Raw genomic sequence first — 121,896 nt, forward strand, 5'->3', positions numbered from 1 at the left:
TGACTTTAGGTAAGGGACAGTACCTGAGCCTGTAACCTGAGCCAGGAAGAGGGGTGGGGCGAGTCGACACCTTTGCCTAGGAAACTGAACAAAGGGAGAGGGGGAGAGAAGGAGGGAGAGCCTGCTGGAGGGGTTTTGGTTTCAGTTTTGGGCTGCCTGGGAAGAGGCAGGGAACCCCAAGTCTCGGGTCTAAGATCCTTGCCCCCACAGAGGGACCTGGCTGAGGGGTCCTGGTTGTACATACAAGCCCTGCTTGGGACTGTGTTCCTGTCATCTACTAAACCTTCTGTTTTACTGGCTGGCTGAGAGTCATGATGAATCACAGGAAGTGAGGGTGCCAGACCCTGACTCCCCCACACTCCGTGATAACTGGTGGCAGGGGTGGGATCTACTGCACCTCGTGGACAGCGCTTCCTGCAGTAAGTGACTGGGGAGCAGTAAAACGAAGGGGGATTGATGGGGACCAGGTGTGCTGAAGAGTCAGCGAGGGACGGTTTCAGGGGGCAATTAACTCCTGGGAGTGTGTGACCACCAAGAAGGACTTTTGCAGTAACAGGGTCCCTCGGGGGATTGCAGCAAGTGGTCCCGGGGAGGAGGAGTATGTTACTCAACCCTGACAGAGAGGTGGTGACCTCGAGAAGAGATGGCACACTAGGAGTCTCCCTGGAAACTGTGGGGAGCGGCAAGCACCCAGGCCTGTGAGTGGCCAGCAGGAAGATGTATGCTAAGCAGCTTAAGAGTGACCTGGTGGAGCTGTGCAAGCAGAGGGGGCTGTGCAGTGGGAGGCTCACCAAAGAACAGCTGATTTCCCAGCTGGAGGAGGGAGATCGCTCGAATGAACTGATCCCTGTCTCTGAGGGAAGCAGCCTGGCAGATGCAGCGCAGGCACTCGTGTCTGTCCAAGCTGGGAGTGGTCAGCCGGCTGCTGAGGGCTTCCCGGGACCCCTCTTCCTGTGCCTAGGGGAAGGGCAGGGAGAAGCCCAGTGAATACCAAGGGCACCGTGACACCCCCAGCCAGCAGGGGATCCTCCTGGCGAAGCTCGCCGGCCAGCAGGGGATCCTCCCATTGAAGCTTGGCATCCGTGGAGCGGAAGCGGCTGGAATGGGAGAAAGAGCTAAAACTGAGAGAGCTGGAAGATCATGAAAAACAGAGACAGCATGAACTGGAGCTGGCGAGGCTGAGGGGCAGCGAGCCCCCGGTTGCAGTGAGTGAGGGGGAACCAACAACTGTGCGGAGCTTTGATAAGTGCATCCTGGCCCAGCGTAAGGAGGGGGAGGACATGGATGACTTCCTGGATGCCTTTGAGATGGCCTGCAAGCTGCACCAGGTTGATCCTGCGGACAGGCTCCAGGTTCTCACCCCCTTACTGGACCCCAAAGCCATGGCATTGTACTGCCAACTGGAAGGGGCAGAGAAAGAGGATTACGAACTATTCAAACAGGCCCTGCTACGTGAGTTTGGGCTGACTCATGAGATATACCGGGAAAGGTTCTGGAGCCAGCTAAAACCCCTGAGGTCTCATATCTGCCATGAGCCGTCCGCATGGAGGGATACGCCAGCAAGTGGGCAGATGGGGCCCAGACAAAGGAGGACCTGGTTAAACTGATCATACTAGAGCAACTGTATGAGCGGTGACCATCCGACCTGAGGCTGTGCTTGATGGACAAAAAGCCAGAGAACCCGCGACATGCAAGACGGCTGGCCGATGAGTTTGTGAAGAGCTGGTCAGAGGGGGGCAGGGAGGAGTCCCAAAGGAACAGGGCCGCCATGATGCAGAGACAGAGTCATCCTGGGACCTCCCAAAGGGGGAATATGAAGAACCCCCTCTCAAGGGGAACACCCAGTGTCAGGACCAACCGACCAGCTTGAGGGGACCAGCGGGATATGGGCTGCTATTACTGTGGCCAGAGAGGCCACATATGGTCCCAGTGACCCAAACTCAACGACAGACTTAGCAGACCGAACCCACAGAGGGTTAACTGGGTAGAGACCCAGCAGGACAAGGGGCAGGCTTCCCAGGCAAGGCAAGACTGGCAGCTTATCAACTGCTCAGGAGGAAGGAGGGCCCCAGGCCAGCTTCTCTGGGGAGCTGGATGCCCCGGACTTAAAGTTCTCTGTTTACAGTCCCTGCGGAGTGAGTGCCTTTTTCCACTGGAGGTGGATAGGAGGAAGGTCAATGGATACTGGGATACAGGCGCTGAGGTGACGCTGGCCCAGCCCGAGGTGGTAGCTCCCGATCGGGTGATGCCCAACACCTACCTGACCCTGACGGGGGTGGGAGGGACCCCATTCAAGGTGTCTGTGGCAAGGATACACCTGAAATGGGGGGCTAAGGAGGGCCCCAAGGAAGTGGGGGTGCACCAGCTTTTGCCCACTGAGGTGTTAATGTGGGGGAGTCCTGGAGGACTGGCCAAGCAACCCCCAGGGTGCCCTGGTCGTGACCCGTAGCCAGAGCTGGCGAGGAGCACTATGCCCTGACCTCAGGGAAGGTACCTTGCCCGAGGCGCAGGACCCTACCCCAGAGGGGAGGGAGTGCCCAGGAGCGTGGCTCAGGGAGACTGCGGCTTCAGACCCAGTCAATGAGAGGGAGCTGGTCCCCATCCCGTCCCCAGCTGCTGAGTTTCAGGCTGAGGTGCAGAAAGATCCCTCCTTGCGGAAGCTAAGGGACCTGGCTGATCTCAGTGCAGTACATACCATGGGGAGAGGTTGCCAGGAGAGGTTCCTGTGGGAGAAGGGGTTCCTATACCGAGAATGGGCTCCCCCCGGGGAAAATGGAGTCATAGGGGAGCAGGAGGCAGCTGGTGGTCTCCCAGAAGTTTCGCCGCAAGTTACTGTACCTGGCCCATGACATCCCTCTCGCAGGGCACCGGGGAATCTGGCATACCAGGCAGAGGCTGCTACAGAACTTTTACTGGACTGGGGTCTTTACTACGGTCCAACAGTATTGCCGATCCTGTGATCCCTGTCAGAGGGTGGAGAAGGCCCGGGACAGGAGAAAGCGGCTTTGAGACCTTTGCCCATCATAGAGAAACCTTTCCAGAAGGTGGCTATGGACATAGTGGGACCTCCCAGTAAGAGGACCCGGTCGGGGAAGAAATATATTTTGGTCATGGTAGATTTCACCACCCACTACCCCGAGGCAGTGCCCTTAGCTTCCATTGAAGCAGACACTGTGGCGAATGTGCTGCTGACCATGTTCAGCTCAGTGGGGTTCCCCAAGGAAGTCTTGACCAACCAAAGGTCCAACTTCATGTCGGCCCTGCTCCGGTGCTTGTGGGACAAATGCGGGGTCCGACACACCTAGGCCTCAGCATACCACCCCAAATCCAACAGGCTCATGGAGAGGTTCAACGGAACGCTAAAGATGATGCTGAAAACCTTTATGAACCGACACCGGCAGGATTGGGACAAGTACTTACCTCATCTGCTGTTTGTGTACAGGGAAGTACCCCAGGAGTTTACTGGGTTTTCACCTTTCAAACTGTTATATGGCAGAAGGTTAAGGGGGCTCCTAGACCTGATGAGAGACGAATGGGAGGGGAAGGCCACTCCCGATGGAGAATCTGTGGTGGAGTATGTCCTGACCTTCTGAGAAAGACTGGCTGAGCTCATGGACCTGGCCAGGGAGAATCTGGTCAGAGCCCAGAGGAAGCAGAAAGTCTGGTATGAACGCACGGCATGGGCCCGCGCCTTCGCCACCGAGGATCAGGTGATGGTTCTCATCCCTGTGAGGAAAAACAAACTACTGGCTGCCTGGGAAGGTCCCTTCAAGATTGTCAAGAAGCTAATGAGGTAAACTATGTGGTGGAGCTGTCTAACTGGGCACATCACCACCAGGTGTACCATGTCTATATGATGAATCCCTATTATGACAGGGGGAATGTGGTGTTGGCCGTGTGTGGACATTTGGAGGAGCAGAGAGCCGACCCTTTAGTAGATCTATTCCCTGAGACAGGAGCTGGCTCCCCCCTGGAAACAATTCCCCTCTCTGATCAGCTAACCCCTGCCCAGCAAGCTGAGATCAGCAGGGTGCTGCATCTGTACTGACAGCTGTTTTCCAACCAGCCTGGACGCACTAATTGACTGTCCACCGGGTGGAGACCGGATCACATCCTCCTATAAGATGCTCCCCCTTCTTAGTCACAGGGAAAACTGCTCAGGACCTGGAAAGAGAGGTCAGGGGGATGCTGGCTTTGGGGGTGATCCAGCCATCTTCTAGCCTTTGGGCCTCGTTGGTGGTGCTGGTCCCCAAAAAGGACAGGTCGATCCGGGTCTGTGTGGACTATTGGAAGCTTAATGCCATCATCATTTCTGATGCCTATCCCATGCCCAGGCCTGATGAGCTCCTAGACAAGCTGGGAGGCGCTCGGTACCTTACCACCATGGATCTTACAAAGGGTTACTGGCAAGTGCTGCTGGATGCAGAAGCCAGGCAGAAATCGGCCTTTATCACCCTTGTGGGGGTTTACGAGTTTCTGACCCTGCCTTTCGGCCTCAAGGGAGCACCAACCACGTTCCAGCGCCTGATGGATCAGCTACTGAGGGGGACGGAGAGTTTTGCCATGGCGTATATTGACGAAATCTGTGTCTTTAGCCAGACCAGGGAGGATCACATGTCCCAGGTTAAACAAGTGCTGGACCAACTCCAGGAGGCTGGACTGACCATAAAAGCTGAGAAGTGCAAGGTGGGGATGGCTGAAGTATCTTACCTGGGCCATCGGGTGGGGAGTGGCTGCCTAACGCCAGAACCAGCTAAAGTGGAGGTGATCAGAGACTGGCCCCCTCCACAAACCAAAAAGCAGGTCCAAGCCTTTATCAGGATGGCAGGGTACTATTGAAGGTTTGTGCCCCACTTTAGCACCATAGCAGCCCTCATAACTGGACTATGCAGGAAGGGGAAGCTGGACAAGATGGTCTGGACCGAGCAGTGCCAGGAGGCTCTCCGGGCACTGAAGGAGGCTCTGGTCAGTGGCCCAGTTCTGGCAAACTCAGACTTTGACAAGACCTTTATGGTGTTCACCGACGCTTCAGACACAGGACTGGGGGCGGTGTTAATGCAGGATGATGAAAAGGGAGAGAGACACCCCATTGTGTCCTAGAGCAAGAAGTTGCTACCCTGGGAGCAGAACTATGCAGCCATTGAGAAGGAATGTCTGGAGATGGTGTGGGCCCTTAAGAAACTAGAGCTATATCTCTTTGGGCGACTCTTCACCGTGTACACCAACCACTCTCCCTTGACCTGGCTACACCAGATGAAAGGAGTCAATGCCAAGCTCCTGAAGTGGAACCTGCTCCTGCAGGATTATGATATGGATGTGGTCCATGTGAAGGGAAGTGCCAACATGAAAGCAGATGCATTGTCCCGGAAAGGGGCCCCTGAATTTCCCCAGGTCACTGGCCAGCGTGACCCCGCTCAGTTCAGTCTCAAAGTGGGGAGAGATGTGATGCAGTAGGGAGTGGGGTGGATTGACCTGGGAATGTTGTTTAGTTTTACTGGAACTGTCTGTATGGGGGATGGAAGAGCAGGGGATGACTTTAGGTGAGGGACGGTACCTGAGCCTGTAACCTGAGCCAGGAAGAGGGGTGGGGCGAGTCGACACCTTTGACTGGGAAACTGGACAAAGGGAGGGGGGGAGAGAAGGAGGGAGAGCCTGCTGGAGGGGTTTTGGTTTCAGTTTTGGGCTGCCTGGGAAGAGGCAGGGAACCCCAAGTCTCGGGTCTAAGATCCTTGCCCCTCCAGAAGGCCCTGGCTGAGGGGTCCTGGTTGTACCTACAAGCCCTGCTTGGGACTGTGTTCCTGTCATTTACTAAACCTTCTGTTTTACTGGCTGGCTGAGAGTCATGATGAATCACAGGAAGTGGGGGTGCAGGACCCTGACTCCCCCACACTCCATGACACAGGGGCCAGGCAGCTGGAAGCATGTCAGTCTCAACTAGCTTGGGGCCAGGGCCGGCTCCAGCTTTTTTGTCACCCCAAGAGGCAAAAAGAAAAAAAAAAAGATAAAGCCGCGATCGGCGGCACTTCAGTGGCTGCTCTACTGTGCCGCTTCATTCTTCTTCTGAAAGGCCCAGCACATGGCATGCTTCTTGGGAGAGCTAGACCAAGGTGGGGAGAGACTAGATGGCCGGTGGTCAGAGCCCTTGGGTTGATCCCTGCATGACCATGGACAAGGCCCTAGACTCCAGCTGTGCTGCTGTGGGGACCGGAAGATGGGCTCAGCCTAGTGTGCAAAACTAGCAGTGTGGCTGTTGCAGCAGCAGCAGGGGATTGGGCCAGCCACCTGAGCACAAAGTGACTCTGCTTCCTGGGTTGGCACAAGGGGGGCTGCTCCACACTGCTAGTTCTAGAGCGTGTCTGTCTCCCCAGGCAGGGAGGCTGGTGCCCCACTGAAGTGAGGAAAACAATCTGTGTGTAGCAAGGCCCCAGCTGTAGAACAGCTAAGAGCCTGCATGCAGGGGCGGCTCTAGGGATTTTGCCGCCCCAAGCATGCCTGCGGGAGGTCCGCCGAAGTCGCGGGACCAGTGGACCCTCTGCAGGCAAACTGCCGGAGGTAGCCTGCCTGCCGCCCTCGCAGCGCCAGCAGAGCAAGCCCCGCGGCTTGCCGCCCCAAGCATGCACTTGGCGTGCTGGGGCCTGGAGTCGCCCCTGCCTGTGTGCAGTCTGGAGTGTGGGGCACTACACAGCAGCACTAGGGGCTGGCTAAGCACCGTAGCTGGCTGGGGGCAGGGTTGGATGGAGAGTGCATGCCATGCCCAGAGTGGTGGGGGCTCGGTATGGTGCATGGCAGCAGTCCAGCCCTCACAGGGATCCCCATGGCAGGGCTGCCTCTGTCTGGAAAGGGCACCAGCACCGCCAGCTGCCATCATTCAGTCTCCCATAGGTAGGAGGTCGCTGAGTGATGCGAAGCTGTTGTTATGGGGCAAGTGATTTTTAGAGCCATTCCCCACCACCAGCCCCGTCTTGCCGGGTCCAGTTTCATCCAGGGCTGGGAGGTGTCTGTGCTGCTGAATTTGGGGCGATCACATCTCCCAGGCCCAGTGGAGGCTGGTGGTGCAGGGAGATGCTGAGTCGGCTGGGGGAGCGGGGCTCAGCGAGAGCTCTTCCAGCAGAGATGCTGCTGCGTGGGGAGGGGAGGCTCACAGACAGCCCAGCCCTTACAGCAAGCCAGCAGCACATCGTGAATGTCTGTCAGGCTGCGCAGAGGCAGCCATGAGAAGTAGGGATGCCTGTCTGTTGTGCAAGGCTGCAGGGCTAGCCACTGGCATACGTGCCGTCACTGTGCCACCAGCTGGCTAGCTGGGGGCGGGTGGGATACTGGTGGGGGAGACAGCTATCTGCCAGATTCCTCCGTTTCCTACTCCATGAGGGAGGCTCAGGGCTAGTGCTGGGATGGATCAGTGCCTGACTTTGTACACCTGGCCTTTCAGTGAAGGATGACCCACACCAGGGCCCTGGTGCTGGGACTTGCACTTAGCCCCCAGCACGCTGGGATTTACATGGCTCCAGCACATTCTGGCTCCATCTCGCATCTTTGTCTCAATCTCCTTGAGATTCCTGCCATAGTTCTGGCCTTTCCTGGCCCGGAGGGTGCAGCCAGCCCATAGGGGCAGGGATGGGCAGAGTCCCAGCAGGAATTCTGAGCATTGCAGTCAGACAGGAGAAGGAGGGAGGTTGCCAAAGCAAACCCCTCCCAGCTACACTCTGCTCCCTCAACCCCACCCCCACTCCACCCCTAGGAAATAGTCCCAGGGCGCTGCACGGGCCTGAGAAGGAAACTGAGCCAGTGCTGCTAGAGTGGGCACAGCTCTTGCAGCTCCACCCAGCGCCATGTGCCAAGGGGCTGATGGGCAATGGGGCTGGGGCTGCCACAGGGATGAGCAGTGGCTGGAAGGGTGGGTGGGCAATCTGATAGCCAGAGCCGGGCCGGAGCCGGAGGCATGGAGCTCAGGCTCTCGGGTTCCCATGGTGATGACACCACAGTGTAGTTACCTTGGGATGCACACAGATCCAGAACTGCCCTGATGCTGGCACCCCACAGCGAGACCCTCCCCTCCAATACCAACACCTGTCCCCAAGCCCCCCTGTACCTGACTCACCCAACCCCCTGTGGCAAAGGCCCCATCCTCAACCACCCCACGCCCCAGTGCAAATGCCCCTCAGTCTGCACTCCACTCCAGAGCACTGCCAGCCCCAGCCCTTCCCTGCTTCCAGCACTGCCCATGGCCCAGGGCAGGCCCACAGGACATCACTGGTGCCATGAGCAGTATTGTCAACCCCAAAATGGTCAAAAATCATGCGTCAGGCTCCCCCAAAATCATGAGAATGTGTAAAACTCACAGCTGTGGGGGGCTTGTATTTCCCTTCTGCTATTTGAGCCCTAGGGTGCCATGGGGTCACTTCTGAAAGCTTTCTCCACAGCCACGAGGGCTAGAAACTTACTTTTTCTTTAAGAGTGAAGGCTGAAATCATCAGATCCACTTGGCTCCAGGAGCTGTGGCTTTAAAAGAATTATCATGAGACTCATGACACAATCATGAAAGTTGGCAACACTGAGGAAATTCATAAGAAAAGGCAGATGTGTACCAGGCCTTTCAGTCACAGGGCAAAAGCCCGTCTGCCCCACAGCTTCCCCCAAACCCCCCCAGGGTCTGCTCCCCTGTCCCATGGCTCCTGCCAGACCCTCCAGGGTCTGCCCTTCTTCCCCACAGCTCTCCCCAGACCCTCCAGGGTCTGTTCCATGGCTCCCTCTGGGCACCCCGAGGGTCTGCCCCTCTGCCCCAAGGCTCTCGCCAGGCCCCCAGGGTCTGCCCCTCTGCCCCAAGGCTCCCGCCAGGCCCCCCAGGGTCTGCACCTCTGCCCCACGGCTCCTGCCAGGTGCACCACGGGTCTGCCCCTCTGCCCCACAGCTCCTGCTGGATCCCCCAGGGTCTGCCCCTCTGCCCCACAGCTCCCCCCAGGCACTATCCCATGGCTCTTGCTGGGCCCCCAGGGCCTGCCCCTCTGCCAGTGAGAGGGCTGGAAGACTGGCTAAGAGTCAGAGGCCAGGCCCAGGGTTTTCCCTTTGCGGGGCCTTCTGGGCTCTGCCTTCCTGCTGAGCAGGATCAGCCTGCCTGATCCCCATTTGACCCACTCCTGTCTCTGCACTCCCACCTGCAGCTGGTCTGCCCCAAGCACCATGCAGCCGAGGGCCAGCCAGCAAGGCCTTGTCCTGCAGTGGAGGCTCAGCAGGAGGTGGGAGGCATTCGCCCTGGAGGGGGCTTGCACCAGCTCTGCACTGGTGCTAGCACACTTCGCTGTCCCAGTCCCTGGCAGGTGACAGGCCTGGCAGGGCCCTGGGTTTACAGGTGGCATGTTTCGGGGTGGTGGTGGCAGGGCTTGTATGCTTGGCACCCTGAAGGCTTAGACTGGGAGAGGCTGAAGGGAGCTGCTCTCAGCTCGCTGAGGTTTCTCTAGTCGGGAGCACTTGTGTTACAGTTGCCATAAGGTGGCAGCACAGTCTGGTATTTAGAGCATGGGAGAGGAATGCAGGACCTCTGGCTCCTATTCCCAGCTCAGCTAGCAGCCTCCTCTGAGATCTACTCCTGAGGGAATTCTGTGCCACTGCACAATGCAGAATTTTGCAGAAATTAACATTGTGTGTGAAGAATTTTCTGTCCCCCACACAAATATATAGAAGACACTGCCAGGGGGGCAGCGAGGGGTGGGGGGGAGAGCGGGGAGTGGAGCTAGAGGGTTCCTGGCAGCTGCAGTTCCCCGCATGCCCTGAGGGAAGGAGACAGCGAGCAGGAAACTCCAAGGGGTAACTAGTGGTGTAGAGGGGTAACTAGTGGTGTTCTCCAAGGGTCAGTCCTCGGACCAATCCTATTCAACTGATTCATAAATGATCTGGAGAAAAGGGTAAACAGTGTGGTGGCAAAGTTTGCAGATGATACTAAACTGCTCAAGATAGTTAAGACCAAAGCAGACTGTAACGAACTTCAAAAAGATCTCAAAAAACTAAGTGATTGGGCAACAAAATGGCAAATGAAATTTAATGTGGATAAATGTAAAGTAATTGCACATTGGAAAAAATAACCCCAACTATACATACAATATGATGGGGGCTAATTTAGCTACAACAAGTCAGGAAAAAAATCTTGGAGTCATCGTGGATAGTTCTCTGAAGGTGTCCATTCACTGTGCAGAGGCGGTCAAAAAAGCAAACAGGATGTTAGGAATCATTAAAAAGAGGATAGAGAATAAGACTGAGAATATATTATTGCCCTTATATAAATCGATGGTACACCCACATCTTGAATACTGTGTACAGATGTGGTCTCCTCATCTCAAAAAGATATACTGGCACTAGAAAAGGTTCAGAAAAGGGCAACTAAAATGATTAGGGGTTTGGAACGGGTCCCATATGAGAAGAGATTAAAGAAGCTAGGACTCTTCAGCTTGGAAAAGAGGAGACTAAAGGGGGATATGATAGAGCAGGGGCAGGCAACCTTTGGCACGGGTGCCGAAGGCGGCACGCGAGCTGATTTTCAGTGGCACTCACACTGCCCGGGTCCTGGCCACTGGTCCGGGGGGCTCTGCATTTTAATTTAATTTTAAATGAAGCTTTTTAAAACATTTTTAAAACCTTATTTACATTACATACAACAATAATTTAGTTATATCTTATAGACATAGAAATAAACCTTCTAAAACTATTAAAATGCATTACTGGCACGTGAAACCTTAAATTAGAGTGAATAAATGAAGACTCGGCACACCACTTCTGAAAGGTTGCCAACCCCTGTGATAGAGGTATATAAAATCATGAGTGATGTGGAGAAAGTGGATAAGGAAAAGTTATTTACTTATTCCCATAATACAAGAACTAGGGGTCATGAAATGAAATTAATAGGCAGCAGGTTTAAAACAAATAAAAGGAAGTTCTTCTTCACGCAGCGCACAGTCAACTTGTGGAACTCCTTACCTGAGGAGGTTGTGAAGGCTAGGACTGTAACAGTGTTTAAAAGAGAACTGGATAAATTCATGGTGGTTAAGTCCATTAGTGGCTATTAGCCAGGATGGGTAAGGAATGGTATCCCTAGCCTCTGTTTATCAGAGGGTGGAGATGGATGGCAGGAGAGAGATCACTTGATCATTGCCTGTTAGGTCCACTCCCTCTGGGGCACCTGGCATTGGCCACTGTTGGTAGACAGGATACTAAGCTAGATGGACCTTAGGTCTGACCCGGTACAGCCGTTCTTATGTTCTAAGCTTGGGCCCCAGCATCAGGCTGTTTCTCCCTCTGGATCCCTGAGCTCTGAAGGGGGTGGGAGGCAGTAGCTGTCTGGGTGAGGGAGGGATAGCTCAGTGGTTTGAGCATTGGTCTACTAAACCCAGGGTTGTGAGCTCAATCCTTGAGAAGGGCCACTTAGGGATCTGGGGCAAAAATCAATACTTGGCCCTGCTAGTGAAGGCAGGAGGCTGGACTCAATGACCTTTTGAGGTCCCTTCCAGTTCTAGGAGACTGGTATATCTCCAATTATCATTATCGTTATATCATCATCATCATTAGGGGGAGAGTGGTTGGGCTCTGGGGTGTGTGTGTGTGTATCTGGGCCAGGAAGCCCCCATGGCTGGGCACTGGGGAGGTAGGGGGGTGGATGGCTGAACAGGGGCAGGGGGCAAGGCTGGGCTCTGGAGGTTAGGGGGGCACATGGCTGGGATGGGGGGGCCCCACAGCTGGGCTCTGGAGAGGGAGAGATTGTAAATGTCTGATCCCCAGGGTGGGCTCTGAGGGCAGGGAACCACCCTCCCCAGCAATGGTGCCCCCATGCACCCTTCCCCAAACTGAACATGTCTAGCCACCCTCTCCAGATGATGGCGCCCACTCCCCCAAACTAGACTTGTCCCACCCTCCTCCCCAGATGACAGCACCCCCACTCCCTCCCCCAGACTGGACCCATCGCTCTCCCCTACACAGACAACAGTGCTCCCTGCCCCAAACAGGATCCATTCTGCCCCATCCCCAGGTGATGGCACCCCCCACTCCCTCCCACAAAATTGGACCTGTCCTGCCCTGCTTCCCAAACTACGGTGCCCGCCCACCCCATCCCCCAAACTGGACCTGTCCGGCCCCCCTCCCCTGATGGTAAAACTCCTGACCCCAAACTGGTCCTGTCCTGCCCCCTCCCCAGACTGCAGCGCCCCCATGCCCTCCCCCCATCCCAGATGATGGCCCCTGTCATAAACAAATAGTTAAGGGTTAATGTCTCTTTTACTTGTAAAGGGTTAAGAAGTTGGTGGAGGGAAGTCTTTGTTTGTGCTTTTTGTTTTTTGTTGTTCGCTCTTGGGACTAAGAGGGACCAGACGTACATCCAGGCTCTCCAAATCTTTCTGAATCAGTCTTTCATGTATCAAAATTGTAAGTAATAGCCAGGCAAAGCGGATTAGTCTTATGTTTGTTTTCTCAACTTGTGAATGTTTCTTTTTGCTGGAAGGATTTTTACCTCTGTTTGCTGTAACTTTGAATCTAAGGCTGCGGGGGGGGGCGGGGTTCCCTCTGGTCTATATGAATCTGAGTACCCTGTAAAGCATTTTCCATCCTGATTTTATAGAGATAATTCTTACTTTTTTTCTTTCTTTAAATTAAAAGCTTTCTTTTTAAGAATCTGATTAATTTTCCTTGTTTTAAGATCCAAGGGGATTGGGTCTGAACTCACCAGGGATTGGTTGGGGGAAAGGGGAGGGATGGTTAATTCCTCCTTGTTTTAAGATCCAAGGAGTTTAAATCTGTGTTCACCAGGGAATTGGTGAAGCCTCCCAAGGCAACCCAGGGAGGGAAAAGTCTGGGAGGGGGGGACAGGGAGTGCGCCAGACACTGAATTTCCGGCTGGTGGCAGTGTTACCAGATCTAAGCTAGTAATTAAGTTTAGAAGTGTTCATGCAGGTCCCCACTTTTGTACTCTAAAGTTCAAAGTGGGGAAAGAAACCTTGACACGGTGAGCAGCGGTGTGGGATTTTACGAACCAAAAGCCAGTAGGATTTTTTTTTCTCTCCTTTCTGGCTGCTTGGAAAGCAGCCTGAGGGCAGAGGTGTTAAGTTTTTTAACAAGGGTCTTTGTTAAGAGGAGGCTTCAAGCTGTGAGCAAGCAGACAGCAAAAAGGAATTTACAAGTTGAATTGTTTTCTTTCTTTCTACCTCTCGGGTATAGCTAGTTAGAAAATCTCTGTTAACCAAGCAGCTCTGAGCGGAGTGCATCCCAGGTTTCAGTGAGCTGCAGAGGGGGGTGTGGCCAGCACAAGAAAGCAGGAAAATGAGTACCAGTGAAACAGTTAACAAACTAGAAATGGCTAGGCTGGACGCAGAAGAGAAAGCCAAAGAGGCTGACCACAGGAGAACTATGGAAATGAAACAAAAAGAGATAGAGATGAAACAAAAAGAGATAGAGATGAAAGAAAAAGAGATGGAGATGAAAGAAAGAGAAGAAAAAGCCAAAGAGGCTGACCACCAGAGGGCTTTGGAGCTCCAGAGGGAGGCCCACCAGCAGGCCCTGGAATTAGAAAAGGCTAAGCAGGATGGAACAGCCAACCCTAACAACCCTTCTCCAGGTACTGTTCCCCATCCCAGGAAATTCCCCACCAACGAGGCAGGTGATGATACTGAGGCCTTCTTAGAAAATTTTGAAAGGGCCTGACTTGGGTACAACATCTCTACAGACCAGTACATGATAGAACTGAGGCCACAGCTCAGTGGACCCTTAGCAGAGATGGCGGCTGAAATGCCTAAGGAAAGCATGAACGATTATGATCTTTTTCAAACCAAGGCCAGAATCAGAATGGGGCTAACACCTGAGCATGCCCACCGGTGGGTTCAGAGCCCTAAGGTGGAAACCAGATGTGTCATTTACCCGACACGCCTACCACATTGGAAAGAATTGGGATGCCTGGATATCAGGAGCAAATGCTAAATCTCGGGAAGAGCTGTCCTTCCTAATGCAAATGGAGCAGTTCTTAGAGAGTGTTCCTGAGGAAATAGAAAGGTACATCCTAGATGGGAAACCCAAAATTGTAACCGAGGCGGGGGAGATTGGAGCCAGATGGGTGGAAGTGGCAGAAAAGAAAAAAGCTACTAGCAAGGGGAGCGAATATCAGAGGGGGCAAACCGAAAATAAACCCTATCACCGGGGGCAACCCAAGACCCCACCTACAACCCAAGGAAAGCCCCAGGCACCCTATTGTCCCACCTCACCAGTCTCCAGCAACCCACCTCGGCCCAGTGACCAGTCAGCTGGGCGATGTTTTAAATGTAATGAACTGGGACATATAAAGGCCAACTGCCCCAAGAACCCCAACTGAGTACAGTTCATTACACCACCATCACATCAAAGATCCCCAGGCCCAGATGCCTCTCAAATACCCTCGGAGCGAAGGGAAATCTTGAGAGTGGGCGGAAAGAAGGTTATCGCATGGAGAGACACTGGGGCACAAGTGTCAGCTATCCACCAATCCTTAGTGAACCCCAAATTCATCAACCCAGAGGCCCAAGTGACAATTCACCCATTCATGTCAAAATCTTTAAACTTGCCTACGGCTGAATTGCCTGTCCAGTACAAGGGCTGGTCAGGAATGTGGACTTTTGCAGTCTATGACGATTATCCCATACCCATGCTACCGGGGGAAGACTTGGCCAACCAGGTGAAGCTGGCCAAGAGGGTGGGGATGGTCACACGCAGCCAAGCCAAGCAAGCATCCACACCCATCCCTGTTCCTGAGCCGTCCACAAGGGCCCTGGCTATGTTACCAGAGACTCAGACAGAGGTGGTGGAACCGGATCCCCTGCCAATGACTGCAACAGCCATAGTGCATCCAGTCCCAGAACCAGAACTAGAAAAGCAACCAGCACCAGAACTGTTGCCAGCACTGACACCAGCGCTTGCAAACCCATCTACCACTCCAACACCAGAGGGCACCAGCGGACCTGAACTGGCAGAAGCAGCAGACTACCTTACCCAAGAGGCTCAGCCACAGCCTGAAATATCACCTAGTGCACCAGCGGACAGTGGTTCACAATCAACGAAAACAAACCCATCACCTACATCGCTTCCAGAGGGACCAAGCCCAAGTCCACAGTCTAAGGAGGAACTGACATCTCCAGCCCCAAGGGAACAGTTCCAGGCTGAGCAGGAAGCAGATGACAGCCTTCAGAAAGCTTGGGCGGCGGCATGGAGCACCCCACCGCCTCTCAGCTCCTCTAACCGATCCTGGTTTGTTGTAGAACAAGGACTTTTATACAAGGAGACTCTTTCTGGTGGACACCAGGAAGACTGGCGTCCTCAAAAACAGTTGGTAATTCCAACTAAGTACTGGGTAAAGCTCTTGAGCTTAGCTCATGATCATCCCAGTGGCTGTTCTGGGGTGAATAGAACCAAGGACCGGTTGGGGAAGTCTTTCAGCTGGGAGGAAATGGGCAAGGACGTTGCTAATTATGTCCGGTCTTGTGAGGTGTGCCAACGAGTGGGGAAGCCCCAAGACCAGGTCAAAGCCCCTCTCCAGCCACTCCCCATAACTGAGGTCCCATTTCAGCGAGTAGCTGTGGATATTCTGGGTCCTTTCCCAAAAAAGACCCCCAAAGAAAAGCAGTACATACTGACTTTCATGGATTTTGCTACCCGATGGCCGGAAGCAGTAGCTCTAAGCAACACCAGGGCTAAAACTGTGTGCCAGGCCTTAGCAGACATTTTTGCCAGGGTAGGTTGGCCCTCTGACATCCTTACAGATTCGGGAACTAATTTCCTGGCAGGGACCATGAAAAATCTGTGGGAAGCTCATGGGGTGAATCACTTGGTTGCTACCCCTTACCACCATCAAACCAATGGCCTGATGGAGAGGTTTAATGGAACTTTGGGGACCATGATACGTAAATTCATAAATGAACACTCCAATGATTGGGATCTAGTGTTGCAGCAGTTGCTTTTTGCCTACAGGGCTGTACCACATCCCAGTTTGGGGTTTTCACCAGGGAATTGGTGAAGCCTCCCAAGGCAACCCAGGGAGGGAAAAGTCTTGGGGTGGGGGACAGGGAGTGCGCCAGACACTGAAATTCTGGCTGGTGGCAGTGTTACCAGATCTAAGCTAGTAATTAAGCTTAGACGTGTTCATGCAGGTCCCCACTTTTGTACTCTAAAGTTCAAAGTGGGGAAAGAAACCTTGACAGCCCACCAGCCCCTCGCCCAAACTGGACAAGTCCAGCCCATCTCCCCAAACAAAGGCACCCACCTGCCCCCCTCCCCAGATGAAGACACCCCCCACGCCCTCCCTCAAATTGGACATGTTCTGCCCCACTCCCCAGGCAACAGTGCTCCCCTGCCCCCCTCCCTAGAGGACGGCAACCTCCCTCACCCCAAACTGGATCCATCCCACCCCCTTCCCCAGCTAACAGCACCCCCTGCCAGCCCCCAAACTGGATCCATCCCACCCCCTTCCCCAGCTAACAGCACCCCCTGCCAGCCCCCAAACTGGAGCCAGCCCACCCCCCTTCCCAGATGATGCCCCCACCCCTCTCCCGAGATGACTAACCCCCACTCACCTCCCCCAAACTGGATTCATCCCACTCCCATCCCCTGTGCATGCAGCACCCCCTGCCAGCTCCCAAACTGGACCTATCCTGCCCCCTCCCCAGACAACTACTCCCCACCTTCCTCTCCCAAAGTGGATACATACCACCCCCCTCCCCAGATGATGATGCCCCCGCCCCCCGGGGTCACCTGGCGGGGGGACGGGGGCACTGAATCCCCTCTCCCCCCTGGGCACCCTTACCCTTGACCCAATCAGGGTGCCTGCCAGGGGAAGCTAGCGTATATGCTCCCTAGCTTCTGCATTAGAATAATGGTGGGGCCAGGGCAGGCACGTGGGGCAGGGGAGCTGCATGCACAGGACCCTCCCACCAGCACTGCCCCAGGCCCAGCAGGAGCCTGAGAGCCCAGGAAAGAGGTAGGGGCCGCATGATCTGTGCGCAGATGTGACGAAGTGGGGATTTTCCCTTGTTATGTTCTATTTGAGCCTATGTGAGTCTTACTGTTTTACCCTAGCGGACATTGATGATATTTGTGTCCTTAGCCAGACCTGGGAGCACCATGTGTCTCAGGTGAAGAGGGGGCTGAGTCACCTCCAGGATTCAGGGCTGACTGCAAAATCTGGCAAGTGCAAGGTGGGGATGGCAGAGGTGTCGTACCTGGGCCACAAGGTGGGGAGCCACTGCCTAAAGCCAAAGCCGGCCAAGGTGGAGGCGATCAGAGATTGGCCTGTTCTCCAGACTAAGAAACAGGCCCAGTCCTTTACTGGGATGGCAGTAATGTCTAACTGATGTCTAACTGAGGTTTGTGCCCCACTTTAACTCTGTGTCAGCTCCCATCACTGAGTTATGCAAGAAGGGTGAGCCAGACAAGCTGGTCTGGACTGGGCAGTGCCAGAGGGCTCTCTGCAGACTGAAGGAGGATCTGGTCAAGAGCCTGGTGCTGGAAAACCCAGACTTTGACAAGCCTTTATGGTGTTTGTGATGTTATTGACATGAACTGGAACCGTATAGATCATTGTTGCAACCAAAGTCCTGTAGTGGCACCAAATCTTGTATAAAGGGGATCAAATAAGGTGTCTAGAATAAGGTTATGGTTTGCTGGTTATGGTTATGCTGTCTGTATATGCGTATCATTTTTGTAGTTGAAGTTATTAATATTGGCTCTATATTGTCTGTATTTCAAACTTCTGCTGTGCTTTTGGGGGACACCCCAGACAAGTTGGTGTCAGCTCTGCCTAGCCTGCTTAATGGCCCTTTAAGGACTATCAGCTATACAATTGACCCATTGAGAGAAGGCAGATATGCCTTGAGACTCAGCAAAATATGCAAGGACTTGCCCATGTGACTCCAGACTCCATTTTGCTGTAATTTTCCACAGTAAGAACAAAGAGGTGTCCTTACACCTGGAAAAGACTATAAACGGCTGATGCCTCATCTCCATCTTGTCTTCAATCCTGCTTCTCACCTGTGGAGGGACTTTGCTACAAATGGAATCTCCAAACAAAGGACTGATGACCCATTCCAGCTGGGGATGTACACCAGAGACTTGATTTGAACCTGCAGTTTATTCTATCACTGCTACAAGCCTGTATGTAATTTATTCCATTTAACCAATTCTAGCTCTCATCTAGATCTTTTTCCTTTTATGAATAAACCTTTAGATTTTAGATTCTAAAGGATTGGCAACAGCGTGATTTGTGGGTAAGAACTGACTTGTATATTGACCTGGGTCTGGGGCTTGGTCCTTTGGGATCGAGAGAACCATTTTTCTTTTACTAGGGTATTGGTTTTCATAACCATTCATCCCCATAATGAGTGGCACTGGTGGTGATACTGAGAAACTGGAGTGTCTACGGGAATTGTGTGACTTGTGGTTAGCCAGTGGGGTAAAACCAAAGTCTTCTCTGGCTGGTTTGGTTTGCCTTAGAGGTGGAAAAACCCCAGCCTTGGGCTCTAACTGCCCTGCTTGAAGCAATTTGTCCTGAATTGGCACTCTCAGTTGGGTCCCACCAGAATCAGCATCGTTACAGTGTTCACCAATGCCCCAGACACAGGGCTGGGTGTGGTGCCGATGCACACTGATGCAACGGGGGAGAAACAGCCATCATGTACCTGAGCAGGAAGCTGCTGCCTCGGAAGCAGAGCTATACAGCCATAGAGAAGGAATGCCTGACCCTGGGGTGGGCTCTTAAAAGGCTGCAGATAGATCTCTTTGGGCACCACTTCATTGTGTACACTGACCACTCACCCTGCCATGGCTGCACCAGATTAAAGGGGCAATACCAAGTTTCTGAGGTGGACTCCATCTCTCCAAGAGTATGACATGGAGGTGGCCCATGTTAAGGAGAGTGCAAATGTTATAGCTGATGCTTTGTCTCAACAGAGCTGATAAACTTTTTGTGGGCCCGGTGCCAAACATATTTGTGGGCCCCCCTGGGGAATGAAGGGGCCAGTGGCAAGAGCACAGCGGGCAGGGTGGATTTGATTTAAATCACTAGTCAGGAAGACTCAATTTAATTGTGGTTTTCTACATAAAAGTGCATTCTTGTTGGTAGTTATAACCTTAATACATATTCTTCACAACTCAGAGATAGATGTGGGTTTCATTTTTAGAAGGTAAACACTATACATTTTTAGTGATTTATTTTGAAAACTTCAGATTCGTTTTACAGCTATATCAGAAAATGAATGATTGGTTATTTCATTTACCGAAAGTAATTTAAATTGTTTTATTTAACTAAAACAACAATGTTAAGTATTCTGGATTTTTTTCTTCAACAGCAAACATAATATTTTAACAAAAAAGCATATGTCCCTCACTCCTCACATTTATCTCCAGACTTCTTCTTGTCCAGATCTATTCCGCCCCCAACAATCTTCTATTCATTGAACTTTTTGAAACTTTTCACTTTTAGAGAGAGAGGTAAGGGATTAACTCTGTGCACACACATTTGCAGAGGAACAATAGAATTGAGGTCTGTTATTTCACAACTCTATTATTTATTTATTTAAAAACATTTTTGCTGTTAACAAGCATGTTACTTCTGGAGACACAAATGCACAGTTTGAGAACTGCAAAACTAAGCATCTCTGATGGTATCTTCTAGACTGAGCTCTGAGTCCCATTGGGCAGGTAGAAAGATTAACCTAAATAATCTATTCAGAAGCCTGTGGAACCCCAATAGACTGAGTCCCTAATCCATGAACTATTAGAACTCATTTACAAAATTTTTCTTAAACATTACATGAATATATTGCCTCATACTACAGAATTAGAATTTAAAATCCCTATTCCATGATGAGATATCTTTGCGCTATAATGTATCTTAATTAAAACTATCTTTAGATAGGCTTTTCCTCAAAAAGCATTTTATCAACAAAATCCAATTTAAATTAAAAAAAAAATCATTGATTTTTATCCACCCTGACAGCAAGGCATGGAGCCAGGGAAGGATTGGTCCTCAGCTGAAGCGAGGCAGGGGCAAGATGAGTACAGTGGGGCATGGGGGGAGGATTAGTCCCTGCTGACCGGAGCAAGGCAGGGGCCGGGGCAAAAGCAAAGCAGGGCAAGAGCTAGGTTTGGTCCCTGGAGCAAAGGAGAGGCCGGGGGTAAACTGCAAGCACAGCAGGGCTGGGGAGGGGGTAAACAAGATGCCCACTGCTCACATAGAGTGGGTACCTACCTTCTCCCTGGTTTTAGCGCATTCGCTTCATCTCTCTCTGCACTGAGCCACCCTTCCTCTAGTGTGACGAAGTGGGAATGTTCTTAATGTTTTCTCTGAATACTGTGTTTCTCCTATGTCTCAGTTTCCCCTATATATTTCTTAAGTATCTAGGTGGTCGGATAAGGGTGTGTGATTGTTGCAGAGCCCTAGGCAGGTGCGATGTTGTTTGCACAGAGAATGCCTGACACCCTGTCTCCTAGCAACTGATGACCTGGGACCCTCCCCTGCAAGGTGCGAGCTGAAGGTGTTGGAAACAAAGAGATCATTTCTGAAAGTGAGAGGGCTAAGCCTTAAGTGGTGGGAGGGGGGAAGCAAGTGGTGGGTGGGTTAAGGAGTGGAGAGGAGCTAGTGGGCAGGGCCAGGTCTGCTGTACTGCCCAGGTAGGTTGGAGACTGGAGAATCAGTTGACACAGTATCCCCAGCCCAGGTGAGGTGACAGTCAGTGGTGGATTTCAGCTTCATTTTTGGGGCCCCTCCTTGGGACCCAACCAAGAAAAAGAACATTCTCTCTTTTCTTTTTTTCTTCATCCTCCTCCTATAGGTAATAGAAAGTAAATGAAAATAAAGTGAGGTACCTTGATTGTTTTTGTAGTCTAACTTATTTTTCCACAGACCCTCTGAAAATCTCAGAGGGTCACGACAGACCACTTAATGATCTTTCCAAATATTGTTTGTACCTTTAGCTAACTATTGTAAAGCACTTTGGATAAGAGTGCTTTGTAAAAAAAAAATGTAAAAAAATGTTGGTGAGGGGGGTCTGGCCAGGTCTTAGGATGTGGAAGGGGGCTCAGGGCTGGGAGTGCAGGGTCTTGGAGGGAGTTAGGGTGCAGGAGCAGCTGGAGGTTGGGGTGCAGGGTCTGGCCAGGAGCTAGGGTGAGTGAGGGGGCTCAGGGGTTGGGGCAGGAGGTTGGGGTGTGGAGTGCTTACCTAGGGCAGCTCCCATTTTGTGTGAGGGGTGCAGGTGGGAATGTGGGGGGAGGGTTCAGGAGCTCCCATTTGGTGCTCAGGGTGGGGGTGGGGATGTGGACGGTGCAGGAGTCAGAGCTGGAGTCGTGGGGGTGTGTGGAGGGGTGCAGGAGTCAGGGATGGGGGTGTGGGCTGGGGTCATGGGGGTGCTCCCAGCCCCCTGCCCTGAGCGGCTCACGCCAGGGGGCTGGAGGGGGTATGCCCTGACTCCACCCCCTTCCCCAAGGCTCCCTGAGTGGCGAGCGCACTGCAGCCCCACTCCTCCCCATCCCTGTGCCGGCAAACAGCTGTTCGATGGCAGGGGAAGCACTGGGAGGGGGAGGGAGGTGCAGGAACATGGCATACTCAGGGGAAGAGGCGGAGGAGGTGGGAACTTGGCTGCCGGCAAAGCCTGCCCTGCAGCAGGAGCCCCAGGAGCTGGAGCAGTGGGTGGAGAAGAGCGGGCCGTCTGGGGCCTCTTTAGAGCATAGGCCCGGTGCCATGGTAAACCCGATTCTGGTCCCAGAGAGGGGGGCCTGAACTTCCCCATGCCACTGGCTAAAGTGACCCCACTCAGTTCAGTCTTAAAGTGAGGGAGAGATGTAACAAAGTGGGCATTTTCCCTTGTTACATTGTATGTGAGTCTTACTGTCGAGCTTATGTGAGTTTTACTGTTTTGCATGAATAGTGTGTGTGCCTCAGTTTTCCTATGTGCTTCACCAATACCTCGGTGGTGGGAATAGGGTGCGTGACTTTGGCTGAGACCTCTGGGGCAGGTGAGGCTGCTCCAGCTGCCTGCACCTATGCTATGACCAGTGCCCTTTTTAACCTGGGAGGGGGATGCCACCAGTTGACGACCAGGTAACTCTTTGCCCAGGAGGCGAGAGAAAGACAAGGAGGAGGAGCAACAGGGGTGTCTGAGGTCGAGTCGGCTCGCTGGAAGCCTGTGGTGTGGCCCAGGACTCCCCAAGATGGACTTGGCTGAAAGTCACTGATTTCTGTGCTAACAAGCTCTGTTCTATGCTGTGTTTCTGTAAACTAATAAACCTTCTGTTCTACATGGTGGCTGAGAGTCACCGCTCACTGTAGGCGTTGGACTGCAGGGCCCTCTGGCTTCCCCAGGATCCCTGCCCGGGTGGACTCATTGCAGGAAGCACACGGTGTGGAAGGGGATGCTGGACGCTCTGAGGTCAGACTCAGGAAAGTCGAAGCTGTGTAAGCTTCTTGCCCTGGCAACAGTATGCCCAGAGAGAAGACGCTTCCCCAGAGTCCTGTCTGGCTTCATATGAAGTTGTTCCAGAGCATTGGCCCAGTGACTTCGTGACAGCAGGCACCACAGGGGAGTCCACCTGTCTGTGGCATACAAGAAACCCGTGACCCAAACCTGCCAAGCCTCCCCCGCTGGCTCCACCAAGTGGTACGAGCCGCTGGGGGGAGAAGGCAGGGCCAAAAACACCACACCCGCCTCCCACTTGCTGCCTTTACACACTGTCTTTAGGTGAGGGACCAACAGCTGCTGCCCTCACCACATCCCCAACCCAGGATTCTGGAACCCTTTCCCCACTGTGGACCTGGCACCATTATAAACCCAGCACTGAAGAGCAGCCACATGGTGCTGCATCCCTTTTAACTCTGCTTCACCCTTATCTCAGGGCATTCAGCTATCACATCCTGTTACCTGAAATTGGGCCAGCCAGCAAGCTGACCCACCAGAGTTTGGCAGAAAGCAGCACATTTATTATACTGATAGCTAACTCAAAAGAAGTGGGCGGGGGGAGGGTCACACTCACACTCGCACTCGCATACTCATGCTCCCAGGACAGGCACGGCACTGGAGATGTCAGGATCCTTCAAGGTAAGTGTCCCACAGCACAATGATGGATGGTGCGATGAAGGTAAGTATTCCCGAGGCATGATGGAATGCAACACAGTGAACCATTGGCCAGGTGGTCTGGGAGAAGAGCCTTCATGAGAGGTACAAGCTTGTGAGTGCACTGCTGAGCACATGGCCCCTTCCCCTTTTAAGGACCTGCTCCTCATGGCCTGCGACTATAGATAACTTGGCCGCATTTGGTTGGTCACACTCCACCTGGGGCAGTGTCCATGCATTGGGTGTGTGAGTGCTGCCTAATTAGAGTCCCAGACACCTTGTCTACCTGTAAAAAGCAACAAAGAGTCCTGTGACACCTTATAGACTAACAGATGGATTGGAGCATAAGCTTTCATGGGTGAATACCCGCTTCGTCAGACGTATGGCCAGGTAGTTCTGCGCTCTGCCCCATTCACAGGCACTGCCCCCACAGCTCACATTGGCTTCAGTTCCCAGCCAATAGGAGCTGTGGGGGGCAGTGCTTGGGGAGGGGCAGCATGCGGACCCCCTGGCTGCGCCTACATGTAGAAGCCGGAGGGAGGACATGCCGCTGCTTCCGGGAGCTGCACAGAGCCACAGCATACACAGAGTGGGGCAAGTCCCATATCCTGCTCCTTGGCTGGAGCGCTGGAGTAGGGCAAGCCCCAGACCCAGGGACGGCTCCAGGCACCAGCATGCCAAGCGCGTGCCTGGGGCGGCAAGCCACGGAGGGCACTCTGCCTGTCGCCATGAGGGCGGCAGGCAGGTTGCCTTTGGCAGCTTGCCTGCAGAGGGTCCGCTGGTTCCGCGGCTTTGGCGGACCTCCCGCAGGCATGCCGCCGAATCCACGGAACTGGGGACCTCCTACAGGCAAGCCGCCGAAGGCAGCCTGCCTGCCGTGCTTGGGGCGGCAAAATACCTAAAGCTGCCCCTGCCTAGACCCCATTACCCAGCAGGAGCTCGAGGGCTGGACTAAAAATCTGAATTGCTGGATGCGGCCCCCGGACCATAGTTTGCCCACCCTGGTCCAAGCATTTCCGAGCTCAAGTCTGCATCCCAGAGGTGATGCGCGGGGGCGGGGGGCGCAGCATGGGGAGGTCAAGTGCCCCCCTAGATTGCCCTGCTGGGAGCAGGGAGGGAGAGAGGCTCTACCTTCTCTCCCTGTGCCTCCCCTCTGTACCTTTGGATACATTGGCTGCTCTTCCTGGCAGCTGGGTTGGGAGCCGGACTCTAGCGCACTCGGCCCCAATCTCCGCAGCATGGCCCAGCCCACCTGCCAGGGACAGGGGCCGAGCTAGCCAGAAACATGCGAGGGGGGGAGGGGAGAGACTCTGGCTCACTTAACCCTGTTCCTGGCAAGTGGGGTGGCAGCGGGCTGCCCCCCACCCGGCCCTGCTGCAGATACAGGGGCTGAGCAAGCCGGAGCCCCACTCCCTCCTGCTGGCAGCTGAGCCTAGCCTGCCTCCCAGCCAGGCTCTCTCAGGCAGAAGTGGCTCTTTCCCGCTCCCTGCCCGGCTTCCAGGGAGAGTGGGTCAAACTTGCTGGGGGAGGGGGGAGGCACAGGGAGAGAAAGACAGAAACGCCCAGGCCCCTCCCTGCAGGTAACATGGGGCAGGGAGAACGTGGCAGCCTAGGGCTGGGCGGGGCAGGGTGTGACTCGGCAGGGAAAACATGTGGGGCGGTCACATGTCGTCCCCTTTAGCTTGTGCCCTCCCAAGTCATTACCTTATGTGTGGGTGTGGGAGGCGGGGAGGGACAGTAGTGGCCGTGCAGGGATTGCATTCAGCCCTCTGAGTTGGAGATAGAGAGGCCACTGACACTAAACAGAGGTGCTGGTGTCTTAATAGGGGACGTCAACTCCCCTCACAGTAGTGTGACCAGATGTCCCAATTTTATAGGGACAGTCCTGATATTTGGGGCTTTTTTTAGGATGGGCTCCTATTACCCCCCACCATCTCTCCCGATTTTTCACACTTGCTGTCTGGTCATCCTACCTCACAGACATTTGCCTCCCCAAAAGTCTTCCGTGGTATTTCCCCAGCTGTGCGGATCCCACATCCTTGTGAGCATGGGAAGGGTGGCTGGGGTTAAAATAATGGAACAATAAATGCTGAGACATTTGGCAGGCTGGGACCTTACCTGTTGACTTTCCCATGAGCAGAGATTCCCATTCACAAGCCTGAAATCATCTCCTGCCTGGAGCGAGGAGCATGAGCGGCAGGTTTGTAGAAATTTTGGTGGTGCCCAGAACCTGCCCCCCCAAACTCCGCGCCCTCAAACTCTGCCCCCCACCTGCCCAAGGCTCTGGGATGGAGTTTGGGGATGGGAGGGCGTGCAGGGGTGGGGCTGGGTTTGGGGAGGGGCTGAGGATGAGAGGTTTCAGGTGTGGGAGGGGGCTCAGGGCTATGGCAGAGGGGTGGGGGTGGGGTGAGGGCTGTGGGTGGTGTTGGGGCAGATGCTTAGTGTGCGGGGGGATGAGGGCTCTGTCTGGGGCTGGGGATGAGGGGTTTAGGGTGTTGGAGAGGCTCGGGGTGCGGGGAGGATGAGGGCTCTGGCTGGGGCTGGAGATGAGGGGTTTGTGGTGCTGGAGGGGCTCAGGGCTGGGGTAGAGGGTTGAGGATGCGGTGGGGGGTGAAAGCTCTGACTAGGGGTGTGGGCTCTGGGGTGGGGAAGGGCTGGGGATGAGTTTGGGGTGCAGGCAGGCTGCTCCGGGACAGGGGCCAGAGAGGAGGACTCTCCCCAGCCCTTTCCTTGGCTGCTGCAGCAAGCTCTGGGGGAGGAGCCCCCTCTCCCCCCCTCCAGCAGCACACTCACCCCCACCACTGTCACTGCATGTGCTCCTAGGGGCCCCTCTCAGGTCCAGGAATCTCCTCGCCTCCCCCGTGGTGCGTGCCGGGGGGTGCTGTGTGTGCTTCCTCGCCTGACTGTAACCTCACTGGGCATGGGGGATGGGGCTGCCTCCTTGCCCAGCATGGGGCAGGAGTGGTGACTGCAGGCGGGAGGGGGCGGGGGGGCTGCGCTGGTGGAGGCTCCCGATGGAAAAGGGAAGGGTCTGAGGTGGAAGAGCAGGCTCAGGCAGTCGATATGGGGGGCACTAGGACCCTGCGGCACCATGGAAAAGGGAAGGGTCTGAGGTGGAAGAGCAGGCTCAGGCAGTCGATATGGGGGGCACTAGGACCCTGCGGCACCATGGAAAAGGGAAGGGTCTGAGGTGGAAGAGCAGGCTCAGGCAGTCAATATGGGGGGCACTAGGACCCTGCGGCACCAGTTGTTGCAGGGAGGCAGCATGGAGCTGCACGGAAGCGGTAGGGATGCTCTGCTCCGGGGCCCGGGGACATGCACGGGGCCAGCAAGGAGGGGCCGGAGGACAGTTGGGGAGGAGCAGGGGGGTGGCAGGTGAGGCCAGAAGGGGAACCCAGCCCCAAACATTCGTGGATCTGGGCCCCGGGCTCTGAATATTGCTGGTGCCCAGGCACCACGTGGGTATATAACTTGCCGCCCATGGCGAAGAGAGGAGCCCTTTGTCTCAGCTGCCCCGGGCTTTGAGGAACCAGAGCTCCTGAGAGGCATTTACACAGGTGAGCAATGGGATAAATCACCTCCGAACCCATCGAGTGAAATGAAATGTTGGGACCCTGGGAAAGCGGCATGAACACTCCCAGCTCTGCCTCTTCTTGTGAGCTCTGCAAAAGCAGGTCTCAGCTGGAGATGTGCAGTGTTTGCCTTGGCTCTGAGCAGCCCCTTTCTGCCTGGGGGGCCCTTAACCATAGGCAGAATAGGCAGCTGCCTAGGGCCAGGGCCGGCGCTTCCATTAGGTAACCCTAGGCAGTCGCCTAGGGCGCCAGGATTCGGGGGGTGGCATTGTCTGCGCTGCCCATGGGGCGCATGGGAGCTTCCAGTTTCACTCCCATCATGCCGCTGAAGAAGGACCTTCTGCCAACGTGCTGCGGAAAACAGCAGCAGGCAATTGAGCAGCTCAATGACTGCCGCTGTCGCCTGCGGCATTTCGGCGGAGGGTCCTTCTTCGGCGGCGCGATGGGAGTGGAACCGGAAGCTCCCACGCGCCCCGTGGGGAGCGCACAAAATGCTGCCCCCCAAGTTCTGCCTAGGGTGGCAGAAACTCTGGCGCCGCTCCTGCCTAGGGCACCACTCTGCCGGGCCCGAGGGGAAGGAGTGGAGTATGTAACAGCAGGGCTGGGTCCTAGAGAGAGCCGAATGCACGGCCTGCAGCACAGTCTGAGGGAGGGGATTGGCTGCTGGGGTCTCTGGGAAGGGCTGGGGGAAGGAACTCACCTGTGAGTGTGACTCTCTCCCCGGTGTGAGGTGAGGCAGGCTGGGTGGCTCTGGCAGTATCCTTTGTTGCCCCCCATAATGTGCATTCTTCCCCTACATGGAGCACCCCTCTCTCCCACCTCCCCTCCAGCAGGGCTTGGTTGGGTAAATCTGGGTGGGGGCGGGGAAGGAGGGTGCTGGCTGGCTGGCTGCATGCCGAGGAAGTGAAACTGAAAGTGGCTCACTTCCTCGGCAGCCGGTCCATGCAATAGGGGCTGTCTGGAATTATCACACACAGATGGCTGGGTTGGGGATAGGGTGACCAGGTAGCATGTGTGAAAAATCAGAATGGGGGTTGGGGTAGGGTGACCAGATGTCCCACTTTTATAGAGACAGTCCCAATTTTGGGGTCTTTTTCTTATATGGGCTCCTATTACCCCCCACCGCCTGTCCTAATTTTTCACACTTGCTGTCTGGTCACCCTAAGTGGGGGATAACTGGTCTTATATAAGACAATTCCCCAAATATCGGGACTGGCCCTATAAAATCAGGACATCTGGTCACCCTAGCTGGGGAACATGTCTCTCCCCCGAGCTGGCAGTAATCCATCTCATCTGGGGGGAGCTGCACAGGGCAGGATGAGCTGTTGTGGCCCCATGGGTGCCCCGTCCCTGAGATCAGATGCTGTGCTAACTTCACCATGGTCTGTGGTGCTGGCAGTGGTGCCTAGTTGTGATCGGACCTGAGGGTTTGCTGCTGCTGTTGCCACTCTGCACCCCAAGAAGTGGATTTTGGGGTCCTGCAGCTTTCCACCTATCTCCTCCTCTACTGCAGCTGTTGGACCAGCAAGCTGAGGAGTCGGGGGTGAGCCAAGCATGGAAGCACTAGTGTGTTTCCGTTTAGATTGTCATTTAACAACTTTGTTTGCCAAAAATGCTTGCTAACAATCCTGAATCCAATTTCAATATTTTTTAATAAAAATATCAGTATCTTAGCCAAAAACAGAAAATTAAGTTGTTGACAATTATTTGTGACAAGTTTGGTTTGGGGCAAGGAGTGGGCCAGTTTTCATCAGAGAAACAAAAAGTGTTGACTGGCTTTCCTATAGCCCTGTTACTGCTATCACGGACTCACAGATCGTGCCCAATCGTGACTCCGTGCAGTCCGTGGGGGGTGCCCCTTTCAGTGCGACAGCCCTTCTCCAGGGTCCACTCTCTCTTGGGGTCAGGCCTCTTCACCTCCTAGAGCCGCACCTCTCTGAGCCTTAGCACATCTGTCTCTTACCGTGGGCCCCTCAGGGACCCCACTTGCTCTGGACCCCCCAGGGCTCCTCACCCCCAAAGGGGTTGATGCAACCCTGTTCTCTAGACCAGAGCGACTCTCAGCCAGCATAAAACAGGAGGGTTTATTGAGAGTTGAACACAGCACAGGAAACTCTCAGGGCCTCAAGCCTGGCCTCCCTCAGCCCAGCATATCCCAGTCTCCTGCATCCAGGTGGGCTCTGCTTGCTCCCCCTCTCCAGCCCCGAGCCTCCCTCCTTCCCAGCTGGGCCTCCGATATCCCTGGCCCCAAGCCCCGCCTCTGTCCATTGTCTTCTCTCCAGGTAAACAAGGTCATAAACAGGAAGGCGAGGGTCTCCTCTCCTCTCAGCCCTCCTCTGGCTGGAACCGGCTGGTCAGGTCACTGGGGTCCTCTCTTCACAGCCCATTGTCCTCCCACTGGCCAGAACCGGCTGTGTCTCCTGAGCCGGGTCACCAGGTCACCAGTCGCTGGGGTCTCCATCCTCCAGGCCATCGGCCGGGGTCCCAAGTTCCCTCTCCGGTCCTCTGTAACAACAAACTCCCTCTCCCCTCACCTCGTTAAACCAGTAACACTCGGGGACACTGAGTCCCACCCCCTGTGCATGCAACCCACTGAAAAACACAGAAAACCCCAAGAAAACCCCACACTTCATCACAACTGCTAAATAGAGCCCTCCAACAACTGTCATATGCTCATCTCCTTACTAGTGAATAGAGTGACCATATGTTGTACTAAGATTCTCTTGCTTTTTTCCCAGTGAGTCAGTATAGCGTTTGCCAGCCCAGAGGTTGGGCAGTCAATGTCTTATGTTTTCACAATGTTTTGTCCAACTTTCATAAAGTAAATACGTGGTTAATATGAGTTAAAGAGGCCAGGGACATTTCCTTGTGAAGAATCTGTGCAGCAGATCATGCTGGAGCTGTGAAAATATCAGTTTTGATGGAACTTTAGAGGCAGTGATTTATCATGTATTTCTGGCAGTGCCCAAAATGTGCTGTTATTGCTAACGTCTTTCCAAACAAAAATAAGGCATAATAAGACTTCTATAACATTTCTGTGCTACCTTAATCTAGATGAGATGATTCTGTGCTGACTTCATTTTGGTCACTTTGTGCTTTACCTAGAAATAAAACTGGTTCTATTTTCCTGCTGCTTGGAAACCCAGCTTATTAAACTGGAAGTCATTGATCTATTTACAGTGTAAGGTTGATATAGAGTTGTAACTAACATTAAGACCAATGCCCACTATACATTTAAAACTAAAATGTGGCTTTGAAAAAATGACATGGGTTTCCAACTCTAGTGTCTCAGTCAGGGTGGAGCACCTTGTGAGGCGTCTTCACACTAGCTCAAGTTCACAGGCTCATGGCTATCCTATATTAGTTATTTTAAATAATATTTCTGATAATCTGACAATAATTTAAACAATTATTTCTTTAAAAAACGCCTTTATATGTTATGTTGCATTGAAAACAACTTTCTGGGTCACAAAAAAGAAAATGGAAAGATGAAATAGGATTAGCTATACAAGCAGAGAAGGGTTCTGTACTTAAGTTTGTACATCATGAAAACAACGAAGTTGATCAAGATCATCAAGTAAATGCCGAAGAAAATTTTTATGCAGACAAAGCTCAAGAACTGCAACAACACACAGAACAATGATTTGAAACAGATGCAGACACAAAACAAGTATTAATGATTGGAAAAATCTTAGTCACATATTACTGCAACATGAAAAGGCACAACACCACATTGAAAGTATGCACGAATGGTGTGAGCTGAGTGTAAGGTTAAAAAAATCAGACAACTCTTGCTGCCCAAAATCAAAGATTGCTGGAGTCAGAGAAGCTGCATTGGTGTCGTGTTCTTGAACGTCTACTATCTATTGTTGAATATCAATGAACAATCTTGCTTTTAGAGGAAGCATTGAAAAATTATTCCAGCCCAAAAATGGCAATTTTGGGGACCTTGTACAACTGCTGGGAAAATCTGACACAGTGATGAGTGAACATCTCTGAAGAGTAACTGAAAATAAAATACATGGCCACTATTTGGGACCAAGAATTCAAAATGAACTGATCGTGCTAATGAGTGATAAAGTGAGAGACAAAATTGTTTCATTGGTTACTTTGGCAAAATATTTTGACATAATTCTAGATTGCACTCCGGACATAAGCCATCAAGAAAAGATGTCGTTAGTAGTGAGATTTGTTGACATTAGTGATTCAGCACAGATTACAGTTAAGGAATCATTTATCACATTTTTAGAAGTAGAGGACACTACAGGTTTTGGACTTCTTCAAGCTCTCCTTGATTAACTGAAATGAATGGGATTGTCCATAATGAACATTAGAGGACAAGGCTATGATAATGGTGCCAATATGAGAGGATGCATTTCTGGCATGCAAGCTAGATTGCTGGCAGAAAATCCACAAGCCTTCTTTGTTCTGTGTGCATGCTTTTGTGCACACGGATTTTGTGTGATTTTGATTTTGTGTGATATGGCCAAGTCTTCTGAAGAAGCTGTATCTTTTTTTGGTTTGCTGCAATGCATTTACGTGCTCTTTTCAGCTTCCACTCAACGATGGCAAATATTCAAAGCACAAGTGGATGGTATTACCATTAAGCCTCTATCTGAGACACACTGGGAAAGCAGTGTAGAAAGTGCAAAAACATTGAGATATCAATCTGAGGAAGTTTACGAAGCACTGGTTGCTACTTCGGAAGAAGCCAGAGATCCAAAAGCTAAAAGTGAAGCACAGTCAATTGGCCTCTGAAATATCCAGCTTCAGGTTTCTAACATCTGTAATAACCTGGTATGACGTTCCTGTTAAAATCTCAAGTGTAAGCAAAATAATGCAGAGTCCAATGATTCAACATTTATCTTACTAAACAACACACAAGACTTTTTAGTGAAATACAGAGAAAATGGATTCCAAAAAGCACAGTTTACAGCAAGAGAGCTTGCACAGGCACTTGGTGTAAAACCAAAATTTCCATGTCTGAATGTGACATGAGTTTCAAGGAAAAAACGGCAAGCGGAATATGAAGGAGCAGATGAGCCCATAGACGATCCAGAGAAGAATTCTGAGGTTGAATTTTTTAATATTGTGATGGATAAAGCAATATCTGGTTTCAGAGTAGCAGCCGTGTTAGTCTGTATCCGCAAAAAGAACAGGAGTACTTGTGGCACCTTAGAGACTAACAAATGTATGTGAGCATAAGCTTTCGTGGGCTACAGCCCACTTCTTCGGATGCATATGTAACCCTTCTGTTCTCTGAGTTGGCGGCAACAAAGGCCGGGTTCAGTATCCAGGGGTTCCATTTTAATAACACTATGCATAACCGGCTCGAGCCCCCACCCAGTGACCTGGGACACTTACATACCACACCTTTCTGGGCACCTCTAGGAGGCCATACTTCCCTTCTCGCAAGCACAGAGTCTGAGTGTAGCAAAATCCTTTTAATAAAGGAAGGAAACAATGCGGCATCCCATTGGAGAAACACCACAAACAGGATTATAACACAAACCATAGACAAAAACCCACCTCCAAGTACATTTGGCAAAGTCCTTTTCCCCTTAGGGTCTTAAGTCCAATTACCCCAAAGTCCAACAACCCAAAAGTCTCTGGTCAGTGCCACCCCAGAATTCAAGAGTTTATCTGCAGAGTTTTACTCCCCCCCCCAGCCTGGGTGGAAATGGGGGGGAGTCCACACAGGATGTTAAGGGGCACCTTACATGGACCAGGGCCAACTGCTCTGCCTCTCCATGGAGTTCTGCTGCAGCCTTCACCATGACCTGCTCCACCACACCAGATGTGCCACTCCTCCAACTGTCCCTGCAAACCACTTCACTCCACTCACTGTTCCATGGGCTGCTCCAACACACTGCAAACTGCTCCACTCTGCCAGCCACTTAACAATAGGTCTTCAGGCTCCCCCACTGGTTAACACAGTACTCAGTGATTTCAGCTCTTAGTTGGGAAGCCCTGGTGCTGGTACACCATTGACCCAGAATGAATTCAGCTCAGCAGTCTCTAGATGGACTCCTAATGGAATCAAAATTAGCTCTACTCTTTAACATTAGAGAAAGAATGATATACAATTGGTGTTTCAGGCCCTCAAAAGGGACCACACATACACATACACATACACATACACATACACATACACATACACATACACATACACATACACATACACATACACATACACATACACATACACATACACATACACATACACATACACATACACATACACATACACATACAGCCCCCAACCTCTCTCAATTCATGGGGTTTTGGAACCCATGTCCCATGCTTAGCAAGTACCACCCAACTGAGGTTGAGTTATCTCTGTCACAAAGCAGTCCCACAGCTGCCCATTCACACAATCAGGGTGACAAACTTTTTTTTTCCTCCTGCCCCAATAACAAAGAAATTGGGGATCCCAGAGCTGTTAAAATAACCATCCCAGTCTGCTGTGGGCTTATGCTAAGTGGGGGGTGGGTGCCAATGCAAATACTCGAAATCTCTTTCCACACACTTTGAAATTCTTGAAATTCTTTCCACACTCCGTACAATTCACCACCAGATGTCAGGTGTCAGGCGCTCATCCTGACTCTGCTTACACATAGAATGGTACATATAGTGAGGAGATATATATATACACATACAGAGAGCATGAAAAGGTGGGAGCGGGACAGAGCCACTTCTGCCTGAGACAGCCTGACTGGGAGGCAGCCTGGGCTCAGCTGCTAGTGGGAGAGAGCAGGGCTCCAGCTCGCTCAGCCCCTGTATCTGCAGCAGGGCCCGGGTCTGGGGCAGCCTGCTGCTGCCGCCCCACTTGCCAGGAACAGGGTTGAGTTAGCCAGAGTCCCCCAACCCCAGCATGTTTCTGGCTCACTCGGCACCTGTCCCCGGCAAGTGGGCCGGGCCATGCTACAGGGATTGGGGCCAAGTGAGCTAGAGTGCCCGCTTCTCCCCCACACCCAGCCAAGCCCAGATAGGGAGTGGCCCCGCTGCCTCCCAGCCAGGCTCTCAAGCAGACGTGGCTCTGCCCTGCTTCCTGCCCTGCTGCCAGGGAGAGCAGCCAATGTAGCCAAAAGTATGGGGGTGGAGGGAGGCGCAGGGAGAAAGGTAGAGCCCCTCTCCCTCCCTGCCCCCAGCAGGCCAATCTGTGTGGACACAAGCCCCCCATGCCACCCCTCCATCCCTGCGTCACCTCTGGGATGCAGACTTGAGCTGGGAAATGCTTGGACAATGGAATCGAGAGGCAACCTGGCTGCACAGCGACCAGACATGATAGTGTTAACCCCAAGTGATCAGCTGTGTTAGCGCTGCAGTGTGTACACTGACTCCCTGTAGCAGCGACGCTCATTTTCTCCATGCAAAGAGACACAAACCAGGAGTGCAGGGACCCCCCAATCACTAGACTGGATTCTGAAACCATCCATTCATCCATGCATCCCAGAGTGAGCACTTACCCTTATGCTCAAATAAATTTGTTAGTCTATAAGGTGCCACAAGGACTCCTCATTGTTTTCACTTCCCCTCCGACTCACAGCTTTACACTGCAACCCTAAATATTCTCTTTGGGTTTCCATGGCAGCCACTGTTCACCGAGACGTTCAGAAACCCCGGTCCCAGGATACAGGGCACTTTTCCATGTGACTGGCCCCTGTCCAAGGGCCAGGGTAGCCCCACCGCATCCTGAGAGGCTTTAGGGCTCCGGCCAGGGCCTCCTGAGGGGTGGGGGACAATTTGCCCTGGGTCCCTCAGGGGCCCCCATGAGAATGTCAGAGGCTCCCCCCGCCTCCGCCTTCCCCCAACCCCTGGCGCCTCAGCACACTGTGTCCAGGAGTGGCCCTGTACAGAGCTAAAGCAGCGTGGCTCCAGCGGGGCCTGACCTCCTCCCGCTCAGAGCTGTGTGGTAAGGGGGCAGGGCTGTGAGCTGCGGCCGAGCGGCAGGAGCTCAGGTCCCGCTGGAGCCACGCTGCTGCAATGCTGTCCAGGGCCGCTCCTGGACGCGGCGCGCTGAGGCTCTGGAAGAGGGAGGAGGTGGGGGTAAGCAGCATGGTAAGGGGGCTGGGGCCAGGAAGTCCTGGGGACAGTCAGGGGACAGGGAGGGGGCAGAGGTTCGGTGGGGGGGGGGCAGTCAGGGGATGGGGAATGGGCGGTTGGATCGTGGGCTTTCTGGGGGGTCTGTCAGGACTCGGGGGGGTGAATAGGGGTCAGGGTAGTCAGGTGACAGGGAGCAGGGAGATTCGTGGGGGGTGGGGTCCCGGGGTGGTGGTTGGGGGAGTCTCGGGGGGGACGGTCAGGGGACAAGGAGCAGGATGGGTCAGGGATTCTGAGGGGGGCAGTCGGGGCAGGAAGTGAGTGGGGGTCAGATAGGGGGTAGGGCCAGGCTGTTTGGGGAGGCACAGCCTTCCCTACCCTAAAGCTTGTTCATCAGTTTGAGGCTTGCAGACAGCTATTTAACACTCAGAGCCAAGCTGTTATCTTTTCCCTTAGGGCTACCATCCCTTTCACTTCTCAAATGCCAAATTATAGTCTACATTTAATTTCAGTGCCATAGGGAGATTCTGTCAGGGGACGGTAGCTTCATTTAAAAGTAGCCACTTTAGATTAACAGTGATAGAGCCAAGAAAGCCATGGGGGAAGGATCACATGAGAAGAGCAATATCCTATACCACCCACCTCCTTCCCAACCCTACCAGTGGAGACCCCCCTCCCCTGCATTCCCCGAGGCTCCAGAGTGGTCAATTCAGTGGTTCTCAAACTTTTGTACTGGTGACCCCTTTCACATAGCAAACCTCTGAGTGCGACCCAGCCCTTATAAATTAAAAACCCTTTTTTATATATTTAACACCATTATAAATGCTGGAGGCAAAGCAGGGTTTGAGGTGGAGGCTGACAGCTCATGACCCCCAGTAATAACCTTGTGACCCCCTTGAGGGGTCCCGACCCCCAGTTTGAGAACCCTTCGGTTAATTTAATTTTAGCACCCTGTGTCTATTCACATCCATGCGCTATTTTGAGCATTTCAGTTTTCACAACATAGGCTCATCCCAGATTCTGGAACAAGCTCAAATGCTCAGTTCGTGGAGTATGTATATAAGCTATCAAGACAAACCCACAGTAACCATCTCCAGTTTGTGAGGGACCCCAGGGAGCCAGTCTCTAGGAAACAGATAAATTCATGGAGGTTAAGTCCATTAATGGCTATTAGCCAGGATAGGTAAGGAATGGTGTCCCTAGCCTCTGTTTGTTGGAGGGTGGAGATGGATGGCAGGAGAGAGATCTCTTGATCATTACCTGTTAGGTTCACTCCCTCTGTGGTGCTTGGCAGTGGCCACTGTCGGTAGACAGACCTTTGGTCTGATCCAGTATGGCCATTCTTATGTTATGTTTTACCTAAATGAAACCAAAGTTATGGAGACAGATATGAGTCAAGGAAGCCAGCAGAGTATCAGAAACCTGGAAAAATCTCTGACTGGATGGGCTCAGGCGTTTGGTCACAAGCTGAGGTGGTTCAAAAGTTTTGGATTTTTTTGAAGCAGAATTTTTTTTATTGTTTCTTTAAACCATCAAACACAGCAAGCAGCAAATATTTGGCCACACACTCCTGAACCCCCAAACCATGTTCAGGTTTTGGCAGACTAATTTCAGCTTTTCAATTAAAAAAAAAACACAACAAATGTTGAAGGAAAACAGACATTGTCTGTGATTTTTTTCTGCTTTACCCCTAGTTCTCAGTCCAAAAAAAGTTTTGATGGAAAATATTTGTCCAACCCTTTTAATGAGCTGTAGTGCCTTTTAGCACTAGCTGATGCTGAGAACCAGTGATACCTTGTAAAAGTAACTTGAAAAGAAGTTTTCTCAAAACTGGGTTTGTGCCGAGATGTAGAAGGTTTTTAAATGTTTATTTTTTCCCAGGGCTGCCCACGGGAGACAAGTGGGGCAATTTGCCCTGGGCCCCACAGGAGCCCCCACAAGAATATAGTATTCTATAGTATTGCAACTTTTTTTTTATGGAAGGGGCCCCTGAAATTGCTTTGCCCCAGTGCCCAGTGAATCCTCTGGGCGACCCTGACTCTGGCACAGAGCAAGTGTTTATTCCCTAGTTCCCCACCCCACCCAAAACACAGCTAGAGACTTTCTGAATACGGGCAGTAGACAAGAAACCTAGAAGCCTCCTCTTTTAAGCAGAGTGTTGTGCTTTGGGGACACTAATGATTATAATCCACCCTCCAGCTGCAGCTGAAAGGGGCAGGAAGGATTTTTCCCCCACTGCTGCTCAACTGTAATCAAGGGAATTTTTCCATCTTCCTCTGAAGCATCAGAGATCTGCCCACAGCTAGAGATGGGATCTTGGTTGGGCTGGGCTGGAGGGTTGAGGCAGTCCAGAGAATCCTCTCTCTAGATGCCCTGCTGGTCCCTCACTCACAAGCTCAGGGTCATACTATTATAACCTTAGTCCCAGATTTGGACCTTAGCGTCCAAAATATGGGGGTTAGCATGAAAACCTCCAAGCTTAGTTACCAGCTTGGACCTGGTACTTGCTGCCACCACCCAAAAAATTAGAGTGTTTTGGGGCACTCTGGTCCCCCTGAAAAACCTTCCCTGGGGACCCCAAGACCCAAATCCCTTGAGTCTCACAACAAAGGGAAATAATCCTTTTTCCCTTCCCCCCTCCAGGTGCTCCTGGAGAGATACACAGACACAAGCTCTGTGAAACTACACAGAGTGACTTCCCCTCTCTGTTTCCAGTCCTGGAAACCAAAAGTACTTTCCTATTCCCCCAGAGGGAATGCAAAATCAGGCTAGCAATCCAACACACAGATCTCCCCTTGATTTCTTCCTCCCACCAATTCCCTGGTGAGTACAGACTCAATTTCCCTGAAGTAAAGAAAAACTCCAACAGGTCTTAAAAGAAAGCTTTATATAAAAAGAAAGAAAAATACATACAAATAGTCTCTCTGTATAAAGATGATACAATACAGGGTAAATTGCTTAAAAGAATATTGAATAAACAGCCTTATTCAAAAAGAATACAAATCAAAGCACTCCAGCACTTATATTCATGCAAATACCAAAGAAAAGAAACCATAGAACTTACTATCTGATCTCTTTGTCCTTACACTTAGAAACAGAAGACTAGAAGGTAGAAACTGCTTCTCCAAAGCTCAGAGAAAGCAGGCAGGCAGACAAAAGACTTAGACACAACCTTCCCTCCACCCAGAGTTGAAAAAATCCGGTTTCCTGATTGGTCCTCTGGTCAGGTGCTTCAGGTGAAAGAGACATTAACCCTTAGCTATCTGTTTATGACACATACCAATACTGGATTTGGGGTTGGGAAGGAATCTTCCCCTTGGTCAGAGTGGCAGGAACCATTGAGGTTTTTGACCTTCCGCTGCAGCATAGGGCAAGGGTTGCCTGCTCAGATCACCCGTAACCAATTCCCTGCCATTGCAGGGGCCTTGAGTGCCTGTGATGCGTGGTTTGCTGCTGTTCTGTCTGTCATTCACAATAGTGTAATATCTCAAGGGCTTTAGTTTAACTGAAGTCACAGGGTTCAAAATAGAGGTATTGGGGTGACATATCAGGGTCTGTGACACATAGGAAGCCAGACTGGATGATCTAATGATCCCATCTGCCCGTAAATGCTATGAAACTAGGAAAGCTGGCCTGTCCCATCTCCTGTTGGTTTGGTTCTGGGAGTGGGGGGATGACAGCCTCTCACACAGATTCTGGGGACTACAGAGGCTGAGCCCTAAGAAGTCTAAAGGATGATGAGAAAACTTGAGGCAAGACCTGGACTCCCAGCCCTCGCAGCTTCTAATACACTTGGCCCGGGGGTTCCCCTCACCAGTTGCCCCTGGAGTGGGAGGGGATAGCTCAGTGGTTTGAGCATTGGCCTGCTAAACCCAGAGTTGGGAGTTCAATCCTTGCGGGGGCCACTTAGGAGCCTGGGGCAAAAATCAGTACTTGGTCCTGCTAGTGAAGGCAGGGGGCTGGACTTGATGACCTTTCAAGGTACCTGCCAGTTCTAGGAGATAGAGAGGTACCCTGGGGTGGGACCCAGGGTCCCAGCACCTCTGGTCCCCCACAGGTTGCCCATGGGGGGGAGAAGGGACCTGTCAGATGAGGGGACCCACCATCCCCATGCCCCCCTTCACTAGGTGCCCCAGGGGGAGGGGAGGGAACCCAGTGCCCTCATCCCCCTGCTAAGTACCTTGATGGGGGGAGAAGGGGACCCAGTGCCCCTGTCCCTGTGTGCCACACAGGGGGAAGAAGGGACCCAGCGCCTGGTGCCTCAGGCCGAGAGGAGACCTGAGGGGGTGGTGCTGGTTGGGCCAGGCCCGGCCCAGTTGTGGGAGAAGGGGTACAGTCTGGACTCAGTTTCAGAGTTGTGGGGTGGGATATGCCCAGTATGGGGGTTGCAGTCTGGGGGAGGGCTGTAGGATGCATCCAGTGGGCACCATTGTCATGGTTGGGGGCGGGATGGGTCCAGTTTTCGGGCTGGGGTGGCGGCACGGGATGGGTCTAGTTTGGGGGCTGGGGTGGGGAGGGGCTGCAGTTGTATGGGAACGGGCATGAGATGGGTCTGGGGTGGGAGCGCTGTCATCTGAGGTGGGGTGTTGGGATGGGTCCAGTTTGGGGCGAGAGTGGGGGGGGGTGCTGTTGTCCCAGGAGGGCAGACTCCCCCCCGGCCAAAGGAAGGTGGGACACTGAGGCCTCCCTTCCACACAGGGTGAGGGGCTGTGCCACTCAATCTTCTCTCAGAGCTGGGGAAAGGCCTGGAGGGATGGGGCTGGAGCAGAGTGTGGACCCCACCTTGCAAGGGCCTCCTCCCCCAGACTGACCCTTAAGACAGCCAGTCCTAAAGCATCAAAGAGAGGCTGGGTCACAGCACCCCCTACAGGCTGACACCAGCACAGGTTAGTTTCTTGCCATAGCATTGTCCCTCACTCACCCAGCACCTCCCCTGCTGCTAACAGCCAGCGTCACTGCACTGGGGCGGGCTGGAGGCAGCACGTGGAGGCTGGCGACCCAGGCAGGCTGTCTCTTGCTGGAGGGCTCGCTCTAGATGACACACAGGCTGGCTGGAGGCACGAGTCCCTGGTCCAACTTGCCTGGAGCAGGGAGTCCCCTGGGGCCTTCACAACTAACCTCTGCACCATGCAGCTGCTGCTCGAAGCCCCATTGGCTGGAGCACATCACTCAGTGCTCCCAGACTATCAGCCTTCCACATGGAGGGGCAGGGCTCCCCAGTTCTGACACTCCCTGGCCTGAGAGCTGGCAGGGCAGGCCCTGGTCCCTGGTGCCCACCCTGCTCTAGGGGAAAGGTAGCTGGTGAGGCAGGCCCTGGTCTGTGCCCTGCTCTGGGGGAAAGGGGCAGGACCTTGACCTGACCCCTCTGAAGCTGCCTTAAAGCAGTGGTGTCCCCACTCCTATCTGCATGTTCTGGGGCACCCCTCAGTTCCCACCAAGCCCAGTGGCCTGGCCAGGGCTGTCTGTGCTGCAGCCAGGTTGCTGTGCTCTCACTTGGCAGCCTGTACAGACAGTGTAAGCCTAGCAGGCATATACAGCCCCCTGCCATCCGGGGGCAGGCCACAAGGGGTTCCTGCGGTCTGGATTATAGAATACATGGGAGCAACCAGGGGTCAGCCTGGTAGGGTGTCCCATAGCACTGAACATCATGTGGCCTTGGTCTCTGTCCACCAGACACATAGCTGGGCTCTGACTTGAGCCTTGCTGTGTTTGTCTGTACTCAGGCGGAGCGCAGGAGGATGCAAGGCTGGGATTGTCCAGCAGGAGTGGGGCAGAAAAGGTTCCCCATGCAGGAAGCCCAGAAGGGAGCTCTGGAATCTCTGGCCTTTCCTGGCCTGGCTGTCTGCCCACAGCCCTGCTCCACTGCCTCTCCAAGGCCGAGCAGATGGGTCCGGCTCCTGGCAGGGCTCTTCTGAAGCCCTTGGCTTCTGCACTGTGCTTAAAAGCAGCTGAGCTCCACTTTTCCCTCTCCTCATGGCTTCCTGTCTGCAGGGGCTAAGGAGCCACATCCCATCATGGGGGGGGGGGGGGGGGCGAGGCAGGCTCAGTGCCAGTGCCCCAAGATGGGGAAAAGCTTCCTATTCAGAGCATGTGGGGCACTGCCTGGGCAACGGGGCTGGCACCAGACAGCAGCACCCTTACAATGCATCACTGGTATAGGCCTGTCAGTAGAGGCACACAGTGTCAGGCAGGTGCTTGGCCTGAGGGCACCCACAGAGACCAGCAAGGCCCAGCCAAGGAAGACAGAGAAGTTGGTACATGCTGGAGGAGAGGAGACTGGCGTGGATAGCACATGTAGACCAGGAAGAGGAGTGGGCCATGCTGCGGGAGGCAGAGCCAGAGGTCTGTGGAAGGGAAGAGGAGCGGCTCGAACCCAGTGCAGATGGCTGCCCACAGAGACATGGCCAGAGAAGTGGGCAGGAGGGAGACCAGGCAGCTGTGGTTTGGGGTGGCTAGCGATAGGCTCGAGAAATGGGGCCCAGCAGGATGGTCGTCCAGAGCAGAGAGGGGAATCTGAGGAGTCAGCCCAGAGTTGATGGCTGAGCCCAGGAGCTAATGGAGTGGGAAAAGGGCAGAGTGCAGGAGAACAGAGCCCTGTGGGCACTGAACGAGCCCCTGGGCACTGGTGCCCCTGCCAGGAGAGCACAGTGAGTCACACGCCTACGGGGAGTGTCAGTGTCAGCAGAGACCCAGAGAAGGAGGCTTTCGGCATAGCCAGGACACCAGCAGGGCTGGTGAACCAGCTGGAGTGACGCCAGGAAAGGGCAAGGCAGATGGCAGGGGGCTGGGGAGAGATAGAGGGAAGCCATGCCCGGCTGCAGGGAGTGGGATGGATTGCCACAGTGGAATCCCCTGCTAAGGGGCAGCATAATGTGGGTGCTGCGCCCAGGGGGGCAGGTTTAAATGACTCACTGCAGCAGAATGCAGATTAGTGGGAGCGGTTCCATGCTGGGAGGTGGGGCTGATCAGATGAGATGGGCACTTGTCTCTGAGGATTGTAGAGCAAAGAGGGATTAACACAGGAAACAGATCCAGGCTGTGCTCAGAGCTGGCAGCTTCCACACCATGTACTCACACACCCTGTGAACACACACACACATACAGGTGCACACCAAGAAGTGTGCACACACATGCCATGAGCACACATACACACACTGCTTTGTGAGAACATGTGCACACACAGGCACACACGCACACCTCTGTGAGCACACATGCCCACACACATGCACGCCCACATGAGCAAGTGCATGTATACACCCATACCCTGTGAGCATAGGCGCACGCACACACACCCACACACACACATACACCTCTCTGTGAGCGCACGTCCACACACACACCTTGTGAGTGGATGTGAGCACAGACATACCCTACGATCGCGCACACACCCTGCAAGCGTGGGCACACACACACACGTGCATGCCCCGTGAGCATGTGCATGCCCCAGGCCCTGTGAGCACGCACACTTACACACACACACAGTGAGTGCACAAGCCCCATCCCTACTCCCAGCTCATGAGCCGACATGCACACACATACACTCTCTGAGCACACACACAAATACACCCTGTGAGCAGACAGACACACACAGACCTTGTGAGCACATGTACAGTCCCACCCTGAGGGCACATGCACACACTTACACACACACACACCCCCCCTTGTGAGCAAGTGCACACACACCTCCCCTCATTACACACACACTTACGCATGAGCTGGTCCCATGGCCCCAGGGCAGGCATGCAGCCACAGCTTCCCAATGCTAGTGGGCCTCCCCAGAGGAATCATTCCCTGCTTTGCACTAGCCCTGCCTGAATCAGACTGTGAGCAACGTGGCTCCAATTCTCATTCCATTTCCTCCCGGCCTGTGTCAGGGCCAGGTGTTGGGGGGCAGAGCAAAGATCCAGGACGGGCTGAGGCCTGAGGGCTCCTGGAGTGGCACGTGCTCCAGCTCTGTCATACTGTCGGCAGCTTGCCAGGAGCCCAGGGCAACCCTGCGTTAGCTGTGAAATGCCCTTTCAGCCACACAGAGGTGGTGGCCTGAGACCTGGCTCCTCCCTGAGAGGGGGCACTGCATGCTGGCTGGATCAGCAGCAATGAAAGCAAAGTGTCCACTGCACCATCAGAGGGGACGGGCCTACCTTGGGCTCAGTCAGAGACCCAAACACGGTGTGGGGGTCACATCTTGACTCTGGAACTGTCCTGGAGCATCCCTGGATTAGTACAATACAGGAGAGAGATGTCAGAGGGAGCTGGTCCCAACGCCCGAGAGACTGGGTTACAGCACCACCTACGGACCGGAAGCAGGGCAGAGAGACTGCATCACAATGCTACCGATGGGCCAGAACCAGCTCCCAAGTGACTGGGTGCAACACCCCCCTGTGGGCCGGAACCAGTGCCCGAGAGACTGGGTCACAGCATCACCTATGGGCAGGAACCAGCACCTGAGAGACTGGGTCACGGCATCACCTGCAGGAAGGAACCAGCACCCGAGAGACTGGGTCACAGCATCACCTATGGGCCGGAACCAGCGCCCGAGAGACTGGGTCACAGCACCACCTACGGACTGGAACCAGCACCCGAGAGACTGGGTCACAGCACCACCTACTGCTCCCCACAACTCTGATGCCACAGCCCGCCTGCATCCCAGAATGCCCCATAGATTCAGCCCTTTGCAGCCACCAACACTCCCCTACCCCTTGGTACCAGGACACCTTATGCCAGAGCCAGCCCTGCGCAACCTGTGCTCCAGCCAGGCCAAGGCCCTTGTCCTGATTCCCTGCCACAGTGATGGCTGGAGGTGTCAGGATGAGTCCGTGACTGGCCGCTGCCTGACTCCCACTGGGGCCTCTACTGGGAAGACTGGTTGTTCTGAGGTCATGAAGTCTTGGTCGGATTCGCTGGTACAGAACCGAGAGGATGCAGCCCCATAGAGGAACCAGGACCAGGCTGCCAGCTGCCTGCTCCCTTGGTGAGGCCGTGCACCGCCCTGCGGACCCTCTGGTGCTTCCCGCCTGCTCTGGCATTTCCTCTCCTCAGCCCAAGGAATGCGGCTGGTGTGCAGAACAATGCCTAGGTTCCAGGATGCTGGCCAGGGCAACCAGCTGCTGCGGGGGGGGGGGGGGGGGACCGGCCCTGCAAGAGCCCTGCAAGGAGGTGGCAGGAAGCAGCTGGAGATGACACTGCCTGAGGCTTCCTGTGGCAGGACGCACTCGGCTTTCTCCACTGCCGCCCCAGCTGCTCTCCCTCCCACAGAGGGGGTGCCTGGGGAGCAGAGCGGGGCAAGGCTGAGGAGAGCACTGACCTTGTGCTCCAGGCTTTGGGGGCCAGCTGGGGCCTAGCCAATGGGCAAGGCCCCTTGAGGGTTGGCTGACTCCCCCAAGGACCCAAATCTTTAGCTGGGACCTCCTGGCCAGTCAGGCTCCCAGCTCCAATGTGCAACTCTGTTCTCTGCAGCAGGGGCTTAGCCAGTGTCCATCACCGCAGTGTCTGGGCGCCGTCCACCATGACTAATTTTCCAGGCTCATGTGCCCTGGGGCCCAGTGCAGCCCCATAAGTGGCTGGCAGGACATTGCAGAGGCAGGGCTGTGCTCGGCGGGGAGAGGCACATGGAACCAGAGTTTTCCAAGAGCTCTTCCCCCATGAAGGCAGTAAAACAGGGCCAGATGCCCCGAAGCACCCAGCTCACTGGGCCCCTCGTGTGTAGCTTCTAGCCCTTACATGATGGCTGTCATTTTGGGCTACTCCAGAGGTTGAACTAGGGTGTGTGGCCCTGGCAGTGGGTCATGGCTGGGGCAGGGGGCTCTCTAGCAGGGGTCCCAGCTAAGGCGAGGTGCTATGAGGGGTGGGGGCTCCCAACTAGGGTAGGGGCTACGTGTGGGGGGCGAGCAAGCTGGGGGAGGATGCTGTGGGCAGTGGGAGTTCCCAGCTGGGGCAGGGAGCTATGGAGTCCCATCTGGGGCAGGAGGCTATGGAGTGTGGGGTCCCAGCTGGGGTAGGTGCTAAGTGTGTGTGGGGACCCTAGCTGGGACAGGGTGCTGTGGCGATGTGAGGTCCCGGCTAGGGTAGAGGGCTGGGGGGTCCCAGCTGGGGCGCTGCTCTGAGCGCAGTGCTGAGGCTAGCGTGGGTTTGTCTTTATCACCAAGGCTTGTTCACATGGGCCGTTTGCCTGGGACAAGCTGAGGGTGGATTCAACCCTCTGGCCTCACCTGGCCTTGTGCTGGCTAGCCACAGCTCCCCAGGGTTTTAGTTTCGCTTGCAGCTTGCTAAGGGGTTAAACATGGGCACGGAAGCTGCTCAAGGCCCCTGGGGTCACGGGTCTTACATGAGTTCAGGCCTCAGCCCAGCTGGTGGGGTCCAGGCGTGTTCTAGGCCCCTGGCTCTTCAGCCCATTTGCAGGGGACGTCTGCCATCCCCAGACCTGACAACTGAAGCTAGCTGCAGAGATGCTCCTGGGCGGCAGGGCAGGCCCTGGCCCAGGCTGGCCCCCACCTGGGAGCCACACAGCAGTGGCCTTTGTGGGCAGCGCCAGATGAAGGCTGAGTGATGAGCAATGCTGCCCCCGAAGCTCTGCGCAGCTCCTGAAAGCAGTGGCATGTTCTCCCTCCAGCTCCTATGCATAGGGGCAGCCAGGGGACTCTACATGCTGTTCCCACCGCAAGAGACAGTTCTGCAGCTCCCGTTGGCCAGAAACCATGGCCAATGGGAGCTGTGGGGGCAGCGCCTGTGGACGGAGCAGCGTGCAGATCCACGTGGCCGTGCCCCCAACTAGGAGCTGGATGGGGAACATGCCACTGCTTTCTGGAGCTGCTTTCAGTAAGCACCACCCAGAGTCTGCATCCCTGACCCCCTCCTGCCCTCCAAACCACTCAGTCCCAGCACAGAGCACTCTCCTACACCCTAAACTCCTCATCCCCAGCCCCACTCGAGAGTCTACACCCCCAGCCAGAGCCCTCACACCCCAACTCCCTGCCTCAGCTCAAAGCCCCCTCCCATATTCCATACTCCTCAGCACTACCCTGGAGCCCCCTCCTGCACCCCAAATCCCTCATCTCCAGCCCCACACCAGAGCCAGCAACCTCAGCCAGAGCCACACCCCCAACCCCCTGAGCCAGCTCAGTAACAATGAGTGAGAATGGGGAGAGCGAGCTATAAAGGGAGGGGGGATGGAGTGAGCGGGGGGTAGGGTCTTGAAGAAGAGGCAGGGTAAGGGCAGGGCCTTGGAGGAGTGTTCAGCTTTGTGTGAGTAGAGGGTTGGAAACCGTTATCACCATGGGGCCTGCAACTTGGCCTCAGGGTTTGCTAGGAAGGGGAGCAGGGGATTGACTCAGCCCACAGATCAGCAGGAGTCACTCAGCCGGGGTCTGTTGCCTCCCACCCTGGCACAGCCCCTGGGCTCCAGGTCTGGCCTGTGCTGCTGCTCCAGCCGCTGCCTGCCAGGGCACAGGCACATGCCACGGCTAGTATCTGCCCAGGCGCTCCCGCTGTGAGGGGGCAGGCGCAGCTCTGCAGCCCAGACTCCCCGGGGAGCTCGGAGCGGCCTGGCTCTCGGAGAGCCAAAGAGAGGAGAGATGGATGCCCCACTAGCCCAGGCTCCTGTCAGTGCTGGATTGGCCACCCCCAGTATCAGGGTCCTCCTTACATTGGGGGGCATTCGACAGGGCACTGTGCTTGACCTGGCTGAACCCAGCTGCTCCAGGGCTCCACTCCCAGCCTTCCAGCCAGGGGAGTGTTCTGGGAAGGGTGGATGAGGCCTGCCCAGGGTGCTCTGCAACTGCTTCTCTCAAACCTCAGCAGGCTCAGGGCATGCAGCCAAGGAGCTGCTGGGGGCAGGGCCGGTTTGCTGGCAGCTTTCCCTGCTCGACAGAGAGAGACAGGGGCTGGATCATCCAGTGACATGGAACTGTTATACAGAGCCTTGACCAGGGCAGAACCCTACTGTGCTGGGCACTCAGTCTAACGCAGCTGGGCTGCTCCAAATGCCAGTCACACCATCGCAAGAGCAGCCAGCACCAGGGTAGACTAGCGTGGTGCAAGGGGCAGGCAGTGGGTGCACTGAGGGAGTGACGCTGCCCTGCTGAGCACATATGGACCCTACCTGTGGGGGTTGCATTGAGGAGTGGTGTTCAAGAGATCCATCCAGATGATCCCAGTGGGACCCTCTGGCCTGTGCCTCAAGGGGCCATTGCCAGGCCCCATGCCGTCTCCAGCTCAGTGCCAGACCAAGAGCTGGTGCCAGCTGTGAGTGACCATGTCTGTTGTGTTCTTCCCCTGGGGCTGAGAGCACAGGTGGGGCTGGGGAGGAGAGCCAAGAGCACAAATCCCGTGTCTGGGTGCTGAGATCCAGTGTGTGGACCTGTGCAATGTCCCGGGGGCTGCAATAGGGCTTTAGCTCAGACGGATTGGGGAAAGCAGGCAACTGAGCTGTGAAGCTGCTGCCTAGCAGCAGGGGAAAAGGGACCAGGCAAGCTGGGAATATGCACTCGCTTTCCACTGAATCGGGGCCTTACCTTTGGCTGGGTGTAGGGCAGGGGTAGGCAACCTATGGCACGTGTGCCAAAGGCGGCACATGAGCTGATTTTCAGTGGCACTCACACTGCCCAGGTCCTGGCCACCAGTCCGGGGGGCTCGGCCTTTTAATTTAATTTTAAATGAAGCTTCTTAAACATTTTGAAACCTTATTTACTTTACATACAACAATAGTTTATATATTTTAGACTTATAGAAGGAGACCTTCTAAAAACGTTAAAATGCATTACTGGCACGCGAAAGCTTAAATCAGAGTGAATAAATGAAGACCCGGCACACCACTTCTGAGAGGTTGCCAACCCCTGGTATTGGGAGGGAAAGTAGTGCTCTTGTGCCATCTGCTGGCTGCGCGTGGAATTGCCTCTTCTCCAAGTCATATCCCCCGGCCACCCCCAAGGCCTCAGCTTCAACATCTCACCCCTGTGCCCTGAGGTCTCGTCCTCAACGCCCTCTCCCCCCCCCACATGCACCTACAGCCCCCCATTCTGCTGTGGGGGGAGGGGTAGTAATTTAATCTGTAAATTGACAGAGATTTGCAATGTGGGGGAGAGGAAAGGGGCAGTTGACTTAAGTCAGATTTCAGGAGCCTTTGAAGTGCCCTGGCCGGATGCCCGCCGCAGCTGGGGAGAGGGCAGAACAAGACCTGTCTCTCCAGCAATGGCCCAGCCTCTCTTGCTGGCCAGACCTCACAGGGGAGGGTGCTCACATGATGGGCCCCATGCGCAAAGGAGCAGCCTCATGCATGAGCCTCCTGGCCACAGTCCTGCAATGTGGCACATCAGCCATGGACCAGCAGCTCCTCTGGCAGCGACAGTTCTCTCTGTAACATGCTGCTGGGTGTGATACGGCATGTGCCTTGCCACTAACCTCAGCACAAATTGAGCAGACAAAGGGAAGCTGAACGGGAGAAGGAAGGTTCCCCAGTGCAGGGCTGGGGGCCCCATTGCTAGGGCTGGTATGAACTCAGCAACTAGCGAAAAACCTCCATGGCACCATGCCCAGCTCCCACACCCATAAAATCCATCAGCTGGGCCCATGGTGCTGGCAGCACTTGAGGAGACACTGTGGAATATGCTGCCACTTGTGTCTCCAAAGCAGGTGCTCCTTTGAAACATTCTAGCTTACAAAGCGGGGTCCCAGGGATCTCTGAGGTGAGCCCCAACCCCCACACAGCTTAGCTTAGCAGCTGAGCAGCCTTTCCCACAGATCTGGAGGTGCATGGGCTCCGTGAAGGCAGTGGGGACTACACGCATGTGAGCAATGGCCTGAGGGGCAGCAGGCAGTCAACTGGAGTACTGAGGCTGCTGCCACTTTGGGCCATGCCCTGTGGCACTTTGCAGGGGTACCCAGGGCTGTGGGGCACCTTGCTACCACCTGCCCTTTGTGCAAGGGAACCTTTTCTGTGCCTGCTGGAGATCAGCTCCCTGCCACCACCCATGGGCAGCACCCTGCTCCTGCTCCACTGGACTATTGCCCAATTCCATGCTCTTCTGTCACTAAAGAACAGCACACCACAGCTCAGCAGTGACACACCATGAAACTTACACTTACTTGCTTTCTCAATAAACAGACCTAAGTGTATTTAACAATGCCCAGAGATTCAAATGCCAGCCAGCAGAAACCAAGGGTTACATATAAACTAAAGTCACAACAGACCGACTAGAGCCTAAACTTAACTAACCAGTTCCCCTCCTGGCCAATTAATTCATTTCACCGCAAGTTTTTCTTGCAGTTCATTGGCTGAGACTTTTTTGGTGAAGAAACTAACTGCCTAGGGGAAGGATGCAGCATAAGTTTCTGGCCCTACATTTACAGTCCAAAACTCCACTGTTTGCACTTATGAACAGGCTAGCCCCTGCCCTGCCACTTGGGTTTCCCTGGCTGGAATCTCCCCTGAAGACTGGGCAGCCATATGATGAGCCCGGGGCTCAGAACGTACCTTGGTGCTCACTAGGAAGCATGTAACACTCAGTGTATGTGCAAATAACCTGAGAGAAGGAAAGTTAACCAAGTTTCCTTCTTTTATCAACTTCCAAGGATGACGTGGAGCTCCAAGCTGCTGCCTTAGGAGCACCCAAAGCACTTACTGCCCTCCTGGGCAGCACAGGGGACAGGAAGGGCTGGGGGCTTGTAACACCACTTCACTCATTGCACAATGGAGGTTTATTTAGAACAGTTTTCTAATAAATTATATAATAAAAAAGAAACAGCCCAAGGTACAGGAGCCCTGGGCAGCTCCGAGCAACAGGACAACACACAGAGCAGCACAGGAAATGGAGGGGAGAGGCCCACGCAACAGCCTGAGTGCAGAGCCGGGGGGGGAGGGTAGGTGCTTCCCCTCTCCTGGCATTGTGTGTGTGTGTGAGGTCGGGAGTAGGATCTTCCTCCACACACTTACCAGAGCCACTGAACCCCCAGGGCCTGCTGCTGACCAGGACCCATTCCCTTCCCCCAAACTACTGAGCTGCCTGGGCACTGAGGTTCCTTTCTCCTGTGGCTCTGGCTCACACCTCAGCTCCTGGTGCTGGAGCTGCCCGGGCTGGGCCTGTGGCCAAAGCTGGTAGGTCTTAGTGTTCTGGTGACCCCCTCCCACCTCAGACACAGACAGGAGGTGCACAGCTGGGAAAACCCCACCAGCACTGGTACTGGGAGCAGCACCCCGCCTCCCTCCCACCCAACATTTCAGTTCTTCCTCCCTGCCCCAGGGGAAATGGACCAGCAGAGGCGTGAATGATGCAGGCCCCCAACTAGTGTCTTCCCCAGGCACTGGGCAGGGCACATGGCACGTCCCCAATCCCCTCCTAGGGCTCAGCTTTAGGTGAACCTCAGCACAAAAAGGGGAACAAGTGCCAAAGAGCCTGGGATCTTCCATCTCCTTGGAGAGCAGGGCAAGGGCTCTGCACTGACAGCAGTGGGCCCAGCATGCAGAGGCAGGAGCAAGGTGCCGGGCTTAGCTGTAGCAGAAAGCACAGGGCTGGGGCGGGGGTGCTGCCAGAACCACACACAGGAAGGGGGATCCCCTCCTTAGTGGCTGACAGCAGAGGGCTGGAGCATACCATGGGCGAGCACTGAGGCGGCTGCATTCTGACTTGCCAGAGAATCGGCAGCCCTGCCAAATGCCCACGCAGCCCCACTGAGCTACCCCAGCACACCCCCAGGAGGCTGAGCCCTCGCCCCGCTCTCACAGGAGACTAAACTGTCCCCCCACAACACAACTACTCAGATGCCTCCCCCCTCCCCAGTGAGGCTGCAACATCACCCCATTATTCCACCAGCAACCCCATTGGCACCCCAGAAGGAAGCTGGGCCAGGGCCACCCTGATCACTGCCCCAGCACTGGGCCAGGTGCCAACAAGCCAAAGTAAGGCTACCCTGCTTGGGGGAGGGGGCGAAGTGAGCAATGCAGGGGCAGGGGTCACATCACACAAACCACAGAGCGGAGAGGAAAAGCCATGCAGCGCTGAAGGGACTGGAGAGGCCTTCAGTGCTGCTGCTGGCACACACTGGGTCCAAAACAAGGGATGCACACTCGGGGAAGCCCCTCTGTGCAGCTGGCAAGACACACAAGTGTCAGTGTGTACACATACATACACACACAGAGCAGCAGAGTCCAGCCAGGGGACACCCTGGCCAACCTCCAGGCCCTCAGGGAGCTCCTGGTCTGCCCTTCCCATAAATAACTCCACTGGCAGGGAAGGGATGATGGGGGATGAACCAGCACAGTCCCCATCCCGTGGAAAGCTCTGGCTTGGGTGGCAGTGTGATGCGTGTACAAGTCCTCTGCAGTGTAGGTACAGCAGGGGCAAGAATGGGAGGTCACTTCCTTCCTGATGATAAACACAAACTGTAGCATAGCTTCCCCCCTCCAGGGCTATGGGGTGGGGTGGGCCTGGCCCACACCAAACCACAGGCAGTGGGTCCCACACATCGAGGGCAGGGAGGTCACTCCTCGTCCCCCCCAAGCAGAAAGCCGAGGAGGAAGCTGATGGCACGCTGGCGGTCTTGTGGAGTCTGTTTTGACATCAAGTTGGGTGGAGGCCGCAGGAGGAGGCTGGTGAACAGGGTGGCTGCAAAGAGAGGCAAAATCCTGCATTAGACACACGGGCAAGGGCTTGTGTGGATGCTGCATGGACAGCAGCAAGCGGGGGCAGGGTGGGCTCTTACCAATCATATTGGCACTGACGTTGTTGTCCTCTGAGTATTTCAGGAGCTCCCGCAGGAACGCCATCAGGTAACGGAACACATTGCGGTGACACCGGGGCAGGTGAGAAATCACCTGCAAGGGAGAAAAGGTAAGCTCCCCCAGCAGCACGCGTTCCTCCTTCCCCCATGCCCACACAGTCTGCTACGGCCCCTCCTGCCGGTCCAGATCAGGATGTGTGCCCCCCCCGGACTGCCACAGCTCCAAGATGCCCAGCACCACCTGCCAAGCCTCACTGGCCTTCCTCAGCAGCAGAACTCCTGTGAGGAGCAGCCCTCCAGGCTCAGTCTCTGCCTCAGGCCCACATCAGAGGAGACGCATGTGCCTGCAGCTGCTCTCCAGCCAGTTTCCCTAGCCCCCACGGCAGGCGTGTGCCACCACAGAACACTGGCCATCCACCCCACGCACCTTGGGCCAGAGGGTCCCTAACTGCAGCCATGTGGCCTGGGTGGGCGAGGGGGCAGTGGCACAGCCCCCGAGGCCAGTGCTGCTAACTGCAGCGGGGGGAGCCCGAGCGGCCCTGTGATGGGGGAGGGAGGCACACACCTGTCGACACAGCCGACTGTCGTGGGAACAGTCCAGGCATCGCTGATACAGCTCATAACAAATGACCGGCTCCGGCAGAGCCTCCAGGAAGATGAGGAGTGCCTCAGCCACCGAGTGGTTGCTGCCCGCTGTGCCACAGCCAGTCAAGGAGCAATCTCCTCCAGCACAGCCCTGCACAGTGCCCAGCCGCCTCCATGACTGGTGTCTCTCTGCCACCCCTCCTTCAGCCTCCTCCCCCACCCTTCTCTGGATTTGGGCTCCTCCTTTCCTCAGGCAGCCTCCTCAACTGTGCTTCCCTCTATCCCCTTCTATTCAAACAGCCAGGGCCAGGCTTTTTTCGGGGGCAGGGGAGGGGAATAATTATCTCCACGCTATGCACCCCCCCGACTTCCTGCCATATGCACCCCTCTCCCCTCCGATGCCCCCCCCCACGCACCCTCTTACATCCATCATGCATCCCCTCGACATTCATGCACTTGACCCCCCCCACAATCTGCCGTACACACCCCCTCACATCCCCTGCTGTATGCACCTCCATCCCCTTCGACACTCCCGCTGTGCACACCCCACTGCTGCCGTATTCACCCACTCAAACACCCTTGCCATATGCACCCCCACCCCATCCTGCACCCCTGTTGTGTACCCCCCACAGCCTGCCGTACTCACCCCCACCCACTCAAACACCCCTGCCATGTACCTCCCACCCCCTGCCATATGCACCCCCACCCTCTCTGACTCCCCACCTCTAGGGCGACCAGATGTCCTGATATTATCGGGATAGTCCCAATTTTAACATATTTGTCCCACATCCCAACCACACATCGGTCGGGACTCCCTTTGTCCTGATATTGGGGACTGCTCCCCATCACTGCCAAATATAAGACACAGCCTCTAATATTGGGACCTTTGGTCACTCTAAGCCCAGGGCTCCCTAACACAGCTCAGCTGACTCAAGTCCCACTAACCCTGCACTTAAACTGTGGTGCAGACTCACCCAAAGTGGCCACTGACTCTCCCACCTGGCTTTATAACCATCCCACCCATGCTGAGAGAGATAATGGGGGGTGGGAGCACACATGGGAAACTGCCCCACATTGAGGCACCACCTGTCCCTGCTCTCTGCCACGGACCCCTTGGTGCCCTCCCCCCCTCCAGCCGCTGCAGGCTGCAATCCCCGGCCAAATGCCCTTGTTGGGTCATGGCTGCTGGCAGGAAGTGTGTGCGCGTGGGGTGACAGAGGGGGTGGGTACGGCAGGGGTGGCAGGTTGGAGTGTTGAGGGATGTACGGTGGGGTGGTGCACAGCAGGCATGTGTACAGCAGGGGACGTGAGTGGGGCACGGTTACCACATAGCAAGTGTAAAAAATCAGGACACTTTTTTTGGGGCAGGGGAGGGGAATAATTGTCCCTTATGACACCTTTGCCTTGCACTCTCCGTGTGCGTGTGCACCCCCCACCTCTCCGACACCCCTTGCTGTGCACCCCTCAACACTCCTGTCGTGCACTCCAACCACACACACCCTGCCTGCCGTACCCATCCTTGCCCCCTCTGCTATGCACTCCCTCATGTGCACACACCAACCCTCCCTCCAACACCACCTGCTGTGCACACCTCCTGGATGTCTCATCACAAACAGACCATTTCCAAAACTGAGCTCGTCCCCATCTGGCCCTTTCATCTCCCTCACTGTTAACAGTTCCACTATCCTCCTCACTTCCCACTCCCAGCATGCGTCCTCAGCGTGGGCTTTAGCGTCTCCCCAGATCACTGCTGCAGCCCTGCTCCATGCTGGAGCCCCCCCTCCCCCCAAATAATCCAAAATGCTGCTGCTAAAGGCTCCAGCCAACCCCTGCCCTGCGTCCTCTAGCCCTTCCTCCTCCACCCTCACGCCCACGCCTGCATCTATGCTCTCTCATCAGGCTCCTCCCAGAGCTCCCTGCAGGTATCGCTCAGCACCTCCTATGCAGAGCACAGCCATCTCCTGTACATGGTCCCCTTCTTCTGACCCAGGGCCCTGTGGTGGCTTTGGTGTTTTCGAGTCACTCCTGGCAGAGGGGTGAGATGGAGGCAGCTCCCCCAGCAGGAAGCCTACCCCTGGGAAGGTGAGACCGCAGGGTCTCTACTGTGAGTTGAGTCCTGGGAGGGGCAGGGAGCCAGGCTCCACTCTCAGCACTGTGAAGGATACGGATTGTCTCAGGGATACTGGTGTCCAGGCAGTCAATGATCTGCTGCAGCTCCTCCTGCATGCCAGGCGTCTGGAAGAGGTCCTCCTGCCAATGACAGTGCAGTCAGGGCACCCTCCTGAGAGCTGCAGGGCAGAAAGTGCAGCCGAGGGAGGCTGCACGGGCTCCAGGACAGCCTGGGCTGAGGCTGAGCATAGGCGCGATGGCCAAGCCCTTGGGGAGCAAGCCTCAGCCTTGCAAACACCCAGCCTCAGTCGTGGCTGGAGTACTACCGACTCACTGAGCCAGGGTGTCTCCCCTGGTCACCAACCACAGGGAGTGCTCTCTGTGTGCAGGCACGGTCCCTTTCTGTTCACCTGGTGGCAAGCGTGCTTGAACAGGTGGTCCACCAGTAGCCAGATCTCCTTAGGCACCTGCAGGGGTCTCTCGCTGGCATCCTCGCTGTCAGAGGGGCCCATCTGCAGAAGTGATTTCTCCTGGTGGGAGAGAGCAGACCCAGGGTAAAGGAGCCCTAGTCCCTCTACAGCAAAGACACCAACACCACCACCAGAACCTGCAAGAGCATGTGCACCCTACGGGCACTCACCCAGGCCAGCCAGCTCCCACCTGCCTTCCCAGCACCCAGCCACCCCAGCCCCGCTTTGGGCCACTGCGCCCCAGCCAAGCTGCCACTCCAACAGGCTCCGCTCTTCCCCCCACCCCCCGCTCACCTAGGTGACAACCCTGTTAGGACCCCATACAACACAGCCTTCCCCTCACATGAGATCTGCACCATGCAGATTCCCCTAGACCCTAACCCTCCTCCATACCCACCCTCTTAGCCCCCTTCAGACCAGGCTGACTTGCATGGATCACCTGATCCACTATTAGCAAGGGTGGGAATGCAAAAGGCTCTTGGGCTAGGCAGGAAAATAACCCTTTAGAGAGTCCAATACAAACCCGCCCCCCTTCCAGGCCACCTGTCTCCAGCAGAATGCAAAAGGCTTCAGTGCAATATTTCCAGGCCAGAGCCCACAAACCCCAGCTGTGACAGGTACAGGTCTCTGCTGCTCTGGCAGGTATCCATGCTGAGGATTCCCCGTTGGCAGGCAGCACGTGGCCAAAGCACTACCATAAGGCTGCTCCAGTGGCCGTGGGGCAGAACAGCCTGGCCCCAGGATCAGGAAGCTTTAGCCAGCTCCTGCGCAGTATGCTGACCTTTAGCTCTAGAGCTCTTACCCAAACCACCTAGTGCCAAATGCTGTCCCCAGCCTCTGAGTGAGCCTGGCAAGCCGGCTGACACTCAGCATGCCAGGAGATGCTGGAAGATGAGACAATGGCCTAGATTCCCCTCTGCACTGGAGAAGGGGTAACACCCACAAACAGCTCCTTCTTTTGGGGGCACTTTTCTATCCCCACAAAAGAACACTCCTCAACTTCTTCGCCCCACCCCCACCGAAGACAAGAGCCAAATTTAACTTCCTGCCCAGCTCCACCTTCAGGCAAGGAGACCCACAGCACTCTGGGCTGGAAACATGCTGTCTCCTCCTACATCCAGCCTGCTTCTGCAGAGAGCTAGTCACCCGCTGCCTCAGGAGCTGCTCACGCTCTCACATCAGCCATCCTTAGAAAGGAAACTGGCAAACTGCAGTTAGCCAGCCTTGAGAAGAGCTCTGTGTAGCTCGAAAGCTTCTTTCTCCTCTCTCGCACCAACAGAGGCTGAATAAGAATCACCTCCCACACCCTGTCTCTTTCATATCCTGGGAAGTGGGACTGACACAGCTATGCCATCACTGCAAGCTAGGGAGTTAGCATTCCCCTGCCCCAGAGAATGCTGAAAGGGGCACAGCAATACACACTAGGCAGGTATTGCCGACGTGGTGATGGGATTTCCTGTGCATCTCCAAGCCTTTGTCAGGCTAACACATCTCAGCAGCAGAGAACCTGCCCATTGTTCCTTTGGGCAATGCCGTTCCCTTAGTTACACCCCCTGGGATTTGTAGATGGCTCCAGCTCCCCCACCGTAGCTGCAAGTCCCAGTGAATATCTCCTTTTAATCCAGCCCCTGCTGCTCTTCTCTTCATTCTAACAGGCCGACATCCCAAACCGTCCAGAACAGAACGCCAGCTCCCTGCTACCTGGGGGCTCAAGAGCTGTGTGGTGAGACTTCGCCTGGCCTGCCACGTGGTGTTTCTGCACATTCAGCCCCAAGGTCCCACTGGCTGCTACCAAACTGGCTGTTTGCTAGCAGCCCTAGTGCACCCTCATAGTACAGGCATCTTTTGCTCTATAGCTGAATCCCTGGTTAGATCACATGTTCTCCCCCATCCCCTCAGACGTACTGGCTTTCATTTGTCCAGGTTCAATCCCATTGCTGTTTCCTTCCCGCCCAGCTAGCTGCCCATGACTGCAGGTTTAGCACAGTCATTCACTAACGCCCTTAGCACTCTGACATGCCTGTTCTCAAGCCTGCTGAACTGCCTCTGTTCGCTGCCCCCAATGCCCACCCTGCTGGTGATGAATAGCTATATTCAGGCTCCACTCTGTATAGAGTGCCCACACCTCCCTTTACCTCATTTTCCTTGCTACGCATGTGAAGCAGCTGAGACACTTAATTCCTTTGGACTCTCCTTTCACTTCCCAAGGGACAGGGCTTCACCCATAGTGTGTGTTCCCGGTTTTAGATCACCCTGGAGAAGTCCCGCTAGAAATCATGCGCAGGGGAAGGCACTCTCTCTCTCACGGCTCTAAACACACAGGGCCACAGATCTGGAGCAGCATGTTTACTGCAGCGAGCATGCTCCAACTACAACTTTTATCCTGCAAAGCAAGGGCCAGAGCTTGAAATCCTTATCCCAGGTCTGAATCTACCACAGGCTGCTATGAAATATCCCATCTAAGGGCTCATCTACACTTAGCAAGCACGTGCGTCACTGTAGCACTTCCGTGTAGTAGACACTACCAAAGCTGACAGGAGAGGTTCTTCTGTTGGCATTGATACTCCACCTCCCTGACAGGATTCTCTCATGAACTAGTGCTGTCTACAGCAGGAGTTAGGGCAGTTTAACTGTGTTGCTTGGGGGGAGGGGGTTTGATTTTTCACACCCCTGAGCGACAGTTGTAACAACCTAATTTCCCATTGTAGACCAGGGCTAAGGAATTACATGGATGTGATGGCTGCATAACACTGGCAGATGCCAACTCATGCCAAGACCCAGGCCTCACTGAACACTGAAAAATGCATAGCTGGACTCTAGCTCGCCTGTGGGTTAGTACAGTTAAAACAGATAGTAGTGTTACAAGAATGTGTTGAGTGTTTGCGGTTTGCTTGTAGGATGCTGCATGTATTAATCTTACTTAGAACAGCTCCGCCCACGGTACAAGGTAATGTTTAAACATTTGCTCAGACTGTAAATCCCCCCAGGCAGAGGAGAAGCATTTGTGAATTTCTCATTCACCACAAGAGGCGTTATCCCCTGCCCATCAGGAAGGACTACTGTGTCCAAATGTGTCATTGTGGAATAAGGACTTTGTTGATTGCTTCCCCCACAGCTCTGAGGAGGGGACATGCCCAAGCCCCCATCCTATGGCAGCTTGAACACTGGGGAAAGGGAACAAAAAGGCCTGTTAAGGAGAACTGATTATTCCTTTGCTGCTTGAACTCAGAGGGGCAAGGATTTCTAAGGGCTTGTCTGCACTGTCACTTTACAGCACTGCAACTTTCTCGCTCAGGGGTGTGAAAAAACATGCCGCTGAGCTCTCCAAGTTTCACCGCTGTAAGTGCCAGTGTAGACAGTGCACCAGCGCTGGTAGCTATTCCCCTCGTGGAGGTGATTTTTTCACAGGGCTGGGAGAGCTCTCGGGTGCCGTGACAGCACGGCCACATTAAAGTGCTGCCACGGTAGCACTTTAACATTGCTACTGAAGACATGCCCATAGGCTAAGCAAGGAGTACCCAGTGACTGAGCCTGGGTTAGCCCTAAAGGACATACAGAGTCTGCTTACTATAGAAGTTGCTTTTGATACCTGACTTTAACCCATTTGTGCATGTATACAAGGTTAAAGCAGGTAAGCAAACTCATTTCTTTTTCCTAGTTGTTAAATCCTTAGTTAGTTAATACAAGTATTGTCTTTGGTGTGAGATCAATGGTGCAAATAGCCCTGGGGTAAGTAACTGGTCCTTTGGGACTCGATCTTTGGTGTAAAGTGACTCTCTATCAAAGAGGCAATGCTTGCTGGGGGTGGTATGATAGAGCAGAGTGCTAAGGGGACTGTCTGTGACTCCATGAAAAGGCTTTGGGAGTTCACACTTATTATTTGACTAGTGAATCTATCTGTAGAATACACAACCAATGGGGGCTTGTGCCCTGTCCCTGAACAGTCTGCCCTGGGGTTGGCACTCAAGCTTGTGAGCTCTCCAGACAGCATGACAGGCTGCACTCAAAACAGGCAGAAGGCAGGCCCCTGGGCTGACTCGGAGCAGCAGCCTGTTGAAAAAGCTGGCAGAGTCCACCCCTAGCTGCTGGGAATGGTGATAGGCTGCACTGGATTCCTACCAGGGCACTCTTCACTTTGGCTTGTAAATGTCTGACTAACTTGGAGTGCGCTCTTCTCTTGTGCTGGCAGGGAGGCGGGAGTTTCTTCTTTTCTCCCTTGCTTCACCACATTAGCCAGCTGCTCCAAAAGCAGCAACCCTGGGAGACAGGTCGCCCTGCTGTTCCCCTTCTCCCTGCTGGATGAGAGGCAGAAGCTTTCTTGTCTCATAAGATCACTCCCTGACTCCCCACCTCCTCTCCTGGTTCGCTCTGCTCCATGAGCACAGCCTAGGGCAGTAGCACAAGTTCTCATGTTAGCAAGCCTCTGAGCAGCTGCAGGAGGAAACAAGAGACTGGGGCAATCCTCTGAGGATGAGCTGGAAGAATGGGGGAGAGGGAAGGACAGTGGCTCCTTGCTTCATCTTCCCCAGGCAGCAGTGGGATTTGAGTCCCTGACTCTGCAGTACAATCAGCACACGCAGAATGACCGTTCCTAGCACTACCCTGCCTTTGCTGCAGCTGCTCAGATGGTGGGAGTTGCGAGAATTACCCGATTGCTTCATTCTGCTACTGTGGCAAGTGTCATGGCAAGTGTCAGGCAGAAAGCATGCCTAAGGACTTTCCTCAAGCTGTGGCAAGGCCTTCCCTGTACCCAGGCCTCCACACTCACATGCCGAGATGGAAGCCATCACACTAAACTCTTTTTGCAGCTAACAGAGACCTCTTCCCCAGCAAAAATATAACCTTCAGAAAGCCTTCCTCAATTCTGAAACCCATTTCCCATGCACTGATTCAACTCACTCATGAGGGGTAAATATAAGTCAGATTTTGCAGACAGATTCACCTTGGGCACCGGGATCCGTCAGGAGAATTTCTTACCCAATAGAAAACGTTCTAAGGAAATTAGACACATCTGAAAGGTGCCATCTCCACCTTAACTAGAGTCACTATGAGGCACACAAGGGCTAATTCAGTACTGTAGAGTGTACCTGTCTGTTCTAGGCCCACAGCAGTGCTTTCTGGCACGTCTGGAGCCGACACTCCCTCAGCAGCAGTCTCCCCCTGCCCTCGTCAGGAAAATGGGAAAAGTCTGAGTGCTCATTTTTTACAGCAAATACAAACAAAAACCACTGAGAAAGCCCCTCAGCACTGGCTTGATTACCTTCTCTAGGAAGCTGTCTTCTCCCTGAGAGGAGAGCAGGAAACGAGAGAGAGAGGGGAGGAGAGCATCATTAACAGAAAGAACCTGATTTATGATTAAGCAGAAAAGAAACAGACTCAGCAGCCTGAGATCCCACCAGCACTGACTGGCAGCTACTTCTCACATGTTTTGCTGACACCACTGCTGTTAAAGCTGCACCAGGAGATTTAGATCCCAATTAGCAGGAATGCTGCTCACATGATGTAAAGGCCTGTTAGGACTCCAGTGAGCACCCCTAGTGACCTTGTAGCACTGCTCAGCACACAGCAGACACCCACGGCCAGAGGTGGAAACAGGTGCCTACCTGGAAGATTTCTCTGCCCACTCCCCGAGTCTTCACAACCAACATCAAGTGTCCCGGTAAAATCTGACCTGCTCAGTTTCTCCTGTGACTATTTCTGCGTGCATGGCAGCGGGTGAGTTAAAGACGGCCATCAGGAACTTTGTGCAGTTAGGGGCAGGAAAACGCATGCTCCAAAGGCCCAGAGCAAGTCAGTCTCAACTTAACAGTACTACATGATAATGCCTCCTCTTTCAGCTAGCAGGGTTCAACACCTTCCAGCCTGTGTACATAGGGACCCCACAGCCACCATGGAAAGGCAGCAAAGCCCAAGGGGGTCTGGGGTCAGGAACTCCCAAAACCTAGACAAAGTGGGCTCCCCTTCCATAGCACTAGGTGACCGGAAGCAGAGATAGGCAACATAATCGTAGGCTCTGGCGACACCCGACAGCCATGTATTTATACCTGCTCCTGTATCTTTTACTTCTTACATCTGATGAAGTGGGTTCTAGCCCACGAAAGCTTATGCCCAAATAAATTTGTTAGTCTCTAAGGTGCTACAAGGACTCCTCGTTTTTTAATCACAGAGAGAAGCTCACTTAACTGCCTGTCCCACCAGAGGACTGCCCTTCTGTTTGCCTGTCCCCTTTCTGTAATCAATACAGTTACATTTTTTTATTTTTTCAATTTTGCTGTGTGAACACTATCTGCTCCTGTGGATGCAAACCCTCCAACAGGCTGCTCTGGGTCCTGGACTGGCATTCCAGCTGACAGCAGAAATGGTGCTGGTTCTTAAACCACAACGAATGATTATCACCTGGCCCCTGCAAGCACATTCAGAACTGGAGAGAACCACGCACAAACCTGTCTCCAGATACACTCGCTATTCCACACCAATCTAATTTCCAGACTCTCCTTCAACCATTCTGTCCTGTTTTCTTTTAGAGATTATCTCCGTTCCAGGTCACAGTCCAAGTCAAGCTGGCCTTAATTTGAGCAGAGCTTTTGATGCAGTAGGCTAGTTTCACTATCTAAACCCAACAACACCGTAGAGATAACAGATCTCCTCTCATGACTTCCTGCAGCTCAATCTCTGAACCTATAGGAGGAACTTAAAGATCACTCTGCTCATACATAGAACAAGCACATCTGCCAAATGTGCATGCTTGGTGTGAAGCCATCATGTGTGTTGAGGGTGCTATCGATACTGTCTGTTGCTATCACTCTCTCTGAGCTTGTCTCTTAGCCTCGGGACAAGCTCCATAAGTCCAGAGCCAGAATAAATATGGGGAATTGATTTTGGCTTTAGAAGAGCCCAACAGTTTGTTCAGGTAAGTCACTGGCAGCATTTGGAAAAGACCTGTATTTCCTTGTGCACCCAAAACAGGGCCAGCCTCTGGCATTTTCTGACAGCCTCTCTAACAGCTACTCACAAGACTGCTTGGAGACAATGTCTGGAAATGGCAGACTCCTCTTAGGCTGTGCCCTGAGCTCACCACAATCAGCATCCCCTAAAATAAAAAGTTTCCACAAGGAAACTCAGGCAATTCTAAAGACGCAGTAGGAACATGACCATGAGGGTTTGGGTTAGCTTTTCAGCCCATTAAATATTAGAAGCAAAGCCATCAAGAGAGGATGGGGTTGAAAGCACAGAGCAGTGAATAGTCCTTAGGGGAATGTGAGGAAAGCCAGGGTGCAGCACGTGGAGAGGAAGCAGTGGCGAGCCAGGACCATTACCCAAGTGAGGGAGGTTAGCCCTTGGGAAGTGCGGCCATTTTTAGGAGGGGGAATGTTCAATGTCTGGTTAATAAATCAAAGTGCAAATCTCAGGGAGCAAGCTCCCTGGAGCTTCAGGACCACTGCTCCTTACCAGATCAACAAGTTTGGTGACAGGAACTTCGCGGATTGGTCGTCTCATTCGGCACAGAGCCTCCAGGGAGGTGCCGAAGCAGCTAGGCAGGTAGCTCCCACTGATGGTGAGGAAGTAATCCTTGCCTCGGTCCAGGTGAAGGACAAGGATATCCTCAATTCTGTCCTCACCCGAGTTTAGAAGGGTCACAGAGTCCTTACTGACATATACATCCAGGGAGATGTCCACAGTCTCATCTGAAACAGACAAGGGGCACACATGGACTCGCAGAACCCCACAGCGGAAAAGTAATGGAGACCTCATGGACAGACACACAGCACATGAAAAAGCTGGGCAGAGTGGCAGAAATCCAAAGGGGAAAGGGAGACAGATGGCACGTGAGGGTAGGAATGGTGACAAACAGCAGGAGAGGGGGAAAGGACAGAATGGTGGTTGCCTTAGCCAAGACACTACAGAGACAGTGCATAAAACTCACTCGGCTCCAGGTACCCCTCACAGGGCTCGGCTCGAAGCCATGGTTTACAGTACTGGCTATCATTGAGTTTGGGGATGAAGGAGAAGTGACAGGTGACCTGCCCGTTGTTGGTGATCTGGAACTTCTCCTTCTGTAGCTGTCGGAACTTCACCTTCTCAAACACAAACTGCAGAGCAAAGAGAAAACAACTCTTCTTATTACCTACAGGGAACCATAATTAGGTATAAGGACTCCGCATCACCCTCAACAATGGGAAGTACAGTAACTCCTCACTTAAAGTTCTCCCGGTTAACGTTGTTACGTCACTGGTCAATTAGGGAACATGCTCATTTAAAGTTGCGTGATGCTCTCTTATAACATCTTTGGCAGCTGCCTGCTTTGTCCAGTGCAGGATTCTCTGGAAGAGCAGCCCCTCCTTGTGGGGATTAAAACCGGGGGGTGGGGGGGCAGCCTTCCCCCTCACATCAGCTTCCCTGTAAGGTATGTGGCTCAGCAGCTGCCAGCAGAGTTGAGATGGCCCTCCCCCGAATGCTGTCCTGCTCCTGACCTGCCTCTGCCTTGGAGCTGCTCCTGGGAGTTTCCTGCTTGCTGGGGTGGGGGGGGGGAGAGGAATGCTGATGTTCCCACTCCGTACCCCCTCTCCACAAAGCGGAGGAGGGGGACAGGGCTCAGGGACGGAAAGGAGGGAGCTTGCTGGAAACTGTTGCTTCCTGTCTGATCTGCTTAAAGGGCAATGTACTTGAAGTGGGCTCAGCGGACTTAAAGGGGCAATGCACGTCTCTCTCTCTCACTCATGCATGCACCCCCAGCACTTTGGAAAATCAGCACCTGTGCAGCCGCGCATGTGCTGTCAGGAGGAGGGGATTGGTGTGCTCTAGCTGGATAACGCGGGCTCATCATCATGTTCAGTTTTTGCAGGGAAGTATTTGCAGCTACTGCCCTGCATCTATTGTGTTTCCTCCTTGCTGCCTCAGCCCATGCTGCCTTGTAGAGTGTGAGGCTACATTAACAACAATGTATTAACCCTTGAGTGCTCAGCCGAATGCTAGTTCATCATTTAGCAGCAAGGCATGCCCTGGGAAATAGTCCACCCTCTGACTCCACCATCGCATTCAAGCTTCACAATCATTCATTGCTGTGTACAATATTAAAAACTGTTTGTTTTAAATTGTTTAAAACTTATACTGCATATGTATATAATGTCTTTTGTCTGTCGAAAAAAATTTCCCTGGAACCTAACGCCCCTATTTACATTAATTCTTATGAGGAAATTGAATTCGCTTAACATAGTTTTGCATAAAGTTGCAGTTTTCAGGAACATAACCACAATGTTAAGTGAGGAGTTACTGTAAGTGCACCCTACCAGCGTGCTAGCTGAGAGGTCAGGGCAATGCACAATTTCTAACCCAATACCTGGTTGTAGGGAGGTAACTGAAGTTAGTTTTTGGCACATTTGTCTACATTGTAGTTTAATAAAACAGTATCAGGCCATGTCTACACTATAGCTGTTATAGGCCGTGCACCTATGCCACTGCAGCACTGTAACATAGATGCTTCCTACACTGACAGAAGGAGTTTTTCCATAGGTGATAACTAGGTTGACAGAAGAATCTTTCTGTTGACCTACCTATGTCTACACTGGGGTTAGAGCAACCTAATGGTGGTACTCACAGAGTGAAATTTTTCACAGACCTGAGCGACACAGCTAGGTCAGCCTACGTTTTATGTGTAGACCAGGGCCTCAGAGTCCTTTAGAGAAATTCTAGCCCTTCTGCAAGCTGCTGGTCTTCGGGAAGCAGACAAGGAATCCATTTCTGTTCTCACCTCTCTCCGGCTAAGCTCCAGTGAAGGAAGGAAGTCATTCTCCATTCTGTCCATCATGCGAACAATATCCTCAAACAACCTCCGGTACCTCTGCTCATCCACAACTTTCACCTGCAGGAGATCAGATTATACTCACTGAAGGTGTAGGCCTCAATAGTGTAAACTCCCTTAGTGGTTTGTAAATAACTGCAGCAGAAGCTGAGGAGATTCTTGGGCATTTCGCATGTGCAGCTTTGAAGGATGAAGATTGGCCCAGTTGCTCCTCCAAGTTTCATGGGTAATTTCATGCAAGCTATTATACCTACAGTAATGATGTCTTTTTCTGGCCAACGGGCACCAGGAAGGACCTGCTATTTGCAGGAAATGCTCTAAGGGCGGCCTGCAACTAGTAGTGCAAGCACTCTGCAGTCTTACCCAAAATTCCTCAGGATTTCAGCCTGCTTGATTGGGCAAGAGGAGAAAGCAATGAGTTGTCTAGGAGACCACCCTAGTCAAGAAGTAGGGGACAGGAATACTGGACACACATGCTGGCTCCACCCAACAGGCCAGGGATCTCAAATCTCTTCCCTCCCACATCTTATATTCAGCCTTTCACAGTCCCCCCAGACCAGAAGCACCCCTGAGTTCCTGTTTCTCCAAGCAGAGCAAAAGCAGCATCATGGGAATAGGTGCAATTGTTTACTGGTAGCTTGTGGCCCCGAGGAGAAGCCAGCTGCAAACAGCTCAGCGCACCTATCCCGGTGGCAGACATGTTGGGTCACACCTCAGAGCCTAAGAAAATCTGTTAAAGCAATCAAAGGCTGGATCCTTCCTGTTGAATACTCTGCATGTCTGCTGTGTAAACTCCAAGCATTGTCTGTGTCAGCATGGCACAAAGCTGCTCTGGTTGCACAGCCAACCTGTGCTGCATATGAGAACAGCAGCTCTTGTGAGTCCCTTGCTTCAGATACTGAGGTAAGTGAGGCTGCCCAGCAGCTATTACTCATTTCTGCTCACCCCCCTCCCTTTTATATCAATACAAACATGGCTGATGGATCCTTTAACTTGGAACTTCAACCACGCGTTCTCCCCCAGCACATCAAGTGACAATTACCCCAATAAGGAACAGCGAGCTGACTGGCTTGTGGTCGCTGGTTTTCAGGTCCATGTGACTGCGGTACCGGAGCTGATTAATGTTCCCCCCTCTCCAGAGGATTCGATCACACCAGGCTGGCACGCGACACTTCCCACTGCAGATATACAAGTTACCAGGAAATCAGACAGTCCTCCTGTCCATCTGGCCATTCCCCTCCTCAGCCAGATTGGTCCCTGCAGGACACACTTCCTAGGGCAGCATCTCGAGTGATGGGGCTCTCATCACTTTCCTCATCCGAAATGTTACCGTTCTGAAATCGCATCCCCTTACTTCTGTTCTCCTCTCTCTGCCCCCTACCAGGGCTACAGTCCAACGCTGGGGGTGGCACCCTTCTAATACCTAGTTAGGCTCCCTGCCCCAGTTGTCAGCTAGCCACAAGGATTTAGCGCCCCAGATCTATTCATTGTCCCCGCAATCACTGGGGTTGCTCTTCTCAGTGCCTGTTAACATCTTGCTGGTACTGCTGTGCTAAGAAGTGGAATGGGCTCAGCAGGGGCTAGCACCATAACCAGAGGCTTCTGCATATGTGGCCCCAAGCTGCATTAGCTTCTTTTGCTGCCACACTCCAGTGCAAGCTACAGTTTAATTTACTGCTCACTGCCCTGACTGCTGAAGGTCTAGTCAGCTGTTCCTGCTTTCCAGGGTCCTTGAGTCTCTGTGTTTTGAATTATCTTTCCCCAGATGAGTTTGCATGGGCAAGAGTAGCAGGGCAGACTTCCCCTTTAAGGACCTGCAGAGCGAGGGAGGAGCAAGCCCTGGCCTAAGAAGAAGCCCAATGGACAGGTGTTGGGATCCAGCTCAGCAGCAGCTAATGATTAGCTCTGATTCCCAGCTGGAAGATATGAGGACCAAGTTCTGTAAGGGAGGAGGGAGAGCCAGTAGAGAGAGACACTTTCCTGAGCAGCACAGAAGGCTGCAATGGGGCAAGTAGGCCCCATGGTGCCCCTGAGGCTAAGGGAGGTCCATGATCCTTGAGCTATTGGGGGAAGAGGACCCTGCAGTGCCAGCCCAGGTCAGGACTATCATTTTTGTTTTCTGTCAATATTTCTTGCCTTTGTGTGGCAGAGGAATCAAAGAGCCTATGCTGAAGGCTAAACCAGAGTTCAGCATGGCTGACTCTTCTGTCCCCAGGCTCACCAGACTACAGCAAAGCAGACTCAGAAAGAGACAATCTGCCCTTACTCCTAATCCCTCAAGTGCCTTTTGTGTTGTTTCTCTGTCCTCAGAGGTATTCCCCACACCTCTCAGAGGAATATCAACTGTATGTTTCATTCAATAGCCTCACTGACATTCTGCGTCAGGAAAGAGCTCCGTCCCAGGTAATGTCTAGTCCATTTGTGAGGGATCCGCTAGGCTATTCAATGTCATGTTGAGGGCTCCAGAGAGTGTTGAGTGTTTCCAGGAGAAGGAAGGATCAGAGCCTAATAATTCAGCCAGGGAAATACGCTGTGTGGCAAGATGCTGTTGGTATCACAGGTTAACAGGCCACCATCAACAGACTTACCTGGAATCCCAGCGGTCTGTTTTAGAGTCAAATTTGTACGTGGGGATGAATTTAATCTCGCCCTCTGTGAAGTCAGCAAACGCTCTCTTATGAGTCCGCTGAATATTCAACTAGAGGCAAAAAGGAACAGCCTATTAGCACAACAGCAAAGTCTTCACAACTCTGCAGAGCAGAGTTACAGGCAGGGCCTTTTTACTCCACAGCCATGGATTCTGTCACAGAACCCACCCCTTTCGATAGAACCATGCCCCCAGACAGACACTTTCATTACAAAACAGACCTGCTCTGGGTGCAAAGAAAACCTTCGAAAGACAGGTGCAAACTGACATAATGCCGCCTGCCTGAGTCTGTAGACAGCATGAACCAATAGCCAAGAGAGATAAGAACTGCTCCGTTCATTTCAACCAAGTGTTAACTTTGAAACCTAATGATGACAGTTAAGCAACTCCATTGCTAACTACTTCACTGGTGATCATTTTAGCAGACCCTACAGCTGGTGCACTTGGCCGACAACACCAAATCAGCTCTCATAAGTCTCCTACTCAGTTGCAAAGCTCCTAAGTTCACCTAACAGCATCAAAAATTCAGTTTGTTATTTTCAATACAAAATTCTGCGGCATCCTGGAAATTACAAAGTAAGAGGCAGCATGAAGTCAATTTACTATCACCATAAATGCTCTGAGGGACACTGCACTGAGCGTATTGTTCCTTTCGTGTTTCACTGGATAACCTTCCTTTTTTTTAAATGTATCTAACGCTGCCCCGGAATTTCCAATGTGCTGCAGAGGCATACTGCACAGAACTCAGGTCCAACTTTCTGAGGAGTACACAAGGCCTCAGTTACAGGCAGGAAACCCCAGCGCTCCTGCAACGTACTTTCCAGGGTCCCTCTGAGCTGTGACTGACCTCTGTCATTGTTCCTCCTCTGCCCTCAAGAGCTGGTGAGAGGAGCTGTTGAGCATGGAGGGTGTATCTCTTAGCTTTAATACACATTCCTACAGCCTAAACATCACATCCTAAACTAAAACGGCAAGAAACAAAAACATCCTAGAGCCATGTCTAGATCTCATCACCACAGAGCACATGCCAGACCTCCGAAGCGCAGGGATATATTAAAACAGGATGACCCAATACCCACATGGCTGAAGTTCACTCACCTGGTCATACATCAACAGCTTCTGAAGCTCATTCTTACTGATCAGAGTTTTCACCTCACTGGCATCAGGGAGGCACAGCCTGTAGTTTAGGTCTCCCAGCCAGATGACAACACTACACACAAAGGCAAACATGGAAAAGAAAAGCCCACAGTTCATATCAGAACTCGCTTGGGAGAGAGAGATGGCGATGTCAGGTTGGAAAAGGGGTCTCTCGCGATAGCTAGAGCACAAGAGAACAGATAAGAGAAGCAAAATATGATAGCAGCTGCCACTCCTGTGTCTACAGAGATAGCATCCCAAAGGTGGGTGATCTATATGGAATCGAGCAGTTAGCTAGCTAACAGCTCAGAGATTCCAAGGACAGAAGGGCCCATTGTGACCATCCAGTCTGACCCCCTGGACAGCACAGGCCAGAGAACTGCCCCACAATAATTTTTGTGCGAACTAGAGCAGATCTTTTAGAAAAACAGCCAATCCTGATTTTAAAATGCCAGTGACGGAGAATCCACCACGATCCTCGGTAAGGGCTGCTGACGTTTTCCTTAGCCTGAAAACAATGTGGAAAAACCCACCAATGTTTTCATGAAATGAAACAAGTAAGAGGTACAACACAATTCACTGCACAGTGGCATTTATCCCTCCAACACAAAGGCGCACACATCACCCACAAGGAAAAGCTTGCACTTCTGTAAGGCATACATAAGAACAGTTAGGCCTTTTGCTTCTGCCTTTGGATCCCATACAAGTCTACCAGTTTGTTTGCTTTTCCAGTTCCTAGTACATTACTGAAATCTGACCAACCCAATGCACCTATGCTGAGCACACAGACTGAAGCTGAGCTGGTAGGACGCGCATGTAGGTCTCTTAAAAATCCACAAAGATCTAAATGCAGTTGTCCTCTCTCACTGTTCCACCCGCTAATCACACCCCTCTCTACAATCGCCACACCAATGACTCTTCCTGTTCCCCTTTCAGGCTTTCAGACAGTCCTATAGCATTCTCATCACTTCCCAACAGGTATAACAGAAACTTTGACACACTCATAATTTTCTTAGCCTTTTACAACAACATTTATAGTCACAGACTGAAAACTGAGCCCATTTCTAGATTCAAAAACTTTGAAGACTGCGTGAGCTGTTCAAGTAAATCCTTCCAAGTAACAAGAGCTCAAAAATGAACAAACCAGAAAAACCTGGAATAAAACCCCCTGTTTGTCTGTTGTTCTAGAAAAGCCCCAGGTTTTCCACAACTATGTAATAATCAGCCTTTGAGTCAAGAGTGCCAGCTGCTGAGATGAGCGCATTACAGACTTCTTGCAAGGGAAGGGTACTAGAGACAGGCTGGCCCTGTGAGCCACCACAAGAACGCTGCCCACTAGTGCAATCACTGGTTCAACTGCACCAACAGGAGTGTTAGTGTAGACAAGGCTCTGGCATTCTCCTCACCTTGTCAATTAATCTGCAGGTATGTCTACACTTGGGCTCTTGCTGGTAGCAATTTCTAGCTAAGATTTCCCAGACCTTGGAGAAGGTATGTGGAGTTGGAGACTCACTCGTGTTTCATGATGCTCAGCTGAGGCAGGCCCTGGTCAGGGGGCAGGAAGCTTAACCGGGCACAGATATCCTTGTAATCCTGGTTCCGCCGCTCAAAGTCCTCCACATGAGCAGCAAGGTGGGAATTGACAATGCAGAAAGTGGTGTTGTGGAATACAAACCTCACGGCCACACCGCCCTTGTTACCCTGGGGACAGAGTTACCGGTGAGACTCTTACACAAACACACACAGAAGAAGTTGGGTAACAGATTGAACAGGAGACAGCTGGGGAAAGGCACGGAGACAATGAAAACAAGAGGCATACTGACATGAAAAGCAGCAGCAGGGATGAGAGAGTAAGGCAAGACACTGTACCACAGACCACATTACACACAAACATACACCAGAGTCAGCTATTCAGAGGCCATGCACCCACTGACCAACAGCACTCACCATTTTCCCCATGATTCCAGTCCCCACAGTCTCTGCCATGATATCTGTGATATAACTCAGTTGATCCTTCCTGGCAAACACAACCAGCATCATCCCAACCAGACGGACCACCTGCACCTGCAAAATAAATAAAAATGCCATGAGTTTCCAGATCAGCCGTAATGCAATCCCCAATTTCTCACCCCCTGTGCTTATACAGAAATACAGAAAACTGGCGGTGGAGCTCACTGTTTAAATTCCCAACTCTGCATGAGTGGTTTCAATGTAGGAGAAACAGCCAGCAAGTGAAGCATCTACAGAGTCAGATATGCCTGACCTGCAGGCACCACAAAGCAGCATCTCTGGGATCCTACACACTGCCTACCTCCCAGAGAGCATTTGCTCCTTCTGCAGGACAGAAGGAAGGAAGGACATTCTCCACTGTTCAACTCGTCCTATAACCATTAACATGGCACCTGTGTGCACCGTCTCTTGCTGAATAGATCCTGACTCTGCCATGGTCTCTTCTGGGTGACTCTGGGCAAGTCAGTTCACCTCCCAGTCCAGCATTTCCCCATCTTCTAAATGGGGGTGTTACTTTCCCCTGCTCAGCGGGTTGTGAGGCATAAATGACCAGCGTGAAGTGCTTTGAAATGTTCACTAGAGAAGTGCAAAGTGTTATTAATGTTAATGGGAAGGAAATCTCCACATCAAGAGGGTGCACAGAAATGCCTCATTAGCAGGTGTTACAATCCCTCACTGGAGGAGGAGCTAGAGACATTGTAATATTTTGCAGGATTCTGAACTCTGCATTTTTAACCATGCACCTTATCTATGATTTCAGTCACTTCCACTTTGCCCGTAGCTACCTCCCGTGTGATCAGCCTTATACATGTGATGGAGATCACGGTTTTAAAATGTAAATAATGCAAGATGGGGGGAGACCAGGCCTCCTTTATCAATTCCCCAAGTGCTCAACTTGCCTGCTTTCAGCACCTGTAACTTGTGTCACTGGGCTCTATATAAAATAGCAGTGCATGGAAGTCACAGGAAAACATAGTGGGGCAGGAGGAAGGGGAAATTAACTGATGTCTTAAGACAGAGCCATCTGCCAGAAGGCCTGCTATTCCAGCAAGAAAAGCTGTAGTGACTCAGTCCTGACACGTCAGGAAGGAGCCAGCTAGCAACATTACAACTAAAGTTACTCTTTCCCAAGGCAGTCTCCTAGCTAACTTCCCCTATACAAACAGTGTTGTTCCTCCAAGGAAAAGCTATTCACTTGGCTCCTCAGAACAAGACACACCCGGTTTTTATAGCTGCAGCACTACCAGAACAAGGCAAAAATGGAATTTGACCTGCCTCTGCCTCGTATTGCCTGCCTGTAGGAGGGCACATATCTCACATTGAGTATATGTCCTGTCAGCAATCTGGAGACATTTTTTGGTGGTTGCTGCCCCACTCATGAGGAACCCACCAAACAGCCAGGGAGATGTTATTGGAGGACTTTTCGGCCCTACAACTATCTCCAGATTTATTCTAGTCCCACAGTGACTCTTCCTGCCCCAGAAACTACTACATTAGCGGTGTCAGGTACGCATCCATGGGGACTCTGCTCTTGGCCATTTTGGTTGGGTGACATATGGACGATCCGAGTTGGGAAAGTGTGAGCTTCATTCCTGCCCCCATTCCCAGTCCCACCAACTTGGATGCCAGAGGATATGGTTGTGTAGGACTCACTTTCTTATACTTCGCCTTGGGGTGCAAGGCCTTCTCCACAGCAGCCAGCCACTCTTGCTCCTTCATTGAGTCAAAGTAGAAAAAAGCCTCTGTGCTGAGGTCCAACTCCTGGAACCTAAAACCAAGTCTATTTAGGACACTACCCCTCTCCCCCAAACCAGTCTCCCCTCTGTACCCCCATCAGAAGATGGCACTGCAGGAGGCCCAGTCTGAATCTCTCTGTAGTCATTCATCCTGGAGGAAGGTCAACTGGGCCTAGCTCAAACGAAAGCACCCTGGCTCTCTTGCAGTGTCTTACAGGCCTCTTCCAGAGACCATTTCCCTGAGGGGCATTAGTCTGACCTGTTTTGCTAATGCCAAGGATGCGCTGGGTCTCAGCTGGTGCCTCACTGTAGGAAAGCTGCTCTGTTAGCTCAAGAAATTACTTGACTTTTGGCTGCTTCTTTGCATCGTTCTGACTACTCTATCCCTGTGAAGGAGATTCCCCTCCCTTCTGAGTCCCAAGGTACATGCTAGGCACCAGTATAAAGTTTGGAGTTCACTAGGAAGCCTGGGAATTTGAAATAAATAAAATCCACCAGTGTCCAAAGGAAGGGAGCGAGACCAAAGACGTGTATGTGTAAGTGAACAGGAGTTCACGCCTCACCCAATACAGTAGACATCTGGGGGGTCTGAGTCACAGACTAGCCAGGGTTCCAATCCACTGTCAGGAGACTGGCCGTTCACATTCCATGTTCCCACAAAAAACCTGCAATACACACAAGAGCAGCCATGCTGCTGGGGCAGGGCTTTACTGAATAGATCCAGACTCTCTAATGCACATATCATCAAGACAGGGAGTGTCTGAATTGCATGAGGGTCCTGTGTAAAAAGGCCCATAAACTAGCTAAGGAGTGTGAACTACACATAACATGAAGAGCTCTATCCAAGACTGCAAAACACAGAGAATTCTGCGCATGCCACATTTCTAACGTACCAGGGATGTCACAGAGCTCTGCAAAGCAAGGGAAACCTCACTGGGGGCCTAGCTACATGACACACACCATGCTTTCTGCATGTTGGAAGTGAATGCCATGTTGGCAAAAAAGCATCAGATTGGCAACCATGAAGCCCTTTGTATTCATAGGACAATGCAGCATGGGCAACAGCAGTGCAAGCTCCTGTTACTGCACCTCTGCCAACATGCCTCAGTTCTGCTTGGGGGAGTTCAACCCCTAGCCCCTGGGCTGAGATTACCCATAAGGTAACGGGAAAGTGCCAATATGATGGCTGTAGGGTTGTATTGTGGCCATCTATAAACTGGACTGAAACCCCATTACTTGTTTCACATAGGCCATCCATCAGCAGGAGCTGATTTTGAGACCTGGGCTGGATTCAAGGCAGTAGCCCACAGAAGCTGGGAAAATCTCTGCTTCTCACTACCTCTACATACACTGTGCCTCGTGGCTATGGCTCTGGGGGCAGCACTGACCTGAAGCTCTGGATGTTGACGTATTCCTTCTCTCTTTTGGCAAGCAAGTGTTTGATGAGACCCTCTCTTTGCCCAGACTGTGTGTTGGGCACAAACAGCTTGCGCATGGTGTTGGTTACTTTTGGCTGGTCTCTGGCCACACCTTCCCTCTCTCGATGAAATCTAGACAGGAGACAACCATAGACTTCAAACTGGGGTTACTGCCTAGGATACTGGAAGGTAAAGGCAACAGCTCTGGGATGCTACTTACTGCCTATTTTGCGGAGGAGGGGGGGGCGGGGGCTCCCGGCGAGATCCCATTTGCTGGTTTTGTAAGTTTTTCTTCTCCAAACTTATGGCATTGAAATGATCTTCAAAGCCTAGAACCCCTGTAAAGACAAAAGCCTGGCTGGTAAGATTGAGGCCCAGGCGGATGTTCTTCGGAAAACAGCTTAACAAGAACCTAGAGGGGCAACCTAACTCCAGGAGGGGGAAGAGAGATCCCCACAGAAATGTCCGAGTGGCAAGGGGTAGCAGTGTTTTACCAACCCTGATAGTGCCAAGAGGGTATGGGGAAGAGATGCTGACAGAGGCGAGGGGGAGCAGAGAGTAAGGAGATGGACACACCAAGGGGTGGAGAGACAATTATGAACCAAGAGGGACTTTGGCAGAGAGAGATACAGTATGTCAATAAGACATCAATCCATGGTAACACCACACTAGGAGCAGGAGGTGGGATTTTTTGTGGGAGTTAGTGGGCGGATGGGGGAAAAGCACTAACCAGGCTCCTACCCGACAGGATCACTGAAAATCAAAGCTCCTGCAGAGGCCATAGTTTTGTATGTATCTCACTCAAACACTCAAAACAAGGGCTCTATGACTGTGCCCTGAACACAGAGTAGCAACTGCGGAGGTGGGACTCACTCCAGTACCTGAAACAGATGACTGAGGAGGAGCTGGGAGGTTTTTCTCCACCTGATACCAGCTGGCTGGCTCCCTGTGCTCAGGAAGAGGCGCTTTCGATTGGGCTGGAGAAGGAAACGTCGCTGTCAGAAACTGCTCTTGAGCCCCAGAGACACACACATGGCTTAAGTGTGCTTACCTTCTTGTACATTCAGCACTTCGGTGAGGAACCCCAGGCAGCGTTCCTCATTGGGGATCTCAAAGAGGCGCTCTGGTGTGCAGTCTCCCTGTATTCTGATCTTGCAGCCAGCTTCAGACATACAAAACACACACACCAAGACACAGACAGGTTTGGCTTCTTGACCTTTAAATCCCTTCTGTAAACAAGCCACTAGCTGCCATTTGCTCCTCTGGGCTCATGATCGAATTCCTCATTTATCTGCTGTTATCTTGATATTCAGTCTATTTTAAAAAGTGAGTTTGAAGCAGTGTCGGGTCCTCTCTGTGCCCCTGAGACTCCCACCAATTTGTGGGTGGTAGGGGGTTCCAGTGCCTTTTTCCTGATTTTTAAAACTACTTCTTTCCCCTGCTGCTGTGTGAAAGACACTCACAAATAACAGAGGACACTACCTTCACAAAGGAAACAGTGACACTGTAAGCACCAAATGCAGTATCAAATGGGGACAGGGATCCAAGGTGCTATTTGCAGCAGTAGACACACATTTTCAGACAGTTACAGTGACAGGACCAATACCAACTAAATCATCCGAGCCAGGGCTTTGTCAAGCCTGACCTTAAAAACCTCTAAGGATGGAGATTCCACCACCTCCCTAGGTAAACCATTCCAGTGCTTCACCACCCTCCTAGTGAAATAGTGTTTCCTAATATCCACATCCCTCTCTGCAAAGCAAAGACAAGACTACTTATACCTGTCTATGCTGCATCCAAAGCACCGTGGGACCCTGCAGGGTATGAAAACCTCCTAAGAGGCCCTCATCAGGTTACACTTCCAATGAGGGCATCATCTACTGCCCCTGCACTCCAACCATGGGGCTGCTTCTGTGGCAGCAAGGAGTAGAGCAATAATATAGGACAGAAGCAGGAAAGCGAGGGTCTGGCAAGTTAAGTTCCGGAAAAAGTCAAACAGGCTCACAGAGAGGGGTTTTGGGAGAAGCATTAAGAGAGAAGTCAAAACTCAGCCAAGTGACACCTTTTGATCTAAGTATTTAGATCATGCTCCCTGTGGTAATGAGCATTTTCCAAAAGAATAACAAAGCCAGCCAACCCCCCTACAGCCTTCCAATCCATAACTAGCACAGAGACAGTAAGAAGCGGTAGAGCAGAGGGCACAAGGAGAAGAGACAAGAGTGGGAGGCAGAGTGGGTGAAACAGGAAGGAATGTGTGTCAATAATGGAGAGATGATATATTTGTTGAAGAAAGCTTTCATCATAACAGACTCACTGTTTGTCGCTATATCAATCAACAGCGTTTCTTCAGCCTCTGGGAAACAAGAGAGAAGTATCAGGAAAGTTCACCCTGTCCAGGAGCAGAGACTCAGCACATATAACACAAGCACAAAGCCTGCCCTAAACACAAGGAGATCCCAGGCTCCAGCAAAGGAACAAACACTTTCCATGTCTCTCACCACTAATAGTGGCACTACTGGAGAGAGTTACAACCCCTCAGGCTGGGCCAGACTGGACAGAGGTCCCCCTGCAAATGGGTCTCCAAATTCAGGGAAGTTATACAGCAGTGTGTTTAAAATGAGAGGTACCAGCCTGCCAGTCCTGGAGACTGACTCCCCAAATGCAGCATGAGCAGTAACAGCAGTGCTAGCTCCTCACATACACAGGTCCACCACTGAGTCTCATGGCTTGTCTACATGGAGAAATTTACCAGCAGAAACATACCATAACTATACTGGTATAATGCCCCTTGTGAACACTTACTGCAGAAAAAGGGTTCTCTTCCCCCCACCCCCAAGAAGTGTCATAGGAAAATTATAAGGTATAGTTCTGCTGGTGAATTTCCTTATGTAGACAAGTCCTCAGTCCGTTCAGACCCAATTTCCCATACTATCTTTGGCCTCTGTGAAGCTGCCAGTAGAGAGGGCCATTTGATGCCATTCCAGGCAGCAGTTTTTGACACCAACACCGAGGCTCCCCAACCCACACTATGTCACAAAAGGGGACAAACAGCCACTGATTTTCAATCACTACTGACTTGTGCTGGATATCGGGGTGCTCACAGCACAGAAAAAGGCAAGCACACGTGGTATGGGTTTTAACCAGGTCACAACTTTATTAGTCAAATTACATAAGGTTCCCACTGAGGGACAGCCCAGGGCAGTCACTGGCACCCCATTGATCCTGTGCCTATTCTTGGGGGCTCTGAGAGCCAATCATCACACTACAAGAGTCTCTGGGTACCTCCACTCACCCACTAGCAGCCTGCCCCTTTCAGAGGTTGAAACAAGAGGGAACCTCAACCCCAGGCAGCACTGCAGTCAAGCACATTGAAATAGTTCCCCGGCCCCTGCTGCCCACAGGGGGCTAGACATGATGCTCCCCTCTCATAAGGAGATGCTCTCGGGATGCCCACTATGTTACCGGTTTGGATCTGGACCTTAAATTAGTGAGTTCCTGCACTGGGCACCTGCCAAATATGCAACAACTAAGCGACCCTCACATAGGTCCAAACTGTGCCCTCTAGCTGCCCAACCCCAACCCCTAGATTTCACTGTGAGGAAAGTGAAAAAAGCCGGCCAGCCTTGGCAAATCTGGTGGCATGGGGAAAAATTCCTTCCCCACCCCAAAGCAGTGACTAACATAAGCCTGCAGATAGATGGATAAGAGAGCGAGGGAGGGCTGACTGCCGGAAACCAGCACACAAGCAGCAGCTCTGAACACATAGCTCTTTTCATGGCTCCAAATCTTGTGCAAAATCCAGTGAGCTCTTGTCATAGAGTGGGAATTTTCTGTAATCTTTTGTAGGAATACTGTGCCTCAGTTTCCCCTTTATGCGGCATTGTTCTCTAGGTGGGGGAAAAGAGCTGTTTGCTCTTTGGGGAGGCCCAGTGAGGCAAGTGTGACTGATCCCTAGCTATCTGGGGTTGGGGCCCCAAGTCCACGAAGACAATAGCAACGTCAAACACTGGGACATTTGGCACATAGCAACTAATGACCTTGGATGGCCCACCTTCCCTACAGGAAGCCAGCCATGTTTGACTAGCTGGACAACAAAGGCCTGAGGAGGGTCCAGGTGGGACTGGCCTGGGAACTTCAACAAGGAGGGACACAGCAGGAGCCAAGGGAAGGGACATGGCTTGGCTGGGGTCTTGGGCTAACCCAGACGGACAATGCTGTAACTTTCTTCTCTACATCCTCACCAAGGACTTTCTATGCTGCATTCCAGTTGACTAACAAACCCTTCTGTTTTTGACAACGCTGGCTGAATGTCACTATAGATGCTGTTGGAGGTGTGTTGCTCCCTAAGATTGTACAGGAGTCTGCCTCATTGGGACTCACTGAACGGAGCTCATGATGGGAAGCAGGAATGCTGAAGGATCAGAGAACCAGCCCAGGGAGGCGGTGAAGCTGCGGGGCTTACCCTCAAGGAAGTGTGAGACACCTAGGGGGTCTCGCTCACTGATGGGGTCCTCCCAGAGGCTGTTCCAAAGCTGGGGTCATAGAACCGAACCTGTGGATCCGTGAAAAATCTTCTGGCTCCAAATCTCACGCCAAATCCCACAAGAACTCAAGTCTACCCTGAAAGTCCTGTGGGGGCTTGAAATCTCATGATACCCAGCCTGTTCTGTGCTTTTTGCCCTCTTCCATCATAGGAGCCACCAAAACGCACCCCTGTAAGTGCTCCATAAGACATCCTTCATACTGATAGATGAACTAGCCAAGTATCCACACATCAACATTTATATCAAGATGGACCAAATCCCCACACCAGTTTGGGAGAAGAAAGAAGTAGGAAGCTGTAATTGTAAGCTCTGACTTTTAGTTCCATAGGAAAGTCCCCATCTGAACAGCTAGGAAAAAAAACAGCAGTGGATTTCTGGCTGAGGGGCAGGTGTGGGAGGGTTAGTACCTTGCACACATCTAAAACGGCTGTTGATGGGAATGTTATCCTGGTCAGACAGGTCCTTCCTCTGTGAATGGATAATCAACCTGGAAACAGAGAGAAGCCTCATAACAGCACAAAACCTAAAAGATTCTAGAGCAAAAGGTGTTGCTGACCTCATGGCTGTATTTCTCCTGGAACCAAAGACACCACAGGCCCTGCTCTCTCTCTCTACGTTGCTGGGGACAGTGAGGAGAAGCATTTATCACATGACATACAGGGTGATGCATGCAAAAATATGCATATGGAGGAACCGCTCCCAAAGATGCTCCCTGATCTGCACATGATAAAGGAAGCAGGCTAAACTCCCTGGCCATGGGTCCACAGACTATACCAGAGGAGCTGGGGAGCTGACTGGGCACCCAGCACCAGGAAGCAGGGCCACTTTTCTGTCTGTTTAGAGCAGCAGGTCTCAAACTGTGGGTCGGGACCCTGTTTTAATGGGGTTGCCAGGACTGGCATTAGACTTGCTGGGGCCTGGGGCCAAAGCCAAAGCCTTAGCCTTGGGTGGCAGGGTTCAGGTTACAGGCCCTCCACCTGGGGTAGAAGCCCCTGGGCTTCAGTTTTGGCCTCACCAACCTTTGGAACTGGCCCTCCAGATCTGGGCAGCGGGGCGCAGGCTTCAGAAGTCCCCTCCTCCTAGGGTAGTGTAGTAATTTTTGTTGTCAGAAGGGAGTCATGGTACAATGAAGTTTGAGAACCCCTGGTTTAGAGGACCGCACTCCAAAGAGAGAGGGAAGACTCCAAGAGCAAATGTGCTGATGGTGGTGGAGGGGCCATTCCATTTCTCAGGCCTTTGCTACCCACAAAAGTTGTACAGCTTTAACTCTTCTAGTGGTACAACCCCTCTGTGGAAGCAGTTATATCAGCATAAAAGGGCCTTTACACTGGTAAAGCTATTCCTGTATGGGAATAAGTTATGTGGACACAAGGTACCAGTATAACACTATGGTTGTATCCACACTAGCAGTTATAGTAGGATAATGACTTTAGTTTAAAAAAAAAAATCACTGTGTTAAGTGAACTAGTTAAATTGGCACAAAATCTGTTTGTAGAGCAGGCCTCAGTGCTGCTCCATCTACTTGTATGTGGTACAGGGAAGGATCTACCCTTAAGTTCTGCATGGAAAGGGCCTTTCCTGGGAAGCTCCAATATAAGTTCCTATTTTCTCCTCTTTATGTTCCTCAAAGAAAAAAAAAAATCAAAAAACCTACAACCGCCTTTTCAGACACATGATTTTCTCTTTTCACATGGATTTTAATTTGGTTTCATGAATGTTAAAGCTTCAACTATTAATTGTAATAGGCTCATAACAACAGTTGTCAGTCTAACATTAAGAGTTCCACCTCAGCACTCAGGAGCATAGGGACGATCTGATTTTAATTCCAAATGCAAGACAGGAGTTCAGCTACTCAGAGCAAAGCATCCCCAAGAGTCACTGCTAACTTTCCAGATAGTTGCCTACGCACTAACAGCAAGTAGGGGAAAAAAATCCATCTGAATTTTCTTTTCTTTACTATAAAAAGATAAAAACCAAAGCAAACAATTAAATGTTTCCTGTAACCTCCAGTATGACATCACCCTGGGGAGTTCCTTGATGTACCTCATCTCCCAGAGAGCAACACTCCAGAAGACATCTCTTCAGCAAACAATGTTCACATAATGCTGCTGAGTCTATTCCAGAAAGACAACACTGAACTGACCGATCACCCAGGCCCACACTGGAAGCAAGGGATACTAATGGAATCAGAGCAAGAGCAGAGCTGCTCAGACAGTAGAGAGGAACATCACCCCACCAAAGCCTACTCACCCCCTACAATAGCATGGGACATGCCAACCCTCTCCCAATACACTAACCCCTGGTGGGACTCTCTACACAGCCGCCCCTGCCAACACAGCCCAGGTGAAGACTGAATAATTCACGTGCTTCACTCTGCCAATGTGCTCCCAGAGGGCGGCGGAATGAAAAGGCCGCGCCACGACTCCAATCTGTCAGTATGCCCCAAAGACAGTCCCTGCCACCCCTGTGAGCAAGAGTCACTGTGAGCAGGCAATGTCCCTGCGGAGCCGGGCACCCGTGTGTACTACTCACTCGCACTGCCCATGGCGTTGGGAGAGGCTCAGGACACAGGGCTCCCTCCGTCCTGCTTTCACCTCCACAGCATAGGCACACAGCTAAGGAACGCAGTAATGCCACGGGCACTAGTGTCCCGCCAGCCAACCAGCCCCTTCCCCCGCGTCCTCCCTCCAGGGTCCCTCCAGCCCGCCCCTCCCCCCGCGTCCTCCCCCCGGGGTCCCGCCAGCCCGCCCCTTCCCCCGCGTCCTCCCCCCGGGGTCCCGCCAGCCAGCCCCTTCCCCCGCGTCCTCCCTCCAGCCCGCCCCTCCCCCCGCGTCCTCCCTCCAGGGTCCCGCCAGCCCGCCCCTTCCCCCGCGTCCTCCCCCCGGGGTCCCTCCAGCCCGCCCCTCCCCCCAGGGTCCCTCCAGCCCGCCTCTTCCCCTGCGTCCTCCCCCCAGACGCGGGGGTCCCCCTCAGCCATCCCGCCCCCCAGATGCCGGGGTCCCTCCAGCCAGCCCCTTCCCCTGGACCCGCCATCTCGCCCCTCCCCCCAGACGCGGGGGTCCCCCGCAGCCAGCCCGCCCCCCAGACGCCGGGGGCCCCTCGGGCTTCCCTTCCTGGCCGGCGGATACATCGACGCTCCAGGCCGCGGACGGTGGTGGCGGCGGCTCCATGGGCAGCGGAGAGATCCGGCCCAGGCCACTCCCCGCGGCCCGGTCTCCCGGCGACTCTCTCCCGAACCGAGCGCGCAGCGAGCGGCGCCGGACAGAGCGGCGCCAGCCGAGCCCGCGGTGGCCGCTGCCCCCTGCCGGCCGGAGGAGCTCACCGCACCGCCCCAGCCTCAGTCAGCTCTGGGCCCGCAGCGCCGATGCCTTTGGCATGGGGCGCCGCACGGGGGCTCAGGGCAGGGCGACCCAGCCACGGGACCCCCAGCCATAGAGCCGCCAGGAACACGCTGGCTCACATCAGGGCAGCCCAGGCACAGGCTGCTGCCACCAGCCCCTCACCGCACTAGCAGTGATTGCTCTAGAACTCTTCCCAGTGACCTGCCATGCAGGGCCGGCGCTACCATTTAGGCAGCCTAGGCGATTGCCTAGGGCGCCAGAATAATTGGTGGGCGCCGTTTTGCCGGAGGGGGCGGCAGGCAGCTCCAGTGGAGCTGCGCAGTGATGCGTGCGGACGGTCGGCTGCTCACGCGGTTCCGGTGGACCACCCGCAGGCACGACTGCGGCAGCTCCACCGGAACCACAGAGCACCGGACCCTCCACAGGCACCACTGCGGCAGCTCAACCGGAGCCGCGGGACCAGCGCGCGCGGCAGCGAAATTGCTGTGCGCCTAGGGCGCTCAAACCCCTAGCGCCGGTCCTGCTGACATGCCACCCTGAGCAGTGATAATGACGTGTGTCTCTGCCCTACTCAAATGGGTGCGATCGCCGAGTGATTCCAGGGCAGTGCCTGTGAAATGCTGGGTTCCTACAGCAGGATTTGTTATGAAGCTCAAAGTCGTTCCCCACCACCTCAGTTAAGCTGTCTTTTGGGTTTCCGTAGTTAATAGGGATGAAAAGCTTGGTAATCCTGCTCTGAAATGAGAACCAAATTGCAGATATTGGCTCAGCTGTTCAAAACCTAGACAGCCTTGGTGATGACTTGTGGAAATATTTTTAGTTATTACCAAATAAAAACACTGCTACATCCTATCCAAAGTGTCCTGACAAATTATTCCCTGGTTCAGTCACAAAATCATCTCTGTGTTATTCAAGTAAGTATGAAGGAGTGAAACTAGTTTTTATCATTGTAGGTTAAAGTGTTCCTGGAACCACCAACCCCCAAAGGTGTTGTTTTGGGGTTTTTTATGTGAGAAGATCTTAAAAGTGCAAGAATGGACAGGTATTTTAGGGAAGCTCTTCCTGGTGTCCAGACTTTGCAAACACCTATCCGCTCTGGCTGCTGCTTTTCCTGCTGTTGCATCAGCTCCTGGTTTGTGATAGTTTCCTTTCCTTAAGCTGCAGCCAGTACTTCTCCCTCTCCATGTTGCCCTTATCTTTGTCACTGTGCCTAGGGGAGTGCTGTGCTGGGTTTGAGATGCAGATTTTTTACATGAGGTAGGTAGTTAACTATTGGAACAGCTTCCTGAGGGATTCTCCAAGCACTTGGAGAGTGACTATCTTTCCAAAACATGTACTCTGATACAACCACTAGTTATGGGGGCTGACAGAGGAATTTCTATAGCCTGTGTTATGTAGAAGGACAAACTAGATGACTATAGTGGTCCTTCCTGGTATTAAAATTAATGAACCATCTTGGTCTGTTTCTGTAGCAATTTTGTAATATGGCTGAAAACATCAAATCTCCCGCTGCAAAAAAATGGTTTAGAAGTTGGCTTATGCCCTGATTCTCAAGAGTTTAACTCCCTTCCAAACCACTGCATTATCTGATTATTTGAGACCCTCACCACTCTAACTTTGGATAGTCTTGCTATGCAACCCTGCTTTGACCACTGCTAAGCTCTTAGCCTCCTAATGTCTATCTCCTAATGCCACTGCCATTCCCTTGCTGAATGCTCATTCCAGATGGAGCTGCATCCTGTACATTGAGGGATTCTGCTGACAGTTGCAAGGCACATTTTTTTAGGAAGATACCACTGGGCTTCCCACCAGTTTGTCACACAAGTCGATGTGCTGGCAGAAGTGGACAGGCAGGAGGGCTGGCCTGAAATAAATCATCCCCATAATATTTGGATGAGTGGGACAGTTCCTGTCCCTTGTAGTTACATGGTCAATGGCTTGTGCCCATGAGGAAGTCATGGCTTGGTGGGACTGTGAGGTCACAAGAAGTTCCTCTTTCCCCTCTCCCCCGCCCCCCTTCTCCTCCCTCTGCCTGTTACTTATTGATGACTGGCAGGATACTGAGGTCACAGGTACTCAGCAGAGAGGCTGGCCCTTGCTCAAGAAGCAGAGCCGTTGTTTGTGACTGGCCTCGAATTGTGAATCCAAACCCTGAAGCCACACTGAACAACCTCATATCACTGGCTTGTGATCACAGTGCCATCCACACCCAAGCTGGTGGAGAAATGGCAGAGCCTTTCATTGCAAATTGACTCAGGCTCATGAGGGAAATGATCAAACAAGGTCCTGACATGCAGCTTACTCAATAAAACAAGGTTCTCCCACAGTGACCAGTCAGTGAACAACCCCAACGGGACCGTGTTAGTGGCTGAAGATGTACAAATGCAGGAGATAGCTCTGGCACTGAGAGCATGGGACAAATCACTGCAGCCCAGCAGGTCACATCCTGCAGCTAGGTGCCTGCTGATACTACACTGATCTGGGACACCACGGTACACACACAACCCCTCATGTTACATTACATGCACACATGTGTGTGCACATCACTGCCAGGCTTTGAAGTTTTTCACTGTCCTGTTTGAAATGTTACAGTCTCTCTCTCTAAATTGTTGTGGAAAGTTAGTTATTTATGATTGCGAGAGTAAGGGGCTGATAGCATGGAGTAGAGCCAGTTACAGGATGTACCACAGGAGGGTGCTATGCATGCTGCTCAGTGCACCTGAATCCTGGCCTCATAGCATCCCTGTAAGTGCAGTCTTGGGCTCCCAGAAAGGCTCTGCCCCTCACATCTGTCCTGAGATACAGCATTGTGTATGTCCTCCAAACTGCTGCTGGTGCAAACACTGTCCAGGGCCACAGCACTCCCTGCTGTTTCCATCTTGGTCCTGTGACGTGGTGTATTAGGCCTTCTCTGCCCTCGCTGTAGGCATCACTGCCCTGACATACCCACTCAAGAAGAACTGTCACCTAGGAAAGAGGGGCAGTGAGTTCAGAACTCCAAGCTCTGGTACTGGCAGAACTAACAAGACTTGGTCCTCTGGTGGCTGAAAGAGCTGGAAGGAGGCAGTAGCCAATCAGGACCCATCAGGCAAGATAAGAAGGCTTGCCTCCTTCTTAAGGGAGAGGCTGGGTCACTGGGTGGTGGATGAGCAGATCAGCTCCCTGGTCTTACCCCAAAAGCAACTGCGTCAGGGCCTCAAAATCCAATAGCACCTTGGAGATAGGCCAGGTCCCCACAAACCTTTGCTAACACACCCCAATCCCGACTTACAGCTCCTTGCATGGGGCCTCACAAATGTCTCCCAGTGCCTCTGACTCCCAGCCTGCTGTGCTCTCCCTGCCACTGGTTCTTTTTTTGTGCCTCTTAATTACTCAAAGTCCATTGTCTCTGCCTGAAGAGACAGGAAGTCTTTCTGGAGTGCAAATTCTGTTGAATAGTCTTCTCCCCCACTCATTTAGTTTGATGGCTTTGTTTACCTTATACGTAAACACATTTTAATTGTTCTTTGCCTGTAACCAAGCCTGTCAGATAGGTAAATACACATTCATTTGTCTAGAGCAGGCTAGTTTTATTAAGAACATATTTCCAGCACACATCTATAATTCATGCACAATCCATACGTACACCATGCAATGATTTGGGGATCAGTATGTCACCAATTTACATATCATACCTTACATGACACCTTTGGGATATATTTATGATAAGAGTGTGTTGAAGCAATTAATGTATAAAGATTGAGGTGAGTTACAGTATGGGGAACACTCTGCAAATTGGCATTGAGGGGTTCCTGGGGTCACAGAAGCCCGAGGATCAAGCAATTCCAGCTGGTTTGTTTCCTGCACTGCTGGAGAACCCAGCATCAAGAAATAGAGCAGATGCCATGCTGCTGCATAGGCCTCGGGCATTTCTTGGTACCAGGGACGCTGGAACTAGGGGTGCAGCAGCACCCCTGGCTTGAAGTGGTTTTCCTGATATCCTGAGCTTACAGGTTTGTTTAATAGCTTTCAGCACCCCCACTATACAAATTGTTCCAATGCCACTGCCTGGTACTGAGAGGTTTCCCTGCTGCTGCTGTTGTATCAATGAATGGATCAGTACCACAGTAGGGGTCAGCCTTAATGGCCCAGGCACTAGTACCAGGTCGGTAACCATTGACTAGGATTCTGGGCAGTGTCTCTGCACAGGGGATGCTTTGCCTTGTGTTCCTGCTTGTTTCCTGATGGACAGTACAAGGGAACTTGACCTCTTAGCGTGGCTTGGCTCCTTTGAGGAATGTGGTCTGTGTTTCTTTCTCTGCATTGGACAAAGGGCTCAGTGCTGACTCTCTGCAATGTCTAGAGCAGCACTCGTAACTGAGCTAGAAGTACTCAGTATCTTTCCTAAGCAGGAAGGTGTGATGCTGGCAGACCAACTGCCAGCTCAGTCCAAAGCTCCAGGCCAACTCACTTGAGTATTAATATAGGTCAAAGTAATTGTTAAATGTATAAGAGTGTAGTTGGTGTTAAAACTTCATGAAAACAAATGCGATGTTACTTGCATTCTTTTTACTTATCCATATCCTGTTATAATGTAGTAGCAAACATTTACGTTGTGTATAGCCCTGTAATTAAACAGCCCATCAAACAGGAAGAGGCCTTGTGGCATAGGTGCTGACTCCATGGGTGCTGTGGGGCTGCAGCACCCATAGGGAAAAATTAGCGGGTGCTCCTCACCCACCAGCAACCATGCTCCCCCTCCCCCCTCCTCGCCTCCTTATCCCCGAGCGCACTGCATCCCCACTCCTCCCCCTCCGCCACAGCTGTTTGGCGGTGCTTAGGACTTTCCAGGAGGGAGGGGGAAGAGGGGGGAAGCGGCATGCTCCATGGAAGAGGCGTGGCAGGGACGGGGACTTGGGGGAAATGGGTAGAATTGGGGCAGGGTGAGAGTGGGACAGGGATGGGGCCATGGAGGCGGGAGGGTCAAGCACTCACAGGGCAGAGGGGAAGTGTGCACCTATGCCTTGTGAAATGCAAATGAAGAACAGAAAAGAGCTAATTTCAAAGCAAGTGGTCATTGTGTGTGATGATCGGAGGTTAAAGACTCAAAATGTGTTCCTCACTCTCTTTCATCAAAGGAAAAGCCCATGTGGGTACTGAGCCTGTCAGCTTGTTTTCTGTGAGAAGAAGCTAGAAGTATGAATTCAGGGAAAGACCCTTCATCTTTGGACTGTTTGGACTTTTACAGGAAAGTGTACCAAATGCAAAACTGATGTCCCCAGAGACAATCTGGGAACCTTGAAAAGACGTTTTGGAAACTCACAGTTTATTACATCACTACCACCATTTGGAATTACAGTGATTTACCCATACATATATTTTACCTGCTTTAACCTCTTACTCATTTTCTTTTCTTAGCTAATAAACCTTTAGTTAGTTTACTATAGAACTGGCTGTCAGCATTGTTTCTAGCATAAGATCTAGAGTACCAACCGATCTGGGGTAAATGACTGGTCTCTTAGGACTGGGAACAACCTTATGTGGTGTGATTTTTGGTTTAAGTGACCTTTTACCAGTTCTCAACCTGTGGCCTGCTTGCAGCCCAATCAGCACACAGCTGCAGCCCATGTGACATCCTCAGGGTCATACATGTAGATGTGGACCACATAACACATTTTGGACAGCATATGCGACCCACAATGGTAAATAGGTTGAAAACCACTGAGAGTCTCAGGGGACTGTCTGTGACTCCATGGTAAGACTGAAATAAAGTTCAAGGAGTTTACATCTGTTACTGGCTTGGTGAAATCTAATTATAGACTATACCACCAGCTGGGGGTATCTGCCCTGTTTTCTGACAGTCTGCCCTGAGGTCAGCTCTCACAGTTGTAAGCCATACCAGACAGCATGACAGAAGGTTCAGAAGGTGGATGCAGGACAGCCTCCGTAAGAAGGTGACACAGTCTCACTCCCTATCCTGCTTCATCAGGGGTTGGAAGTTCCTGCATATCAGGCAATGGTCTCAGCTGTGACCCTCATCAAGGCACTTTAAGTACTTAGAATGAGGGTCACTCATCAGCATAAGTTTTTTGCAGGCAGCACAAGCTTAAAGCCCAGAGATTGAGACATACCCCAGTACTGGTCAACGGTACTCCTTGTATATTAGGGATCCGATGTCCAAAACTGACAAAGAAAAAATAAAGAAAACCTCACTAACTATTTACAGACAGGAGATAAGCCCTCTGGAAGGAGAAAATTCACGGTAGCAAGCTGACATGCCCTTGTGACAGGTTCGGTCACAGAAACTCCCTCGAGACTGTCACTCAGTGAGCTAGGATACCACTGAGAACAACCCTCCTGCCAGAACAGGGGTCCCTCCACTCCTGTCTTGTCAAGTTAGACACTCCAGTCAGCTCCAGCACAGACCAGAGGTTGGGCCACACCTCTCTGCAGTTCACTGAAGCTGAGATTAACTCAGCCCAGGGACTTCTCAGTTAACAGTGAGCGACTTTATCAGCGCCCAGTGTTCAGCCTTTCTGGCAGCCTGAACCCCAAATAAATCTGTTTTACTCTGTATAAAGCTTATCCAAGGTAAATTAATAAATTGTCTGCCCTCTATAACACTGATAGAGAGATATGCACAGATGTTTGCTCCCACAGGCATTAATCACTTACTCTGGGTTTATTAATAAACAAAAGTGATAAAGTAGGATTTAAGTGGTTTCAAGTAATAACAGACAGAACAAAGTCAGTCACCAAGCAAAATAAAGCAAAAACATGCAAGTCTAAGTTGAACACATTAAGAAACTGATTTCAGGTAATATCTCACCCTCAGAGATGTTCCAATAAGCTGCGCTCCCAGGCTAGACTCCTTCCTAGTCTGGGCCCAATCTTTTCCCCCGGTACAGTCCTTGTGAGTTCTAGCAGACATCTCAGGTGGTAAGCAGGGGTTTTCTCATGACTGGCAGCCCCCTTTGTCCTGCTCCACCCCCTTCTATAGCTTTGGCACAAGGTAGGAATCTTTTGTCTGTGCTTGTCCCCATCCGCACTTCATCAATGGAAAAGCACAAGGATTAAGATGGATTCCAGCATCATGTGACATGGTCACATGTCACAGTGAGACCCCAGCCTCCATTCTTCCTGGGCTGGCCCACAACGTACACAGGGAAGTTTGCAAGTAAACAGCCATTTACAGTTCATTGATTCTGAAGCGCCCTTAATGGCTTCCACTTAATATGTTTACATCAGTAATACAAGTTTATATCTTATTCTCCTAACTCCAGACATAGAAATAATACATGCAAACAAATAGGATGAACACACTCAGTAGATAAGCTTTGTAATGATACCTTACAAGAGACCTTTTGCATAAAGCGTATTCCAGTTACACATATTCACATTCCTAAGCATATTTTCATAAAACATATGGAGTGCAAAGTCACAGCACTGACTACCAATCTCGAGCAGTAAGAAGGAATTGATGGTGGGTCAGGGGTGGCTCCATCCTTTTCTTGATTGTGCGGCAGCACAAGGATGCAGAGGGCAAATGCACCATCCCAACAGGTACTGCTAAAGGAAAAATCTCTGACTCTGGTGCTCTGGGTGCATGCACCTGAAGTAGAATGGATATACATAATCGCTAATGACTATGTTTACACCTGAGTAGCAATCTGGTTCCTAATGCCAAAAAATCCTCTATTTCAGTTACTATTGCCTTTTGCACCATGGCCATCCTGAGACTTTTCCAAAAATGACCATGGCAACACTATAGCGTTCTCCTTTTAACCCTGCCCTCCTATCCAGATCACCTACACTAGTGGTTTTCAAACTTTTTTTCTGGTGACTAGTTGAAGAAAATTGTTGATGCCCATGACCCAGTGGAGGTGGGGATGAAGGGTCTGGGGTGTGGGAGGCGGTTGGGGTGTAGGATGGGGTCAGGGCTCTGGGCTGGGGCTGCAGGCTCTGAGATGGGGCAGGGATTTGGGGTGCAGGAAGGGGCTCCAGGTTTGGGGGGGCTTGGGGCTGGGGCAGAGTATTGGGGCATGGACTTACCTTTGGCAGCTCCCGGTCAGCGACACAGTGGGGGTACTAAGGCAGGTTTCCTGCCTTTCTTGGCTCTGCGGACTGCGCTGTACCCTGGAAGCGGCCAGCAGCAGGTCCAACTCCTAGGCAGAGGCAAGCAAGTGGCTTTCACCTGCAGGCATCCCCCCCCCACAGCTCCCATTGGTGAGTTGCTGGCCAATGGGAATGTGGAGCCAGTGCTTGGAGCAGCGCATGGAGTCCTGTGGCCCCCTTGCCTAGGAGCCGGACTTGTTGCTGACTACTTCCGGGGTGCAGCGTGGTGTCAGAACAGGTAGGAACTAGCCTGCCTTAACCGGGAAGCACCACCGAGACTTTTAATTGCCCAGTCAGCAGTGCTGACCAGGGGCGGCTCTAGCTTTTTTGCTGCCCCAAGCACAGCAGGTAGGCTGCCTTCAGCGGCTTACCTGCAGGAGGTCCCCAGTCCTATGGTACCCACTGCTGAATTGCCACCAAATCTGCGGGACTGGCAGACCTCCTGCAGGCATGCTGCTGAAGCCTGCCTGACTGCCACCCTTACAGGGACTGGCAGGGTGCCCCCCGCGGTTTGCCACCCCAGGCATGTGCTTGGAGCGCTGGTGCCTGGAGCCCCCGCTGGTGTTGACCAGAGCTGCCACGACCCAGTACATTACATTCCACATCCTAATACTGGGCTGCGACCCACAGTTTGAAAACCACTGACAGACACCATTTCCCTCTTTGGAGATCATACCCGTCAGATCCAGGTGTGTGCTGGGAAACCTTGAGAGCTACTCTGAGACTTTGGAGAACACACTGAAAGGAACAATCTGGTCCAGATACTCAAAAGTAGGTAAACTCCTAACTCCCATTGGTTTCTGAAAACCTTAGGACATGGGTGGGGAACCTTTTTTCTGTCACGGCCCATTGACCCACAGACAATATCAATCGCGGGCCACACAGCCCCCGTGTCCTCTGCCCCACTTCTCCTCTGGCCCCGCGCTCTTCCCCCAGTTCTCGCCCTCTTCCTCCCACCCCCTTACCAGGACTCACGGTGGCCCTTCCCCTTGCGGCGGCCGAGAAGCGCCGATTGGCTGATGTTACCGGCTTTTATTTGCATACAGCGGGTGATAGGCTGACGGGGCGGTTCCGCGCAGGGCAGGTCGGGAAGGCGGCGGGCATTTTGAAAGATCGTGCGGCGACCAGCGGGCCGCTCTCTCCTCAGCAGCGCGCCATGGCGGGGCCCGGCCCGGAGGGGCTCTACGAGAGGTGAGACCGGGGCGCCAGCAGGCGGGGATGCCTGTTGCCATCGTTTTGCCTCAGCCTGGCGCGTGAGCAGGGGCTGGGCCGGGCCCCCCCGGGTCCGCAGTGGGGCTCGCGGAGCTCTACTGCCTTCTCCCGTTGTAAGGGAAAACTGAGGCACGGAGAGGCTACTTGCCCGAGGCCACCCAGCCTCAGAACCTGGTATGGTCCCAGCTCATTGCTCCTTCCGCTGGGAGGCGGGGCTGGTCTGTGATTGCTCACAGAAATCCCCTCTGTGCTTTATGTCCCAAACCCTGACAGCTTTAGGGCAGGCTTCTTACCGTAACTCAGCAGGTCAGAGCAGGCTGGTGTGTCTCCTTCTCCACCCGCTGCCAGCCCCATGACTAAGCCATGAGCTGGTTCTGCAGAAACCAGGGACAGGTCTGAAGTGGCTCCTTACTGTCTTCTGCCCTGCGCTGCTGCGCACACGTCTGTCACAGATTATTACTGGAGAGCCTCACGCTACCTGGTTATGTAACCCAAGCTGAGCACTGAGCTGGGCCCCTCTCCCCACAACCCAGCTGGAACTCCTTCCCCTGCTTCAGACAAAGCAGTAAAGAATCCTGTGGCACCTTATAGACTAACAGACATTTTGGAGCATGAGCTTTCATGGCTGAATACCCACTTCCTCAGATGCATGTAGTGGAAATTTCCAGGGGCAGGTATATATATGCTAGCAAGCAAGCTAGAGATAATGAGGTCAGCTCAATCAGGGAGGATGAGGCCCTGTTCTAGCAGTTGAGGTGTGAAAACCAAGAGAGGAGAAGCTGGTTCTGTAGTTGGCAAGCCATTCACAGTCTTTGTTCAATCCTGAGCTGATGGTGTCAAATTTGCAGATGAACTGAAGCTCAGCAGTTTCTCTTTGAAGTCTGGTCCTGAAGTTTTTTTGCTGCAGGATGGCCACCTTAAGGTCTGCTATAGTGTGGCCAGGGAGGTTGAAGTGCTCTCCTACAGGTTTTTGTATATTGCCATTCCTAATGTCTGATTTGTGTCCATTTATCCTTTTCCGTAGAGACTGTCCAGTTTGGCCGATGTACATAGCAGAGGGGCATTGCTGGCATATGATGGCGTATATTACATTGGTGGATGTGCAGGTGAATGAACCAGTGATGGTGTGGCTGATCTGGTTAGGTCCTGTGATGGTGTTGCTGGTGTAGATATGTTGGCAGAGTTGGCATCGAGGTTTGTTGCATGGATTGGTTCCTGAGCTAGAGTTATTACGGTGCGGTGTGCAGTTACTGGTGAGAATATGTTTCAGGTTGGCAGGTTATCTGTGGGCAAGGACTGGCCTGCCACCCAAGGCCTGTGAAAGTGTGGGATCATTGTCCAGGATGGGTTGTAGATCCTTGATGATGCATTGGAGGGGTTTTAGCTGGGGGCTGTATGTGATGGCCAGTGGAGTCCTGTTGGTTTCTTTCTTGGGTTTGTCTTGCAGTAGGAGGCTTCTGGGTACACATCTGACTCTGTTGATCTGTTTCCTTATTTCCTCGTGCGGGTATTGTAGTTTTGAGAATGCTTGGTGGAGATTTTGTAGGTGTTGGTCTCTGTCTGAGGGGTTAGAGCAGATGCGGTTGTACCTCAGTGCTTGGCTGTAGACAATGGATTGTGTGATGTGTCCGGGATGGAAGCTGGAGGCATGAAGGTAGGCATAGCGGTTGGTGGGTTTTCGATATAGGGTGCTGTTAATGTGACCATCACTTATTTGCACCGTGGTGTCAAGAAAGTGGACCTCCCGTGTAGATTGGTCCAGGCTGAGGTTGATGGTGGGGTGGAAGCTGTTGAAATCGTGGTGGAATTTTTCCAGAGTCTCCTTCCCATGGGTCCAGATGATGAAGATGTCATCAATGTAGCGTAGGTAGAGAAGGGGTGTGAGTGGACGAGAGCTGAGGAAGCGTTGTTCCAGGTCGGCCATAAAGATATTGGCATATTGTGGAGCCATGCGGGTGCCCATAGCAGTGCCACTGATCTGGAGATACATATTGTCATCAAATTTGAAATAGTTGTGTGTAAGTATAAAGGCACAGAGCTCAGCAGCCAGTTGTGCTGTGGCATCATCAGGGATAGTGTTCCTGACAGCTTGTATTCCATCTGTGTGTGAGATGTTTGTGTAGAGAGCCTCTACATCCATGGTGGCTAGGATGGTGTTTTCTGGGAGGTGACCAATGCATTGTAGTTTCCTCAGGAAATCAGTGGTGTCACGGAGATAGCAGGGAGTGCTGGTGGCATAGGGTCTGAGTAGAGAGTCCATATATCCAGACAGTCCTTCAGTGAGAGTGCCAATGCCCGAGATGATGGGGTGTCCAGGATTTCCGGGTTTGTGGATCTTGGATAGTAGATAGAATAACCCTGGTCGGGGCTCTAGGGGTATGTTGATTTCTTCTGGTGTTAGTGTAGGGAGTGTCCTGAGTAGATGCTGTAGTTTCTTAGTGTATTCCTCAGTGGGATCTGAGGGAAGTGGCCTGTAGAATTTGGTATTGGAGAGTTGTCTGGCAGCCTCCTTTTGGTAGTCAGACCTGTTCATGATGACAACGGCACCTCCTTTATCAGCCTCTTTGATGATAATGTCAGGGTGGTTTCTGAGGCTGTGGATGGCATTGCGTTCTGCACGACTTAGGTTGTGAGGCAGGCGATGTTGTTCCACGATTTCTGCCTGTGTACGCCGGCGGAAGCATTCAATGTATAGGTCCAGACTGTCATTTCGACCCTCAGGAGGAGTCCATGTGGAGTTCTTCTTCTTGTGCTGTTGGTGGGAGGGCACCTGTATATCAGTGCACTGTTCAGTGTTGTCCTGGAAGTATTCTTTGAGTCGGAGACGGCGAAAGTAGGCTTCCAGATCGCCACAGAACTGTATCATGTTGGTGGGGGTGGCAGGGCAGAAAGAGAGTCCCCGAGATAGGACAGACTTTTCTTCTGGGCTGAGTGTGTAGTTGGATAGATTGATGATATTGCTGGGTGGGTTAGGGGGTACCACGGTTGTGGCCCCATGTGGCAGGTAGGACATCCACCAATGTAATATACGCCATCATATGCCAGCAATGCCCCTCTGCTATGTACATCGGCCAAACTGGACAGTCTCTACGGAAAAGGATAAATGGACACAAATCAGACATTAGGAATGGCAATATACAAAAACCTGTAGGAGAGCACTTCAACCTCCCTGGCCACACTATAGCAGACCTTAAGGTGGCCATCCTGCAGCAAAAAAACTTCAGGACCAGACTTCAAAGAGAAACTGCTGAGCTTCAGTTCATCTGCAAATTTGACACCATCAGCTCAGGATTGAACAAAGACTGTGAATGGCTTGCCAACTACAGAACCAGCTTCTCCTCTCTTGGTTTTCACACCTCAACTGCTAGAACAGGGCCTCATCCTCCCTGATTGAACTGACCTCGTTATCGCTTGCTTGCTTGCTAGCATATATATACCTGCCCCTGGAAATTTCCACTACATGCATCTGCGGAAGTGGGTATTCACCCAGGAAAGCTCATGCTCCAAAACGTCTGTTAGTCTATAAGGTGCCACAGGATTCTTTACTGCTTTTACAGATCCAGACTAACACGGCTACCCCTCTGATGCTTCAGACAGGCTTCCTTAGCCACCTCGGCCGGCCTGCCTGCCTCCCTCCCTCCCTCCACTCCACACAGGGGGAACATGTATCTTAACTATTTATTTTCTGGATTTCAGATGTTTAAAATTATTACCTTCATTCTCTGCACCCCAGATCCCAGCTCACATGGAGGGGCAGGGAGAGGGACTCAGACATCCCAGGGAGAACTGGATCCCCCAGACTTTAGAACATATAACAGGTAGAGGGCTCAGTCCCCCTGCAGAGGGGTTGGACTCCCCCAATCCCAGCACACACAAGGAAAGGGAGAATTCAAGACTGACAGCCCCACCCCTAAACCCCCAATTTCCTCTGTTACACCTCATATTCCCCAACTTCTGCTGTCTTCTCCCCTCCTACTTCCCCCCAACTCCTTCCCTCCTCTCCCACCCATTCCCATTTATTTACCTGCCATAATACTCCCATTGCTCACTGGAGACCCAAACCCCTCTTCCCACTGACTCTTGCATCCCTAACCACCTTCCCCTCCCAGTGACCATTTGCATGTGTAATTTATTTTCTTTCCAGAACAATTTCAGCATCTTCTGAGTATTCTGTACTTAGAGTACATTTCCCAAAAATAGAACCCCCCCCCGCCCCTTTGACGGAACATGCCTGCTTTTTTACTTCAGATATTACTCTGGGTTGGATTTGAAGAACAGTGCATGGGGTGGTGCACAGATTTGATGACTATAACATATCCTCACAGATACCCAGGTCCTGTGATATGGAAGTGGTTTTCCAGATGGTTAGACCCTCTCTGCACATGCTTGCTGTAATTCTGTAGGTGTGTAAATGGGCACGTGAGCTGTAGTGTGCAAGAGTGGAGATACAAACTTTTTCAAAGAATGTTTTAGTTTGACTTCCACCCAAAGGGCTGTTGGGTGCCATGTGCTCTGTTGGGGTACTCTCAAGTGTTTTTGACCCTGGTGTGATAATCAGAACCCTGGTTTGATCTCTATCTGTGAGCAAAAAAAAGTTGCTAGATTGTGTCAACTTTAAAAAAAAAAAAAAAAGGCTGTTTTTTTATTTTTCCTTTGCAACCTCTGGGTCAAATGCCCCAAAATTTGGATCACCGACTGTATCCTGTGCCCCCAATGAGGAAAATTTCAAGGCAATCTGATTAACTGTATGGCATTTAGAACACTTAGAACAGTTAAGCTTCTAAGCAGAAAGCTAGTCTTCACCTTAACTATGGCAGAGCAGCTGTTCTGCTATAATGAAGTTCTTGGATAGTTAATATATTCAAAGTGGTGTACAAACATCAGACTTAATAATGTTAAAACAAATGGACTTGTGCATGTTTGTGTTAATTGTTTGACTCCTGCAAACATTGCTTTTTTGTTTTGTGTTCTACAGGTATGTGACTCAGGCAAAAGAAGCAGCCAGAAATGGAAATCTGGAAGAGTCTCTTAAATTCTTCAATCTTGCAAATGAAATTCATCCCAGTGAAAAGCTGAAGAGCAGAATCAAAAGGCTTGAGGAAACACTTGCAGAGCTGGCACTTGCCACAGAGGAAGAAGAGGGATTTGTGGATGTATGTAACAGTGGTCTAATGATCTATGGAGAGATGCACAACAAACTCTTTGAGTATCAGAGAGAAGGTGTCGCCTTCCTATACAGCCTCTACCGTGATGGAAGGCAAGGAGGTATATTGGCAGATGACATGGGTTTGGGAAAGACTATCCAGATCATTGCATTCCTTTCTGGGATGTTTGATGCTGAACTCATACAGTTTGTACTGCTAGTCATGCCAACCACCCTTGTTAGCAACTGGATGAGAGAGTTTGCCAACTGGACTCCAGGACTGAGGGTGAAAGATTTTCATGGCACCAGCAGGACTGAGCGTAACAGAAAACTAGAGAGAATCCAAAGAAAGAATGGCATAGTGATCACAACATATCAAATGCTGATCAATAACTGGCAGCAGCTTTCTAGCCTTAGTGGAAAAGAGTTTGTTTGGGACTATATTATTCTTGATGAAGCCCACAAAATTAAGTCCCCATCTGCTAAAACCACTAAAACTGTATATGCTATTCCTGCAAAAAATCGCATCCTCCTCACAGGGACACCAGTCCAAAATAATCTGCGTGAGATGTGGTCCTTGTTTGACTTTGCATGTCAGGGGGCCCTCCTAGGAACTGTGAAGACCTTTAAAATGGAATATGAGAATCCTATTACAAGGGCAAGGGAGAAAGATGCGACTCCAGGAGAGAAAGCACTTGGTCTTAAGATCTCTGAAAATCTAATGACCATTATAAAACCATACTTTCTTCGAAGAACTAAAGACGACATACAAAAGAAGTACAAGTATGAAGTGAAAACCCATCTTCCTGAAGATCAGAGTAAGAACATTGCTCCTGTGATGCCTTCTCTTACCAGAAAAAATGACTTCATTGTGTGGGTGTATTTAGCACCAGTTCAAGAAGAAATATACAGAAACTTTCTCTCTTTGGATCATGTGAAGGAGGTGTTAATGACAACGCGGTCACCTTTGGCTGAGCTGAATGTCTTAAAGAAACTATGTGATCACCCCAGGTTATTGTCAGCACGAGCATGTAGCCAGCTTGGCTTGGAAAGAGGTGGTTACTCCGAGCAGGATGATGAGAATGAAGGGGATGCATTTTCAGGAGCTAACAAAATTGATCATCTCTCTGATGAGATTCTGATTCAGGAGTCTGGGAAATTGCTGTTCCTCATGGGACTTCTAGAAAGGCTGCAAGAGGAGGGGCATAGAACTTTGGTATTTTCTCAATCAAGAAAAATGCTGGATATCGTAGAGCGCATTTTAACTCACAGAAATTTTAGGACCATGCGTATTGATGGAACAGTGACACACTTAGTGGAAAGGGAGAGGAGGATTGGTGTGTTTCAGAGTAATAAGGATTACTCTGTCTTTTTGCTTACTACACAAGTAGGTGGTGTTGGCATAACCTTAACAGCAGCTAGCAGAGTGGTGATCTTTGATCCCAGTTGGAATCCAGCTACTGATGCCCAAGCTGTGGACAGAGCTTATAGAATTGGACAAAAAGAAAATGTGGTGATTTACAGGCTGATTACCTGTGGTACAGTGGAAGAAAAAATATATAGGCGACAAGTCTTCAAGGATTCATTAATAAGACAAACTACTGGTGACAAAAAGAACCCATTTAGGTATTTCACTAAACAGGAATTAAGGGAGCTCTTTACATTAGGAGATACTCGAACCTCTGCAACGCAGATTCAGCTGCAGTCCTTGCATGCCACTCAAAGAAAGACTGACTTAGAACTGGATGAACATATTGCTTATCTGCACTCGCTGGAAATGTTCGGCATTTCAGATCATGACTTAATGTATACACGAGAAATAGCTCAAGAAGAACAGGCTGAGAATGAAGACGCTCATCAGTATATTAAACAAAGGGTACAGAAGGCCCAAGAGCTGGTCCAATTAGAATCTCAGCTCAAAGACCAATTGATGGGAAGAATCAGAAGTGATACTGAGGGAGCATGGCTGAGACAACCAGTATCGTCTTCCCAATCAAAAAAGAAATCACCAGAGTTTAACACAAATCACTTTATTTCATCACTTGTATCAGTTGAACCTTCAAATGATGAAGCTGTTGATCTTACAGAGGATGAAGATGTTGCTAATGTCAGTGCTAGAATGACAAGTTTGGTTATTGTGGATTCAGGGGAAGAGAAGCCAGCACAGGATGTGTCTAATATGGATGTTAATGAATTACTTACTAGCAGTAAGGTTTTGAAACAATCCAATATACATGAAGCTGAACAAAAACTTGATCCAAATTTTATACCATCTTCCCTTGGAGTTCATTCATTTGCTAACAAAGAGAGTCATAGTCATGAATCAAGAAGACACTCTCATTTCTCACATAGCATAAACAATGCCCAAATTACCTCTTCACTGTTTTCACAGCCTTCGTTTAATGGATCTGTCATTGCTGATCCTAAAAGATACAGAAATGCAGAAATGTCACTTCAAACTCATGATCCTCTAACTAACCCTGAAGATGATGGGAATGAAAATCCTCAGATAGCTTCTCCAGTAGCATCCAAAAGTCTATTGAATGTCATGTCAGAATTCCCTAGTGGACTCCAGAAGTCTCATGTGAATGAAGCCAGCTTGGAGACTACATCTGTTGCATCTTCTCAGTATCAGGCTGACTTCAATCTTGTTTTGGAAGACTCTGAAGATGGACAGCAAGACGTCTCAAAAAGGGGAAAATTACTGGAGTACACAGAAAACACAGGCTTTCATCTCCAAGTAGGAAACTGTGGCAGTTCTGCAATGAATTCTTGGGTAAGAGAACATGATGACTTTGGGAATTCCTGTAACGTAGCCATGGATAATCTAAATGACTCTATACCGGTGAGTGAAGCCTTGAGGGAAAGTGGTGATGACATGCCTATTGGCAAAAAGAAGAGGGCTCGGAGAATTGTTTCTGATAGCGAAGATGAAGATAATTCAGTCATGATTTTGGATGAAAATCTGCTTGAAAAAAAGTTCTCACCCTTAAACAGCCCTCTATGTCCATCTCTGATGGGGATTACTTCATCTACTCCTAAATGTGATAAATCTATGGTAGACTCCATTTTTTCCCCAAGAGGAAACAGGTCTACAGCTTCTAGAAGATCTCTTATTAATGTAGTGTTGGACCAGGTTGAGGATATTGAAGAAACCGTAGGAGCTTTCAGCCAAACACAGGATAGTGATGAGGTGCAAGAACTACTCATGGTAGAAGAAGCTGAAGAGCATAGTGTGGAGTCTGTGGAGCCTGAGGAAGAACCTGTTGGAGAAACACTTGATACAGAAGGTACAGCCAGTTATTTAGATGATACAGAGTCTGTTGTATCTGAGGCAGATGAAATTGAGGAAGAGCCTCAAGAGGAATCTACTGGTGATCCTGAGCTGCTATCTGGTGAGCAAATGGACTGCTTTTCAAAGGAGAGTGCAGGCCAGAAAGATGATCAGACTATTGTGGATTCTCTTCATACATCAGATAATTATGATGCCCTGATAGAATGTGGGAAGAAACTGAAAGATAATGGAAAACTACAAGATGCATTGAACTGTTTCCTGCAAGCTCTTGACATAAAAAATGGAGATCCTGAAGTTATGCTTATAACCTTAAATTTGTATAAACAACTATCGCAGAAGTGAAGATTTTGGTTACAAGTCAATTCCCAAAAGAACAATCACAAACCCAATCTCACTTTTTCTGAGGGGAAGGACCCAAAACAAAACTTTGATCTAAGCTAAAGAATTGACTTAGACAATGGACAAGATTTGACTTTTTAAAAGGCTGGCACTGACAGAAGCTACAGTGAAGTGAGACTAAAACTACGAGAGAGACTTGGGAGATAAAAAAAAAAAAATATTGAGTATGGTTAAGAGGATAGAGCAAATTTTACAATTGCATCTCTGTGAGCAAGGTATTGTTTCAAGAGCAATTTGTAACTAGCACTTGGGTGCTGGAGAGAAGGGTCGTCTTTTTGCATGCAGTTCACAAAGGCAAAAAGTATCACTAATTGTATGTTTAGAAAAATGTTTAAAGTTTAAAAAAAAAAACTACTACTTTCTATACTTCATGTCTGTTTTATTTGCAATATATTAACTTGCTTATGTATTTTATGCTTTTGCCTTCAAGTTTGGTCAATACATTTTGTTCCTCCATAAACCAACTGAAGAGGGAGGCTTGATTACTAAAGCATGGAAAACTGTTTGGCTTCACAGTTGCAGCCTATGTCGGTCATTGAAGCATGTGGTCATCTGACTTAATGCTGGGAAACTTACTGCTGGGCCCCTGAACTGGACTAGTACAAAGGTTTTATGGTACCCATTGCTACTCACTTGTGTCCTTGATGTTATGTCTCATTAACTATGCTACGAGTGCTGTGTATCTGTCCCAAACTTCCTGTGGGGGGATTACTGAACTGTTCATCTTGGCACAGACACTTGCAGAACAGTCAGGAGTAGCTTCAACCCATCCAGCTACTGCTGTGGATTTAACTTGCCTTTCCTGGGAAGATGGGAGAGAGCAAAGCACTGCCAAGTTGGGAGTATCTGGTGGTGAGAGCAGGCTGGTACGCTGTCTTGGTAGATGCTGCCTTGTCCTACGGCTACCTCTCTAGCTGTTGGGGAAGGGCAATGTGGGACAAAGGTTCTTTTCCTAAAATCCTTGTAGCCAAAATACACAATGTTTGTTGTAACTAAGCTACATGTCTTTCCAGGGTTAGGCTCATGCTCTGACATGAATTCAAATGTGGGACTAGGCAACAATCAGCATGTCCCCTCCCATAAGAGGCTCAAATGAGAACAAGCCTCCTGGCTGCTGTGCACCCTTGCAGTCTGTTTGGAAAATCAGATATGCCTTCTCCCCATACCACATTAAGGGGGGCATATGCCTGAGCACAGTTTATTGAAGTAATTCATATGTTTATTGAATAAAAACAAGGAGTCCTTGTGCCATCTTAGAGACTAACACATTTACTTGGGCATGGGCCATAGCCCAGTTTTCAGCCTTTACTTAGACAAACCAGTCCAACATCCAAGCAGGAATTAACTTAAATTTCACTTGTGTGGACTGGTTGTAGTTGTCTTGTGCTGTGAGACAAGAAGTCTGTGACTTTTGCTAGAGGTAGTGAGCAGCCATGCATCTTGATCAGAGTCTCTGAAAATTAGGCACAAAGACGTCTTAAGCCTGGGTGTCAGTTTCATAGATTCCAAGGCCAGAAGGGACCATTACAATTATCTGTTCTGCTCTTCTGTGTAACACAGGCCATAGACCTTCCCCGAAAATAATTCCTAAAGCAGATCTAGGAAAAACATCCAAAGTTGATTTAAATATTGTCAGTGATGGAGAATCCATGATCCTTGGTAAATTGTTCCAATAGCTAAAAATTACACCTTATTTCCAGTCTGAACAAGTTTCTGACTCTGGAGTATTGACAAGGAAATTTTAGCTGGGTTCTGGATGTCTTGCTTTCCTAAAAAATGCTATACAGCAGTGGCTCTCAACCTTTCCAGACTACTGTACCCTTTTCAGGAATCTGATTTGTCTTGCGTAACCCTCAGTTTCACCTCACTTAAAAAGTACTTCCTTACAAAATCAGACATAAAAAGACTAAAGTGCCACAGAATGGTGCTACTGAAAAATTGCTGACTTTCTCATTTCCACCATATAATTATAAAACAAAGTAATTAGAATATAAATATTGTACTTACATTTCAGTGTATAGTATATAGAGCAGTATAAACAAGTCATTGTCTATATGAAATTTGTTTGTACTGATTTCGCTAGTGCGTCTTATATAGCCTGTTGTAAAACTAGGCAAATATCTAGATGAGTTGATATATGTGCTGGAAGACCTGTGTACCTCTAGGGGTCTGTGTATCCCTGGTGGAGAACCATTGCTGTACAGCCCTGCTTCCTGCATGGCTGTGGTAAGTATGACCATCCTGGTTCTTGCAGGTGCACAAATAGCTTGTCATAGATACATAAAGCAGTGGCAGAGCCAGCTGGCGGCACAGTTAGTCCACTGTATCGTAGTACTTGTGTGCTTATCTAACCCATCTCACATAAGGTGACCCAAATTCTGCCCTGGGACATGTGGACAATTCCTGTGCCTTCAATGGAAGTTACAGGTGGGGGCTTGAGATCAACATCGGGCCCGTAGTTGCGGGGCAGGTGCTAGCTGCCTCTCACTCATCCATGCCCTTCTGGCTTAAGATGGCTGTGTCTAGTCCACGCAATCCAAGATGACTACTATGATGTCATTTAAGCAGTGAGCAGGGCCACTGTGCCCTGACAGCAATGAATTGCACTGTTCCACTCGGGTACTCTCCTACCACTCCAGGCCATCTCTGCCCAACTATGCTTGGTTTATTTCCTTTGTGCTAAGGAGTGAAGAAGGGACATCAAGGGGCAATGCAGAGATGCCAGTGTGAGGAAAATGATGTCCCACATTGCAAAGGGTCACTTTCCCTTATTATAGAGAAGGTTCAGTGTGGCAGTGGGACACAGGAGTCAGAAGCACCATGGAGCAGAAGTACAGTAACCAAACTTCTCTGTTTCCAATTGCCAAACTCTTCCATGGGCAGCTGATGTGCTTCCATCACACCCCTACTCCAGTTGCCAAAACTCTCCCCACCCTCTGTCCTTCCCATTCTTCAGTGGCTTTGCTCTAGTCACCTATTCTGCTGACGTAATGGTGACAAGACAGTGATGCAGCAAGTGTTCCCCAGGTCCACTGCAGAACACTTAGTGGTAGAGATGATTCTTCAACAGCTGAAAAATCTCTTGGAGTGAAAGATACTCCAATCAACAGCTACTATCTGCCCTTTTAGAACTAGTTCAAAGGCCAAACTAGATGCAAAGGGGTCCTGTCGCTGCAGTGACCACTCAAAACTGAGCTGGCCTGCTTTCCACAGCATTTCAGCACCATGTTCAGTTAAGCTTGGTTAACTAGAGTTGTATGGTTTTTATGTTAATTTGTGGTGGTACTCACTTCTGAACCACCTGTCTCACTGAGAATGACCTTAGTGAGAAGCATTGTGGCCATACTTCACAACATTACTGACGTGAAGAGCGAGGACTCTTAGGCATGTACACAGCTAGGCCTCCTAGCTTGAGCAACCAAGTCAAATATTTTGTAAACTAATCAGTGGGGAGGTGGGGCCATGAGATTACTTCCCCTCTGGAATGGGTCATACTGAATGCAAAAGGTGCTGACTTATTCTATTCTTAAGAACAGTGCTGGTGGTGGAGTCTCTGGGGGTTGAATTTAGGGGAGGCCAGATTTCAATTCCCCCTGAGAAACCAACGATGGGGAAGATACACTGCCTGGGTCTAACATTTTGCTACATGTAACCTTTGGAAAGGCAGTCTTCCCTCCTTTCACAGCTCCTGCTCATATGCCTAAGCCCTTGCTTCCAGTAATGCACAAAGCCTTTCTGAAAGTAAGGCCAAATTGACAACTTTAAACATGCTTCTATTTTCAGCACCAACATCTACATGGCTGGCTTCTCATTTGCACTTGCTAAAGCAACACCCAACACACTAACAAAGTACTCCTATATATTAGATTCAAGAGACAGGAAACATTACAAATGTGTTACAAGAGGGTTGCACACTTAATTGCTCCTGGAGGCTGAGCTCTAAGTGCAAAGCAGATGGGGGAGGGGGGATGCACTCTGGAGGATCTGAAGGGGATTGGTGGGAGTTGGGGGAAAGGGTACATAGCTTTATCTACATAAGTAATTAAGTGTGTCATGCTCTAGTGACTGCTGCCTGTCATGTATGTGGGCAGCTGCAGAGGGGGCCAGAGAGCTTCCTCTGCCTGCAGTACTAAATGGGCACTCTGTGGACGTGACTTGAAATTTTCTGGTTTTCACACAAATCAATAGGATTTTGCCTATTAATGCTTGGAATTGATCAGATGTGGTTTTCAAAAGTTATCACCTTATAGACAAATGCCATTAAACAGTAGGGTCTCACTTTTGCTGGCCAATTAGTGATCATAGCAACAGTGGCTCACAGACACTTCACCCAAAGGGTGTTTAATACAAATCTCTCAAGCTGATTTATACTTGGGTATTTATGGCACTCCTCAGTGCAAACCATTTACAAAGCTAGTTCAGAATCCTCCTTTTCAGAATAAATCCAGAGCACTCCTCCCAGCAAGAGAAGCTGCAGTGATATGATGGGCTCTTTAAAGTCCAGTGCTTTTAATTTCTAAGAAGAAGGGATTCTCAGCACAAATGCAAGGGTCATCGTGTTCCCCTCTCTGTCCTGGAGAGAAATGGTTGGGATCCACAGGGAAGTGCCTGAGACAGGGCTCCTTTTTAACTCTATTTTCTGACATATGCAAGGACTGTTGGTTTTGAGTTCTTGAATTTAATACTTCCCTTTTGCTGGAAAAGAAGGCAGGCAGTTTATATAGTGGAGTGAGTGTGACTGTTTCTCCCCATGTTCACTAATTGCTCCCAGTGAAATCTTCCAATCTGACTGGTTTGCATTTTAGTGCCTCTGATTTGCCAAATCCCTTGCACAGAAATGGAATGTGAAACTACAGCACAACTGTCATACAGCTGATAAATACACTGTAGGGAAACCTTTACTACTTTAGACCATCTAGGTTTACAAACTGAGGCTGAATTAGACTTCTGGATTTTCCTGGACAAACTAGGCTGGTAAAATGGCTTTCTCTGTGGACTTAAAGTTGCAACTGCAAAGAGATTTTTTCCATGGATTTTATATGAAGTCTACTAATACTATTCCAATAAGACAACCCATCCATGTCAGCAGCCCAGGAAAAGCAAGGGCTACTCAACTGCTCAAGTTCTCATGAAGTAAGAATCTCACATGCCCCACACAACAAAGGAGATTTCAATAACTGCCTGAAGTGCTTTACTAGGTACCGACAGCTTCTTTCTGTTAGCTCCCACCCTGCCAGGTCTATAATCTGTAAACGGGTAAAATTGTCCAAAAGAAATGGTGTGGACACCATCTGCAAGCATGCACATATAAACCTGAGTCCTATAGATCCCCAACCCTAACAACTCTCACAACAAATCTGCTGGGAAGTTCCTAGTCAGTGTATAGAACAGTAAGTGTCAACTTCACTCTTTTTTGTATTTTATTTTCTCCCTTCAACCATAATTATGTGGTATCCAAACTTCGTTTTGACAGGAGGGTCTGTGTACACTGGCTTATCCATACTGCTGACTGCCAAGGTGAATGCTGCTTCCTGGAAAGGTCCCACCATAGAACCTCTGGTCATCCAGCCCAAGTCTCCCTGAAAGAGAGTCAACGAAAATGGCCAGGTCTGAAAATCCCTTTCAAAACATGCCCAGAGCTGCACTGTGAGACAGAGTGGGTAACATTTCTATAAAGCAGAGAGAAAAATCCAACAAACAGCATTTTTAAGAACAAATAACCTTTTTCCATTCAGTGCTTGGAACCTTAAACTTTACAGCTGTCTACTGCACAGATGTGTGTGGAATGAGAGTATCATCAGATACTATGGCAATGTGTGCAGTATAAAAACCTATACAAAATAGAGCATAAGAATGGCCAAACTGAGTCAGACCAATGGTCCATCTAGCCCAGCATCCTGTCTTCCAACAGTGGCCAATGTCAGATGCTTCAAAGGAAATGAACAGAAAAGACGGTTACTCACCTTTGTAACTGTTGTTCTTCGAGATGTGTTGCTCACATCCATTCCAGTTAGGTGTGCGCACCGTGTGTGCACGTTCGTCGGAAACTTTTTACCCTAGCAACTCCAGTGGGCCGGCAGGTCGCCCCCTGGAGTGGCGCCGCCATGGCGCCCAATATATATCCCTGCCGGCCCACCCGCTCCTCAGTTCCTTCTTGCCGGCTACTCCGACAGTGGGGAAGGAGGGCGGGTGTGGAACGGATGTGAGCAACACATCTCGAAGAACAACAGTTACAAAGGTGAGTAACCGTCTTTTCTTCTTCGAGTGATTGCTCACATCCATTCCAGTTAGGTGAATCCCAAGCCATACCTAGGCGGTGGGGTCGGAGCGAGAAGTCGCGGCATGGAGCACTGCAGATCCAAAGGCCGCATCCTCTCTTGACTGCTGGACCAGGGCGTAGTGGGAAGCAAAGGTGTGGACCGATGACCAGGTCGCTGCCCGACAGATTTCCTGGATGGGCACACGGGCGAGGAAAGCCAGCGACGACGCCTGCGCCCTGGTAGAATGCGCAGTCACACGGCCCGTAGGGACGTGGGCCAAGTCATAGCAGGTCCTGATACAGGACGTTACCCAAGAGGATAACCTCTGGGAGGAGATAGGAAGCCCTTTCATGCGATCCGCTACCGCCACGAAAAGCTGGGGGGATTTGCGGAAGGGCTTAGTCCTCTCCACGTAGAACGCGAGAGCCCTACGGACATCAAGCGAGTGGAGCTGCTGCTCCCTGCCTGAGGAGTGAGGTTTCGGGGAAAAAACCGGAAGGAATATCTCTTGGCTGATGTGGAAGGACGAGACTACCTTGGGAAGAAAGGCAGGGTGTGGTCTCAGCTGCACCTTATCTTTGTGGAAGACTGTATATGGGGGGTCTACCACAAGAGCCCGGAGTTCCGACACCCGTCTAGCTGAGGTGATAGCTACTAGAAAGGCAGTCTTCCAAGAGAGGTAAAGCAGGGAGCAAGTGGCTAACGGTTCAAAGGGGGGTCCCATGAGCCGGGACAACACCAGGTTAAGATCCCAGGCTGGAGCAGGGAGACGGACGTTAGGGTATAAACGTTCCAGCCCCTTAAGGAATCTAGACACCGTCGGGTGAGAAAAAACAGAGCGACCATCCGCACCCGGGTGAAAGGTGGAGATAGCTGCCAGGTGGACTCGCAACGACGATATGGCCAGACCTTGCTGTTTGAGGGACCAAACGTAATCTAAGATGTCGGCCACCGAAACTTCCATAGGGCGGAGATTTCTCTCCACGCACCAACAGGAAAAACGCTTCCACTTGGCCGAATATGTCGCTCTCGTGGAAGGCTTCCTGCTGCCCAAAAGCACCTCCCTCACCGGTGTGGAGCAGCGCAGCTCAGAACCGGCCAGCCACGCAGGAGCCACACCGCTAGGTGCAGCGACTGCAGGTCCGGGTGACAGAGGGTCCCGTGCTCCTGGGTAATCAGGTCCGGGTGAAGGGGCAGGGGAACTGGGTCGGCTATGGTCAGGTCCAGCAGCATGGGGTACCAGTGTTGCCTGGGCCATGCCGGGGCTACCATGATCACGTGAGCCCTGTCCCTGCGCACCTTCAGAAGGACCCTGTGGACCAGAGGGAACGGGGGAAACGCATAGTACAAGTGGGTCGACCACTGAATAAGGAAGGCATCCGCTATCGACCCGGGCTCTCTGCCCTGAAAGGAGCAGAATGCTTGGCACTTCTTGTTCCCCCTGGACGCGAAGAGGTCCACGCGGGGATAACCCCACCTCCGGAAGATGGAGAGGGCGACGTCCGGGCGAAGGGACCACTCGTGCGACAGGAAGGATCTGCTCAAGCGATCCGCCAGCGTGTTCCGTACTCCGGGGAGGAAGGAAGCTGTGAGGTGAATGGAGTGGGCTACACAAAAGTCCCAGAGTCGCATCGCCTCGTGACACAGGGGGGAGGATCTGGTGCCGCCTTGCTTGTTGATATAATACATGGTCGTCGTGTTGTCGGTGAACACTGCAACACAACGACCCTGAAGCTGATGGCAGAACGTTTGACAAGCAAGGCGGACCGCTCTCAACTCCCGCATGTTGATGTGCAACCCCACCTCCTCCTGGGACCACAGGCCCTGCGTTCTCAGGGTCCCTAGGTGGGCCCCCCAGCCTAGATCTGAGGCATCCGTTGTCAGGGACACCGAGGGCTGAGGTGGGTGGAAAGGGAGCCCCGCACATAGCACGGACTGGTCTAGCCACCAGCCGAGAGAATCTAACACCCTTTGGGGGATTGTGATCAGCATGTCTAGCGGCTGTCTTGCCGGCCGGTAATGATCGATGAGCCACAGCTGGAGGGGCCTCATGCGGAGCCGAGCGTAACCGGTCACAAAGGTGCAAGCCGCCATGTGGCCTAACAGGGCTAGACATGTCCGCACTGATGTCAAGGGGGCCGCCCGCAGTCGTTGAACGATCGCCGACAAAGCCTGGAACCTCTGCAATGGCAGTAAGGCCCTGGCCACAGTGGCGTCCAGGACGGCCCCGATGAATTCCACCCTCTGCGTGGGAATCAGGGTGGACTTGTCCGTGTTTATCAAGAGGCCCAAAGTAGCGAACATGCCGGTGATCACGCGGACATGGCTGCAGACTTGTTGTTCCGACGTGCCCCGAATCAACCAATCGTCTAGATAAGGAAACACGTGGATACGATTGCGCCGAAGATGCGCCACAACAACTGCCATGCAGTTTGTAAACACCCTCGGGGCCGTGGAAAGGCCAAATGGGAGGACTGCAAATTGGTAATGAAGGGGGCCCACCACGAAGCGAAGGAAACGTCTGTGGTGTGGCCAAATGGCAACGTGAAAATACGCGTCCTGCATGTCGAGGGCGGCGTACCAGTCTCCCGGATCCAGGGATGGGATAATGGTCCCCAGGGATACCATGCGGAACTTCAACTTCACCAGGTATTTGTTGAGCTCTCGCAGGTCGAGGATAGGCCTGAGGCCTCCCTTGGCCTTGGGGATCAGAAAGTAGCGGGAATAAAACCCCTTGCCTTTCTCGTTTTCCGGAAACGCCTCTATAGCTCCTTTGCTGAGGAGCGTCTGTACCTCCTGTCGAAGGAATTGCTCGTGAGAGGGGTCCCTGAAGAGGGACGAGGAAGGGGGGCGGGAAGGAGGAAATGATACAAACTGCAGGCGGTATCCCGTCTGCACCGTGCGTAAGACCCAGCGGTCCGATGTTATTTGGGTCCACGCCGGGAGGAAAAACGAAAGGCGGTTGGAAAACGGGGGGGAAGGATCCATGGGGGAAACTGTTACTGCGCCCTCGGGCGCACCTTCAAAATGAAGGCTTGGGTCCAGGCGGGGGCTTAGAGGAGCCTTGGTTCAGCCCCCCTTGGTTCCCCGAATGCCTGCGCCTTCCATTCCTGCCGCGGCGCCTGTTAAGGTCCTGCCGCTGGCGGAACTGGGAATACGGCCTGCGCTGCTGTTGTTGCTGTGGCCGGAAGGGTCTGCGTTGCGTTCCCGGTGTGTGCATCCCGAGGGACCGCATAATGACCCGATTATCCTTCAGACTCTTGAGTCTGGGGTCTGTCTTTTCAGAAAACAGGCCCTGGCCTTCGAAAGGGAGGTCCTGGATGGTATGCTGGAGCTCCGGCGGAAGGCCAGAAACCTGCAGCCAGGAGATGCGACGCATCGTTACTCCTGACGCGAGGGTACGGGCAGCCGAGTCTGCAGCGTCCAAAGAAGCTTGCAAGGACGTGCGTGCAACCTTCTTGCCTTCATCTAAGATGGCTGCAAATTCCTGGCGAGCGTCTTGCGGCAGCAGCTCCTTGAATTTGTCTGCTGCCACCCAGGAGTTGAAGGCGTATCTGCTCAGTAGGGCTTGCTGGTTCGAAACCCTGAGCTGCAGCGCCCCAGCTGAGTATACTTTACGGCCGAGGAGGTCCATTCGCCTGGCCTCTCTGGATTTGGGGGCTGGAGCCTCCTGCCCATGACGCTCTTTGTCATTCACCGATTGAACCACCAGGGAACACGGTGTCGGGTGTACATGGAGGTACTCATAGCCTTTAGAAGGGGCCATGTACTTCCTCTCGACGCCCCTCGCTGTAGGGGGGATGGAGGCCGGAGACTGCCAGATGGTATTGGCGTTGGCCTGGATGGTTCTTATGAAGGGCAGGGCGACCCTGGTGGGAGCATCCGCTGAGAGGATGGTGACGATCGGATCCTCTATTTCCGAGACCTCCTCGGCTTGCAGACTCAGATTCTGAGCTACTCGCCTGAGGAGGTCTTGGTGCGCCCTGAGATCCAGCGGGGGGGGGCTGTTGGAGGAGGTACCAGCCACCGCTTCATCAGGGGAGGAGGATGAGGAGACCCCCGGCAAGAGAGTGTCTAATGGAGGGTCTCCCTCGGCCCTCGCCTCTGCCTCAGGAGCCAGAGCGGAGTCTTGCTGCTTGGACCCTTCCTCCCCATCCGGGGAGGGAGGGGGGCGAGAAAATGAGGCTTCCGGCGCCCTGTGCTCCGCCGTCGCAGGCCTAGCAGGGAGCTGTTGGGGCCCCTGGGCTTGATGGTATGCCCAGGGTGTCCAGAACCCCCATTGCTGCGGGCCTTGGTCGTGTTGTGGCGGATCGTTAAATAGCGCCGCCTGCCGGTCGGTGCCCAGCGCATACCCGCTGTCCGTTTGGGAGGAGACCGACGGCTGTCTAGAAGGCCACGGCGGGGCTGACCCTGGTTGGTAAGGGTCCGCGCGGGTCGGCATGGACGAATGTCTCGGTGCCGGGGACCGGTGCTGGGAGTCATATCGGTGCCGGGATCGGGACCGGGACCGGGTTCTGTCTTGGTGCCGGGATCGGGACCGGAACCGGCCGCCGCTTCGGTGCCGGGACCGGGACCGGGACCTGCCACCAGCTCGGTGCCGGGAGGTCGACCGGGACCGGGACCTGCCACCAGCTCGGTGCCGGGAGGTCGACCGGTGCGGCGAGTAACGTCGGGACTGGCTCCTGGAGTCACGGTGCCGGTATCAGCGGCTGGAGTCCGACCGCGACCGTCTTGAGGCCGACCGGCGCCGCGAGTGCGACCGGTACCGCCGGGGAGAGCGGTGCCGGGACTGCGAGCGGCGATGGGATCTCGATCTGCCGTGACGCCGGGACCTGGACCGTGAGCGCGAGTCCCGAGACGGTGCCGTCATCATGGGCTTGCCTCTGGACGCGACCCGCACCGGAGGTACCGGGGGTGGCAGCTGAGTGGGCTCAGTCAAGGCTATGAGGTCCCGAGCCGAGGCGAAGGTCTCCGGCGTGGATGGGACCAATATCTCAACCCCAGATCTCATGGGGGAGCTTGGCGGCACCGGACTCGACGGACCCGCCGGGCCCGGAGTCGACGGTGCCGGCGGCGCCGCAGCCGATGATGAGGCCGGGCGCTCCAGTCGGGTCTGCCTGGCCGGAGTAGCAGACTTCGACGGCCTCGGTTCTGTCCCCGGTGCCGGAGAAGGTCGGTGCCGGGGAGTCTTTTCGGTGCTGGTGCGATCCGGTGCCGGCGCCGAGATCACGGCCTGCGAAGCCGCCGGGTCAAGTGCCGCCTCCATAAGGAGAGTTCGGAGTCTTTGATCCCTCTCCTTCTTTGTTCTTGGCTTAAAAGCCTTGCAGATGCGGCACTTGTCCGATCTGTGCGATTCCCCCAGGCACTTACGGCACGCGTCGTGGGGGTCGCTGGTGGGCATAGGCTTCTTGCAGGCCGCACACTGCTTGAAGCCCGGCGAACCAGGCATGAGCCCGGTGCCGGGTGCCGGGAAGGGCTAAGCCCCCGGCGAACAACTATTTACAACCTATTTAACTTAATTACTACTATCTACACTTAACAATCTAACTAACAACTATAACTAGTACGAGAGATAATCGAGAGATAACAAGGAGAGCTAGGGACGTGGAGGACAGCTATGACGCGCTCCACAGTTCCAACGACCGACACGGCGGTAAGAAGGAACTGAGGAGCGGGTGGGCCGGCAGGGATATATATTGGGCGCCATGGCGGCGCCACTCCAGGGGGCGACCTGCCGGCCCACTGGAGTTGCTAGGGTAAAAAGTTTCCGACGAACGTGCACGCGCGGCGCGCACACCTAACTGGAATGGATGTGAGCAATCACTCGAAGAAGAACAGGGCAATTATCAACGATCCATCCCCTGTCATCCAGTCCCAGCATCAAAGTCTTAGGGACACCCACAGAATGGGTGCATCCCTGGCCGTCTTGGCTAACAGCCACTGATGGACCTATGCTCCATGAACTTATCTAGTTATTTTTTTAAATTTAGTTATGGCCTTCACCACATCCCCTGGCAACAAGTGGCACAGGTTGACTGTGCAGTGTGTCAAGAAGCACTTCCTTTTGTTTTAAACCTGCTATCTGTTAATTTCATAGGGTGACCTTACTTCTTAGGTGAAGGGGCATTTAATACTTCCTTACTCACTTTTTCCATACCATTTATGATTTTATAGGCCTTTATCATGTCCCCCCCCTTAGTTATCTCTTTAGTCCTGGGGGAATTCTGTGCCAAAGTATTAAAATTCTGCATCAAAAAAATTAAAATTCTGCACATTTTGTCAAAATAATGTAATATTATCATGCCAGTTTCAATTATTTTGGTGATTTATTTAAACTACAATACAATGGATGGAGAATGGGAGTGGGGCGCACTGGAGGAAATCCCCAAACCCCCTTTGTCTCACAGTAATGTAGACAGGTTTAACCCTTTATTTCTAGTTATTAGTCAACAAATATATGCAGCCATATGGTCAGTGTTACATCATAGGCAACTGAAGAGCAAGTGACGGTTGGGGAAACAAACTCACAATTTATATTGGCTACTGACCATCTCCAGGAAGATAAGTACCAAACAGTTAATGGAGCACGGTTTGATAGGAATTTTTTTCAGTCCAAAAATTTAGACAAGTTCTAGTCACTAAAGCACCATAAAAATGTATAAGGCCATACTGTCTTTTACATCACTCTGGCAATGTAAAGGAGCCTTAAAACTTTTACACCTGTTTTATATCCCTGGAAGAATTCATAAAGACAATGAGAACAATTCACTAAGCAGGCAGGCTGCTACATTCTGCTCTGCCCCACGCCTACCTCCTCAGAAACACCCCACAGCCCTGCCTCTCCACACCGAACGTGCTGCAATAGCGAGCAAGAGGGACAGAGTGTCTCTCTCCCTCTCACATACATGACTTCCCAGACTCCCAACCCCATCCCTGTGGTGATTTACGTCTCTACTGGCTGCTCCGGGCACCCGAACCAACCTGCCTGCACTGCCAGGAAAGGGTACATGACCACTCTTGCGAGCTTCCTTTTGTTTCCCCATCAGAAGTTATTTTTCTGCAGGGAAGCAAAGAAATCCACAGGGAACATGAATTTTGCACATGTGCAGCATGCAGAATTCCGCCAGGAGTATCTCTTTTCTAAGCTGTACAGTCTGTCTTTTTAGTCTCTCTTCATATGAAAGCTGTTTCATACCCTTAATCATATTTGTTGTTTGGACTTTTTCCATTTCTAATTATCTTTTTCGAGATAGGGTGACCAGGCCTGCATGCAATATTCAAGGTGTAGGAGTACCATGGATTTATATTGTTTCATTATGATATTTACTATCTTATTATCTATTCCTTTCCTAATGGGTCCTAAATTATTAGCTTTTCTGAGTGCTGCTGCATATCAAACGGATGTTTTCAGAAAACTATCCATGACTCCAAGATGGCTTCCTTGAGCGGTTACAGCTTATTTAACCCCATCAAAAACATTTCCTGAATCTCTGTGGTCTGTATTGTTAGAATACAGATGGGTAGCCATGTTAGTCTGTATCCACAAAAACAATGAGGAGTCCAAGTGGAATTCTTCAAGGGCCTCCTTCCCGTGGGGCCATATGACGAAGATGTCATCAATGTACCATAAGTAGAAGAGGGGCACTACGGGACAAGAGCTGAGGAAGTTCTAAGTCAGCCATAAAAACATCCCGGGGACTTTCTTTCTGCCCCACCACTCCACACACGAGATACATTTCTGCGGTGATCTGGAAGCCTACTTTCACTGTCTCTGACTCAAAGAATATTTTCAATGCACCACTGAACAGAGCACTGATCTACAGGAACCCTCCTACCAACACTACAAGAAGAATTCTGCGTGGACTTCTCCTGGTGGTCAAAATGACAGACTGGACTTCTACATAGAGTGCTTCTGCAGATGTGCATAGGCTGAAATTGTGAACAAACAGCATCATTTGCCCCATAACCTCAGCCGTACAGAACGCAATGCCATCCACAGCCTCAGAAACATCTCTGACATTATAATCAAAGTGGATGACAAAGGAGGTGCTGTAGTCATCATAAACAGGTCGGATTATGAACAGGAGGCTGCCAGACAACTCTCCAACACGATATTCTACAGACCACTACCCTCCGATCCCAGTATCAAGGAGTATCAAAAGAAACTACACCATCTGCTCAAGAAACTCCCTGCTACAGCACAGGAACAAATCTACACAGACACACCCCTAGAGCCCCAACCAGGGGTATTCTATCTACTACCCAAGATCCATAACTTTGGAAATCCTGGATGCCCCATCATCTCAGGCATTGGCACTCTTACAACAGGATTATCTGGCTATTTTGACTCTCCTCAGACCCTATGCTACCAGCACTCCTACCTATCTTCGAGACACCACTGACTTCCTGAGGAAACTTTACAATGCGTTAGTGATCTTCCTGAAAACACCATCCTGGCCATCATGGATGTAGATGCCATTTACATCAATATTCCACACAAGGATAGACTACAAACTGTCAGGAACAGTATACCTGATGAGGCCATGGCACACCTGGTGGCTGAACTTTGTGACTTTGTCCTCATCCATAAACATTTCAGATTTGGGGACAACTTATACTTTCAAGTCAGTGGCGCTGCTATGAGTACCCCCATGGCCCCACAGTATGCCAACATTTTTATGGATGACTTAGAACAATGCTTCCTCAGCTCTAGTCCTCTAGCACCCCTCCTCTACTTACGCTACATTGATAACATCTTCATCATATGAATCCACAGGAAGGAGGCCCTTGAAGAATTCCACCTGGATTTCAACAATTTCCACCCCACCATCAACCTCAGCCTGGACCAATCCACACAAGAGATCCACTTCCTGGATACTACAGTGCAAACAAGGTATCGTCACATAAACACCACCCTATACTGGATACCTACTGACCACTATACTTACCTACATGCCTCCAGCTTCTATCCAGGACACATCACACAATCCACTGTCTACAGCCAAGCCCTAAGACACAACTGCATTTGTTCCAATCCCTCAGATAGAGAAACACCTACAAGATCTCTATCAAGCATTCTTAAAACTACAATACCCATCTGGGGAAGTGAGGAAACAGATTGACAGAGCGAGATGGGTACCCAGAAGTCACCTACTACAGGACAGGCCCAACAAGGAAAATAACAGAACACCACTGGCCATCACATACATACCCCAGCTAAAACCTCTCCAGCTCATCATCAACAATCTATAACATATCCTGGAAAACTATTCCCCATTCTCACAGGCCTTGGGAGGCAGGCCAGTCCTCACTTACAGACAGCTCCCCAACCTGAAGCAAATGCTTACCAGTAACTACACACCACACCTCAGAAACACTAATTCAGGAACCAATCCCTGTAACAAACCCCGTTGCCTTCTTGTCCCCATATCTACTCTAGCAACACCATCATAGGACCCAGTCACACCACCCACACCATCAAAGGCTCATTCAGCTGCACATCTACTAATGTGATATATGCCATCATGTGCCAGCAATGCCTGTCTGCCATGTACATTGGCCAAATCGGACAGTCTCTATGTAAAAGGATAAATGGACACAAATCAGACATCAGGAATGGTAACATGCAAAAGCCAGTAGGAGAACACTTCAGTCTCCCTGGACACTCAATAACAGCTTTAAAAGTACCCATTCTTTAACAAAAAAACTTCAGAAACAGACTGCAAAGAGAAACTGCTGAGCTACAATTCATTTTCAAACTTAACGCCACCAATCTGGGCTTGAATAGGGATTGGGAGTGGCTAGCTCACTACAAAAGCAGTTTTCCCTCTCTTGGTATTGATACCTCCTCATCAATTACTGGGAGTGGACAACATCCACCCTGACTAAATTGACCTTCAACATTGCTTCTCCACTTGTACAGTAACTCCCTTCTCTTCATGTGCCAGTATATATTTATGCCTGTATCTGTAATTTTCACTACATGCATCTTAAAAAGTGGGTTTTTTACTCATGAAAGCTTATGCCCGAATAAATGTTAATCTTTAAGGTGCCACCAGACTCCTCATTGTTTTTGTGTATTGCTAGACATACTTGCTGACAGGTATTTTGAAATAAATTACTAAAATAATTGAAACTGGCGTGATTATATTGTGTTATTTTGACAAATAAAATATGCAGAATTTTAAAATATTGTGAACAGAATTTTAATTTTTTGGTGATGAATTCCCCTAGGAGTAAAGAGCTAGAGATAATGTTCTGTCAAGGGGGTCTGGCTATGGATTGAGTTTCCTGAGAGGATCAGATTAATGTGGAGTCGAAGTACTTTGAGTGCATACTGTAACACCCTCCTCTGTGAGAGTATTTCCCTGTAAAACCAGATTGATGGGGCAGGTGGAGAAATATGGCCCACACAAAGACTCTTATTTCAAGGAAGGGGGAAGAGCAAGAGATCCAGGAAGTTCATAAGAGACTTCCCAATGCAACCTCATTTATATGCTACACCACTGATAAGTACTATGGAACCTGTTAGATTTCCCAGAGTCCCAGTCTCCTGCTAACGACTAGATTGGGGTGGCCAAACTTAGTGACCCTCTGAGCCACATATGATAGTCTTCAGAAGTTCAAGAGCTGGGCGTGTCGGCTGGTACTCAGGACTTCAGCCTCAGCAGGCGTCTCCTGCAAGGCTGAAGCCCCAAGACCTTCCCCTGCCCCCCAGTAGGGCAGAAGCCTCTAGCCCCACAACTCTGCCACAGGCAGAAGCCCTGAGCTCCCTCTGCCCCAGTCTGGTAGGTGGAGAATGGAGGGTGTGCGGGTGGGTGGGGGGGCTTCGCAAGCCACACTTTAACTGTAAAAAAGCCACATTTGGCTCATAAGCAACAGTGTGGCCACCTCTACACTAGCCAATGGTGCCTCCCTGATATTAAGTAGTCCACCTAAGAGCTGTCAGCACAAGTCTGACAGTCAGTGATATGTACCCCTTGTCTGGCTTTATCTTCGCTGTACTGTGAGGCTACTTCACTGAAGCGCACTCCAGACTTCAGCTTCTCCATGGCCTCCATGATTTTGCTGTGCTTTTCACATAGGATGTGTCTAACCTAGAATGCAAAAGTAGGGGGAAGTTACTGAATAGGCTCCTGTCAGCGTGTTTCTCAACACAGTAAAACTGAGTCCATTGGAGGGCTTCCCACCTCCAGCCCAGGACATACAGTTCAATTGCTGTCCCAAACAGCAGCCAGGGCAGAGCGAGCGAGTCCTCTGCCCAGCATGCCTCCTGCTTCTGCAAGTGGCACACCAGCTTGGCAGCAGCCCAGTATCAAGCCCTGCACCCAGTCCCAAAGACAGATTGCACTTAGCAGCTGCCTCTGAGAGGCCCCTTCATCCCTCAGGACCTTACTGGGCAGTCAGGGGTTGCTGCTGTGTGGGCCAGCAGGAACCCCTGGAGCCAGATCAAACCCCAGCCCCTGGCTGAGACCCACAACCTGTGGTTTCCTGCATAGCTGGACTTGTGCCACCGGTGCACACCACGTGCTTGGCTGAAGGCAGCAGCTGACGAGATGTGCCTATAGTCCTGCTACCGCTTGTGATGAAGTGGGACTGTTCTTAATGTTTTCTCTGAATACTGTGTGGGGGCTCTAGCAACTAATGAACCGGCCCCTCCCCCCTGCAAGGGGATGCTAAAGGTGTGGGAGAACAAAGAGGTCAGGTGACTTCTTGGCCCGGGAAAGGAACTCAACAGAGACGGAGGGGCTGGAGGGGGTTTCAGTTTGGAGTTGGCTGGGGACGAGGTGTGAGGGCAGACGTGAGGGTCTGCCTCGTTGGGCCCCAGAATGGAGCTGGCCGAGGGCTCCGGTTCTCTGTACCTACAAGCTCTGGTTTAGACCATGTTTGAGCATTGGCCTGCTAAACCCAGGGTTGTGAGTTCAATCCTTGAGGGGGCCATTTAGGGATCTGGGGGCAAAAATCTGTCTGGGGATTGGTCCTGCTTTGAGCAGGGTGTTGGACTAGATGACCTCCTGGGGTCCCTTCCAACTATGATATTCTTTGATTCTATGATTCTAAGAAATTTCTCTTTTACTGGCTGGCTAAGAGTCACGTCTGACTGCAAAGTGGGGGTGCAGGACCCTGCGACTTCCCCAGGACCCCGCCTGGGCGGACTCGCTGTGGGAAGCGCACGGAGAGGCAGAGGATGCTGAATGCTCCAAGGAGAGACCCAGGAGGAGAAGCCGTGTGAACTTCTTGCCCTGGAGACAGTCTGCTCTGAGGGAGAGGAAGCGCCCCAAAGTCCTGACTGGCTTGGTGGGGAGCAGTTCCAGAGCATCGCCGGGGGACTCTGTGACACCCCTCCATGCCACACTCACCTTCACAGAGCTGCCCCCGCCCTTCAGGGCCGGGGCCTGCTTCTCGGCACTGCCCCCACCGCCAGCAGCTCCTCCTTAGGAACAAACCAGATCATCATTAGCTGAGCTCTGTTCCTGGGGTGGCACCATGGACTGCCATAGACCAGAGCCAGCCTGGTGAGGACATAGACTGTCCTGGACTGGAGAATGGACTATGGTCACCCTATCAAGGCAACTGCCCATCCCCCTCTATCCCTCCCCCGACCCAGGGCACTACAGCCCGCCCTCCCCCCCATCCATCCTGCCTTCCCCCGACCCGGGATGCTACAGCCTGCCCACCCAGCCATCTCCCCTTCCTCCGACCTAGGGCGCTACAGCCCACAGCCATCACCCCTTCCTCCGACCCGGGCCATCCCCCCCTTCCCCCGACCCGGCGCGCTACAACCCGCTCCCCCATCCATCCCCCCCTTCCTCCGACCCGGGGCACAACAGCCCGCCCCCCTCATCCATCCCCACTCAGCCCGACCCCACAGCCATCACCCCTTCCTCCGACCCGGGGCGCTACAACCCACCCGCCCCATCCATCCCCCCCTTCCTCCGACCCGGGGCGCTACGGCCCGCCCCCACAGCCATCACCCCTCAGCCCGCCCCCCAGCCATCCCCCCCTTCCCCGACCCGGGGCGCAACAGCCCGCCCCCCTCATCCATCCCCACTCAGCCCGCCCCCACAGCCATCACCCCTTCCTCCGACCCGGGGCGCTACAACCCACCCGCCCCATCCATCCCCCCCTTCCTCCGACCCGGGGCGCTACGGCCCGCCCCCACAGCCATCACCCCTCAGCCCGCCCCCACAGCCATCCCCCCCTTCCCCGACCCGGGGCGCAACAGCCCGCCCCCCTCATCCATCCCCACTCAGCCCGCCCCCACAGCCATCACCCCTTCCTCCGACCCGGGGCGCTACAACCCACCCGCCCCATCCATCCCCCCCTTCCTCCGACCCGGGGCGCTACGGCCCGCCCCCACAGCCATCACCCCTCAGCCCGCCCCCACAGCCATCACCCCTTCATCCGACCCGGGCCATCCCCCCCTTCCCCGACCCGGGACGCCGCCCGCCCTCACCCTTCCCACTTTTGCCGCCGCTTTTCCCTTTCGGTGGCATCTCCCCAGCCAGGAGTCGCGCACGTGACGCCACGGAGAGCGCGAGGGCCCCGCTCAGGACGCAGCCGGCGGCCTAGCGCGGAGCACGCCGGAGCCCGGGCTGTCCGCGCTAAACGCCTGTCGGGGAGACTGCGGCTCTGTGTGTGCCCCCCCAGGAACTGCCGCTGGCCGGCTGGGAGCTTGGGTCCCGGCACAGATCCCCGCCCCTAGCGCGGGGAGCCCCCCTGGAGGTCCCCCCCGCTGCCCCCCATGGGACTCGATGCCGGCTAGCGCCCTTCCCCTCTCTGGCCCCCACAGGGCTGCTGCACCCCCTGGCTCTCCGCACCCAACTGTAGCGATTGTCTGGGCAGGTGGCGCAGGGTGATGAGACAATGAGAAGAACATGTTTCCTGAGCTCTTGTATGGCGTTGTGTTGTAGCCTGAGTCTGCCCCTTGCCAGTCCTCTAACGCCTGCCTGCCTCAGCTCCTTAGGACGCTGTCCAGCACTTAACACACATCTAGGTGTTAGAGAAATAAAAACAATAAACGTGACTAGCTTGGCAAACATTTTATAACAAGTGATTCCAGATATAATCATTCCTCTTTCTCACCTTGGGAGAACTGTATTTTGTCAAGCTTTACTTTTCAATAACTAAAAAAAATCCTAAGCATTCACATTTTTATCACACTTACTACAAGAGCTTCTTACAATCTCAGGGAGATCTTTTATATTTACCTGCCCATGTCCCTTCTTAACTTCCTTTTTTGAAAATTTGGAGAATTGTTTATCATGCTGCAACATGTGTACCACCAGTTGTAAAGGATGTGCTATTGGGTAAAATTATTGCCATGCCTTCACTATTGGTATCTTGCTTCTAGGTGCTGCTGAGGGAAGGAGAGAAAGCAGCTATGTAACTATCTAGGTATATAGTGGTGCATATAGGGGACTTTCAGTGAGTGGAATTTCTGCTCAGCTCACCTGACTCCTGAAATGGTGGCGTTATCTATCTCTCCATGGACATTCCTGCAGATTTGTCCCCATCTCAGAACCCCATTCGGTGTCTGGTGGGTTATTTTTAGCAAGGCTGACCGGAACTGAAGGGAGTATTCCCGCTGAGGCCATTCCACCAGAGTACATGGAATGGCATTAGAACATTCTCAATACTTTGTCCCATTATTTGATATAACATACCAATATTTTGTTTGCCTTTGTGACTGCTGGTGCACATTGAGCAGAATTCTGAACTGATCTGCTCACAGTGACTCCCAGCTCATTTCTCGGAGTGATCAGTCAATGTAGCCCTCAGAATTATGGATGCATAGTTCAAATGATTCCTTCTGCCTTGCATCTGTTGCCATTGAACTTCATCTGCCAGCGCTTCTGATTCTCCTACCTTGGTTAGATCCTTCTGAAGTTCCTCCAAGTCTTCTCCAGTCTTGACTAATCTAAATAATTATGTGTAATCTGCAAATGTGGCCACCTCCCCATTCTCTCCTTTTCCCAGATCCCCCTGTTTCTGGGTGGCTCAGAATGACAATGAAATGCACATTCTCCTATTCCACACAGTTCCGATTTATCACACTAGAGCTGACTTTACACTACTCTTAACAACTCCAGAACCTTAGGTCCCCCAGTCTGACCCTTTTGCCATGTAGAAAATCTATCATTTATTCATAGAATCATAGAATATTAGGGTTGGAAGAGACCTCAGGAGGTCATCTAGTCCAACCCCCTGCTCAAAGCAGGACCAATTTCCAACTAAATCATCCCAGCCAGGGCTTTGTCAAGCCTGACCTTAAAAAACCTCTAAGGAAGGAGATTCCACCACCTCTCTAGGTAACCCATTCCAGTGCTTCACCACTCTCTGAGTGAAAAAGTTTTTCCTAATATTCAATCTAAACCTCCCCCACTGCAACTTGAGACCATTACTCCTTGTTCTGTCAACTGGTACCACTAAGAACAGCCTAGATCCATCCTCTTTGGAACTCCCTTTCAGGTAGTTGAAAGCAGCTATCAAATCCCCCCTCATTCTTCTCTTCTGCAGACTAAACAATCCCAGTCATCTAGTCCAATCCCCTGCTGAAAGCAGGGCCAACCCCAACCAAATCATCCCATCCAGGGCTTTGTCAAGCCGGGCCTTAAAAACCTCTAAGGATGGAGATTCCACCACTTATTCTTATTCTTTTGTTTTTGGTCCATTTCTGATCCAGGACAGAACTTTGCATCTCACCCCACACTGCTTAGTTTCCTTCATAGCTTCTTCTGAGGGACGTTGCTTCAGGCTTTTTGAAAACTCCAAGTGAATTATGTCAACTGGTTTTTCATGTTCTTGTTTGTTGCTATACTTAAATAATTCTAATTTTAGTCTGTCTAGAATGCAAAACTAATGTATGTCATAATTATTTGTTAAGTAGTATGCTCTCCTTGGTGTTCTGCAAATAGGAATTACACGTGCATTTAAATTAGAGTTAAGATTACATGTAAAAACCTCCACTAAGCCAGTGGGAAGAGAGAAAATTGTAGCACAGTGGTCAGGAAATGCCCAAACAAAAGTTGCTATAGCAATATTAACCCAGCCAGATTGTACCCAGGGCCAGCTTTATTAACTGCGGGGCCCGATTCAAATACTCAGTGGCAGTCCGGAGCTTCAGCAGCACTTCGGCGGTGGGGGGTCCACTCTGGGTCTTCTGCAAGCATCGAAGGACCCCTGCTGCCGAAATGCCACCGAAGACCCCTGGAGCAGACCCCCCCACTGCTGAAATGCTGCCAAAGACCCCCAGAGCGGACTGCCACCGGGTGAGTAT

The 121,896-nt window shown here is 51.8% G+C and overlaps 3 protein-coding genes across 4 annotated transcripts; 1 reads left to right on the top strand and 2 right to left on the bottom strand.

Moving 5' to 3' along the window:
- Positions 1-49,381: 49,381 nt before the first annotated feature.
- Positions 49,382-80,481, bottom strand: OCRL (OCRL inositol polyphosphate-5-phosphatase). Of its 2 annotated transcripts, XM_050964201.1 has the most exons (24): positions 80,406-80,481; positions 78,893-78,952; positions 78,281-78,360; positions 75,644-75,682; positions 74,381-74,491; positions 74,211-74,306; positions 73,550-73,667; positions 73,300-73,461; positions 72,475-72,576; positions 71,829-71,943; positions 70,113-70,229; positions 69,679-69,866; positions 68,127-68,238; positions 66,970-67,079; positions 65,424-65,559; positions 64,331-64,441; positions 62,507-62,672; positions 62,032-62,267; positions 59,843-59,866; positions 54,523-54,642; positions 54,169-54,253; positions 51,984-52,111; positions 51,401-51,512; positions 49,382-51,303 (listed from the first exon to the last, which is right to left on the bottom strand). In XM_050964201.1, exons 7-24 carry the CDS (start codon positions 73,597-73,599, stop codon positions 51,179-51,181), a joined length of 2,199 nt encoding a protein of 732 aa, XP_050820158.1. In that variant the 5' UTR covers positions 73,600-73,667; positions 74,211-74,306; positions 74,381-74,491; positions 75,644-75,682; positions 78,281-78,360; positions 78,893-78,952; positions 80,406-80,481; the 3' UTR covers positions 49,382-51,178. The 2 variants fall into 2 exon arrangements, with proteins under 2 accessions (XP_050820158.1, XP_050820159.1); XM_050964202.1 differs by lacking the exon at positions 78,893-78,952.
- A 9,742-nt stretch (positions 80,482-90,223) lies between these two features.
- On the top strand, positions 90,224-99,497 carry ERCC6L (ERCC excision repair 6 like, spindle assembly checkpoint helicase). The gene is made up of 2 exons (XM_050964196.1): positions 90,224-90,499; positions 95,496-99,497. The coding sequence occupies exons 1-2, from the start codon at positions 90,465-90,467 to the stop codon at positions 99,298-99,300; spliced, it is 3,840 nt and encodes a 1,279-aa protein (XP_050820153.1). The 5' UTR covers positions 90,224-90,464; the 3' UTR covers positions 99,301-99,497.
- Positions 99,498-104,759: 5,262 nt separating this feature from the next.
- On the bottom strand, positions 104,760-119,188 carry PIN4 (peptidylprolyl cis/trans isomerase, NIMA-interacting 4). The gene is made up of 4 exons (XM_050964242.1): positions 119,074-119,188; positions 117,977-118,050; positions 116,594-116,713; positions 104,760-104,936 (listed from the first exon to the last, which is right to left on the bottom strand). Exons 1-4 carry the CDS (start codon positions 119,111-119,113, stop codon positions 104,778-104,780), a joined length of 393 nt encoding a protein of 130 aa, XP_050820199.1. The 5' UTR covers positions 119,114-119,188; the 3' UTR covers positions 104,760-104,777.
- Positions 119,189-121,896: the final 2,708 nt, after the last annotated feature.

The sequence above is a fragment of the Gopherus flavomarginatus genome, chromosome 8, assembly GCF_025201925.1.
Source record: "Gopherus flavomarginatus isolate rGopFla2 chromosome 8, rGopFla2.mat.asm, whole genome shotgun sequence".
NCBI lineage: Eukaryota > Metazoa > Chordata > Testudines > Testudinidae > Gopherus > Gopherus flavomarginatus.

Excerpts from the sequence above, each read along its gene's own strand:
- OCRL (XM_050964202.1), bottom strand. The coding sequence starts at position 73,599 with ATGGGATCTCGCCGGGAGCCCCCGCCCCCCCCTCCTCCGCAAAATAGG. Across the intron at positions 69,867-70,112 it reads CTGGAATCATGGGGAAAATG|GGTAACAAGGGCGGTGTGGC; the intron begins GTGAGTGCTGTT and ends CTCTGTCCCCAG. Across the intron at positions 68,239-69,678 it reads CTGAGCATCATGAAACACGA|TGTTGTCATCTGGCTGGGAG; the intron begins GTGAGTCTCCAA and ends CTTTGTGTGTAG.
- ERCC6L (XM_050964196.1), top strand. The coding sequence starts at position 90,465 with ATGGCGGGGCCCGGCCCGGAGGGGCTCTACGAGAG. Across the intron at positions 90,500-95,495 it reads CCGGAGGGGCTCTACGAGAG|GTATGTGACTCAGGCAAAAG; the intron begins GTGAGACCGGGG and ends TGTGTTCTACAG.
- PIN4 (XM_050964242.1), bottom strand. The coding sequence starts at position 119,113 with ATGCCACCGAAAGGGAAAAGCGGCGGCAAAAGTGGGAAGG. Across the intron at positions 116,714-117,976 it reads GCGGGGGCAGCTCTGTGAAG|GTTAGACACATCCTATGTGA; the intron begins GTGAGTGTGGCA and ends TTTGCATTCTAG. Across the intron at positions 104,937-116,593 it reads AAGATAAAGCCAGACAAGGG|GGAGACTTGGGCTGGATGAC; the intron begins GTACATATCACT and ends ACTCTCTTTCAG.